Source organism: Nipponia nippon, unplaced genomic scaffold, assembly GCF_047370975.1.
Source record: "Nipponia nippon isolate SJK-2023a ecotype South Korea unplaced genomic scaffold, ASM4737097v1 scaffold_5, whole genome shotgun sequence".
Classification (NCBI taxonomy): Eukaryota; Metazoa; Chordata; class Aves; order Pelecaniformes; family Threskiornithidae; genus Nipponia; species Nipponia nippon.
Genome location: NW_028262369.1, coordinates 18,588,229 through 18,730,456, shown reverse-complemented (window position 1 = coordinate 18,730,456; position 142,228 = coordinate 18,588,229). Strand labels below are relative to the sequence as shown.

The 142,228-nt window shown below is 51.8% G+C and overlaps 1 protein-coding gene and 1 long non-coding RNA gene across 5 annotated transcripts; one reads left to right on the top strand and one right to left on the bottom strand.

Annotated features, from left to right (window-relative positions):
* The first annotated feature begins 25,615 nt into the window (after positions 1–25,615).
* Positions 25,616–31,800, top strand: LOC148052065 (uncharacterized). Of its 4 annotated transcripts, none has more exons than XR_015698915.1 (4): positions 25,616–25,666; positions 26,484–26,616; positions 26,739–26,814; positions 27,694–31,800. It is a non-coding gene; the product is annotated as an uncharacterized LOC148052065 (long non-coding RNA). The 4 variants fall into 4 exon arrangements; XR_015698916.1 differs by having other exon boundaries at positions 26,739–27,864; positions 28,509–31,800; XR_015698914.1 differs by having other exon boundaries at positions 26,739–27,864; positions 28,420–31,800.
* Positions 31,801–48,658: 16,858 nt separating this feature from the next.
* HS3ST4 (heparan sulfate-glucosamine 3-sulfotransferase 4) lies at positions 48,659–117,039 on the bottom strand. Its single transcript, XM_087734037.1, has 2 exons — positions 116,366–117,039; positions 48,659–52,880 (listed from the first exon to the last, which is right to left on the bottom strand). Exons 1-2 carry the CDS (start codon positions 117,037–117,039, stop codon positions 52,244–52,246), a joined length of 1,311 nt encoding a protein of 436 aa, XP_087590163.1. The 3' UTR covers positions 48,659–52,243.
* Positions 117,040–142,228: the final 25,189 nt, after the last annotated feature.

The window sequence follows — 142,228 nt, the reverse complement described above, 5'->3', positions numbered from 1 at the left end:
TTATTGCAAATTGCTCGCAGCATCCTTCTATTACACAGGCTTAATGCTTGAAAAATAGAGATTTAATACTCCACCATATCAGACTAAGTGAGGTCAAAGCAATTCATATTCACAACCCCACAAAGCTCCTGATAGTGTTTCCTATGAGAAATGTGGATGTGGAGGTAGCAAACCAGGGAGGTCTTGCCCCTGCTTCCAGCTGTCCTGCACTAACAGGGACCACAACGGCCGCCCATAGCGGGAGCGTTGGGTCTGTTCCCTGGGAGGCGAGTGGGTGCTGTGGGTCCATGGCTGCAGAGGACTGGGGCTGGCGGGGCCTCGCTGCCAAGCTGTGCCAGCCCCCCCCGCACTGCACCCCCACCCATCCGCATGCTGCTGAGGCCCCTTCCTGAGTTTTGCTATTTTGCCGTGTTTTTCTAGACCAGAACAGCAACAACACGTGTATTTTCCGTGTGTGATACAATCGGAGTACGCTGTGTGTGTTTCCAGGGTGCTGACTATTCCCCAGGTGTTGGATGGTTGATGTGTTTTTAATAAGCTGTTTGTAAGTGAGTTGCATGCAAGTTTCCTACGGACTGCCAATTGTCACCTTGCTTCCTGAACAGAAAGCCTAGGAGTAACAAATCCTGTATTTACATGTTTATGTTTGTCCTGAAATGTATATATTTTGAGAGAAATTAATAGCTGGTGTGTGTGTGAGCCTTGAGGGTTTCCTCCCCAGCAAGAAAAGATTTATCTCCAGGGATGATGTGTATATTGCCAGGACACATTCCTTCTGCATTTGCTTTTATGTGCGTGCCAGGACATGGATTTCACCTGCAACTCATGAGGAAATATCTAAGCACATAAAATAAATGGGAAGTTTAGGTTCAGAGGGATTTATGTGCAGAAATTAAACATGAATTAAGAGAAATATCCCTTTCCCTTCCACAAAACCAGTGTAACAGACATAATTCTCCTGGTGTGAGCTGAATAGACCTGGAGCTACCTCCTTCCCCAAACTGCAAGACAATCCTGGGCTGATAAACAGCCTTGCTGGCTGTACCTCGCGGTTAGGAGGATCTTGCCTGGAGGCTTGGGTACGGGAAACAGCCTTTAATGGCACAAACCAGGGTGGTCTCTGAGACCTGTGAAGGCTGTCTATGACCATGCAGGGGATCCAATGGCAGGGGTTGCTCCCTGGCTTTTGGGCCAAGGTGGCCAGCCAGGATACGAAACATCAGTCTCCTGAGTGGGGACTAGAGGCACAGCCCAAAGGTATCCAGCAGCAGGTGCAGCAGAGGAGGTGAAGGGCTGTCCTGGGAGACAGGAGGATTTTGTTTGCCTTTTTCCATAGCTGTGTATAAGGACTGTTGCAGTCAGGGGCTTCTGATGACTGGACCCATCCCAAGGCTGCGACCATCCACAGGATGCTGCGTGCTCTGCAGGAGGGTCATTTGCAGAGGTCCTGGGAGCCGGGAGCTGTTGCTGGGAGCTGGCTCCACTGTGGCTCATCCCCATCCTCTGGCTGCAGTGCTGCTGCGTGATGCTACAGGTGGTACTGCAAAGGCTCCTTGCATCTTTCCTGGCCTTAAGAAGCTCCATCTAAAGGAAATTGCCTCTGACTTTGGGAAAGGGGGCCTCTGACATGTATCTCTTTGTTAGTGGGCAACAGAGGGAAAGTTTATATCCCTGTCTCCAAGACCTGCAGAAGTTCCAAGAATCCTTTAAGAGAAAGAGACTAAAGATGATCTGTATCATAGACTATATTTTTCTTGGACAAAAACTATAGACTATGTAGAAAGACTATATTTTGCTCCAACACTGAAAATCTGGAATTTGGAAATTCCAAATCTGAAAAATTTGGAATCTCAGAGATAATGAGACTGTGATAGGGCTGCACTGGAGGACTGTCATGAAAACAGGAGACCTGAACATTTGTCAGCAAGACGCCAGACGGGGAGCACAGCTATCTCTGCTCCAGTCTCAGAGGAACACGTCCCATTGGGAAGCATCAGTGCTGCCATGCCAGAATGGGCTGCCCTTCTGCTGGCTTCTGCACAGACAGTGCTTGGCAGCAGCACTGTCACTAGAAACACTACTGGCCATAAAAAGGGATTGTTTCCAAGTCTGAGGAATTCTTAGAATGAAACTACTGGACTAAAATTAACTGGCTCAGCTCACAGTGAGGTCTACAAAAATACCTTGATTACAGAAGGAGAGGTGGCTGCAGAGAGCCATTAAGGTTTTCCCTGCTGGGAGCAATCTACTGGTGACCATGGGTTACACCAACACGATGGTGAATGGCACCTCTGCAGCAAACGTTTCGAGTAAGGGAGCTGTCAGGAGCGTGTGGTGTCTTCTGTGGCACCGTGACACACTGACGAGCTCTGACGGATGGCTAATTGCTCAGGGTAGTCTGCCATAATGAAGCAGTTCTGAGAGCACCTCAGCTGCAGAGGTCAGCAGTGACGCAGAAGGCATAATTTTTCATAGCGTGCTCCTTGTATCCTACAACTCCTTCTGTAATGGACTAGCAAATTACCACACTATTTAAAAGGTAGCAATTTATAACATTTTGATAACTGCATGCCTCTGAGGCTATATCATCCGTGCCTGTGGAGAGAATGAATGAGAGCACTCCCCTCCCTGCAACATTGGCATGGGCATGTAGAAATACAAACGTATGTGTGCCTCTGCCATCCCACCACCTTCCCTTCAGTGCAGTCAGGGTTCATCAGGTAGGATCCTGGGAAAGACCTCTCCATCTCAGGCATGGGCTGTCTCTCCCCCATTCCTGCTTATTTCAATGTATTTCTTGTTTGGGGACCCTGGTGAGGATCCAGTGCCAGCCCAGTCTTACCGCTTCCTCGCTCAGCCCCCCACAGTCCTTGTGGGTGTTGCTCATCTGGGTGCACTTGGCAGCTCTTGTGTATGCTCTGACTCTTGTCACAAGGAATTACTTTAATCCCCAAGAGATGTCTGGGTGGTTGCTCCCACAGAGGAACTGCAATCATGACAAAGCGGCAGGGCTCACTCAACCATACTGACCCTATTACAAAGTCCCAGAGTCAGTAGGTAACTTTTTTTAAGATCTCTCCTTACCTCTTGTTGGGAATGCACCCTGGGGCTCCATCCCACATGCAGCTGCCATCGTGTCTGTGTGCTGTCTGCAAACGCACTCTGACCACCACGTACACGTCTAGATGTCCCATTCACTGTATTTTATATATGTGCTGCCCCTCTACTGCTGCTGTTCTGCCCTAACGTCTCCTGTGCTGCATGGGAGGAATCTCCCTTCATTTCTTGCCAAGAGGCATCTGAAGAATTGAGTGCCTGAAGAATTTGCATGGAAACATTCATCCCTCTCAAGTAAATAAAATCTCACCCCCAGGTCATGGCAGCAGGTCAGCTCTTCACGCACAAATTGGGCCCTGTGCAATTTCCTTCACGGAAGCTGTTGCCTTCAGCAGAACTGCCAGGCACTGTGTCCCAGGAGGAAGAGAGCGGCAGGAACAGAGCTGGTGTGGAGTCTGGGCAACTGGCAGTCTCCCCATCACACAGCAGTAATTAGCAGAGCAGAGGAAAGTGCTCACCCAGCCGCACAAGGCTGCTGCAGTGCTCGGGGTGGATGAAGCGATGCCGGTTCACTGGCTCCAGCCTGAGCAATGGGCGTTGTTATCCCTCACAGAGTGAGCTGGGAGCTAAGGGGGGTGGGAGCAGAGTCCCAGGAAGCCAGGAAAATTGGATGATAGTACTGGATTCGGAGGACATGTCTTCTGGAGACATTGATGCTGCAAAATATGCAAGCCTACAGCAATTCATTCTTTCCAAAAGCAGATGTGTGTTTGCTTGCCAAGCGTGCTTGACTGCATGTGCGCAGGTAAAGCCACTCATCTGCGTTTGAGTAGACAATTTGCAGCAAGTGTGCATGTGAGTGTACGTGTTCGATAGCAAAGTGTTCCTGCATTAGTACCACAGCAACGTTTTTTATTAACTGTCTGCTTTCCCTCTGGAGTGATGTAACTTTGCTCCATGCAGGAGAGATGGGTCCAATTAATCGGATGGATAAAAGTGGTTAATGCACCTTGGAGAAGCATAATTTAATTGGAAATGATTATTACGTGCCGCTCCTATGTAAAGAGTGTGAGAATCAGCACTAATGACTCTGTTATGAACATGACTTTTAATAGCTATATGGTTCTGTGCTTTAAGTCTTTTTCTGGGTATGCTTTTGTTTCCCAGAGATTTCAAGTGGGATGCTGATTGCAATGACACACTGGGGACGAACGAGGCACATTCCAGTGAGTTGGGGCTGTCAGTCCTATTTGTGCTGATTCTCCGGTGGAACTAGAATCGCTAATTTGCCTTTGAAATCTGCAGGGATCAGCTCTGTTTGCAGTGTGCCAAAGACTCCCAGGCAGCAGCATTCCTGGCTGGTGGCATGAGCCCACACCCTGCCTCCTTGCTCACTGCTGATTCCCCATTTGCCTGAGGTTTGCTTTCCAGCAGTTATGCCCATGGTGGCAAAAGCTGTTCTCTGCTGCATTGTTTGCCTTGCAGTTTGGCATTGCCTTTCTCACCACGTCTCTGCCAATTCAAATGCAATCTGTAGGACATTGTTCCTTCCCTCGCTGTGTGCAAATGGTGTTAGAGGCAGCACACACAGGTAGGTTGTGCTGAATGGCATGTGAACTGCAGGCAGCTCTTTGTTGCTCCCACGTAGGCTGTGGATGCCGTGGGATTAAAGCTGGTGACGTTGGTAGTAGTAACTAAGCTCCTGTACGTCCCCCTGCCATAGTACAGATTGTGTACGGGGATGTTCACCCGTGGAGCTAATGAGCGACAACTGGATGAGAGATGGAAAATTAAGCCTGTGTAACCTGCAAAGAAGACAGCAAACCCAGGAAGGGAAACTTTCTCCACCACAGAGCTGTGAAATACTCCCAGTTCATGGGCCACTCGTGGCATCTTTTACAGCCCCTTGGGTTTTGCTGCAATACAGGAATGGTGCTTACACAGATGGTGAAGATGTGTTTTTGTAAAGGCATGGAAAATGTCTGTAAGTAGATAAGATATCAGGCCGTCGTCAGCACAAATGTATCTGTGCATTGTTTTCCTGTTTTCCAGGTTCCTGGACAAGTGCCACTACAACCAACAATTTTCCTGTCCTTTTTTCCTTTGCTTTTACAAGTATCTTAAACCAAGCCCCTCGTTCCCAGCAGGAACAGAATGCATTGCTGTTTATAGAATAAAAATATCAGGATTTTCAATCCATCAAGGAGAAACAGGGGAAAAAGTTTCTGTTGGATATAAACCCTACCAGTGCCCACTGAGCTCCCTGCATCCCGCTGATGGGCTCCTGCCCGTGCTGGGGAGCTGGGGGGCGGCTGTTCCCCCTTCCCCTGGAGAAGGAGCCCAGCAGCACCCTGGACCTACAGTGCTGTGCCCCCCAGCTGGTCCCAGCTCCACTGTGCCAAGCTCTGGGCAAAAGTGGGGAATGAACGTGTGTTATGACCCTCACTGCCCTTTCTCTGCTACGTGGGATGGAGTCCCAGGCAAGGATTAAATTAGCCCTGACTGCTGCAGGCTGAGCATGGGTCATGGCCAGTGCTGGGAACTGCGTCTGATGGCTTTGTCCTCTCTCTTTTTCTGTCTCCTCCTCCCACATGGAGCAGAGAAGAGGTACATCTATTTGCTGGAGCCAGAGGAGTGAGAGCGGACTGCCTGTCCCTGGGGTGAGCATGCAGGGTGGACTTGTCTAGCAGTGACAGCAGCATGATAGGTTTTACCTGGTTGTCCGGCTGGCCCATTTATTTGGAAAAAAACACATTTAGAAATGTGTCTGTGTCAGCAGCACTGCGATAAGAATATATCCCTGAACAAAGAAGGACTTGGGGAGATATTCATGTGGGTTAGATGTTCATCGAAGAGCAATAGAAAACATAGAAAAATCAGCTGGTCAGTGTGGGGGCTGTTTGGACCCGAGGAGCACGGAGCTGGGTTGTGCCAGCAGCAGGTCTCTTCTCCTTGCCCTGGCAGCAAGGGCTTTCCCAGCATCCTCATGCCCTCCTGCCTTTAGTAGCCACTGCCAGCAACTAGTGTCCCCATCCCCTGCCAGGAGCGCCTGTTGCAGCAGTGTCCTGGACAGCTCCTGTACATCACCCCGGCCGTGCTCCTGTGGCCGAAACCCTCTCTCCTCTTTGGACAGAGGGTGCTGCTCTATGTACTCCCAGGGGTGGTGAAGGCAGCACCAGGGAGGCAGCAGGTTTCCTTGTCATGCTGAGTGGTGGGGGCTGCTCCACTCTGAAGGGAGGGTAAGAGCATGCTGGTGCTCTTGCAGGTTTTCCCAGTAGGAAAGTTATAGTATTTTGCCAGAATAAAATACACATTTTAGAGAGAGAAGAGAAATTCAATTTTTAAGCAGTTTTACAGGGGAAGGAGGAGGAAACAGAAGAATGTGATTTTATTTCACAGTCTTACAGTCCCTGTGCTCCCTGGCAGTACAGTGAGTGAGGTTGAGCCAGTGCTGGCTGGGCACCACACACAGCTGGGGAGTGACCCTTTGTGCCTGCCCAGGGAGAACTGTGCAAGTGCTGAGACGTCCCAGCACGAGCACGGCACTGGGGTGCCCCATCCCCAGGTGATCTGTACCCCTCCCATGGGGTTAGCCTGGTGCTGCAGAGCCCGTGGATCCTGCTCTCCAACAGTGCTTGTATGCCAAACTGTGCACACAGCAACCCAGCTGGCAGCTTTCTGCAGCCTAACCACTGGGCCATCCTGGTCCCACTTTTTACTTCCAGAGCGGATGGAGCAGGAGGGACTGCTGCCCGCTGGGGCTGGGCATTGCTCTCCTGGCAGGGAGCAGTGCAGGCAGAGATAAGAGATGGCAGGAGAGGACAAGGTGACCAGGCTGATGGCTGCCTTTTGGGATGCAGGTGCATCAGCAGAGCTGCTGGGATCCTTGCGTGTTGCCTGGCTGCACTGCAAATGCTTAAGTCTAGTGCTATTATGCCCCTGTTTAGGAGCACTAAATTTGTTCACAAATCTGAAAGGAAACAAAAGGTGCTCTTTTAAAGTAAAAATGCCATTCACAAGTTCTGTAATATGTATTCTATTTGAACTTACTTTAAAAAGTGACCTTTAAACATGTAGTTCACTCACTTTGATATTAGATACAATTTTCTCCAATAAATCTCATTTTAGCTGTTGCTTTAAATTAAGTAAATTCTCCACCTGCAGAGCTGGTAGCCAGCGGACATATCTTCCAGAGATTTTCTAGTTATTCAGTGGAAGTGCAATGTGCAGATCTGTGAATCTCATTCACCAGCTCTGAGCTTAGCTGTGGCATGAACGCTGATGTCCTGCTGTGTTTGCTGTGTTATTTCAGCTCAGATCCATCTTCCCAGGGAACATGGTTTGCTCTGACTGTGTGGGAAGTGTTTAGCATTATCTCCTAACTATGTGCAGATGTTCTTCTTTAATTGATTTAAAATTGTTAAAAAATCATAATCAATAGTGGAGCTGTGGTCCTTATAAATGTGATCTCAGCAAGCAGGCAATGCCTTTGCCACTGAGTCCAGAAACATTGAGGCTTTGCAAGAAGCATTTCCTGCCTTGTTTCTTAAAGATGGCGTTGTGTATTGCTGAAAAGACACAGAACATAACTCATCTGTTCTCCGTACCTAAAAAGTAAGAAATACATATTATGTATACAGTGCTGCCAAAGTGCTATGAGACTTGGCTTGACCAACCTGGTCTCCTTCTATGACAAGGTGACCCGCTAGTGGATGACGGGAAGGCTGTGGATGTTGTCTACCTGGACTTTAGTAAGGCCTTTGACACTGTCTCCCACAGCATTCTCCTGGAGAAGCTGGCTGCTCATGGCTTGGATAAGTGCACTCTCTGCTGGGTAAAAAACTGGCTAAATGGCCGAGTCCAGAGAGTGGTGGTGAAAGGAGTCAAATCCAGTTGGTGGCCAGACATGAGTGGTGTTCCCCAGGGCTCAGTACAGGGGCCGGTCCTGTTTAATATCTTTATCGATGATCTGGATGAGGGGATCGAGTGCACCCTCACTAAGTTTGCAGACAACACCAAGTTGGGTGGAAGTGTCGATCTGCTGGAGGGTAGGAAGGCCCTACAGAGGGACCTGGACAGGCTGGATTGATGGGCTGGGGCCAACTGCATGAGATTCCACAAGGCTAAGTGCCGGATCCCATACTTGGGTCACAACAACCCCATGCAACGCTACAGGCTTGGGGAGCAGTGGCTGCAGAGCTGCCTGGCAGAAAAGGACCTGGGGGTGTTGGTTGACAGCCGCCTGAACATGAGCCAGCAGTGTGTCAGGTGGCCAAGAGGGCCAATGGCATCCTGGCTTGTATCAGAAATAGTGTGGCCAGCAGGACCAGGGAGGTGATAGTGCCCCCGTACTTGGCACTGGTGAGGCCGCACCTTGAGTACTGTGTTCAGTTTTGGGCCCCTCACTACAAGAAGGACATTGAGGTGCTGGAGCGTGTCCAAAGAAGGGCAATGAAGTGAAGGGTCTGGAGCACAAGTCTTCTGAGGAGCAGCTGAGGGAGCTGGGGTTGTTTAGTTTGGAGAAGACGAGGCTGAGGGGAGACCTTATCGCTCTCTACAACTACCTGAAAGGAGGTTGTAGTGAGGTGGGGGTCGGTCTCTTCTCCCAAGTAACAAGCGATAGGACAAGAGGAAATGGCCTCAAGTTGTGCCAGGGGAGATTTAGGTTGGATATTAGGAAAAACTTCTTCCCTGAAAGGGTAGTCAGGCATTGGAACAGGCTGCCCAGGGAAGTGGTTGAATCCCCATCCCTGGAAGTATTTAAAAGAGGGGTAGACGTGGTGCTTAGGGACATGGTTTAGTGGTGGACTTGGCAGTGCTGGGTTAACGATTGGACTCAATGATCTTAAGGGTCTTTTCCAACCTTAATGATTCTATGATTCTGTGATTCTGATTCTATGATTCTATGACTGGCCAGACGCACCAAACTTGGAAAGACGCTCAAGAGAGGATCCTGCAGCAGCCAAAATCAGATCAGAGACATGGAGTTTGTGTAAGCAGAAACTGGAGAGGCTGAGGCTGAAGAGGGTGCAGACCACAGGCCAGGGCATCCCAGATTCCTGTTCCAGGATGCTCATCCTGTGAGCTTGCCGGTTTCCTCCTGGCTCTCCAGATCATTATCCCAAAGGCTTGTTTCTAGTCCTCTGGCACCACTGCAGAGATCTGAAGTTCATGTGTGTGCGCATGTGTGCACAGAGCGGGGAGGCACCCCACAGCCACAATCCCTGCGCTGTCGAGTGGGACCCTCATGTGTCAGTCCAAGAGCATGCCGAGCCCGTCAGCACCGACAGGGAGCCCAAGCAGCCCCAGGAGCTCCGCGTTTCTTTCTTCTGCGCAGCCCGTGCTCCAGCCTGAGGAGCTGATTTTTTATTTAAGTGCATTTGAAATGTGCACGGAAGATCCTCCCAGACCTGAGGCACCCTGGTGGGCCAGCGCCTCGGGGTGCAGCCGAGGATGGCGGGGGGCTCTGCTGGGGCATGTGAGGGTGTCAAGAGTGGCTGTGCCTCCCGGCAGGGCACTGCCCTCACCCACTCCCACTCCTGCTGGGGTGGCGTGGGCAATGCTGTGGGGCACATCTTCCCCCTTGGGCAGCTCTCCCTTCCAGCGGGCTCTAGAGAGCTCCAGGCTGTGGTGGTGCCCACACACCCTCTGCCCCTGTATCTCCATATTTTTGCTTTTGGCTTAGACTGAAGCTAGGGATTGATGATGCACATGAAAACCAAACACGCCAGTCGCAAAGACACTGCAGCCCCTGCTGGAGATTTCACTTGTGCACAGCAGATCTCATCTTTCAAGGGCTCCTTTTAATTGCGCTCTCCACCTGCCACCCAAGACTGAGCAGCTTCTGGAGCCACCCTCGGTGCGAGGGAGAGCTTCGGGATCCTTCGTTGTGCTCGTGGCAGGAGACTCAGATGCCTCTGGCCTCTGACTGCGGTCCGCAGGCTGAGCCTTGCAGATGCCTGCTCTCCTCGCGCCTCTGAAGATGGAAGGCTGGCGGGGCCCGGGCTGTGCGGTTCGATTTGTTTCCCGCGGCAGGTCAAAGTAAGTGTTAGTCTCCGGGCTGCAGGCGTATCGATCCGCCTCCCTCCGGACCATGTGCAAATACAGACGGGAGGGAAGGAGGCGGCTGCGGAGCATGTTTTCATTCTGTCCTCGTGGCCGCCATGGGAGAAAGGCAGGCAGGCTAGACAGGCACAGCGGTGGAGAGTTTACCAAGGGACAGGGCTAATTGTGTCTCCAGGTCTGTCTCTTCCCCAGCAGGTGCCCAGAGCTTTCCAACCACAGTCTCTCCATCAGCAGAGATTCCTTTTAAAACCTGTTTCAGGAGCCCACGCAGGGAAGCTGTAACCCTGGGCACTGCAAGCCCAAGGGAGCAAGAAGAGTCTGTCCTTCTGCAGCCGGTGGAGACTTGGACCCAGGGCAGGACCGGGGCAGCAGTGGTCCGCAGGGGTCCTGTCCCAGTCCTGCCAGCAAATGGGGCAGGGCACTTGCAGTGCTGCTCCTCTGAGTGCACTTGCAAACTGAGCTGATTTAATAAACAACAGGAGTGTTTTCCCAGACCACATGCTGAGCTGTATTCAAAATACATTTGTACGAACATCAATTTTTAATGCAATTTATGCCAAATGTTGTTGCAAAAAGCAGCCGTTAACATGACATTAATTCAATCACTGGAAATACAGTACGTGCTGCTAAATGAAAACATGTTATTAGTCAATTAGATTAACTGGATGTAACTCTTCCAAATGCAATGTATTATGGTTTCTACATGGTTAATTACGTTGTACAAATTACATGGCAATAAGGCTTAGCACTGGACACACACACACAATTAATACATAAGCAGAAAAAACAGCTTGCAGTTCACAGTTGAACTCTGTAAAAATTATTTGAAATACAGATATCTTGCAAGCTTGAAATAAAGAGACAGAATTATGCTGATATTATAATGGGAACAGGGCAATTTCTAAAAGAGCTAGGAAGTCTTTGCTGTGAGACCACAGATGTTCATGGTTGCTCTCGTAACAAGTTTTAATCTGCTTTAAAAAGACCATTTTAATTTTAAACAGAAAGATTCCTGGCCCTGGCGAAGTCCCTCCCTGTGCAGGAATCTCTCAGCGCCCACACAAGCAACGACTTTGCTGCCTCCTCCTTTGTTTGTGTTTTAGGATGAATTTGTGCCCACTTGTGGGGAATTGTGCCAGACTTTGGCACCAGGAGCGGGCATTGTGCCTGACAACCGCGCGACATGCCGCAGGCACCACAAACCCACTGCACAGCATATGTGCCACCGCAAACACCGTCGGGGGTGGCAGCAGGCGGGCCGGCACCGGCTGCAGCGCAATGCTTGTGAGGGAGCCTCGCAGCTCTGCCACCTCTGGGGATCCCCAGTGCGGGGGGTTTCTACAAGTGACCAACCCGAGAGGCCCCTGGAAAGAGGAGGCTTGCTCCCAGGAAGGACATGGTTCCCTGTGGCCAGGAGGGCAGCTGCAGCCCAGCAAGCTGGATGTCCCAAGAGTCAGCCCTGTGCTGCCCCTGGTTTGTGGGAAGGGGCTGCACCACCCAGCCAGAGCTGCCTGGGCACCCGCGCTCGGGTGGCGGCTCTGCACCGCTCAGGTCCCAGAACAAGGTTGCTGGCATCCTTGGAAGAGCAGAGTGCCCTCAGCCCCCCAGATTCACCAGGGTCAGCCTTGAACCCTGAAGAAACACCAAGTGAAGAGAAGAGCTGGTTCTGGCAGAGCAGCGTGTGAAGCAGAGACACAGCTAATACGGAGCGCTGCAAACTGAGCAGAACGCCATTGCAGCTCATGCGTGGCAACAAGCGGCATCTGTACCTGCTCGGTACCTTGGCCGGGCAGGGAGTGAACCTTTGACTTCCTGGCCAGGGTTGGAGTGTGCCTCTCCTCTGGTCCCATCTTGGACACTCTCCTGTGTTTCTCTTGCGGCTCCCCAGCACAGCCTCTGTCCTCCCTCTTACCCAGCAAGGCTGTAGCTTAACTCACAATGTGCTCTTTGCTGAACCCGGCCGCAGCGGCCCTGTCTCCCCTCTGCCCCGCCGGCCCTTTCCACCCCCCACCCCGCCGGGGTGGGGCTCCTTTGCGCTTGCAGGGGGCTGGTAAATCTGCTCCAGGCCGTTGTCCTCCGGGATTGCGGGATGTGGGCCAGTGGGTCCCCCTCCCCTGGGACCCTCGGGACACTACGCTACAGAAACACCCAACTCCTGCAAATGGGGCATAAACAAGCAGGTCGTGGAGCTCTGGAAGCGAGCTTTTATTGCTATTGTTGCAATAATTATCACAGTTCATGGAAATGTGACTTTCGTCTCCTCAGCTATTCAATCAGTAATCTCAACAGCACCTCAGCAGTGCTGTGAAGCTCAGAAGGGCAGGGAAGCAAGGGGGAGGTGAGCTGCACCAGGAGCACGCTCTGCCCAGCGCTGGTGCCTCTGTGTTGCTGAAACAAGCCCAGTGCTGCAGGGCTGAGGAGGATGTGACCAGCAGTGTAAGGGGGGGAAAGGAGAAGTAGAGGGATGGATAAGTAAAACACAAGGCAACACAAGCAGGCTGTGCCCTCAGGCTGCTAGACGTGTGCAGTGCTAGCTGGGGAGGACGGGCCAGCCCTCACTCACAGGTCTCAGTACCAGTGCAGAGATGAGGCGCTCAGGCAAAGCCAAGGAGGAGCTGTGCAGAGCATAGTGCAGGGGGAGATGCTGGGATGCTCCTGGACGTGATGGGCACAGTGCTTCAGTAGTACCTGCACAGCCTGGCCCGTGCTGAAAGCAGTTTTTGCATTGTGGTGTGTGGTTGGTGGGGCTGGGTGGTGCAGAGGCGTGTGGTCACCAGGAGGTGTGTGGAGAAACTGCTACACCTTTGCAAGAGCCAGTCCACATCCGTGCACGCAGCTCCCCAAGCAACAGTGCCTGTGCTCCTCAGATCCCTGCACTGGTGCTGGTGGAGGTGGCTGGGCAGGGAGGCGAGATGTGCCACCGGTCAGCCCCCCAGTAACCTGTGGCTCCCGGTGGCCCCCCACGGCCCCTGGCCCTGCTGGTGGGGGGGGAGTGCCGCAGCCCCAACTCCTGGGGTGCCCACCCCTGTGCATCCCCGCTCCGGGGGCTGCCCAGGGATGTGCAATGATATTGGCAGTCTGCCGGTGATGGGCTGAGATTTAATTTGACATAACCAGGGGGCATGGTTCGGAAGCTGAGTCGATGCAGTGGAGTATAGCTTATTGGTTTCACCGGGAGCAGAGAACGATTTGAGCAACCTCTGTACCGCCGGTCCAGACACACACCACCGCACTGTTGACTTAGCAGCCGCTGCTGACAGAGAGAAGTGATAAAGCTCTTGGAGATAGTCCTGTCTCATCTGTCTCGGGTAAATCAGAGGAAGGCTGGAAACATCAGAGGCGGCAAAATGCAAAAGCAATAAAAAACTCCTGACTCTCATTGAAGGCAGAAGCTGGTCCGACATGACCACTGGCAACAGAAAGATTTCACATGATCAGGGGTTGCTTACTTGAGGAATTGTTGATTATTTAGTGGCTGCTTAAGGGGCTGGGGGAAAAAAAATCAAAGCTCCTGCTGTTCGCAGGTTGATGAAAGGACTGCATGCTGCCCCTCTGCAGCCCTTGTTTACCGCCAGCCTTACCTGCTCAGAGTAGTTGGAGAGATTTCTGACTGCTTGCTCAGAAATAAAAGGAGCCCGAGAATCAATCATTTGTTTACATTGTATAACTCGTTGAAAATCAATTGGCTCCACAAGTTGCAGATCTGATTGCATTTTGTTAGCGGTCACAGGGAATGGTTTTCCCTTGACATGCCTGTGTTCGTGGTTTCTCCAATGCATCAATTGTACCAAGCTTTTAGGATAATTGAGACTGAGCAACAATCCCCTTTATAAATATTAACTCTGATATGCTTGGGAAACTCTGCCTCTCTTGGATGAATTTTTAACTAGCTTTTTAATCTATCGCTTCTTGTTAGAACAGCAGGAGCGTTTTGTGATGCCTGTTTCTGTCTACCCGGCTCCAAGACCGACATCCCTGCCGAGCCCCCACTCCTGGGGCAGGGAGCCCGGTCCTGCCCTGCCCAGCTGGAACGACTCCGCAGAGCCGGCCGCTGCTGCTGCAGGCAGGGGGGGCACGGGAGGGGCAGGGGATGGGAGAAGCTCCATCTCAGCAGGGCCCCTCGGGCACCCACTGCCCGCTGGCATGGTGGCCGTCCTCCACACGGCATTGCGGAGCCTCCAGCCGAGGTTTGCCTGGAGAGCTGCCGTGCACTGGGCCAGCCACAGGGGTGGCGGAGAAGGTGAGGAGAGGAGGCCCCAGGCCAGCAGGGAGCAGGCGCCATGCTGTGCTGCTGGCCTCTGGCAGGGCGTGGGCGACGGTGGGATGTGGCACATGCAGCCTGGCCTGCTTGGCCTTTGGCCAGCAAATTGGCTCCAGCTGTGGTTCCCCAGCAGCGCTGCGGAGCGGAGCGATGGGCCCAGCCCTTGCATTGGCAGTCATCCGTCGTCTGCCAGAATGTCCTGGAGAGGCGTACCCCAACCTGCAACGTGACTGAATCCCGATGCCTGCCTGTTACGTTATTTTTCTGCTAGAAATTCACCGGTGAGAAACCGGTGTGTTTGAAAGCTGCCAGGACCAGTGGGGACTGAAACAAGGAACACGTTTTCCAAAAGAGGGGAAGGGCTTTGTTACAGGCAACTACAACCAGATGTGGAGAGATCCCCTTCCCTTCCTGAGACACGGGCACTGCTGTGGCACAGGCTGGGAGGCAGCCAGGACACAGGACTGGGAGCAGTCACGTGTGGGCTGAGGAGAAGCTCTGGTTTCTCCGAGGCGACTGTCATGCAGCGATGAGTTTCCACATGGATCTTTGGAAATCCCCTTAGGTGATGCCTGGGAAAAGCAGAGCCCAGCTATGGGGCAACCTCTGAAGCAGGTACCTGTCCGTGTGCCCAGCCCATTGCAAACCGCCTCTTGAGCAATGTAGCCACAGCACCCAGCATGTGGCCAAATTGAAGCCATCGGGGAGTGTGGCAGACGGGGACTGTCTTGTGGCATCGCCATGATCTGCCAGCGCAAGGAGGGTTCAGCAATCTGCTGGCCGGGGCTGTTGCATGGCCGGTGCTTTGGTTAATCACGTGCTGTGCTGGGTTCCTCTGCTTACTCCTGGTTCCAGCACAAACCTCAGCGCCTGGGCTCTGCCGGGAGAGGCTGCCCGAGCTCCAGCACAAGTGTTCCCGGCACAGCTCACAGGAGGCTCGGCACCAGTCGCTGCTATGGCAGCACCATCCTCCCTGCTCCATCAATGGCAAACCTGGGGCTGGTCTGATTGTGCCATTGCTGCATATTTTTCTGTACTCTTGAAGCTGCTGTTCAGGTTCCCTCATGGGGAACTGAAGGTTTAGGGGCAAAGAGTGCTCTGGTTACCGCCTGTATCAGCAGCACAGCTGTGCCCAGGTCTGGATGTGGCAACAGGCAATTTCTGAGAGCACGGTGCATGTGGGGCTAGCCGGCAGGTCCCTTCCATCTGCTCGCTGCTCCCTCGCTCCCCTTGCACACGTTGTCTGCCGAGCAGAATGGCCCTTGTGTAACCTTGCATGTTTGTGTTCCCTATCTCGCACTAGCAGATGGCGGCACTGTGTTGCTAAGGGGTTGGCAGTCGTCCTGAACGCTGAACTTTGGCTCAGGCCTGGGAGGAGTGCTGCTGGGCCCCACTACCCCATCTGCACCCTCTCCTGGAACACGTTCCCCCCCCCCCCATCTCGGGTCAGGGCTCCTGTAGAGCAGCGACTGCAGAGGGGACAAGGGCTCGTCTGGCTGCAGCCTTCAGGGGGGAAGCTGGAAGCAACCCCTCCCCACAGAAAAGCTGGGGAGACAGCGCTGTGTCAGCCATGGGACACTGCAGAGGTGGGGGACCTCCCCAGTCAGACCCAGACACCCCGCACCCGTGGGGCCCAGGACATGCTGACAGAGGGATGTCCGCTGGGCGGGGAGGGGAAAGGCGGTGGGGAGGGGAAAGGGCTGACGTTCACAGCTCTCACTGCCCCCCTGTCCCACCACCTGGGCCAGGGGTCCCCCAGAGGGGACGCACTGCCTTCAACATGGGCACATGCCTGCGCCCATGCCATGCCTGCTGTCCTACCTCTGCACGCACCTCTCCTTTCCCATTCCTCCCGATCTGCCGCATGGCGTGCCAGGATGCCTTTCTGCAGACTGGCCAGGCTGCGGGCGAAGGGCGAGTAGCAAGAAGCACCTCATGGCCAGCGCTGCCCCAGGTGCTAGGGCTCAGGGAGCCGGGAAGGCTGTGTGTGTGACGGGCTCGGCTCTCTCTGGCAGAGGTTGCAGCAGCAGCGCAGTGCCGGTACTCTCTTCGTCTTTCCTTTCCATCGGCATTTGTCTGGCTGGTTCTGCAAAGCAGCAGGTCGGAGTCCAATAGCTCTAGCCTGTCTCAATTAAACTGTTTCTTTTCCTCTACAATCAGATGTTGCCTTCTTTAATATCATCTGAAAGTCTGTCAAACTGTGTATATTCTTGTGAAACCTCTATACAGAAAGAGACAAAAGGAATCAGGGAATGCTGTTAAAATGAAAGCCCTACTTTACATTTCAAATACTTTAACAGATTTTTCTCTTCTTTTTTTTCTTGGATCTTTAATAAAAGCTTTTAAAAGACGACTTTTTTTTTTTTTTATGGTGATTGCTTGCCAAGGGACGTGTCTATGAGGATGTGAGGAAGACAGCACAGTCAGAGGTTGCACAAGTCACTGCCCCAAACTAGGCTTGACTTTCTGGGCTGGTGCTCGCCTGTTCCAGCTGAGCGGCTGCCTGTGTTTCTGTGGGGGAGGCAGGATGGATTGCCTGGAGAGCCCAGGCATCACGGCTGCGAGCATTTGCCTAATAGGCGCCTCAGAAATGCATCCTGGGAGCTGTGCCTCTTTCTGAGCGGCAGCTGTTTCTCTCCAGTAAGTATGTAAATCCCAGCACATTCCCAAGCACAGGAGGTTTCTGTCAGGCTCCGGAGGCTGCACACTGCCACGGAGGCTGGGAGACCCCAGGGTAAACTCCGGTGCATCATGATATGAGCAGCATTGGGTGAAATAACTTATTCTTGGGCACTTGCTTTTGTTACAGGGTAATACTTTTTTTTTTTTTTAAACAATCTGTATCATGCCATGAATATTATTAAAATGTTCTACTAGTCAGTAAAAGTGCAGCTTACTCTAAACAGTATGCAGAAAATTAAGTGCAGGAAATACATTTCATGTTCTTGTAGACCATGCTGGGGAGAGCAGCATTTATTCCATACAGAGAGACAGACCCTGGCACAGCTTTGCCCCAGTCCGTGCTGTCTGCCACTGCCCTGGGGACACGAGTGGTGTCCGGGAGTGAGCAGATGCCATGTGAAGTGCACTCACACTGTGTCCCACTGTGTTTGCTTGACTCCCAGCGTGGTGGTAACTCGCTGCCATGGGTCTGCTCCATAGCTGTCCCCTGCACGCTGCGGGCTGGAAACCGCACCTGCTGCCTCAGCCATTCCTCGGCTCAGCGACGGCCAGGCAGGCTGGGGGAGCTGCTCGCTGGCTGTCGCGCCGGCCAGCCTTACCCATATTTCAGCGCTTGGGGAGGGCAGGTTATTTCCCGGCTACTTGGCATGGTTGCAAAATTTAGTGGAAAAGCTAAAACAAACAGACTGTGGAGTGTCACTTTTTGTTAGTGCTACACGGAGAAGGGTTGTCAAACCCACAAACAAGACATGGGAGAAGTCTGGAATCGACACAAACACTGATGTCTGTCTCCACTGAAAGTGCTCTGCTGTGAGTGGACGGCGAAGCAGGGACTGGGACACCTTCGCTTGCTGCCAAACTTAGTGTTAAAGTCTGGAGCACTAACCAAAGCTGATGGAAGTGTATTTATTTAAATTGCCAGGATAAATTAACTTCTAAAGCCACAGTGAAAAAGTCTTAAAAGTCTGTGCCGCAAATCAGGAACATGAATATTCAGGCACATGCACTCATTGAATTAGTTTGTTGCAAACATATTTGGAGGCAGCTGTTCATTTAATAATCAGGGATAATCACAGAAATAGATGACTGGTTACTCCATCTAAATTGCATGGTTAAAATTATAATTTTATAACTCTATCTCAGCAATTAGATTTAATAGCTATGAAAATCCAGCAAAACCCAGTTGAGGGAAAGCTGTTCTTCTTTTAATGCAGAAAAGCCAAGGTCAGATTGGGGCTGCCCCTATGTGTAACCAGCAGCAGCATCTCCGGCGTCTGGGTTGTTTCCAACACCGCCCGAAGTGCAGAGGCGAGACTTCTGGGCCAAACAGTCCGATGCTAAAACTGGTCCAGGCAGGGGTTAATTTTCTTGGCATTTCCTGTCTTCATTACAATATTTGTCCCATGAACAGATTAATTCCTTTCATTCTTTCTGCCTTTCCAGCCTTTTGTCACGGGAATGCATTTCACAGGACTGTAATGTTTGATACTTGCTCTGAGTTATAGCTGTGCCGTACGCTGTAAAAGTTTGACTCTCTCAGTATTGTACATTTTGATTCTACCCCTGCAGGCTATAAACAACCCAAATTACCTCTTTCTTTAGCTTCCAAGAGGACTAATCCCCTGTCTAGTGCTTTATCAGTCAGTTGAGAAAGAGTGAGACCAACCTGCCAATCCAAACAGAATATATTGAAAAAATCATATTACCACAATGCAGAACCTTGCCGTAATTCACCGAACAGCTCAGCCGGTAAAAGCCTGATGCCGCGGCCGCCTCCGTTACTGTAATGAGACCAGCAGCAGATGCACCATCCATCCACCCGTCCATCCTTCATGCGCCGTCAGCCTCTCCTAAGGCACTGCACAGAGCAGGGAGGGGCTGTGGATGGCACGGACGGTTGCAGACTGCCAGCTAGGACCCTTTTTAACATCATAAACCCCATTTCAATGATGGGCGCTGTGCTGCTGGCAGGCACTCGTGGTCCCTCTGCCTCCAGCTGGCTGGGGTCGAGCCTGCTGTGTGTTGCAGGAGCGTGGGCTGGAGCAGGCGATGGGGCCGCGCCACGGATGTGCTGTCCATGGGGTGGGGATCTCCCCAAGCTGCCTTCTGCTTGTCACTCCATCCTGGTCAGTTCTCGCTGGGCGGGTCTGGGGGCTTCTCCTGCTTTCCTCCTTGATGCCTCCTAGCACTCCTCCAGCTTGCAGGTGGCCCGTTTCTGAATGGCATCATGCGATGCCCCCTACTCAGCAGTACCCTCAGACTGTTTTTACCACCCCTGCCCAGATGAGCTGATCACCCCCAGCCCCTCACTGAGCAGGGGAGGCTGACCAGAGCAGTGCTGTGGGACCTGGCCTTCTTTTCCCTAAATTGCCACCCCAGCATCCCTGACAGCCCAGCTGGGGTGCAGTGCTGCTGGGGACGGGTAGGATGCGGCCTTTGCCTGGGGAGGGGGCTCTCCTTGGAGAGGGAAGCCAGAATTCATCAGTGCTGCTGCGGGAAGAGCCACGCTGGCCCATAACAGTGCCCTCCAGCCTGCGGCAAGCAGCTCATCGGCTCAGCTGAAACTCCTCTTCGCTCAAGCACCGAGGCCAGTGTGGGTTGCTCCAAGGTTTAACGCTTTATTAGAAAATGAGAGGTTAGAGCATGTTCCAGAGGAGAAGGAAATTTATTGTTGCCCTGGCCCTGCAGCAAAGCAAAACTCAAATAACCCAGGTGCGGGGAGGACTATAAATCCCCCAATGGCAATCACACTGCTAAAAGGATGGTGGCAGCCACAGCAAAGTTTGGCCAGTTAATATTTCTCATATCTGAGTGAGAAAAATAGCAATATTTAAAAAGATATCTCTGCTGAATTATGCAAGGAAAAAAAAAGAAAGCTGCAAGCCCTTCTCGATGCTTGGCTGCAGGAGGTGCAGGTTTGCAGAGGGCTCTGGGGGGGCCCCGGGGGTCTCCTCCACATCACCCTCCTCCGCTGCGGGACCCCTTTGCTGCCTCCAGGCAGTCCTGGGCAGGTGAAACCTTTCTGCCCAGCCAGCCCTGGCAAGATTTCCTACCTTGTGCTGGATGATGCTGACTCAGCCTGGTCTGATCATTTTGTGAACGGGAAAGCAAGATGAGGAGAGAGAAACAGGGAAGGAGTGAGTGTTCCAGCAGATACCAGGCGGGTGGTTAAAGCACTCGAGGGGTGCGAGAAGGTGGTGTCACACCCGTGTGACTGGGGCAGTGAATGCTCCGATCAGCGACTGCCTGGAGTCTTCCTTGCCACCCAGATCGCTGTCTGGGTGAGCCTGTGCCACCGCAGCCGCCTCACCACAGGGACAGGTAGGAGGAGAGGTGTGTTTCTTTCCAGTTGTGGTTGCTACCTCTGCAGCAGCATGGAGAGGGTCATCATCATCCTAAGAGCTCTTTTTTCCTTTTAAAGACTTAATTATGAGAAACTTTTGCTTTTTCATTTTTATTTCCAGGCAGTCATTGTTTTGAAGTCATACTTGTCCACAGATTAAAGGTCCTTGGTTGATGGTCCTGAGAACAGCAAGGAACACATAGCAAAGGAAGAGTTTCAGCTCGATAGACCCTATAAATTTCCAGCGTGTGTTTTTGTTTTATGCTCCAGGTGAAGAGAGCAGAAGTCATCAATTCTCCCTCCTGTCTGACCCTGAACTGCTCACGCGCAGGCAGGCCAGGCAGCATCTGTCTGGACACCCCGGATGAGGCTGAAGGTCAGTGAAGATCCTGGGCCATTTTGGTCCGACAGTTTTGCCTTTAAAAAATGATTTTCCATGGGCAGAAAATGCAAGCCACCGAGGGCATGCCAGGAGGGGATATGTGGATCTTTCTGGTCTGACATCTGAAATAACTTGCCGTTAGCCTTAGAAATGCTCTGGTGCGGCTGTCGGCATGGGCTCCCCCCGGCACAGCCACCCGCTCTCCCCGCAGCCGCGCGATTCATGAGCTTTCACATCTCTGTCATTAGCCCGTTAATCCAACACCTTGCTCCAGCCTTGCACCACAGTGAGGATTTATGATTCTTACAGACCAATTTCATTATCCCGGGGGGAAAATCAGCATCTTGTTATGGATAAAATGACAATAAATGAAACGGCCATTAATTTACGATCTTGCCACACAGTGGCACTCAAACAGATTCCCATTAATGGCTTGTTATTATCACCTCCCATACAGGGCTAATAACAGTTCATGGGAAAAACTGCACCTGAGACCAGGGAAGGCGCTGGCTGCCGTGATGTGCGGGATCCCCAGCCCTGCTCTGCGGCCGGCGGAAGCTGGGGAGAGGCCAGATGCCCGCCCCTGCTTTGGGGCCTGGGGAGCCACTGGCTTTCTGGAGGAAGAGACGTCTCAGCAACAGATGCTGACGCAGTCCCTCCCCACGGGCTTTTTAATTCAGACCCTTCTTTTGCAAAGGCAAAGCGAAAACCGAGGCTGGGCCGGCCGCATCTTCCTGGGAAAAAAGGGACTGGGGCACGTTCATATGGGGGGCGTGCTGGGCAGGCAAGAACCTCGTCCCGCTCTCTGCTCCTTCCCTTCACACTGCAGACAGTCCCAGGGGGTTATCACCTGCTAACGAGTGGCTCCGTTAGGAAGCAATTTGATTTTCCATGCATTTTAATCCCACTCATGGCAAATGAACGTGTGGACTATTGCAGACTGAGGCAGGCGGGATCCCTGCCCAGCTGAAGGACCCAGCAGCAGGGTCCCCATGGTCCCCTGGGAGCCTGGCCCTGCCTGTTAGCGTTGGGCAGCAGAGAGGAGCCAGAACCGTGCTGCAGCGGGCGCAGTGCTGGGGAGCTGCACTAGCGGAGATCGATCGGCCGGGAATGGAGGCTGCCATACAGAAAGGGGAGGAAAAGCTGCCAGCTGGGAGATCGTCCAGGGGAGTGGTGTAAAAAGCTGTTTTTTCTGTTTGCTTGCAGCTCAAAAAGCCCAGAAACATTGGCTTGACATTAAACAACATTTCAAAAAACTTCAGCAAAGCAAAAAGCTCTGTAAAACATGAAACAAAGGCTAACCTTTCTATGTGGTCAGAGTACTAAATTTGGTCCAAAATGAAGAACCTAGTTTCCTTACTGAATTTGTACTTTTTAAGAACATTAAGTGGTGTCAGATGGAAGAGCCTCAAAACTTCTGCTTAAAATACTGTCCTTTTTAAAGCCAAATAAATTGACAAAACCAAACTCAATCTGTGAGAAGTTTCAATGTCATCTAATTTGTTTCTTTGCCACAAAATATTTCATTTGAAGAACTTCTCCTGGCTGCTTTCTCATGCCTGTGTGGATCCATGTACTCGGAGCTTGCTGGGGACTGCGCAGTCCCAAGCCCGGACACGATGCTGCGAGAGCCGCACGCCTCCCGCCAGGCAGCGGGAGCACCTCCTCGTGTGCTGCCCGTGCACCCTCCAAACTCTGTTGCAACTCCCGCCCCCGCTGCCCAGAGAGGGAGAGCGGAGGCTGGGAGGGTGCATTGCCAGGGAGAGGAGAGCCCTGCACCCAGGGCAGAGCACTCTGCCCGAGGCTGAGGGCAGCTGGCAGCGGGGCTCTGGACCGCCACGCTCTGAACAGCCAAATCCACTGCTTCTGCTCTGGGTAAATTATGTTTAATGTGCGTTTTGCTGAACACATTTTTTGCATGACGAGTAAACATGCTAGGAATTGGTCTTCATAAAGACATTTTTACAGTAATATAACAGTATAAATAAATGCTCCAGCATATCTCCCTGTGTCACTTTTATTTACATTTTAAGTGACCTGTTATTACTGACCCCTCTGCCATAAATGCCTAATTGAGAGGAGGCCACTGAACAAGCAGGGACGATGTGAAAGTGCATTATGCTAAATAATTCATAATGAGCACTGTAGTTGTTGCAGTGATATATGTAAATAGGGGATCCTTATTTTTTAACTTACAGTCTGGGTTGGTTTATGAATTTTAAAAGGAGAAAGTCTTCATTCTCTAGTGCAGAACTGAAGAGGGTTTCTTTTTCCCTGAAGTCCCATACCCAGTAGCCAGCTTCACAGGACTGACTGTGAGACGGGAAAAATGTGCTCTTTCTGTGATAGCACATTTTAAATCTATTTATTCTTGTGTTTTACTTGTGGCTTGGTGACTGTCCCTGTGGGTGCCACCTTCAGACCCAGAGGATGGAAACTGGCACCCGGGGGTGGGAGCCCAGCATCTGCATGTTGGGGCATCAGCAGAGCAGCCTTCCCTGGCGTCCAGCTGCAGAGACATCAGCCTTAAAAACCCGAGTCCGAGTTTCTCTCCAGCTCGGTGAAGATGCCTCTCCTGCAGGGAGGGAGTCATAAGTGAGCCAGTTTGCAGCCTGGACAAAATCCACGTGAGGTTCCCAGGCTCTTCCTCTGCAGCCCTGGGGTTGAAGCACTTTGCACTTGTCAGGCAGAGCAGAGCACCCCGGTCCCTAGGGAGCATGCCTGGGCTTGTGTGGCACTGAGACTCATGCACTTGTTACAGCTCACATGAGAAAAGTATTTCCCTTTATTCCACCTTTTAATTCAACGTCATGTTTTCTCTTCCTTTGTTATGAGAGTGGCATGAGAGGAGCTCCCAGACTGTCTCTTCAAGACCATTTATTATTTATTCATTCTGTTTCTGTCTTGTTTTTCTGTCTCTCCTTATTTGAGAATTTTTCCAGTCCTTGATATTATTCTTGTCCCTCTCTAGTTCTCATCTATTCCTACAATACCCTCTAGAGATAGGGTAATCACTCCAAGAAAATTGACTTGCATTCAATGGCAAAAAGCTTCATTAAAACCCAGTTAAGGTTCCCAAAGGTACCTTCTGTTCCTCAGAAATATTCAGCAAAACTCATACTTCCAGCAACACAGACTGAGGAGTTTCGGTACCACCCAGGCAAGGCTGCAATAAAGAGTGGGCTCCTCTGCCCTCTTGCACCAGCATGCATGTGAAGGTAAGCTCTGCACTCGAGCGCTGCTCGGGGAACCACCCTCCCTCTGTAACACACATGGTGGTAATTTTGCTTCCCCAGAGTTTAGGGTGCTGCCTACAAACCTGGCAACTTTACTCCGGGGCACCCTCTGGGAGTCCTCTGGACCCTCCTCCTGACTTCAGACCATCTGATGGGGCTTTTAGCAATCCTGCCTTCTGGCCAGAAAGGCTTTGCAGACTCGGGTGCAGTGCTGCTGGGATGCACCTTGCAGTTCTCCACGTGGGGCTCACCCTGCCCTGCCCATGCTCGTGTCGTGGTGGGGCGCAGAGGTCCCCACAGGGCATGCTGCCGTGAACCCTGACCACCTCCATGAGCCAGGGCAGTTTCTTCAGACCTTTGCAGGGGTGTCAGTGGCAGCCAGGCCTCCCCCCTGTTTGTGGCTTTGCATTTGCGGTGCCCATGTGCACCCCATGCCCGTGGCCGGTGCGGTTGCCCCTGAGGTGCTGCTGTGCTCCTACTTGCCAAAATTGGTGTCATCAGCATGTTTTGTAAATCACTGCTCACCCTCCCTGCCCTTTCCAGCTCATTAATATGTTTGTTAACAAACAGGACCAACTGCAGAGCCTTGACACCACTGCTGCTAACACACAGTGACAGAGAAATGGATGCTGCTGCCTTCTGCCGCAGCCAGTCCATGGCCTTCCCTGGGAAGCCTTGGGGCGGGCAGGGCAGGGCAGGGCAGGGCAGGGCAGGGCAGGGCAGGGCAGGACTGCCTCTGCTGGCAGGTCTGCCTGCCTCGCCAGCACCAGTTAACCAAACTCACAGCACCAGTGGGGTGAGCATTGCCAATGCATTCGGTACAGGGAAGCAGTGGCGTGGAGCAACTTGTCCACAGCGGTGCAAGATGTCAATGGTACCAGTGGGCTCAGAGAGCACATCTCTGGTGCCTGGCTTCGTGCTTTAACTGTTCAGGCCTGCCTTGTGTCCAGCAAAACCCCTCTGGGCTTGCAGGGCAGCCGCCTGGGGCAGCAGAGGGAATTTTCGGCATGAAGAAGAGGAGCCACGCGTGCGCTACATGAGGCTGGTGGGGAGGGAGCCAGGGCAGCTCCGGGCTGGGGCTGGGGAGCTGCTGCATGTCTGCATACACACAGTCTGTCTCAGGGGGCAATGTGGAGCTGCTGCGGGGGGGAAAGGAAGGAGGAACTGGGAAAGAGAATTTCTCCTCTGCTTTAGCTGTTCTTAATGGGACCTGAAAGTTTTCCTGGGGTTCAAGTAACACTCAGTCAGGTCTCTGTGCAGTGCTCCCTGCAAGCATGGCAAAGAAATTGTGTTAATGATCAGGGCGTGCATCATTTCGATACAGCAAAAGTCTTAATAATGTGTTTAACAGTGTGATCCAAGTGTCCAGCCTGGCCTCTCCAGTTTCTGCCTGGCTTTTTGAAGGCCGATGGAGGTGGACAGCAGGTGGAGCAGAGGTTCAGCACTGGAGGAGTCAGGGACTGCCCCGTGGAGGGGCTGCAGCTGCTGCCCATCAGGTCTCAGGGGAGCAGCTGATGGGCTGCAGGTGGCTGCTGGGCTCAGCTTATAAAAGGGGGAGCATGCCCTCCATAGCTGGTTCTGCTAATGGGCTTCTCTCTGCTCGCTCTGGTGGCTGGGGGTGCTGAGGACTTGCTCTCCAGGTAGCGTGCTGTCTGTGCAGGCTCCCACTGGGCTGTTCCCAGCACGGGGTGAAGGGGTCCTGCTTGCTGGGGGGCTCGGCAGAAGCAGTGTCCTGCAAGGGCCTCTGGCTGCTCCTGGTGTCGCAGGGATGTGCAGCTTGCTTTCCTTGTTCTGAAACAAAGCCAAAGCTGATAGCGCTTTAAATGGTGCAGGCTCTGCAAGTGAGCTTCCCAAACCCTGACCTGAGGATATGTCAGAGAGAATAAATTGTGCTTGTGTAGTATTGCCCAAGAAAGGCGAGGCTGGAAAACTTGCCTTAAAATAACATAGAAAGTCAGTCTCTTTCCTGCTGCAGCAGAGGAGTAATTATCACTTTGTAAAGCTTTTAATTTTTTTAACATTGCATATAAATACTGCTGCTCAAGAGTTCAGAGGCAGGGATTTTAAATCTAATCCACATTTAACAAGGCTATTAAAGAAAATGTTTAAGCTGCCAGAATTTAACTGATTACAATATTTAATAAATCTTACCCGAAAAAAGATGTCTTTAAAAAAAAGAAAAAAAAGAAGCAAGGAGCCAAGATCACATGGCTTTTATATATGCACTACTGAGAATGCTTTAATGGGAAATGGAAACCCAAAAGATGCAATAATCCTGCCAAAAAGGCCCAAATGTATTATAAAAATGTTTAAAGCTCCATTTGAGTTTTTCTAATTAACTTGATAATGACACCAGCATCCTCTCTCTATCAGTCTCCTGGAAGATCAGATGTTTCTCAATTGTTAGAGCAATTTTAAGAGTAGCGGGAAAAGCAAGGGGTTTTTCCCTTTCCCCAGGAGGCCAGGAAGAGGAGGACAACAGGAGGAAGAGCCATGTCTGGAGCCAGAGGGATGCTGGCGTGAACAGGGAGTGAGGGCAGCTGAGCTTTGGGATCAGCCTTTACCAGACCCATTTGGGACCGAGTGCGTGGTAAGTGCGGTGCCTGCCACATCACCTCGGGCTCGTGGTACAAGTCCAGGGGATCTCTAAAAGAAGCAGGACTCCACTAGGGAGCCCCACGTAAGCTGGAGCTTCTTGTCACTTTTCTGCAGGTCCTGTCCTGTTCTCACAGACAGCGCAGCGCCTGCGGCATAGACTTTGACAGAGCATCAGTGCCTGGATGGGTTGGTAGGGACAATCCCAGCATGCGAATGGGGGCAAGGGGAACTGGGTATCTGCAGGGAGGTGTCGGCCCCATCATGTTCTTCTACCACAAAGGCATGCAAACAGGCCCCAGTGTTACGTGCAGGAGAGGACCCTTGCTGGAGCCCTCACTGTAGCAAGCAAGCTTTCTGGTCTTGGTGCTGAGGCTGCTCTGAAAAGGGGGAAAGGCATGCCAGTGAATTAGCAGAGATCCACGTTTGGAGACTGCATTTCTTGTTGGCTGAGTCAGAGAAATGCCCCCGAGCTGTGGTGTATATTCTGTAGGAGATATTAACTGTAGAAAATCTGAGGTCAAGGAAGAGTCATATAATTTCATGGTTGAAGACTCTGGGCTGCAGCAGAAACCTTACTGATAAGGTGTTTGGTGTTGTAGGAGAAATGTTACTGAAGGAGTGCTGAATGCGTTTGGGGCAGAGGCTCAGCCCCAAACACCTGGGTGCGTGTCCTGAGCTTTGGCAGTGGCAGGAGCTGGGAGTGGCGGGGCCAGACCTGCAACTGCTCCAAGGATCCCAACTGGAGAAATGCTCTGGGGTTCTCGCAGCTCTCCACGTCCTGGCTGGCCCATGTGGGATGCCTGCCTCTCCCAATGCCAGCACCTGGGGAGTTCTGCTCTTGCTGCTCGCCTGGGCAGGAAAGGATGGTCTTGGAGCAGTACCAAATCTCAAAATGTCCACCGGTGTGGACCTGAGCTCATGAGCTGACTTCCAGGGTTGCTGCTGCCATTTGCTTCTCTTTGCTGATCTGGTCCAGGATTTGCTGTTCAATATCAGGCACCTTCTTGAGCCTTTCAACTGTGTTTTGTGGCTCTTGTTCTCTCTCCACAACTTTCATGCCTCATCGCAGCATAGGAGGGGAACAGATGTGATACTCCTGCTGTGTCTCCCCAAAGCTGCATGAAGAAGTCCTCCTCCCGGCTCCTAATCAGCGCCTCTGCACATCAGCCCATTTGGCCAGCGCCTCATACTGGGCCCTTCTGCTGCATTGCTTGTCAGCACATCTCGAGTGCTTCGCAAGGTCAGTGCTGTACAGGAGGCAGCTCCTCCTGCAGGAGCTGGCCCCTTGCCTGGCTCCCGGTGCCCAGGTCCTGTGCAGCAGGGCTGCCTGGTGTGTCTGTGTCAGTGACACAGTTGAGCAGCATCCGACCCGCGCTCGTCCCCAAGAGGGAACTCTTTGATGGGGAATCCTCATTGACAGACGCTTCAGCTGCTGCTTAATCCATTTAGCACGAGCTCTCTTGTGGAGCACGGTATTTCACTCAGAATGGCATGTGATACAGTGCCAAACACCTCACAGAAGCCCGTTACATCAGCGTAATTGCCTTAATCAGCCCAACTTGTAATCTTGTTGAAGGAGGAGGTGGGGATTGTTTGACAAGGCCTGTTTTCCATTGCTCCATGCCAGCTGGACTTATCCCTGACTGTTAAACCTTTATGGGTCCCCCTGCAAGCTGTCCTGTTGTTTTTCGTTGAGTCTGCAGTCACTCCCCAGAGGAGTCTCTGCAGCTCCCCTGTGGGTAGCTTTGCTCTTCAGCCTTTCTAAATATCAAGCTCTTCATCTGTTCCCTTATAGTTTTCCAGAGCGCTGCAATTCCCCCCAGCTCCAAGCCTGAATAGAAAGAAGCAATGAGCCAGACACTTTTTCCTTCTGCCTCTTCCCAGGTTTTATGGACATGAATTTTTCAGGCATGGGACACTGTGAGAAATGTTACCGTCACTGTTGTGACATCCTCAGCTAGTCACTGATTGAGAGCACTTACCTGTGTGCGACACAAGGGTTCTGAGTGCAGAACAAAAGTACCTGCTGAATATATGTGAAAAAGGTACATACAAATTGGCATTTTTGCTGTCACCCTAGAAATAGGATCTGCAGTTGTTGGAAATTTTGTCACCGAAAGTCTGTAATCTCCTCTGTCTGTCAGAATATGTTCTGCTGTCCTGTAACTTTTGTCTGCTTCCGAGAGCTCCTGACTTTGCCTGGACAGCTACTGCCTTCCTCCCATCTGTGTGGGCACCTGTATTTCCAGTTGCTTCCTCTGCTTGCCCAGGAGACAGCAGAAGCCTTTTAACGAAAATTGTCATTTTCTGCCTCTCCAGTCGCCCGCCAGCCACTCGACTGCAGCCGGGCCAGGACTGTGGAGGATGAAGGGATGAGCGCGGGGCATTGGGACCAGACATCCTCACCGTGCCGGCTGCGGTGGCAGCAGCACATCGCTTGTGTACTTCAGCTATTTACATAACGTGCCTGCTGAATGTGATGGATGTGCCTGTAATAGATGTGGGGCATGCCCGGTGCGTGGTCACAGCACTCCTTTACAAGTCTTTGGTGACAAGCGTTCAGACACATTCTTGTACTGTACAAATTGTCTAACGCTTGAAGCTGTCAGACACAAATTCATTAGCCAGGTATATTTTGAAGATGTAATCTCCAGGACCCAGCAGTGCTGCCTGCAGTCTCTCTGACAGCAGTGACACCGGCTCCTTGGGACTCTGCTGGCTGCTGTGCCATCGCCCCGTACCCGCTTGCCCGCCTCAGGGCTCCTGTGCGGCAGCTGCCCCCCAGCCTGGTGCTGTTGCCTCGTGATAGGTTTTTACTTCTCTACTTTCTCCTCCAGCTCAGTGAAATTTTATTTGCGCTGCCATATCTCTCAGTAGTGTTAATCTGCATTATTAAAACTGAGATTTACCACTACTTAAAGTTTTAATTCAGAAGCTTTTTCAAGGGCTATAGATCTCTTTCCTTGCCATGTTGCAGCACTTCAATCCTACAGCGCAGTGCGCCTGGCTTAGGGCTGTCGTGGGAAGACTTTGCAGTGCTGTGTTCTCGTGCCTAGGACTTGGGGCAGATTTGGTCATAATCAGACTCTCCTTGCTTGGCATTTTGTTCCTCAAAGACCAGCTTTGTGTGCGATGAGCAGTCTGGCTTGGCTCTGTGTTGGGAAGGGTCTGCTGACCAGGCAGCATCCAGGCGCTGAGTGTTTCTAACATGGCTCAGGAGGTACCTTTGCAGCATCTCTGCAGCCATTTAACAAGTGCCCCCAAAGAGACCCTAGCAAAATGGATCTGGGTCTGCAGCATGTGTTCATGTAGGCTTTGGGTGAGATGCACAGGCAATGCAGGGTTAGTGCTGAAAGCAGTGGAGAAAATGACTGCTATTTATGAGCATCTGCTGTCTCTGGTCTGGGCAATGTAAAGCAGCTCTGACAGCACGTGGCTGACTTGACAACCGTTGAGGTATTCACCTAATGCAGCAATTCCACAGCTTCAGTGGAATTCATAAAATGTGCCTCGACAGATTCCCTGAATCATCTCAGCAGGATGCCTAACCCCTGTGGAGACCGGGAGCGCGGGCGTTCCCCTTACAATAATAATTGTATTTCCAAAGCGTGTCTCTCCTGCCACGCTGCACAGGGCCCAGCAGAGACTGTTTCGAAAGTAAAACCTGCCGAGGAGTGTGCTGCATCCACCACACTCCGCCAAGCCCCAGGGGAGCAGGGCACGGGGGACCAGAGCTGCCTGAGGATGCCTCATCCTGTGGCAGCTGCAGGTGTTCCTGGAGCACGACTGTGTGTGGCGGCAGGGTGACAGGTGATGGGAGGAGGGCAGGAGCCAAGGGGAGAGCGGCTCCTGTGTGCAGGGGGTCCCTGCCCAGCACCCCATCCCCTGACCACCTGCCAGACCTGAACAGGTCAGTGCCCCCAGGGAGCAAACTGGGGCCATGGTGGCATGGGTGAGGACAACACCTCTGCAAGAGGCTCTTCTGCATTGACTGCTGCATCCCATCAAGCAGAGAAAAGCCCTGTTAACCATTCCTCCTGGAGGAGAAATAAGCCTTTTTAGAGATCTATAAAATGCTGTCATTTTGTAAAGAGTGGATGGTGAAGCTGCTGTGTACTGTCTTTCCCTAAGCTGGTACCGATGCCCTGGAAGCAGCAAGTCATGGCACGAAAGGGCTTTTTTTTGCTGGGGGTCAGCACATGAGTTGGGAAATGAATGGACTGTGTTCCCTTCCTGGGGATACGTGAGATCTGCTGCTGATGGCTCTCCTGTCACTGCTGCAGGTTAATCATTCAGCAGAAGCACCTTGCTGCTCTGAGGCAAAGATTTGACTTGTGCTGAAAAACAATAAAAGACCAATGGAGGAAAGTATCTTTGAGAACAGTAGGCAAAGAAAAATGCTAGCAATTTTGCATTTAAAAAAACAGTTTTTAACTGAGTCCTCATGTCTGTTTGTGGAAAATGGCTGTGGAAGCTGTGTTTCCTTGTTCAGAATTTTGCCTTGAATAAAATCAAGCAAATATTGCAGGAAGTTTAAAAACAACCACCTTTTCTAAAAAGCAGAGTTTTTTAAACCGCGATGTCCCCTTCAGTGCTGCTGCCTGTGCAGGGGTGGCTGGGACACGTGGCTGCTGTGGTCGGCAGGAGCTCTGCTCCCTGCACAGGGAACCAGTGGCTGGATGTGGGCCACCCTCCTTCTGCCACCACACATCTGCACCTGGGGGAACAGCCATGTCTCAAGCTCTGTGTCCAGACGGGCTCTGCGGGACCGGCTTCTCTGCTGGCTGAGCACCCCCAGGGGTTTCTCTGGGCCCTGATGCTGTGGGGGACCAGGATTCTCTCCTCGCTGTGATGTGGTCTGCAGGATCTCCAGACCCCCTGGGCCTGGCCGCGAATTGTCGCCTTCTAGACCTGACCCGTGGCATTCCCCACCTCAGCATTACCTCCTAGGGGGTTTCAAACTGCATTTGCATGTGTTAAAGAGGCTTCATGTGTCATACAGGGATAGATATTTTGAAAAACAAGATATCGATGCAAGTGTTGAGCCACTTTATTGGCTCTTTCACTTATTAGCAGACGTGGCTCCGTTCCTGCTGTTTGTGCTCGGAATGGATTTTTATTGCTTAATTCTCTGTAAGTGAAGTGCTAGCAAATTGTAAAATCCTATTGCTTAACATGTAGCATTAAATATTGAACTACCAAAAGAATCAATTACAGGTTTGGTCACTGATTAGCTTGACTCTTTATGGAATTTAACGTCGTCTCATTATAATTCTGCTCTTTAATTCAGGAAATAAAGCACATGTGGGGGGATAATGGCTGTGAGTAGCTCTGTTCCAGCTCTCCTGCTGGTGGGATGCTCAGCACCGTGGTGCCAGGAGGACCTGCAGAGGCAGTGGCAGGGAGGTGATGGCCAAACTGTGCTGCCTCTGGAGCCCCCTCCCCAGGCCAAGCCCTGGGGCTCTTTCGGGGTCCCCCAGTCCTGCAGGAGACATGCCTGAGCCTGAGAGTCTGGCTCTTGGTTTCTCTGCCCTCATTTTCTTGCCTGTGAAGGGACCAGGGGCTGCTCTGTGAGCCTGATGCACCTTCATGCTTGTCCTTCCTGCTTGCTCGCCTTGCAGTTCCCTGCAGCCTGGTGAGAGGCAGAGCTGCCGAGCTGGCACCTTCCTTGGCAAGGGGCCTTGTAACCTGCTCCCCAAGCACAGACCGCAACCCACCTTGCAACCTGGGGAACAGCCCATGTCATGGGCTTTGCAATCAGACTTTGATTATTTCATTACTACCAATGCCTGGGTGCAAAGTAACTTGTATTTGGCATCTGAAATACTGATGAGCCCTCTGAGCCTCTTGTCTTGGGGGAAATGGGGTAGGAAATGGCTGCAAATGGTTTGCAGGAGCCTTTCAGCAAAGGCCTGAGCTGGAGCCATGCGGCAGAAGACTTGAGCCTTGGTCAGATCACTGGAGTCCATCAAAGACCTTAAAAAACTCCGACTGGCTTCTGGTAAAATATCAATGTAATGACTCACGGCAAGTGAAAAATGAGGAGGTACCTGAGCCCAAGTTAAAAATCCTAGCAGAAACATTTAAATCAATTGTAATCAGTGTCTGGTGTCTCCTGGAAAACCTCCAAGGAAGGAGATGCAGGGAAAGCTGTACTTTTCTCTGGGGGATGGGGTATCAGTGCAGTGCCCCAGCAGACCCGACAGGAATGAGCCATGCAGGGGTGTGGGGGCAGCCTGCATTTCCCTCCCTGCATCTCCTAGTGCTGCCTGCAAAGGTGAGGGGGGAGGGCTTGCGCTGAGCTCCTTTCCCCCTCCTGCTTCTTCTCTCTGACTTGTGGCAGCTCTTGTCCTGCATGTGGCTCTCATGTCAGTGCCAGTTTGTGTAAAATCCCTCTGGGAAAAGGGCTGTGGACCGCAGCAGGGCAAAGCAGCTTTGCACCATTCTGGGGTCCCTGTGGCCTGGGGTTCCATGGGGCTGAGCCCCCTCCCTCCCCTGCCCTGGTGCTGCAGGCTGGGATTGCCTGCAGCCTCCTGGTTCCCCTCGCCAGTTGCTGCCTTTGCTGATGGACAAGTGCAATTGGATTTCCAAATTACACCAGCTCGGGTTAGATTCAATATCCCTTTTCTCTAGCCAGACAACCCTTTAATTCCTTTTCTTTTGATTGTGTGGGGACCCTTCTGTGCATCTCAGACCCTTCGGCAGGAAATCTTTGCTGCATGGAGGCTGCCACGTGCTGCCGCTGCAATAAACCGGAGATATGGAGCTCCAGTACAAATAGCGGGAGACCAGCAAGTTTTCCCTTCCAGCACTGAGATTTCTGGAGGCTCTTTCTTGTCTGGCTGAGCTTATCCCCCTTCCAGGAGAAGCTCTGTCAGCAAACTAATTTATAGCGTACTTGAGCAGTCCCCCTACATCCTGAGTGAGGATGGTTTGGGAAATTAAAGTTTGTAGGAAATGCATCAAAAATCTGATGTCCTCAAGCAAGACATCTGTTTTTCCAGCCATGAAAAGGGAGGCTATAACAAACTGCAGCGACTCGGGGGTCATCAGAGAGAGGACGGAGGAACAAACCTGCTGCCTGGGCTCGGAGTGGAGGGGGATGCGGTGCTTGCATCTTGGCGAGGGAGAGGTTTGGTCAGTGCCTGCGGTCTGTTGGCACTGGGAGCTTGGTGCCTGCCCGGGAGCCATGTTATGCTGTGCCTGTGCTGTACTGGGCACATTCCTGGTGCTGGCAAATAATAAATAATGATAATGATTATGGAAGCACTGTGGATGTGCCCCTAGGGCTCTGCAAAAAGACTTTTACATCAAAATCCAACGGGAACATTTTCCCCCTTGTCTAATTCACAAAATATGCCCATAAAAACAATAATTTATCTGTACAAGGGCAATTCCATAGGTATTTAAACAAAGATTGATAGCTGCTGACTGTATCCCATCCTAGCAGGGAGTGAGACCCAGTGGAATTCCCTGGGACTTTGCGCAAATGCAGAAGCATTTTCAATAATATTCATATTCAAAAATCATCAAATGACATGATATTTACTATTTGGGATTAAACTCTGGGACAGGTCTGGTCCCACCCCCACCTGTGTCACCTAGCTTGCTCACGACATCCCTGGGCTCTGGGCCTGGCTCAGCTCCTGATTTTCAGGAAAGGAGCTGAGAGCAAGCGCTTTTCCCTGTCTCCAGGTTTGACTTTCATATCATTGCTTTTCAACGTACTTAAATCTGTGTGGTGTTTAAAATTCAGCTATGTTTGTCGGAATTCAATTACCCCTGAAGATTACACAAAGATTATCAAAGTTGTAAACAGCAGAATATGCTCAGAGATCAATGAAGCGCAACAAAGACCACATTTAACAGGAGAAATAAAAGTAAGAGCATGCTGGCAAACTCTGACAGTGGAGCGTAATGTCACATCATCACGCTGAAGGTTGGAAAGTAATTGCAATCTATGTTATAACACAATATATCCCCACACAGATTTGCAGTCATGGAACACAATTTCAGCTCTAATATCCGAGCAATTCATTTGGTTTAAGCAGACCCAGGCTCTGAGGTGTTTTTATTAAGCACGGGTGCAGAGCATCCGCACAGGTTACGCGGCAGCAGCAGTGCTGCTGCCCACGTGCATCCCCTTTGCTGTGCACCCTCTCCTGGCAGCCTGCCAGCAGCAGAAATCCTTCGCCAGAGGAAATTCAGGGGTTTGGGACACAGGATGATTATCCTTAATACAAATGAAGCATCTTGCCGGTTTTCTTTGGATTTTTTTGGTAGGAAGGTATTTTCAGCTCTGCAGCCATGCCCGTGGGGTCAGAGGTGTGCCGGCTGCCTCCGCGACCACAGCGTGTGGGCACAGCCAATGCCTGTGCCAGCAAAGCTGCCCTGCTCTGGGGCAGTGCCCTGTCCCAGGGTAATACTCTGCCCTGGAGCAGTGCCCTGCCCTGGGACACTGCCCTGTCCTGGCAGAGGAGCTGCTGCCTGAAGAGCTTGAGGTGGCTGAGGAGCAGCAGGAGGGACTAAGGATGCTGGGTGCTGATCCCCAGCCCCCCTTCCCGGCGCGTGACTGTCCCCTCTGCACAGAAGGACTCTGCCGCGGGGCAGCAGGCCGTGCCCCGTGCGACGCTGTGCCCTGTGGGACTCCTTCCCCGCGAGCACCCTTCCTGGCCACCCCGGCTGCCTCACAGTGCCCCAGCAGAGATCTTCTCCGGCCAGCAGCACCTCCATCATGTTTTGTGGCTTTCCATTGTCATTCTGAAGGCAATGCAGCCAGCTGATTTTTCTTCTCTGTAATATATTGCCACTATAATACCAAGTCTAGCAGAACAATGAACTCTGGAGGATGGAGATACCTTCCTCCTGTTTTGCAAACTAAACATAATTTTTATTTGTGCTCAGATTTGTGGCTGCTGCGGGGGGGGCGTGGGGCGGGGAGGGGGGACGACATGGGGCAGAGGCCAGTGCTCCATCCCTGGGTCCTGTCCCGGACCAAGCACTCCTGCTTTTTGTCCCTGCGGGTCCCCAGCAGCATTGAGATGCAGAGGAGGATGCCTCCTTTTGTCAAACACCTCGGGGTTTCAGAAGAAACCCTTCAACCCAGATTAATTACTGTTATCTGTACCCACTGGGGCCCAGTCCACCTGCCTGTCTGCTGCAGCCAGAATGTGCCGAAATTCTCATTCCCTTTCTTTCTCTCTTTTTTTTTCTTTTCCTATTTACTTCTGCTTTAATCTGCATATTATCATCAGTGCAAAGACCTCTGAAATAACATCTGACAAATGATACCTATTAAAAAAAAACTCTGCACTGTCCTCTTTCACCGCCTTCCAATTTGGACTAGCACTATAACTATGCATCAATAGACAAGCAATATTATGTTAAGAACATGATAAAATACCAGCAGCTTCATAATGGCAGCAGCCAAATGGTAATTTCTGCTTCAGAAATTGGTCATTTATTTTGCTGGTCTGTTCTTACGTTCAAATTAGATGAAGTTTAATATACTGTAAAATTGAATGTATTCTATCCTTTTCAACAAATATGGCATGTATGAAATGATTTATGGGTCTTACAAACCTTAAAATGTTAAATAATCTCCTTTTTCCTGTGCCTTAAGTCAGTGATGCCAAATAGTTTAAGTACAGAGAAGCAAAACTTTATTAGCTCCCATCCTGATCATCACTTTATTTTGCTGCATTTACAGAGGCAGGAACAGTATTTAACATATTAGACTGAGTTTTAGAAGCAGCCATATTAATTGGTACATTAATTTTACCCTATTAACTGTAATTGGTAAGAAAGCGATTCTTCCCTGGTGAATGTTGTAATTTGTGTTTTAAATTTTTAATAAAGTCATGATGGCACTGCAGATGCCTAAATGAGGGTGTTCCTCTCGACTTGAACCTCCGGCCACTACTGCGCTCCCCCTGGCCGCTGCATCGCAGGGCTGCTCCATGGCATCCGGGAGAAGCAGCCCGCAGCTTCGTCTCTGCCCAGCATCCTCCCTGGCCTCTGGCTCTGTCCCCCTGCCCACAGTACCCCTTGGTATACCCCTCGCAGGGATCTCATATCAGCTCGGTCTTGTCTGAATCCAAATGTGCCTCCCTCTGTGCTTCCCCTGTGAGGAGTCACAGCGTCAGGTGCAACGGACTGGGTGGGCGTGAGGATGCTGCAAGGGCTGTGTCCCTTGACCTGCTGCTCACGGGTCTTTCCAAGGCGTGCGCCAGTGGGACGTCGAGGGTGCTAAGGCTGTGATAACCTCCAGCCCTGACTGAAGGCGGGCGTGCTGGCTGCAACTTGCATATACACAGCTTTGCTCCAGCCCCCACTGTCACCCTTGTGCAGAATCCATCCCAGCATCGTAATTGTGCACACTCTGGATTGCTCCAAGGGCTGGGAGAGCTTCTTGCAACACCTTCCAGCTTTGCACACATGAGTGTGCCACACGGCAGAGCAGGCAGTGAGATCCTCCTGTAGTGATTTGAATGCAGCAGCCCTTGGAGAAATCCCCGCAATCCCCTGAGGTGGGAAGCTTGTCTGAGTCTGAGCTGAATCTGATCTACAAGTTGCTTCCAGTGCAGACAAGGATATCAGCACCTTAACAGCATAAGGAGAAGGGAGACAACCTCACCCTGGCTGACATTGCCCTTCACAAGTGCCATCCCTGGGCTCTCTGCCAGCCCACAGGCGAAGCTGGCTTGCATGGTCCCGTGTCTCTGATCCATCTTGGAGCCAGCAGCACGAGGTCCCTCCATCCCTGCAGAGCCGAAACAAGCAGAGCTCTGACCCTCCTAGCTGGTGAGCAAGCTGCTCTGCTCAGGAGGCACAGAGCAAGGATTAGCATTCTGGATGGGTTCACTAAAAATTACTGACAATGTGCAAATCCCACCTTGATTTGAAAATAGGCATTTATACCTGTTAAATTCAAAGTTTTTGAGTGTCTCGTGGCATCCAAAGCTTGCAGCAGTAGCTTGTGTATATTCAGCTTTCTACAAGGCTGGTGACAGCAGCTCCTCCAAAGTGCAGGGAGGTTGGTTTGATGGAGGCTGCCCTCCCCTGCAGGGGATCTGCTTGGCTATGGGTCAGGAAACAATGCCCCTTCCCCACCCTGATAGCACATTAAACCCTCTCCTAAGGTCTGGCCCCAGATCCCAGGGAAATCACTGGGGCGACTGCCCTGGCTGTGGGGTGGGGTGATGGATGATGCAGAATCAGCCAAGGAGCAGAATGAGGGTGACTCCCTCCTGGCTTGTAGTTATTTAAAAACAACTTGTCTCCTTGCCCTTAGCCCTTTCTCTGTTTCCTGATCAGCAGCTTGTCCCTGAGGATAAGCCTCAGAACAGCACAATCTCCTGCAGTCCCCTGGAGCTGCAGCCCTGTGCACCAGCATTATAGAGAAGCCTTTTATTCTGTTTATTTGCTCTATATAATTTTTCCTGCTCTTGCTGACCCTTCTGGGAAGCGTTCCACCCTTCAATCTCCCTGCTGGGTGCCAGAATTGTTGAGCTTAGGCTATATTTGCATTTCATATCCTAGTTAAACCAACATCATCAAGGTCAGAACACACTGTTGAATTGGAATAGGCTACAAAACAGCCTCTGTCTTCATGGCACAGGGGCAGCGCAGAAACCAGACCTCCACCCACAGGGAGTGCCCGTCCTTGCCCCAGCCTGCTCCCAGCAAAGAGGCAGGGGGCTTCTGTCCCGGGCACTGCCCGCCCAGGCCCTGCGGCTACAGGAGTCCAGGCAGGGGCTGCTTCGCGAGCGTCTCAGGGTCCGCTCGCAGGCAGGTGCTTGGCAGAGGCAGGGGCTCAGCTCTGGGATTTGCTGCCCTGGCTCACAGGTCTAAGGGCAGAGCCCTTCGGTCAGCCCCAACTCTGGACAAGGTGCAGAGGGAATGTGGGGATGTTAAGGACGAGACTGCGTGGCTTTCTGCTGGGCAAGGCTGGCTGTTCCAGCAACGTCCCCTCTCTCTGGGGGCCTCCAGGGCACTCAGGGGCACAGTCAGGTGTCTGTTCCCAGCCAGCTCCGAGCTCTGCTTGGGGCAGCACTCACGCCTCACTCCCTTCCCTCCGCCCCACTGCTGTGCCTCCCCTGTTCCCAGTTCCCATCAGCCGCTCCAGCCAGGGAGGTTTCTCTGCTTGGGCTGCCCTCGCTTGGACCAACCCATCCTGCAAACCCTCAGCACAGCGCAACCATGGCCATGGGTGACAGTTCCCACAGAGGAGGCACAGAGCCCACATTTAAACATGTCTATAAAAGCGTATGCAGAGAAATAGGCAGAATGAGAGAGAAAATTCAAGAAACATAAGAAGTAACCCTCCTGCTTCCTGAAGGCAGCTGGAATTTATGCCCCATTTCAGAGCATAACCTCAATGCAGAGATGCTAATGTGCATCTCCACGTGTGCATGTGTGTTCGTCCAAACAGGCTTTAAAAGGCAGCAGCTGTATAGAGCACAGAGCTACACTATAATGATTTTTACATCCGTGCACACAGTCTGTCTTTCCTTTCATTAAGGAACATTTCTTATGGAAAAGTAGCTGGATTTCTGCTGTGAAAAAACAATTCTGCTCAAGACTGAGAGCTGTTTAGAATAAACGCCAGACACTGTGTGATGGAGACATTGCATGGAGACTTAATGCTGGTCACATCTCTCTTCTCTGCCAGTAAGTCAAGGATGTGTCTTTGCTATTGTATTTGGTGACTCATCTTTCAAATAATCATCTCTGGAAGAATTTCGTGCCAAGATGAAAAAACGCCTGGATCCTAGAAGTGTGTGTCTGTCTTTCCATGTGCACACCCTAGGAGGGAGCTGCGGGGCAGCTCTGCTTATCCTCCCTCGTGGAGGTCCGGAGTGGAGTGGGCACGGGCTGGCATGGCCCACTTGCTGGGGCAGTGCCTGCTTTGGGCACAGGATGGGGAGGGAATGAATGCAAATTCTGGCAGGAGGTAGTGCTGCCTCGTGCAGGTCCCACTTATCGTGATTTGGCTGGAGAGCAGGGTCAGGCAGGAGCCCCAGGCCACCAGCAAGCCCATGGTGTGGGGCAGCCGATGGCATTCTGCCATGCCTGTGCGTGCCCACCTGCCTTGGGACTGGAGCCGCGTCCGCACGAGCATCCTACCAGCACCTGGAGGCTTCCCTCATCCTCGGAGCAAAATATGCAGATTAGATGAGTAAGTGAAGTGCTGTATGCTAATTAATTCAACAGACTCACTGTTCCATAACATCAAACCTATACAAGGAGGATGTGCTGGAATTAGCTTCCCCTGGAAAACATTTCCTTGCCGCTTAACAAAAAGTTACACAAGCTTATTAAACACTGAACAAGAAGGTGAATACCAGAGAAGCTGTAGGTGCTGTGTGGGCTAAATCCGAGCAGCTGTGCCCACAGAGAGCACAGTAGTCCTCAGTGGCACTGGGAAGGCTCCAGCAGCAGGTGTGTGCCTGGTGATGCTGAAATGTGCCAACAGCATTTTATTTGTAGCCCCTAAGAAACCCATAGTGCAAACGGCATAGCCAGGCACCACGGGCTGTGAGCACCAGTTCCATCCGCTCCGTATCTCATCAGGGCAGCAGCCATATGCACAGCACTGTCAGCACACTCACAGGGGTGACAGAGCTGTTCTTCTTCAGGAAGCTTTAAAAGCGAGTCCGCAACCTGCTTCTCTTAGAGTACGTGCCAGTGGTAAAGTACACTCACATCTAAACTGAAACCCAGCCCCGAATCATGTCTGTTTGGGCTGCTCTGTGATTTAGCAGGGATAAAGCAGCCCTCAGTGCAAGAGAGGAGATGATAACATTGTGTGTCTTCATTAATAGTGGGAGCACCCTCAAATGCAGCAACGTGCAAGCACCATCCCGGGGCACCGCTTCTCTTTGCTGCCTTCCAGCTGTGCGGCTCCTTCTCCTGCTCCTTCTCTGCTGGGGTATGGGCTGACACCTCCAGTGCACACAGGTCTGTCTGGACCCAGACTGTCCAGCGCTTGCCAAGGGAATCCAAAGGGAACTGCAAATATCACCCGAGAGCACTACCAAAATGACTGACGGGGCTGCGGGTGCTCTCCAGAACACAAAACAGTAAAGCCCCACAGCAGGAGCATTTGCTATCACCTGAGCACAGCTGGGAAGAGTGGCTAGAAGAGACTGCTTCAAAAGCAGGGAGAAAAAGGGTTTAGCAGAAACGATTTGACAGCTGCAATCAGGCCAGGAACTGAAGGAGCTAAGGAAAGAAAGACGCAGTTGGGTAGAGGAGGAACGGTAGCAGGCAGTGCACGGCTCCTAAGATATCCTCTGCATGAGCACACACATTTAAATCTCCAGAAGCCCTATGCTCCTGCAGAGATCACTAGGCCAGCATGAGCACAGGGCTGCGAGTCTATTATTTGGCTTGGCTCTTTGCTTATATATTCAAAATGCAAAAAACCTTTCCCACCTGAAAAAGGGCATTCCACCTGATTGAGGCCAATGGTTCAACTCTGCACAGAGGAGTGATGGAAAGCTGCGGTTCCCAAACTGGCTATGCAGCACACGAGGTGCATGGGCACACAGGAACGTCCTAAAAATGCCTGTGTTCTTGCAAAGCACAGGCTTTAATGGGTAGGCTGCATCTCTATGTATAACGCCCTCCAAGAAGGTGAAGTTCAGCTTGTTGGCTCCACGTCATGGGAGGAAGATTCTCCTCTGCTGCAGGGTTCGTGTCAACACCAAGTCTGTCTCTTCTTCTCTGGTGCTGTGCGCTGGTTTGCACCTAGCACCTTTGGGAATGCCTGACCTGTGTGTGTCACGGTTATGACTCCAGCTCATATTGCTGTGTAGCTCTTGTTTTCTGTGTTTAAAATAATAAAGTGGATGCTGCAATTTTTGACAGGACCAAAGGCTGACTTTCTGGTTTGAGAGCTCTGCTGCTGCAAACAGAGCAAGACAGATGGACAAGCCAGTGGCATATGCCATTCCCTCTCTGAGTTGCATGAAAAGACATTTTCCCTAATAGAATGGGGATAAAATTCACAGTTCTCAGGGCGTTAGAGTATTTCTAATGTATGTCTCTGGGAACATGGGCTTGGGTTTTGGTGGTGGTTTTTTTTCCTTTCTTAGAGTAATTCTCATATTGTAAATCTAACAAATCTACTTTGCTACATAAGTTGTCATACCTGGAAGGAAAACACCAGACTTACGATTTTATTATTAAATCTTGCTAGAAGAAAGTGTTAGTTAAACTATTTTTCTATCTTACCCTGTAGAGATGGCCCCCAACTAAATGGATGAGCTGAGTATTTGCTGTTGTGTATGCACTTCAGCTCAGGAGCTGTAGCTCTCCAGAAACTGCAAAGCCCCTCTCAGCAGGACCTCCTCTTCTGTGAACTCTGACAGATTGTGTGAACTGGAAAGTGGCCAAATTGCAGCCCAGATAAAGGGAGCCTTTTTGCATAGTCACTAATGAACTGTCTTTGCACACTAGGCAGAGGCTGTTTTGGTGCCAGTGTTTAGGATTAAGAAATTGCCGCAGTTGGCTCAGGAGATGCAGTGGGCTTTTAAGGCAAAGCAACCTTCTGGACAGTAAACCTTTGCTAGACAAACAGGTCAGCCCACAAAGGGCAGCCAAAATCATTGGTGCTTGGGCAAAACATCATAAATTGCTTGAACTCCTTCAAGATCATCTGCTGAGAGTGGCTCATCTTCATCTGCCGGGCCTTGTAGTCGTGTTACTCCAGCAATGCCCATTGCCCACAAGTGCTTTCGAAGCCATGGGACAATGTGGAACAGACGGTCATAGTGCTGAGAAATTAGATTAAATTAGCAGGAATTAACTGTGATGAGACACTTCTTCCCAGGTAAACTGGGAACACTGAGGAAACAGAGCACTTCTCCATCCTCTACCACAGCACTGAACCGGGGGAGAGATTTCCTATGCAGGCATGTCATCCAGCCCTCCAGCTTGGAGCCAGGCTGAAGTCTGACCCCCATCCTGAGTTTCATCCCCTGGCTCACAGCCTGCTGAGCAGGGGGAGCTGGAGGCAGCGCAGCCTCTGGTGCTTTCTCAGCTTCTGCATCTGCCCTCCTGCAGGGCCTGTCCATGCATGGTCTGGCTGGAAAGGTCTCCGCAGCAGCCCCAGGGTGGGATGGGCTGCCTTGGACTGGGCCGTGCTCTGGGTCAGCCCTGGGGTTGGGGTCCAAGCACAGGGAAGATGCTGACCCCTGCTTTCCCTCCGTGCTCTGCACTGGAGGTTGGGTGCCCTGCTCATCCTCAGAGAAGGACGTATCAGGGTGCCATCTAGTGCCAGACCTGCCCAGTAGTGTGGGATGCTGGGGACATGGGCGCTGCTGCCCCAGGACATGGTGAGAGCAGAGCACCCAACTGCGTGGGACCCAGGAGCCCTGCAGCTGCAGTAGTGAGCTGTCACGGAGGAGGGGAGAATCCTTTCGCCATCTCCCATAGCGTGACTGGGATGTGCTGCATGGTCATGGACCACCCGCCCTTCCCTTCGTCACTGAGGAGGGAAATGATGGCAGTGTGGCCTGGATACAGAAGGCAATGGCTGCTTTGTGCGATGGTCATACACAGAGGGTGGCAGTGCCCACACACAGCAGAGCCCCAACTTGTTGGGTCTGCACGCATGGTATGGTTTCTGCTGGGAACAGCCTGTCTCTGCCAGAGACAAGGCCATAAACATTGCTTCCATGAGCAGGAAATTCCCGTAAGAGAGGAAACACGGCTGGGCTCTGGCCAGTGAAACTAAAAGCCGCAGGTCACAGACATGGTGAAAAACTTAAAAATATTACTCAGAGGGACTGATGTCCAGGGAATTGTCATGTGAATGGAAAGATTCCCTGAAAAAAGCTGAATTTGTCAGAGGACTCGCTCTCAGCTTCTTATTCTGCTCAGACAAAATTCTTCAAGAGAGGAGTGCGGTCACCCTCGGTGACCTGCGTATTCCTCACTCCTTTCATTAACTGCAACTTATTCTGTGGGTAGCTTTTGAAGGTAAAGGCAAAAATCATCCATTAGCTTTCCCTTGTTAAACTGGGGCTGAACCCCAGCTGAGTCCAGCTGCTGGGCAAGGCTGGGTGCTGTGCAGGGCCCCTGGGGAGAGGGAAGGATGTCAGTCCCCAGGGAAGGACACCAGAGCACCAGCCAACCTGCCAGGGTCTGGGCTGATGGGGGGAGCACCCAGTGCGCTTATGGCTTCGTAACGCCTTGTCTCCTCCTGGGAAGTGTCTCCCGCTGGCACTGCTGTGCTTCGTTTTGCCTCTGCTAATGAGGGGCTGCAAGCCTGGCGGCTCTGTTGTACCTGCCGCTCAGGCGCCCAGCCGGTGCACCAGCGCGCTTGCTGCACGCTGGCCCCACAGACTCTCAAGACAAGCTTTGAAGGATGCTTACACTATTAATGGGGAATATTTATAACTGTTTATCTCTGTCAGTTGGGTGGAAAAATGCCAGATGTGTCGTTTGCCTTCATTACACAGACATCTCTCGCGTTATCTGGATCAGTGCTTTTAAGCAGTGTGTCACTACTAGGGAAAAGCTCATTTCTTCTGTGTGGTGTTGACGTTTATAGGATCTCCCTTAGAGAGTATGGAGAGCAACACCTTGGAGGCAAGACTCTGTACAGGACAGACCTCTGTCCTCCACTGCTCTGGATATTAGTCTCGTGGAAGGAAAAGGGAGTAGCAGAGCTGAGAGCCTTCTAACTGGGGATCCAGAGCAGCCAAGGCTGCCTGGACTGGGCACTGCAGCCTCGGAAAGCAGTACCCTATCCCTTGGACTGGCTCATTGGGGATGGCTGCAGGCTGGCTTCATGCTGTGGGGCTCGGCTGGCTCTGGGTAAATGCAGCCAGGCATGGGAAGGATGGGTGGAGTTGCTGGCACCAAGCAGGGCTGGTGCCGCTGGGGTCGACTGGCCGGAGAGCGGCTGCCCCTTCACAGGGCCATGATGTGCTCTGCCACCACGGTGCCAGCACCTCTGGGGCAGGGGCCACCCTGGGGCTGTGTCCCATGCTCAAACACAGGCTATAGTGCTGTCTGCTACTTAAGGTTACAGGATTAATTACCCTTCTTGACAACTGTAAGGTCCAAACGGGTGCACTACCTCAATACAGAAGCTTCTGTAACTGTTTCTTGGAGTTGATACCACGTGCCACCCACCACCACTTTGGAGGCATGAGGAAACCCACCAGACAGGGCCGTTTGTAAGCTGTGAGAGCAGGTAGGGGCTCTCAGCTGGGCAGGGGGTCCTGGAGAGCACAAACACCCCATGTGCAAGAGAGGCAACTGAGAGTCATGCAGATATCCCTTCCAACACAGAACAAGGGAGAAAGATAAGAATGGCTTAAATAGAAAGAAATTGTCTCCAAATAAAATGTTTTTCCTCATTTCCCATGATACAGTGAAATTTCTTCATGGGCAGATAGTCAGAGTAGAGTCCATTACACTCCACAGTTTTTGCCTTGAAACATAAATAGCTGCATATCATATAAGTGTTTGTTATGAGGAAATGCGTATGCTAGAAAAAGTTAGACATTAAATCATTATTTCATGCAGAAAGATATTGCTGAAGGGAGAGGATTACTTACTATATTAATTCTGTCCTTCAGCTACCCGTACATCTCTCTGCACATAATGACTTTAGTCACAAAATGTATTGTGGAAACAATCCTGGTTCCTCTCAACTCCGATTTCCTCGGAGACTGCGCATGCAGTGCACCCTCCCTCCCGGCCCCGTGCCCAGGTACAGCACAGGGGGCAGCGGGGCAGCAGGGGCAGTGGGGCAGCCCCCATCCCAGGCAGCCCACCCCACAGCAAAGTGCAGGAGGGGTCTGCAGGAGGGCCCTCCATCCTGCCTCTGAGGATGGGGAGAGGGGAGAGGATCCAGCGGCTGTGGGCCCTTTCCTTCCCTGCACAGCTGCTGGGGGATGGGGGATGCCCACCTCCATCCAAGGGGCTCCTCAGCTGCACTGAGGCAATGTCCACCCTAACCATGAGCCAACAAACCAGCCTTCCTTTGCCAACACAGGAGTCAAGCACAGGCTTCACAGCTTGTCCTGCAGCACAGTGAGTTAGCAGCAAATAAATGTTGTCTTCACAGTGGCTGAGGTCTCTTAGCTGTGCACAGCCCCTGCTGCCCCCACTGCCACGGCTGCCAGCCTGGCACAGGGCAAAGCCCCGGCCCTGGTCCTCTGAGGGTGCTGGATCCCACCGAGTTCCTTTGCTGGGCTGCCTGGCAGATCCTCTCTGACACAGGTGAGATGTGTCCTACCCCACCCCGAGCAGCCATGGGGCTGGACGCTGGCAGTATGGGGAGCTCTCTGCATTATTCTGCAAAGCCCCAATGTCTTTCTCCTCTGCCATCCTAGAGCATCACTAGGTTAGAGCAGAAATTTCTGTTAATCTGTAGGTAAATCCTTGCATGGAGAAACCTTCTGATCTGGCAGCCTCTGTCCTTGCATTGGGTATATATGGGCAAGTGCTTGTATCTATTGGGCTATTATTAGACCTTGTGTTACACCTAAAAATTTCCAAAATATCCCTGTTGGTGGTGTAAAGTAATACTGAAGTGACTCTCAAATTATTTCTTCTGATTCCAAGTCTTTTACCTGAAGTCGGAAGAGCTTCTTAAAAGGCATCAAGAATTTTCTAATCAGTTTTGGTTTTTTTTTTTCCGGCAAGTGACTCACAGAGGGATAGTTTCTGAGGTCAGCAAAACCAAAAAAAACGTGAGCAAAAGGCACCATGAAAGCTGGGGAGGTGAGAGCATCGGTTTGTTTTGATGCTTCTGCCTGGAACAACTGGGACGTCGCAGCTTGTTGGCACAGGGCGCAAAAGCCACTGCACTGCACTGCACGGGGGTCACAGGCACCCGGCGCCGTGCCAAGGAGGCAGTGGCAGAGGGCAAGGGGCTGGAAAAAGGAGTTTATTCATGCTGACAAAGCTATAACAGGTCATTGTGGGTTTGCAACCTGGGCAGCTAAATAATCCCTGTGTTGCTCTCCTCCAAGGCTCGGGTGTCAGAGAAAAACTCTTTGTTCCAGTATGTGAAAGCTGATGGCTGGAGCTCTTGCCTGATGCTCTGGTTTCCTGTATTTGCTGATGTAAGTGCAGAAAGCTCAGTGCTACACACAGGATAGGGAAAAGCAGTAAGCAACAGGGTCTTATATCACCATCTAGCATGTCATCCTTATTCAAAGGGCTCTGTTTGAAACCTGGCATCGGCATATACAGAACATGTTGCATCTTTGCTGGTACCTCTTCAATCTGGTTTGCAAGGCATCCTGGAGGATGTGACCTTGGAAGGCAGGTGGAATATTGAACCTGCATAGTAAGAGTATCTCCGCATCAGTGGCAGCCTGTTGGGTACAGGGCAGTTAATAAATAATGAGGATGTCAAAGATAACAGCAGGGAAGTGGGAGCAGGTAACAGCTTTGCAGCCAGCTTTCTGACAGCCGCCTGGCAACGTCCAATTAAGAGGCGCGCACCGCCGTTCAGCCCAGCGCGGAGTGTGTCCGGCACCAGGACCGGGGGTGTTGAGATGCTGGCACCAGGGCAGCCTGCAGCACTGTGTTTGCAGCACACACTCCTAAAGGCGGAGGGAGCAGGCAAATGCTTTGCAGAGCTGTGTGGGTCTTCTGGGGAGCAAATCCCTGGAGGAAGAGGAAAGGCACCTGGCTATGGCACTGGAGAGGCAAAACGGCAGTGGATTGCTGGGAGGAGTGACACTCGCTGGCCCAACATGAAGGGGTGTGCAAAGGATGGTGAAGCCCTGCATGGAGCAGGGGAAGGAGACATTGCAAGAGACGGCTGGATCAGCTAAATGCAGGACTTCCTTTCTCAGGGCTTGCAAGAGAGGAGCACATTGGCCCTGGCCTCATGCCGAGGTGCAAGCACTGCCAGGGCAGCTTCTCAGGACTACAGCCCCTGCTCACACAGGTGTTTCTTTTAAGGGTTGCATTATATCATGCCACAATTCAAATATTAGGAATCTGACTATATTTGAGGTGTAATTGATCTTCTGACTTTTTAAACATCTGGTAAGAGGGGACTACTTTCCAAACAGCAAAATCTACACCAAAATGATCTTGATTTGAATAATAAGTATTCCATCCTTGTTTGGTAAATATACCCAGTGTTAATGGTGCTTAATGGTGCTTGTAATTGGTGTCTAAAGTTATTTAAAAGTAAATTTACTAGAAAATAATTAGCAATTTTATAGTTCACTACTTCCTAATTTTGTTGATAAAAGTTTTTCAGTGGTTTTTATCAGATGACACAATAGGGCTTTGCTGTGAAATAGCTTTTTTCAAACTAGCAGGAAATTGTGGGCACAAAATAAGATAGAAAAATTTTCCCCCTAATTTCTTTGCCTGGCAGCCAGCCCTCTCACTCCTTTTATTACGCACTGATTTATCCTTAATCAGCAGCAAGTGAAACATCCCAGGCATTGCTTGGGGATTTGTTCTTTGTGACCTTGGGCGATGCACCCCAAGCTGTGAGGCCAGTGAGGAAATCTGTGCCCCACTGCAGGGACACGTCCTGCTGTCCCCCACTGCTGGGACAAGCCTGCTGTCCCCCACCACAAGGACAATCCTACTGTCCCCAGTGCTGGGTCTGGGGGGCCGGTGGATGGTCCCTGCCTGCAGAGGAGAGCAGTGGTTGTACTCTCCATGGGTCCCTGACCTGATCCCATGCAGGACATCTCTGGGGACACTGCTCATCAGGCTGGAAACCCCTCCATGCCTGGGACCCTGCAGGTTGAGTGCTGGCCCGGGCAGTCCTGATCCTGGTCCTGGTCTGGTCCTGGTCCTGGTCCTGGCTGCGGCATGCGCCTTCCCCCGGCCCTTTTGGCACCACTGGGACCGCATCCCATGGAGCAGGTCGGGGCGGCCGCTTAGGGTGGACTGGCTGATGGTGGGTCACGGCCAGCACCCACCACAGGTCTGCTGCTCGCAGGGTGTTGGTGCTGCTGGGGGGTGCTGGGAGAAATGGAGCAGAGAAATGCGGCTGCTACAATGTTTTATTGTTTAGTGCTGTGGGTTCAAGTGTTCAGTTCAGGATTTTCATATTGTTCAGGTACAGAGTGACACGGACAGACAGAGACGCATTTGGGAGTAGGCGACAGCACAGCAGTTTGGTTTCAGAAAAGACTAACTCCATTTCCAGTCTCTGAACCATGAAGTACCAGCTTTTCCAGAACAATGAATCACCCAGTCTGTGTATAAAATTAAATATAATTTATGTTTTGCTAATTGAAATCAAATACAAAATTCAATTTCCTGTGTATTCTAATGCTGACATTTGAATAGTTTAAAAAAAAAGTGTTATTAACCTGACTCCCTCTTGTTTGGCAGGCCACTCTCTGGCCAGATAGAAAATAATTCCCCTGTCAAGCCCCTGCATTAGCACAGCAGACACAGGGTACATTTCAGAAAAACAGAAAAGATTATATCCCCCCCGTGCTGCCCGTGCCCCCAGCCCGTCCCCAGGGCGGCTGGCACGTCCCTGCTCCCTTCCAGCACTGCGAAGGGCCCAGTGGCACTGTGGCGGTGCGCAGGGAGGCAGGGGGTCCTGTCCCACCATGCTGGGGTGTTGGTGTCCGCAGGGCAGCCGCTCAGGGGTGGAGGAGCGTGGCTGCCTCTCCATGCCAGGTGCGTGGCGGCTCCTCCCAAGCTGGAGATTACAGCCAATACAAAAAATAAACCTCTGAATATATGGCAGAAAGAATGGGAGTGAGAGTTCAGGGCTGGTGGGCGAGGCACAGGCAGGCCCAGCACCTCCCGTGGCCAGACGTACTTCTGTAAACCATCGGGTGGCCCCTCCTGGGGGGGCCAGGGGGCCAGGCCCGGCTGCGCCCTGCTCTGGGAGCCCTCCTCTGGGAGCCCTCCTCGGGGAGCCCTTCTCTGGGAGCCCTGCTCCAGGGCCTTGTTCCAGCTGCAGGACTGAGCCCCAGGCACGACTGTGCTTCGTCCCAGTGCAGAATGGATGCTTCTGCCTGGCCCAGCCACACGCCATGACTTCCCCAACAGGGTTCTTCATTGGGTTGTAATTCTCAGACAAAGACGTGTTTTTGGATCTCCTGTCCCTCCAGTGGTGGGCACGATGAGAAGAGTGATGGTGGCTTGATGGCAGCTGGGGACCAGAGGCTCTTCCTGGGAGAAGGTTGCCTGAGCTGCCCAGGGAGACATGGGGCAGCACTCAGACCAGACCAGACGAAGGCTGGAGTGTGCAGGGAAGCCTGCTGGGTGGGGATGCCCTCAGGGGCTCTTTCAAGCTCAAGGAGACCTTGCTTGGAGAAAAACTGCTCCTGTTTAAGCTGTCGATGGGGGCTGAGAGAGTCCAAGCTTTGGCCATGGAGGCGATGCACGGTGCCATGCTGATGGCCATAACAACTGCAGTCAGGCACAGCTGCCAACCTGCCCGGTCCCGGTGACGCCATGAGCTGGACCGTGTTCCCCCACAGCCAAGCCCCTCTGGCAGGCACCAGGGCCACTGGTCCCACCATCTCCACTGGCAGGCTCCACTCAGCACCGTCAGGGCCAGCCCACCATGGCGTTGGGGCTGCAGCACGCTGGGAACAGGGAAAAATTTCTGAATATCTCTTTGGTGAGGAGCCTGGACACTGGGCCTTGATGAGCCCCTCATCCTCCAGCTGAATCCATCAAGCAGTTTGCACCAAATTGTGTAACAACAGTTTTCACGTAGGAGCTGATCTGACATTTTAATAATGTGGGAAACACTGTAAAATTATTCCTATTACATACTTCCAATTTTCATGTAATAATTTTGGGATTTGTGGGTCTGTGAAAAACTGCGTTATGTCAGGAGCTGTTTTTAAATCTAATCAGGCTAATAGGAACTGACATGATGTTAGCAGGGACCTTGCGGTGCCCCTCCAGCATGGCCCATGGTGTAAATTTTCCAAATGGCTTCAGCTCTTTTTTCATCCAATCCAAGGCACCACCACCACTTCATGGTGTAATGAACCGCAGGACAGGCCATGAAACCCAAAGCAGGTTCAGCTTGTTACCCAACGTGACAGCGATTTCATTTGGTTAGCTGCATCAGTAGGGATTTCTTGCCACCTTAATCAAAACTGAGTCTTGGTCCTCCCACAGCGATTCTACACTGCATCTCTGCTGCCTTCCAACAGCCAGGGAGCCGGCACCAGAAAGGGGACCGGGGACTCACACACAGCTGCGCTCCACTCAGGAGGCATCCTCACCACTCATTAAACCAAAGGAGGCAGCCAGCAATATTTGAATGCCCTTAGCAATCACCCATGCAAAGGGACCATTTCAGCAGCGGTAGCTCTGCGTTTTTCCTTTTGTTCCCTCTCTTACTGTTTTTCTCTCAGTAATAGAGATAGAAACAGTGCAGCTGTGTCAAAGTGCTGCTGTCCTGTTCTCCACTGGTTCCAGCATGCAGCTGTCATCACATTGCTGGAGGATCCAGTTGGTATATGGGTTTATTCTACAGTTTCTACGAGGATTTGCAAATTTGGTTGACTTGGTCATTTCCACTAGCAAGCACATATTTTTTGCACAGAGCAGTGCTCACCCTGGGAATTAATTGCTTTTTTGTAATTCTGAAGTAAAGATGAAGGCTGCTTCCCCATTTTGCAAACCTGGCTGTCAACAGCAAGGAGCAGAGATCTCATTTTCAAGGTGCAAATGAAGGGCTGTCCCCCACGCCCCTGCCCTGCAGTCACCCCCTCAGCTCCCACCAGGAACGCCCAGCTCCAACCCATGGAGCAGGGAACAGGACGGCCTTGCCGGGCGGCACTGCACAGGCATGGGCGGCTCTGCACTGCGCCTCGGCAGCCTGGCTGGGCAGCAAGACCCTGGCTCACTCCAAGCGGGTGCCTGGGAACGGTCTTCGGTATGGCTTCCAGGAGGAGCGGGGGGCCCGGGGAGGCCCCAGTTCTGATCTCACTGAGCATCCCAGTAAAGCAGGAACAACTCTCTTCCAACAGTGGTGTTACACCCATCTGTCAGAGGAGAATCTGGCCCAGGTGTTTTGTGGCACTTGGTAAATACTAGTTTTAGTGCAACAAGTAATTGAAACGTCTGGTGCAAATGACCTTTCTGTACATATAGTTCCTTTGCAGCATAACTGGCTTTATTCCTTCCACACACAAATACCAGTGTGCATGTGAATGCACATGTCCTGAATTTACCAGATCTGATGCTGCTGTTTGGGCAAAACTAAAAGCCAGGGCAGGAGAAATGAAATCTATGGGTTTGTCCCAGTGCTGCTGGGTTTTGTGAGCCACCTTCCCACTCAGCTAGCTGTGGCAGGAGATGCTGGTCCTGCCTGCCTGGCTGCAAGGGGGACACCAGCAGCAAAATGTCGACACAAAGCATCCCATCACCCCGAGGAGCCCTCTCCTCCTCCCACCTGCCGCCTCATCCCTCAGCATCACGGGGAGAGAGCCCAAGGGCAACCCAAGGTGACATGCCACTAAGGTTTCAGAGCTGGAAACATGGGGCGGCTTTGGCTACAACCCTGACAGCGCAAGAGTCTTGCGCTCGCAAGGCTGAGCCTCTAGCCCCAAGTGAGTTTTGGGTCTCTAACAATGATTCACATCTCAAAAGAAAAGAGCTTTTTTCCTGATTTCATGGTTCTACTTATCACTTTCTTCCTGCTCCCACTGGAAATCTTGGCCCGTCATTTGGTAAAACATGACATTGAAGGGTTTGTAAAACTTCCGCAGTCTGTGAATGACATCTGGGTCTATTTTGGGGTGAGTTCGACCCTTGGACTTGCCCAAGCACCGGGGAGCACTGCTGTCCTCTGGCTTCTTTAGACAGGGGAACCCCTTGGTTTTATTAAAATAAAAATGTTTCTCTGTCACAATCCTCTTGAGGCCCAAGAAGTCCTGGACCTTGGCCATTTCCCCGGCCGGGTCAGTGATGAGCCTCTCACCACTGACAAAAAGGATTTGGGAGAGGGGGAAGTACTGGAGCCAGTTCTCCAAGTGCAGGGCGTAGATCCCGATGCGGATCGCACTCCAGGAGGCATCAATCAACCCCAGGGTCCGGTTCTTGAAGGCCAGCACCTCAAAGGTGGGGATCTCTGGCTTCTTGGAGAGCGTCTGCGTGTAGTCCGAGATGGCCCGGGTGACCGGGTTCCTCACCACCACAATCAGCTTCGTGTCCTTGGCCATACAATGAATGCGCCTAGGGGCCTCGTTGGTCACGAAGTAGCTGGGGGTCTTCTCCATGGTAATCTGGCCGTCCAGCGTCTTGGGCATCACATTCCTGTGCAGAAGCAGAGGAGGGGTGGTTAGCAAGGGGCCAGGCATGGGCGGACACCTCAGTGTCCCTCCTGCTCCCTGCAGATGTTAGTGGGACGTTCAGGAGGAGAGATGCTGCACACCTGCGGGCCCTGGGGACCAAAGCACTTCTGGCCTTGTTTCTTCTTGGACCCTGGACATGGCGGGCACCTGAAGTGTTAAATTAACCTTGGTAACACATTATACAGTCAATTCGCCATAGGCATATGTAGACAAAAGTTAATTGACAATAAACCTGTACAATACCTGTCTGTTCAGCAAGCCATCTGCTTCCATTTGCTCAATTAAGCCTATTCACTTCAGAGCCTTGTACCAGAGTGGTGCAGTTAGGATTACACAAGACCTTTTTGTTATGATGACATGCTTTTAAATGTCTCAGCTAATAAAACTTAATACAGAATAAGATCCCTTGCTTCTAGTACAATAATTAAATTTATTTACTATCTTGTGTGTGAGAAAGAATGACTTTTCTTTTATCTCTAATTCACATGCTCTGTCAATAATTAATTGCTGCTGGGTTTTGAGCTTCCTGTGCAAGCACTTTTATTAGCCAAAAGGAATTTGCCTACTGGATAAATTAGCATGTAGCAAGACTTTCCTGGATAGCATATTACCATATTGTAAAATGAAACTGCAGTGAGATAGCATTTATATCTAAGAAAATGAAGAGGTAAATGCTTGTCCCAGCTGCCCCCAGTTAAAGATTATCATAGCAAACCAGAAGGTATTAAATGAAGAGCATTACAGCCTCTTTCACACCTCCTCAGCTGCCGGGTGCTGGAGAGGCCGGAGGGCAGTGCTATGAGCACTACCCACCTCCCACTCCTGCCTGCACCGTGGCCGTGGGCAGCCCCCACCCTGCCACCGTACCCCCTGCCCTGCTGGGTTCCTCTCCAGCACCTGCTGTGTCATCTGCAGTAGAGATGCCCAGGTGGGAAACCGGCTGGGTCCCGAAAGCCATGAAATGCCCCACCTCACCCGCCGGCAGGGACCCATGCAGCCGCTGACCCGTGCAGCACAGAGGGAGAACCACTAGCCCCTGATGCCCTTCCCAGTGCCCTCTGCATGGACTGGGCGAGGTGAGACAACGCAGGAGGCCGTGGAGCCGTGTCTGCCAGAGTGCTCCCGCACAAGGCTTTCCATACCCACAGCGTACCTGTTCAAAGGTTTTACAGGCATGGTTTTGACTGCTTCATAAGTGTGTTTTAACAATATTTTTATCTTAAGTCTTTCAAATACTCGTGCCTAGGCACACCCACACGAGGCGTAGTTTGTTTAACCTCTTGTTGGCTAATTTGCCCTGAAGACACGGTGCCTGACGGTGCTGCTGCCTGGGAGGTAGAGGAGGAGTGGTGTTGCTGCTCCCGGGAAGCACTTGCGGCACTGGCCAAGTCTCCTGCAGCAGATACGGAGGACAGAGATGCTCAGGGTCTTGCAGGATTATCCCTTCATAACACAACTATTTTTAGTACAAACATATGGTGAGGAAACAATGTGAATAGGCTGAAAATGGTTCTGTAAGAGCACCTTGGGCACCGGCGACCGCAGCGATGCTGACGTCAAACCGCTGAGCCCCGGGAAACAGCCATTTCAGGAATTACGCAGCTGAAGACTGCAAGCAGAAGTGGCTTGTCAGGCAAGGCCCAGCTAAATTTGCCTGTCAGTGTTGCCTCATATTTGTGACTGCTAAATGCAGGCTTGCTTTAAACCTCCCCGTAATTTGTGTATATATTGCTGGTGTAATCCATCCAACGGGGCTTGTTTTGCCAAGGTGCTGCTGGAGGAGGTGCCAGGTCTCCTGTCAAGGCAAGAGCGAAGCGGGGTTTGGTGCTGCCACAGGGCTGCTCATGCCTTCAGCATTTTTGGGTGAAGAGGACAGCAGGGTCCTATGGCTCCCCCTCACCTGCAGTCAGCATCTGTCCTGTTGAAAGATCTCTAGTTGAGTCCTGACAATGGGGGTTTGTAGGGGAGCAGGGCTGCAGGACTCCAGCTGACCCATTTCAGGGCCAGCACACTGGTGGCCATGTCCTGCCAAGTTACTCATCCCTCCAGCATCATGTCCCACGAGAGCTGCCTTCCTGAAGCGGTAGGGTGTCTGCAGTCCTGTCTGCTGCCCAGAGCACTTTGGTGCTTTGACTCTGCCTTACGTCAGCTGTCTAAGTAGCAGTGATGTGCAAGGAGCAAGGATTAGTCAGAATGATGCATCTTGAGGTATTTTATCTTAAGAAAAGCCTGAACAAATTAAGAGGGATGCAAGCACTTGGGGACTGCAGATGCTGCAGAATTACAGACTGGCTTTCCTGGGGGGGGATGTGGCACCCTGATTTAACAGCCCTGTAGGAAGGAAGCATCTTTTATGGCTATCCACATCACAGCAAGGCCCACAGCGTGATCAGGGATTGAGTCCTCAGATGCCCACTGCTGTACAAATAGGGTGGCCTTCAGCTGAGCATGAGGTTGTTTAAAGGAGTGGTGCAAGGAAAGCGCACAGAAAATGAGACCGGGAGGTTGAGCACATGGGCAGGCAGCACTTGCCCTGAGGAAGACTGGAGCAGAAGTGCTCCCTGCTGCTCTCCGAAAGTGTATGATGGACACGAGCCCTGATGGCCAGAGCGGGGCTTCCCCTCCCCAGCACCATGTGGCACCCATGCTCCAGCTTGCCACCCCGGCTGGGGGCAGCAGCTAGCTGGGCACAGGCACCACCGGCTGCAGGGAGCAGTGGCTGGCAACCAACCCTGTAAGGGTATCCTGCCAAACTCCCAGAGCGGCACCAGGGCTCACCCGACTTCTCAGTCTCTGCATGATTCTGACCGCTGTTTGTATTCCCATGGAAATTGCATTCACTCAGCAGCACATCTCTGAGAGCGACTGGCCAAAGATAACCCTCAATTTCAGGATGTGACCCGCTGCAGAAATCTCCCAGCTGCAGAGTCCCGCTCACTGGCTTTGGCAGGCGCTGCCTTTGCATGCACAGCGAGCTTGCAGCGCACCAGTCATTTCTGTGTTGCCCACAAAATACAAGTGTGGCTGTGTAAAATTTCCTGTTTCATTTTTTTTATTTTTTTAAATATTGCTTAACAAACTTGGAACTGAAACGCTAAAACTTCTGCACGGAAATTAGGTCTTGGTCTTAATGTGACAGAGCAGTGAAAGGAAGGAGGAGAGCTGGCGTGCTGAAAGGGAGGAGGGCTGGCAGCTGCTGAGGGCTGCCATAGGCAGCACCGCTCTGTGCGGCTGCTCTCGCAGACCGGGTGCTGATTGCCGGCGGTGGACGAGGGGGAGCGATCCACCTCCAGCAAGGGCGAGGGCCACAATCACGGGGTGTCCATTCCCCATAGCAGCACCAGACACCCTGGGCCCAGCCTTGCAGGTGCAACTCGCTGGCAGGACCCAGCACTGAGCCCATGCCAGCAGCCAATGCAGCAAGCTAAACTATCTTATAAAAGCTGTTTAGAGAAATGACACTGAAGAGCAGGCCAGCAAGGACCTCTGAACAATGACTCCATTTCCCTGCTACCAGGATCTCTCTTTGGATCAAGTGTTTTTCTCTGAACACACTCAGCTGCAGGGGCTCAATCACTCCCCACCATCACCACCTTCTGCTGCACTCACTACTTGCCTGGAGAGGCACGAGCAGCACAGTGATATTGCTGTCTGTGGTTCTCCCCCCGACGTCCGATCTAGCCCTATCCTGGCAGGGTGCTTGCAGCGTTGCCATCTCCCTCCTGCTGCTGCATCATTTGTCATCCACCCAGATGCCAGGAGGCAACACCGCTCCTGGCTGTGCTGGCTGTGCTGGCTGATGTTTAGCCATTGCAGTCATCTGCATGTTGCAACCTGCTCCTCCAGTGAGCATGACTCAGGTGTGGTGCTACATTGGTCTTGCCAGGCTCCAGTCCTTGGGGCAGCATCTGGCACTGGAAACTACTTTGGCAGTTTCCAGCCCTGTTGGGATGAGCACTGCACACAGACAGAGCCACAATCCCTGCCCTGAAGAGCTTCCAGAAGAAGAACGGGACCCTGTGAGGAGGAGTGGCAGCCAAGCTGCAGGAGCCAGCACCTGTGGCTGTCCTGGGGCTGTGCAGTTGGCCTCAGAGAACATGTGGAGGAGTGAGGCAAAGAACTGAGACCAGGGGAATAAAGGTGCTTCCAATCCAGTGACTTTGCCCAGGGCGCTCCCCGAACAGGTTTCTATTGAAGCATTAATTACCCAAATCAATGTGTTACTCTTCTGTTCCTTGCTCCACAAAATAGTTATTTTATCATCAGTTATAACTAGTAATTTGTATGCATTTCCTTTTTAACGGATTCCATCACAAGCTAGCTGCAGACCACGTTTTACCCTGCTGCTTGCTGTCCTGTGCTAACACCCAGAGCACCTCCAGAGTACCAGAGCTGCCAGCCCCCAATGACTAGAGGTGCTGCAGCCTGGGTGGTGGCTGGGAGTTTTCCTGCCAGGTCGCCTGTCTCTGATACCAGTCAGTAATGGGAGTCCCCGAGGAAGGACCGAGAATCTCTCAACCAGCTATGGGATTACTCTGCTCATGCTCCTTTCCTCCTGATTCCTAACACTGAAGATTTGATGAAGTCCTGAAGCAGAAGCTTTTAATATTGCTTCCCAGTCTCTGTAGTTAGTGGCAACTCTAGATATGGTTAACATGCACAGACCTGTCCAGTCCCTCCTGTGTCTTGCTAAATTCTGTGCTCAAAGACATCAAGCAGCAACAGGGTCCATGGACTCATCGCTCAGTGCTCGAGCAGTGTTTGTCCTTCGTGCTGGCTCTGTATTTACTGCTGTCCTGCTCTGTGAGGATGGGAGAACGGAGCTCTCTGCCTTCTCCCTTTATCTCGACCTTCATTTTATACCATGGTAAAGCTCGAAAGGGCTAGACCAGCTCTGATGCTCCCTTTGCCAGCAAGGTCTCAGTTCACAACAGGTTCTCCCAAAGCATCCTTTCCATATTCTGAGCGGGGATGAGGCTCTGGGGAGGCTGACCTGGGGCTGTCGTTACTGCTCCCACTGCTGCTGCTGGGAGCTTGGATCAGTGCTTTAAGACAAGAGGGTCAAATGCGACCAACGGCATTGCAGTGAACTTGTGGTACGTGGCACTACAGGGAACGGGAAGAGGCAGCTCTGATTTTTGAGTGAAGAGGGCATCACCTGAGACAGCAGTGGCCTGGATAACAGGAGAAGCAGCAGCGTGTAGAAGTCCTTCTACCTTGCAAATGGTGCTGGACTGCCAGGCAAGCACAAAACATCATTACGCCGTGGTGTTCAATTATCCTGACACCCGCGCAGCAGCAATGCACACTTGTTTGTGCTGTCTTGAACAAGATAAGCTGTTTTCCTATGCAATTGTCTAAGCAGAAGGAGGGACCAACACAGGCAGAATTGGCTGGTGTATGCTCCTCTGAGTCAGACACCCTGGCAGCATGCAGCAGGCTGTCAAATGTCAAAATGTGGTGATTATGAGATGCTAAAAGCTCTGCTGGACTACAGACTCTCAGACAATAGGGCTCGAGGGGACCATTGCCATAGTCAGCTCTGACCCTCTGCATCGCACAGGCAGACCTGCCCTGGGCCACCCACACGGCTGCCTCCACCAGCACCTCTGCTCTGCAGCAAAGAGCTCCGGGGAGCCGAGGGGCCAGGCGGCCCTGGGGTAGCTCCCGGGGTTGGTTAACACCACTCGCTGCTACTTAGCGCCTCGGCTGCAGTGTGAATTGGTCTAGCCGCAGCCACTGGCTTATTCGTTTTTTATAATACATCTTTGTATCTGCTTTCTCTCCTAGCTGACAAGATGCTGTTCTGCAAATAAGCGCCTGTGGACTCTCAAACTAAAATCTCAGAGCAAATGGGGGCTGGCTGGGCCCCTGCCCCTTGTGCCGAAGCTCTGGGTGTGCAATCAGACCAGAGGGTGTAACTAATGGTGTTTGTGCTGCATTTGCTCCTGCTCCCCCCAACCAGCATCTCCCTGGCACTGCGAGCTGTCTGCAGCTCCTTGGACATTTGGGCAGGTTCCCAAGGACCCAGTGCTTGCACAAGCCTTTGTTTGCTTTGTATTAGGGATTGTGTCTGTGATTTGTGTGTTGTTAGATGTCAGTGCTTTAAGAGATGAAAATTCATCAGAATTCTGAGGAGGTACTGCTGCTCTCCTTCACGCACCCCGCCGCTCCTGCCCATCCCACCGCTGGCAGGGCTGGGTAACCAGGAGCGGGGTTCCCTCTCCTTCCAGGCACTGCCATGCCATGGCAATAGCCCCTTCACAGACAGTTTTGTAAACAAGAATTTTGGTCCCCTCTGCTCTAGGGTCAGGGCAAGAATCGTCTTGCCTTTAATATTATACTTAGTTAGCTTTTACTTTAAATTATGGTTTCAATAAGCTGTTGCAAAAAAAAAACTCAAACCTCTAAGCCTTTTCTCTGTGGTGGGGATGCTTCAGAAAATACACTGGAAGCAAGTTTTAGTAGCTGATGTTCAAGTATAAAACAAACACACCAGGAGTTTATAAAAGAAGCACGAACAAACTATTAATTACAATGGCCCCTTCAGATGATGTTATCACAGTAAACAGGAGCCAAGAAATTGCAGAGCTAATAATCTGAAAGTGTTGCTACATTTAAGGACTGTGTTTAATTCCATGCACAATAAAGACAAATGGATAGATAGGTTGGCACCGAGGAGAGACAGCAGGGAAGTAGCGATCAAGGAAAAGAGGAGGAAAAGCAGATTCAGCTTTTGCTGTACAGTTTTAAGGAAAACATTGAGAGCTGCAGTGCGTCCTCGAGACAACCCTGGCCCTGCAGAGCACCAGAACTACTGCAGCTCTGGGATTCACACACAGAAATGCTTTTTCCCAAAGTCTGCCTTATTTCAGAGTTACTTTCTAGGTGCTGCCGTTCTTGGGCAGGCATACAGACCGCCTCACTGAGCTCCCCCAGTAAAAAGGCAACTGTGAAGGAGGCTTGAGCCTGTCAACCCCAAGAGCCAGCACGTCCTGCGCACATCCTGCTGCACGCAATAGCTGTTGCCAAGCATGCAGCAGAGAACAATACACGGCACCGCAGGCTCCTGTTGCTGAGAATGACAAGGGCGTTAAACCTGAAGCAGCCGAGCCTCTGGCACGGTGGGAATACCCCTCAGAGCAGTTAACCTTCACAGAGCTGCCGCCATGTGCTCTGCCCTAATTGCACGCGTGCCAACAGAACACTAACCAGCTCTGCATGCTTAGGCAGGATGCAACGCTCAGAATTGTTCTCCTCCAGTGGCTGCTGCAGAGCTCTTTGCCATGCTGGGCTGGGGCTTTGCTCCTGGAGAGGACTACCTAGCCTCTTGGTCATGCTGCAGCTTTTATTGAAGCGTTTGTTTCCCTTTCGATGCCAGGCTGGTTGATGAAGAGGCACTGCCATACTGCTGACCACCTCTCCAGAGCAGCCCAGGAGATGAAGAGCTGGAACAGGACATGTCTACTCTTGGCTCTGCCACTGGTCTCTACTCACCTCCCGCCCCTCCTCTGCCTTCATCGCTACCCACCTGAAAAAGAGGGGCAATGACAACAAGCCATTTCCCCTTGGAAGGAGCTCCACCACCATACAGCATTAATGACTCCTTCACCCAGTTACGGGGACAGGCGTCATTTCTTCATGTTTGTTGGTAGCAGCATCCCTGCGCTGTGCAATGTCAAAATGAAACTTTTATTGCCATTCCTGGGCTTGAATCCAGGAATTACCTGGTCCTCACAGCAGATCATCAAATATGCGTTATTGGGTGCTTGCTTGGGATTTTCATATTTCCTTTCCTACTCATTCCCCAGTGCTGTGGCCTAGAGGCTAAGGAGGGCCAGGCTGCTCTGCCTGTCCCCCAGCACCCCCACCGCTCCTGCAGCTCCCCAATCAGACAGGGGACTCACTACCATCGCTTCTTCAAGTTTTTTTGCTCTGTGCATAAAAACACCCCCCAGCTGGTGTGCGGCGATGGGCAGGAATCTGGCTCCCGGTCTCCTCCAGTTTGTGGCAAAGGCCAGCTTTAAGCCCTCATTGGGAAAATGTGCTGTAGTAATTGTTCTTAACTGCTGGCTTCAGACAAGCTCTTTATTTTCAAAGGATACATTTTATAAATTTGTGAATTTGCATGTTGCCAAAATCCCCTTGTGGTTTATTTAAATCCAGATTATCTTGTTTATTCCTTCAGTCACAGCTGTCATTTATCTCTGTGTAGGCAGCTTGTTCACGATGTTGCAGGTTTCCTGCAATCCCACTCAAAAGGAGTCTTTGTTAACTGTGTTTTCATGCTCTCAACAAGAGAAAAAAGTTCACAGCAACTCCCAGGGCTTGGAGAACCACAGAGAAGCACAAGAATTTGCACGATTACTATCCAAAAAGAGATGATGGCCAGGATGGCCAGGTGCTGAAAGTGTGTCACCTGCCCGTGGAGCTCATCTCTGCTGCTCCTCAGTGTGGAGCAAACATCTGCTTTTGTCTTCTGAGAAGACAAACATGAAGTCATTTTCCTTTTTATTATTAACACATTCCAGTATAATTGCTTGAGCTGTCAACTGTGACCTGCCAGTAATTCAGCAGGCGTGGGACTTTCAAGGGGAGAACAGCATTGCAACTGAAGACTGCAATACGCATTAAAAGCAGAACCTATTTGCTGTAAGCCCCCAAGTCAAATCTCTTGTTGAATTTGTTCAAACATAAATTTACAGCTGAATTTACATAGGTTTAATGTTTTATAATCTTTTTGGTCTGTGAATCTATATTCAAGACTGAGTGCATTAGCTTAGAAATATTGTGCTTAACGCTGAAAATAATTTTAATCTCTCCACAGTCCAATCCTTTGCACATTACTAAACCTCAGAATCCAATCCCTTCTAATAAGAGACACAAAACTTGCATCTGTCGCTGCCTAATAGATTCATACTGCTCTAATTCACATGGCTTGCACACGTCTGTTAAAAAACATTAAACGCAAATTGTAAAACACTTTCAGAAAAGAGGGTGCCAGTTCAGACTGGGGCTAAAGCAAAACAAATCTCCCCCAGGAGACTCACCAAAACAGTTTCACAGTTTGGAAGCTGGTGTGACTGCTCCTTGTGGGAGAAGAGGGTGAACCATCCTCCTCTGTGACTTGACCTCTGCTCTTGCAGGACTTAATGCCCAAAATTAAGGGCTGCCTGGGACTGTTGGTTTCCCTCTCCAAGACAAGCAGCTTTCCTTTGTCCCAAATTTGCAAAGCCATTTGATGCCCATGCAAAACACTCATGAGGGGCAGTTTGAGATTGCAAGGACACTTCCTTGTGCTGTGCCAGCCACCTTTCCTGCCACATCCCTACCGAGCTTCTCCTGGGCCGTGCAGGACTCAGGAGCCCAGGACACTACAGCTGGATGCAGCCCCTGCCAGGGGAGTAAGGAGCAGTGGGGGTGTTGGAGCATCTTGCTGTCCTGCAGCAGGGCCAACCGTGTCCCGTCTGCATCCTCCCCTCCAGGGCCACGCACTCCCCTCCGAGGCCGGCTCCATCCCTCCCACAGCAGTGTCAGCCAGAATGGTCCTGTGTTGCCATACCAACGCAGGTGCTAACTCGGTGTTGACTAACTGCGAGCTGATCTGATCAGAGAATGGCAGCATCGAGTTGCTATGGTAACCAAAATGCCAAATTGGAAATTGTGTCAATAGCAAAGTTATCCAAGAGGAGGCAAGCATGTGCAGCAGGGCACCAGGCCTGAGCCTGGCTGGAGGATGCTCAGCAGCCCCAGCAGGCAGCTGCCTGCCCCGAGCTCCTGCTCATGGGCTGATGGAACAGCTCAGGACACCGCAGAGGCTCAGCTGCGTCCCAGGTGCCAGTCCCAAGGACCTCCATTTCATGGAGCACAGCTCCCCTGCTCCCTCCTTCCCTCTCCTGCTGCTCCGCCTCTGCTTTCCTTGCAGACATGGCCAGAGGGGCCTGGGCCTCTCGTTGCAACTAACCCCAAAGGACAGGGCTCCCCTCCGGTGACAGTGCAGGCAGCCTGGGCTCACAGGGCACCGCTGGTGCTGGCTGGGCAAGTGCCTGGAGAAAGGATGCCGCCTGTGAGCATCATCTGAGCTGCTCTCCCAGATGCTGAGGAAAATGCCTTTGGAATACAGCCTGTTTCTAATGTGATTTTTCATCATCTTGCCCAGTCTAGAGTCCAACAATCGCAATGAAAGGGATTCTGTGTCTCCACAAAATGCAAAATCTTTAACAGCTCATTGGCATGTGCTTAAGTTGGCCTGGATAAGAAGTTACTCCTGAGAGCCCGCTATTGATTCTGTCAGGGATTCAGAGGTTTTATAGGCATCGCTCAGGATCTCTTTAGTACTTGTACCTTCTTAATGGCTCTCATCGCCAATAGAACTGAAAACATCCCCCTGCGCACTGGGAAGCGGCTGAATCCTTGCCAGGAGACAGTGCTGCACTGCTGCCACGGGAGCATGGCTGCCCTCCACGGCCAGCCAGGCAAGCCTTCCAGGCAGCCCTGGGGAGAGAACCCTTCAGTGGTTCCTCCAAGGCATTTTAGGAGGTGAGGTCGACACCAGGGCTAATGAAAAAGCTGGGTGAACTTCACCCAGGAAGGCTCCTCTCCTCCTACCACTATGCAACAAAATCAGTGGGCAGCTGGCTGAGTAGCAGACAAAAATATAAATATGCTCTGATTTCACTGGGACCATCTGGCTCATGCATGATAGGCGGGTAAGAATGCTATAATCATGGAGCAGAGAACTAAGCTGATCCATTAAAGTCTTTCAGCAGAAGCAACTATGGAACCTGTATTAATCCAGCAACGCTTTGTGAACAGACATCACAAGGTTAGATCCATTCAGTTGCAATTAAAAATAACCCTCTCTGTTTAGGCTGGCTTGGATAGCTATTACAGCACTGTGTTCCCCAAAGACTCTCATGTATATAGATTGTTGATGCTCACACAATGCAATCTGAAATTATGATCTTAATGCTAAATCTTGCTTTCTTCTGTTCTTTCCTCAAGTGGTTCTCCTCTGGGATATGGCTGTTGCCTTGTTCCAAAATCCCTCGCCCATCTGACTGCACAGCTCACACACAAATTGGACAGTCTCAGATTAGACAGTGCTGCTATGATTTCACTGCCTTCCTAATGGGGTGTGCCCTTAACCACCACCTTCCTCACCAGCAGCCATGGCAAATTCACAGGGGGGTGCTAACTCCTGAGCTGCCTGCCCTGGCCCAGCAGCTCACCTAGAAACAGCCACCAGAGTTCTGCAAGCTCCTGGCACAGCCAGAAGTGCTCAGCACATCTGCACCAGTATGCACTATCTCAGGCGGCTCACAAACACAGCCCTCGGCACCACTTGGCTTTGACTGTGCAAAGCAATCTCAGTCCTGTGGATGGAGATGAGTGTTCAGTGTGACATCGTTTTACCAGGGATAAATTTGGCCCAGTCTCTCCAATTTTAGTGTAAGATTTGTTGGTCAGCACTCAGCCATGAAACAGGTTGTGAAACAGGTTGTGAAAAAGGCTGGAAATGCCTGGAAACCCCACTGCAGACAAAATTGTTTTGACTAAGCCTCACTACTGTTCTCTACAGAAGTGCTGCGATGCTATTCACTAGGAATATCTCAGTGTTGCCTACCAGATTTAATTACTGTATTAATCACAATTATAGCGAAGCAGCACTAGTCTGAGTGCCCTGCCTCTCACACACATGCTGGAACAGGGACTTGCTGACAGAGGACGAATGAGTCTTGCCTCCTTTGACTGAAGACGTTCAAGTCAAGGTAGTCCGTTTCAAGTCCAGGTTCCCCTTCAACGTACAGGTACAAGTTCCTTGAGTGCTAGCTCATTCATTTTCCACTGTCATAGGAGGAAGGGAAAAGACCAAGTCCATGAGTTGATGCAAATCCTAGGGCTGAGAAAGCACACAGCCAACCCAGAAAGAAGCATGCCCACCCTGAGGGCTGTGTGTAACCACAGCGAGCACCACACTTGAGGAAGGGTTGGTCTTGCAGAAGATGTTTAGACAGTTTGGGGGGCAGGCCCCAGGGGAAAGGAGCAGCTATTTAATGAGCAAATAAATACAAACTAGCTATGAAAAACTTGGTGTGTCCCAATACCTGTGTCTCAGTCATGGGTAGCTTGCTCTGCAAAGCGTGGGTCCTATGAAGAATGGGGGTGTTCCTGTTTCTCCTCACTCCTGTTCCCCCACCCACCCAGAAGACATGGTCAAGCCAAGGGCATCACCTGCACATCCAGGCTCTGGGGATGCACATGCTAATGCTCAGTACGGGCTGACTGCAGATAGCAGCAGAGCAGAAGGTGAGCAGGGTGGAGCACCTTCCTGACACCTGCTTGAAAAGTACCAATGCAGTTGTAGTGGGATGAAAACCTGCTGGGGGGAAATTCCTGATACAAGCAATCAAACCTCACTGTTGGTCTCTGAGATCAGCCAAACCTACTGTGCACTGCAGAGCTGTTGCCACCCAGATTGGCCTGGAGAACCAGCTGCAGCTTTTGCTTCCCCCGACTCAGGCAGGAGCAGCCCCCGAGGGGGGCCAGTACTTGGGGCTGGGCAGGGGCTCCCTCTGCCTTCCCCTTGCATGCTGGCACCCGAGCAGCGGCAAGAGGCTGGCTAAGCTGAGGCACACATACCTCTGGCTGTCCCAGTCCACTCATCAGCCTTGAGCAAGCCACAGGACTGCAGCCGTGCCTGCCCACCCACATGCCAATCCCCAACATGCCTGCAGATAAAATGGGCATGAACTACCTAAAATGCCAGTACACCTGTTGACCTATGCTTGTGGGACAGAAATCCTCTCTGAAACACTAGATCCAGCACACCTTGTTGGCAGCAGACCATCGCAGACCTTGCCTTCCCACTTGCTTGGGAAGGCCTGTTCCCGAGGTGGGAACTCGCCTGGGACACACAGCAGGATGAGCCCCAGCGCAGCCGGCCATGTCCTCCTGCCCTGAACACAGCTGGCAGGCATCTGTGCGGGACTGTGCAGGCACCCATGCGAATGTGTTTCCATCTAGCTTTGCCTTGTGATTGCTAAGTAGTACCTGTGGAAGCTTCAAGACTGTTAATAATACATGCTATTGATATTGCAGGCTATGGTTCCTGGAAAAGCCAGTTTGATGTGGAAAAGATACAGCTGAGGAAGAGAGTGCTATACACACAGTCCAGTTCACCTTAAATACTGACTTGACTCAACTGTGCAGTTCAAACCATTCCTGTTTCCCAAATACGGGCCTTTCCTGAGGCGGGTGATCATGAAAACAGAATGTTAAAATATAGTAGTATGGAGCTATACATTGTGAGGAGTCCTTTTTCCATCTTCTGGATAGTTTACTTCTACCAGGAAAAAAAGCCCTGACAATAATGGCTGCCTAAGTGAAAGGACTGCTGCTGTATCATGCTAAAAGCTTTTCAAGGAAAAACAGTAAATAAATTCCACTCTTCACATGTATCTGGATGTTATCCTAACACAGTGCCAGAGTAATAGGCGAGCCATCAACAGCTAGAAGGCTGGAAATTGTTACGGAGGGAGGACAGAGGAGCGACATCTGCAGAATAGGTTGAATAACAAAAGTAATTCTACACATTCCACTGCTGAGCTCTTGCACTACTAGCAGCCAGGGGAAAGAAGGACTCTCACCCCGCTGGCAGAAAGGTTTGACACAAAACTGCCAGTAAACGCTGCCATAGGAGCTCCTGGCTGGTCAAAGGCAGGCAGCCAGGAGCACAGTTCTTCTGCGTCTTCAAAGCTGTGCAATTACTTGTTTGATTTTTAGTTGCAGATGAGACAGGTCAGCGCAGGCCCACTGGTGCCGCAGGCAGAGCACCTGAATGCAGGGGCAGGTGGGGCGGAGGAGGACAGGGTTGTGCTGGGAGGTGACAGGCTCTCAGGGAACAGTGGATGCTGGAGGCAGAAAAAAAAAACCACCAGTCCCAAATCCCTCCATGTACACACTGCATGGTCAGATCTTCCCAATTGCATTAACCTCTCAGCTGTCCAAAACACAATATCCCACTTTTTAATCTACAGTAGGGCAGTATTTACACCCAGCCCCTGCAGCCCAGTACATGCCCTGGGCAGAGCCCCGCTGCCCTCCCTTACCATTATCAGGCAGCAAGGAACACCACTGCCCCATCCCCGAAGCTCCTGATCTCCCCCACTCAGCACCAAAGGCAAGCTGGCTGCATCAGTTCCCAAGAGCCAGGGCACCCTCAAGGCATTGAGAGGTGTCACGGCACCATCAGACGAGCCCATGGTGGCCAAGGCATCCCCCAAAGCGACTGCCAAGGACTGCACAGATCTAAGACTCCTCTGTTCCCATCCAGGAGCTGCTCTTCTACCCCAGGAGGGAGCAATGCCAGCCAGGCTGTTGCTGAGGGCACAGCTATTTATTATTTGCTTCTGTTGATTATTTTGGGGTTTAAGTTCATTTATTATGTATGCAAAAATGGTAACACACTGGCATCTGAATGTCTTTTAGGCATACAATATCCTTATTATTCAAAATGTTTTTTCCTCCATAATTGAATGGTTTACCTTATTATTACTTTATGTTAATGACCCAGCATTTCCATTTTTCTATAGGATGCTTAATTGTAAGCAAAGTGCAATCAGAATCAGAGATGCCATCTGTAATTGACAGCAGCATAATAACAGCCAGCATTGCAGGAACAAAGTACCAAAATAAATGGCAGTGGAGAGAAAGACGCCTCTGAAAATACCCAGGAAGCTGTTCTGGGCCAGGGCAGAGCCTCATCCACACAGGATCCTCTCCCCGAGCAGTGACAGTTTGGGCATTAACACAGATAGAGTGCTATTTATATCAGTTTGTACATTTAATCAGTTTTTTTGCAGTTTTCAGCGAGATGTGAACTATATCCCTGTCCAAGGCATTTGGTTCAAATCAGCTGAGACAGAGAATAATCAAGATTTATGATTCTCATTCTGACTCGGATCACACAGTCAGTGCAATCGGTACAGCAGAGCTTCCTCTCTGAGCCCGAGTGACATCCCTTCACTCTCCCTCACAGAAGTGATTCAACGTCCATCTCGGGAACTGTCAAAACGCTGCTGCAGCTCCAGATAACAGTGGCTCCGGGCTTTCCCCCCCCCCCCCCCCCGCATGCAGCCACACACAGCCCTCCTGGGCAGCGACACTGCGGGGGCACTGCAAGCATGTTAGAGGGTGTTTGGCCCTCAATAAATAATCAATAAAATAGCACTTTGCAAAATAAAAGGGATTTCATCTTGTCCTGCCTCTCAGTACAGCTTAGAGCAGCCATGAGAAGGAGTAGCTGTGGTGCGTCTGACCTTCCTTATACAGAGCATCCTTGCTGGGGGAACAACATCACAGGTCCTGCACATGCCCCCAGTGTCTGTAAGTCATACCTGCCCTGCTGTGAGGGGGTGTGGGAACAGAGTGAGCACTGGGTCTGCAGCAAAGAAGGGCCCTGGGAAGGGTTCAGGAGGCAGCTTCCAGCAGCAGAAAGGGTTGTCAGCACTTCCAACAGACAACTATTTCCAGGGGCTCAGCACTGATCCAGGGAGCCAGAGCTGTGCTCTCCAAGATCTCAGCTAGGAAGCAAATGTTTAGATAAAAATTAAATGATCCAAAAGCAACTCTATTAAAAAAGAGCCAGGTGATGGGAACATCAGTGGCGAGGCTGTTTCCAAGCCATTTTGAAGGCAGCCATGCTGCACGTGCAGGCTGGCTGTGGCATGCTGCCACTGGTGTCAGCTCTCGGGATGCTCCAGCAGGCTCTTCCCCAGACATCTGCTCCTGTCAGCACAAGATGGACGCAAGCCTGGGCCAGGCAGCTCAGCAACAACTGCAGAGGAGGCTTCTGGCACATCAAATGCTTTTGTACCCAGGTGAGACCCCACAGGCTACATCCATGCTGCCCGGCAGACCTCGGCAGGATCCCTCCTTGGGCAGCACAGCAGAGCTGGTCTCTTGCATCTCAGCCGATAAACCCCACCTCCTGCATGTGGTTCATGAATACAGAGCGCTGCGACCCTGGCAATGAGAACTTGGCAGGGTTGGAAGATTCATCCAATAAACAGGGTGACGGGAGCTCTGTCTTGATTGTAGCAGGTGGTGAACTAGGAAGGGGAACACAGGCTCATCTCCCCTTATGCACATCCTCGAAATGAAGGCAGAGAAATATGCCAACCATGAAGGGAAAATAAATGCTGTTTACTTGCAATACCGAAGTCTCCACATAGTGACTTTGTCAGTACAGGTGCCTGTTAATGTTTTGTTTTCTTCAGGGTTTGTTTAGCCATCTTTTCCCCATACACATACACACTATGTGCAGCACAGCTTAGATTTAGCCAGGACTCCCTGTTAAATTCATGCATGCAGTATAACATTCAAGTAAGTGAAACACCAGACTGATTCCACTCCAGTCAATAGAGTAAACAATTCCTGGTTTAGATAAACAGAATTACTAGTGCTGAAGAGCCCTGGGCAGCACTGCACACTCTGATTAGTGTAAATGCTAAACACAAACCAATTAACACTAAGTCTGCTTATCTCATGTCACTTAGTGCTAAAATAAAGCCTAACACTAAATACACATATTGATTTAGCCATTAAATCTAGCATCACTCAAAATTGCTCATTATATTACTGAGAAACAAGTAAAGTCACCTTAGTTTTCAGAACCTACTGTATTATGAACAATGATTTAATTGCTCCATCCAGCACCAAGGAGTTACTACTGATAGCGGGAACAGACTGATACTACTTAGCCTAAAAATTAAACCTAGTAGGAACCCAGGCAGAGGTGGCAAAAGGGCATCTCTGTGCCACCTCAGGTAGCTTCACCATGGAAACACCCAGCACCCTGACTTGGTGCTGTGGCATCAGCTTACAGAGCCAGGATATAAACTTGACCATTGTTAGGAATACTATTGCTCTGCTGGTGCCAGACACAAATCACAGGCATCAATTAGCTCCTCTAAGGAAGAGGACAAGACTTACCACACAGTCCCAGCAAACACCACTGACTGCTAGTGCACCTTTTCTGGAGCACAGCTAGGTAAAAATGCCAACCCTAGTCCTTGAAGAACAGGAGCTACTTGTGGTTTGATTTGGCTTTTATAGGGCTGTTAATTTAGAAACTATTGGAAGCTGGTGTGTGGGAAGTTGATGATGGGAAGCACCCAGCTGGAGGTATCCTGCCCTAATGAGCACCGGGAGAAGGCAGGGATGGGACATGTGGATGTTAGCAGGCAGTGTGTGATGTTTACATTCCCAATTACAAGAGCTAATTCTTCGGTTTGGCCAGGTGTCCCTTCTGCAGACAAGGTTAATGGGATGTGAGAGGCCACAGCTGCCACAGCACCAAGTGAGGAGGACAGGCAAGGGACAGCAGTATTAATCAGCCAGGAGCGATGCAAAAATGGTTATCTCAAGCTGTTTGGAGGCACGGATTAAAAATAAATCTCCCTGAGTTTAATATTCTGCCAGTCAGCTCCTTTTTGTAGGTGGAATCTATTAAAAAATTATCTTTCTGCTAAAATGCTAAAGTATTTTTGACATTTAACAGCTTGCTTCAAGCAAAAAAGTGCAATAAATACATAGGAGAGCTAATTGGCTCCAGTACACCCAACATCCAGTCCATCATGAATAAGCAATGCAGTGCCAGCTTACTGATAGCTCCAGCAGACCCTGAACACCTCCTTCTGAGCAATGGCACACCTGCTCCAGTCTCCCCCGTTCACCCAGGGTAACTGGGAAGTTCTGTGATCCAGATGCAGAACAAAACCAGCCACAAACTGAACGTTTAGACCCAAGGGTACTGGGGAGGGGGGGGGGGAGAGGGCGGGGGGCATGTGCTGTAATTTGGTCTTACCGAAGTCTATGCTTTGAGGTACTCGGTTTGCGGCAACATGCAGAAGGAGCTGCTTGGCAATGTAGTCTTCTCAATAAAAATTAATGCTTTAACAAGAAGCCAAATAGCTACAGCTAATGTACTTCTGAATGAGATCTAAATTTTATTCATAAGCATCAGTGTCAGGACTAAAATAACAGTTTTATGGACACTATGAGCATAAACAGCTCTGCTGATTCAAAAACAGAAACTGCACTTCTGAATGAATCAACTCATTCATTTGGAACAAAAGCATAATTTTAAATACATGCTTCAACTAAAAGAGAAAGGCAGAGACAATATTCTTGTGAGCCTGCTTCCAAGAAATGCACTGCAGAGGAGAAGGGAGACTAGCTCCTGGCAAGGGGATGGTGATTGGGAATGTGCTGGGGAGCAGAAATCACTCAGAAGCTGCCTGGGACATGGCTGGAGGTGGGGTAGGATGGCGTTCCCACCTCCTGAATCATCTACGTGTGGAAAAGAATCCCAGATGGGAAAGAAGAGTGCTATGGTGCTGCGGAAACCCCCGCTGAGCTCCAGCATTCAGGACATGCTGGCTCTGGTGCCTGTTGAAATGGCCTTTATTTATTTGGGATGGATTGCACCATGTTTAGATATTTTTCTAGAATCCTGAGTAGCAGGTATTGGGAAATCAGAAGGAATTTAAAGAAAAAAAAATCTCAGGGCCGTGGACATCACTCACTGATGTGTGGGAGGATGCAGAGAGCCTCTGAATGTCCTTCCACATGGATCTGATTTGAGTGGATGCAAAAGCATCTGCGTGGATGGCTGTATCCACGCAGCCATCATATGGGATGCAGCAACATATGATATGGCAGCAACTACACTAAATTTGTGTCTCTGGAGAAAAATAATACAAAGGAGATGACTCTGTTTCTGGCAGATGTTTCCAACTGTTGCTGGTCCCTGATCTTTATGCTCTACCTCCGCCTGTGCTGTTTTGCTTGCCCTCTCCCAGTGTAGCACGCTGTGGTAGTTTCCAGGAGCTGCCGGTCACAGCGCTAGGAGCTGCCAGCTGTGGCACGCCCCGGAGGCAGGGCAGCTCGGGCACATTCCTCAGTTTGGGACCCTTAGTGCTGCCTTACCTGTCATTTCCAGATGTGCTTTCAGTGGTGGTGGCCTGGGAAGGGCCCCAGGGTACATTGCACAAAGGACTCTCCAGAAGCTTAGTCTGGATCTTGATGTGAATATTGATAACTCTCAGATACCCATTGCTAGCCCAACAAAGCAGTTACAAATGCAAGTTAAAAACAGTGATAAAATTGGAAAATGTGGAGCGCTGTATAGCTGACAACTGATAAAAGATTTTTAGAAAAATACATCTTGGAGAGTGCGCTCATTACAGACAGAAAAGTCAGATAGATGTCAGGAAACACTGACATAAAGAAAACTTTATAGACATGCATGACAGGACAAGAAAATGACAGTCATCTGGGCTGGTGGCAATTCTTGTGCCTCAAAGCCTGAAACAAGGAGCTGCGCAACACGGCCAGTTCTGCTGAGTGAGGGCAAGGGCTCCCGCAGGGCACGGCCGAAGTCCGGGGCAGCAGAGGAGCTGTGGCTTGGAGATGGTCACCAGGGTAGTTTGGCTGGGCAAGGGAGACCGAGGAGGGACAGTGACACAGGGGATGGGGCTCACTGGGGAGCCGAAGCCCTCAGTCTGCACTGCTCAACCCCTCGTGGTGCTGCTAATGAGTGTCTTTGCAGAGACAGGGCTCCTCCCAGCCACCTTCCCCAAACCCCACCAGAGACCCGACAGGCGTCAGGTCACGTCTCCTGACTGTGCCTTTGCAGAGGATGCTGAGGGCACCTGCCCTCCGCCTGCCACGCGATGCGGCACGTGGGCACGGGCTGTGGCATGACCATGCCAGCCAGAAAGACTCCAGAGCACGACTGAAAACAGGTTGAAAAACACATTGTATATTCAGTGACAAATTTGTTAAGTTGTCCGGCTGTTAATGAAACCGTAACAGGCTCTGGACAGTTTGTTTATTTTACAAGGCCAATTAGGGGCTGTGCAAGAGGAAAACCGCCAGCTCCCAGCACCCCCCTGCTCTCACATGCTTTCTGCAAGTGAAACAGGACCGAACAATTGCAGTCAATATTGAAACATCCTGGGCAAAGCGATACTCATCCAGCCCTGAGCAGCCAGAGCTACCGGCTGGGACGAGGCTGAGCTGAACCCTCCTGCACTGGGCAGCCCCTGGTTTCCTGACAGACCCCATTAGCTCGAGGCGCTGCAGGGCAGCTCTCCCCACACCGGGGCTGGGAGCTCAGGCAGCCCAGCTCTCGCCACTGCCGCGTTTCCCGTAACTGGGGTAATATATCTGTGGCCACAAATGAAAGATCAATATTTATTTAACACACACACTACCCTTTAGAGGCCCTTAATTGTAAATTAATCATCATTAACTGACAGTAATTGAACATGCTGAAAGCTACGATCACAGCTTTCCCCCGCAGCGGGAGGCCCTGCCACGGCCACCACAGCGGAGGGGAGCGGGATGGAGGTGGGAAGCAGGAGAGGGACCCGGCAGGAGGCACTGCCACCCCTGCGCACCCACCCTGCCCTGGAAGCAGGGATGCTCAAGGGACTGCTGCCGCTCCGGCAGCCTAAGCTTTGCTTGGCTTGTAGCAATCCTGCACCAGAGGGACAGAGCTCTGTGGGCTGGGGTACCCTCACCAGACCGTGACAAAACGAGGGGTGACCCAGGAGCAGGCAGGTGCCTCTTGCCCTGCTGCAGCCCCAGAGCCCTTGGCAGGACATGCTTGTGCTTTAGCCCCAATCTCACCTCCCACGGGGAAAGGCAATGGCCTCCAGACTGAACAAACCCCCCATGGCCCATGTGTCCAGCACGGGGGTCTGAGAAGAGAAATGTGAGGAGTGAAAGGTCCGTCACAGGAGAACAAGTGCATTGGCTGTGCTCGGCCTGCCTGCCCTGGGGCTGCAGACGGTCCCAGGCAGGGGAAGCACTGCTAGTGACAGGCTCTAAGCCCAGGAGGATGCCTTTCCCTTGGGAGGGAGATGCTGCAGTTTGTTTCTTTCCAGATTTTACAAACCAGAAGTGCAAGTGCCAGCTCTTCCTCCCTTGGCTCCCGGATAAATCAGGTGTGAGCCTGCCTGCAGGGTAGTGCGGGAGAGCAGCGGGAGAGAGGCTGGGGGACATGACGGTCACCAGCAGAAGTGTTTTGGAGAGTGCTGCTTTTTAGACAAACTTGCACATTGGAGGGCTTTTGTGATATCTAGTCTGGGGGGTTAGAGCAGCTCTACCCTGCATTTCTGGCGTTACAGTGATTAAGCAACAAAATATAACTTAATCCTTGGTGGGGAGTGCAGGAGAGTGTGGCTGATCTCCAGTGCCAGCAGGCTGTGCAGAGTGAGCTGGCAGAAACAAATGCAAATTCCCTTTCTGTAAGGACAACAGTGGCACGAACGCTGACTTTATTAAAATGCAGAATTATTTCAGGGCCCTTTGTTTAGCTCAGAGCCTGGAGGTAATTTATGCGCAAGGATGGAGCAGTGAGGGCTGCGCTCAGCTGCCTGGTGCTGCCAGCATTTCTTGGCTCGTGCTCCTGGTGTGAAGGCTTTCCAGTTCTGGATGGAAGGTCTGGGAAGCCCATAGTCTCCCTGCTTGTTCTTGCTGAAGAAGTTTTCCTGTCCCCACAGCTCCTACGTACAGCTGGGGACTGGGCCTTTAACAGAGAGGCTAATTAAGTACTCACGTATCAAGTAGGCAGGTCTACTGCTCCTCCATGCCTGAGCCTTTCGCTCACAGCCTACTCTTCTGCTGCCCAGAGAACAGCAGCCTGATCGCACTCAGTGCCTGGAAGCTGCTGCACAAGACATGCCATCCCTGAATGCTGGTGCATGGCGTCCCCATGTGCCTTCCCTGCGGTTCCCTCGGGACAGAGATGGGAGCATTGCCCCCCCTGCAGCCTGGCAAAGGAGACGTTTGAGTCGCGGGCAGCGAGGAGGAGACCCGCTCCCTGCCCCGCTGCTGGCTGCAGCTCTGCCACGCCGTGGGGTGTGAGCTGCACCTCTCACATGGGAAGTGCAGAAGCTGTACCTGTAGCCACCGGACTCAGCATCACTGCTGGATCTGCCCCAAGTGCCCTCAGGCTGGGTAGTTCATGGACTTTGCAGCCCATGAATTCTGTTTGTATTTGGAGACTCGTAGCTGGCAATCCGAGCCACTGCAAGCTCTGATCAAAATCTGGGGCTTGGTTGGCTCTTCCGCAGCATTGGCCTCTATATTGAAGGGAAGCAGGCAGGATTTGGCAGAAGAAATCCTAGAACCTGGCACAGAGATGACAGTTAGCTTCTTATGATGGAATACTAAAACTAAAAGGGACACGGTTCATTCGCCCAAGTCAGGACTCCAGCGCAGCTCAGAGTAAACATCCTGGTCCACAGCAGACAGCTGGGTGGGTTTCTGGAAAGCGACCTGGAGAGCATGAAATGGGGATTTCCCACAAGCCATATGAGGTGGGCAGAAGAAAGAGGAAGATGCTGCCTGAGGTCTCTGAAGGGCAGCAGCAAGCACGCTTGCTCACGACCACGATCCTGGGAGAGGGTCCAGCCATGTCACCGATGGCCTGGGGGAGCTGGCAGAAGGCTCAGGCCGGTGCATTTCGGAGGAGCAGCTTCGGCTGGGGGTGCCGGGGGTGAAGCAGCACAGCCCAGGAGCATGGAGGGACGTCAGGGCAGAGGCAGGGTCTGGGTGCTGCTGAGGCAGCACAGCAAAGACACTCTTGGGCATGGGGACTGATGCCAAGCACTTCACCTCTGCCTGAACATCATTGCTAAAGCAAACAAAGGCTCCTGAAGCTTGTTGACAGGGAGGTTTATTGAGATGAAATTTCTGCATCAGGTTATGTCTTCTTGTTTTGAGGAGCTTAAACTATGTCCAAGATCAGGCTAGATTAAATCCTTGACTTCCACTGCCGTCCAGGAAGTCTCATCTAGGCCGATTTGCATTTTCATCTGCATACTAATGCTGGGCTTATAATCAGCAAGAAAACCTCCCCAGCTCATTGGTCCAAAGGTAAACGTCTGCAATGGAAAGTAAACAGGGAGGAAGGCTCCTGCCGCCGTGCTGCTCAAACAAAAGCTCCCCCCGTGCCACACGTACAGGATTTGCCATATCCTGACTGACAGGACATCGGGGGCTCTGCTGCCTAATCCCGAGAGATGCACGTCTGGCGTTAGGATGTGCACTGCTGGGGCTGTATTTTGAGAATATTACAGTGTGTTTGACACAAAGTCTGGCTTCACTGGGCCAGGTTTATCACCTGATAAAAGCTGCTACACCCAGACATTACAGGCAGAGCAGAGGGCCTGCTATTAACAGGGGAAGGAGTCCTGCTATTAACAGGAGAAGTAAATCCAGGACTTCTGCTTTTGTGCAGGTGGGGTGGAGGTTTAGGTTGAAGGAGAAGAACAGTGCTCTCTGTGTGACTCCTAAATTACACCAAAGCCCTGCATACATCGATCACCAGCAGCTGGTAACAAGCCACAGGTTTGCAGGAGTCAGGGGGAGGAATAGGGGTGCTGTGAGTGTGTGGAGCTGAGAGGCTGGAACCAGCTGCCCTTCTGGAGGGAGAAACTATTCTTAGGTGGGTATTTGGATGCAGTTCAGAGGAACCTGCCTTGTCACATTTAAATTCCTCTCCCCGTGGTGGCACGGTGACAGAAGCCTTCCCGTATGGTGCTGTGGGAGGGAAAGCTTCCGCCCGCCATTGTCTGCGGCGGATGCCAAATGGCACGCTGGGCGCCTGCCATCGGCGGCGGGCTGGCGGCCACGCAGGTCGGTACCCCTGAATAGCGCTGTCTGCTCGACAGTCAGCGAGAAGCCCCATCCCCGCCTCCCCCCCAGCCAGGAGAGCACAGGGAGCCAGTGTCACACATGTCGCAGGGACCCTGGCTGCAGACCATCATTTCAAGGCATTTAAACACACCGTTTAACTTCCCCAAATGCTCTGCTTCGCTAAACCTCTTCAGTTCTAGTTTCTCTGCATTTTGATCTCACCACACTTGCTGCCAATTACTATGCAAAATAATCATGTTAATTTCCAACTCCGTTAGCAAACAGCCAATAAAATCTCCAGCACTTGCCAAGAGCGGGGGCCCCGGTGCTGGGAGCGCGAGCGTGGTGCTGCCTGCGGAGAGGCTGGGCCGGCAGCGCCGGGGGAGCACGGCCAGGAAGGAGCAGGAGAAGCCCCAAGTTGCATGGAAGGAAAATGGCCACCGCCTCGGCAGCAAACGGGTTCTGTACTGTGAGCAGCCTCATTCCAACTGGCCGCAATGTGCCATGGAGGTGCCTACCTGTGCCCTGTCCTGCCTGAGGCAGCCGTCCCAGCACTCTGCGTCCCACCGCAGCTCTCATGCTGCCATCGCAGGGCCAACCTGAGCTTGTGCCTGCCCTGGTTCCGCGCTGCCAGGGACAAGGTCCGCTGCCAGGTCTGGTCCCAAAAGTGGGCACTGCATTCCCACAAACTTTCCAAGAGGAAACATTTCTCCTTCTGTACTTGAAAGTTTCCTGAATGTTTCCAGCAAATTGGGGTTACAGTTAAGCAGAGTTGGGGTCAACCCCATCCTGTGCCAGAGGCAGATGTGCAGCTCCTTTTCTGCCACTGTGTCACAGCTGTGCTGCCCTAATTGTGCTTGTTAAGTGGAGTGCCTTCCATGCACTTGGTCAGGGCCATGGCTGTTTCAGATAAGACAGAGCCTGGATCAATGCTGTTTAACAGGAGATGCACTCCCAGCCAGCCTGTTCATGGGGCCTTGGGGCGCTGCCAGGTGTTTGCAGTGCCTTAACCCCTGATCAGGGAACATGGCACGGTCTGTGTCCCAGAGAGCACTCCTGACCAGTGAGGAGGGCATCTTCCCAGAGCTGAATGACCCAAATGTCCTCGGTGCACTGTGGGGAGGGACATCTCCAGCATGGCGGGGCTGGTGCGGCTCTGCACTCCCCTGCTGACACGGCTTACCTGCACTGCTCTCCCCCCACAGCTTCTGCTGGGAAGGCGCCAGCCTCCCGGGGGAACTTGTTCGCATTGCCAGGAACGATAAACTCCAACACTGACCCAGTCTTTCCAGAAAGGCCACTATTTTTGTTTCACTCCCTGCCCTCCGAGAGGCTTTGCCACAGAGGATTCTCAGTGGCTCTGCCCTTTCATTGCTGCGCTTAGCATGGGACAAAGCCGCCTGCACATTCAACACTGAGGGCATCACAGATAATCCCATTAGATGTTTCTGTGTTATCTGACCGGTCACAAACACTTTGCTCTAAGGAAGAGCTGGCTCTGCTGGTTCCAGCTAGCAATGCTCCATTCAAATCTGGTCACCGCTGCCTGCGGGCAGGTGCTCACACAGCATCCCAGTCAGCAGTGAGCTCGGGAGCAGGGAGAGGGCTGGGGAGCCGCAGCCGCTCTGAGCAATGCATGCTGGCCACCTGAGCCACCACAGACCCAGCGGGGCAGGGACGCCCTTCCCAAAAGCCACTGAAGCCCCAGGCACTAACAGTGACCCCACTGCTGACTGGCTGCAGAGCTGCTTGGTCCCAGCAGCACCTCCAGTACCCAGCAAAGGGCAGCCCTGCCAGACCCCGGCTCTCTGCCTCCTGCCCCGTGCATGCCCTGTGCCCCTGGGGAATGGCAGCCTCCAGGGCCAGGGCCAAGTGGCTCTTCCCGCTGTCACCTGGGGCTTTTCCAAACTCCAAGCATTTGCTGCACCTTCTGCAGCTCGCAGGGACAGGCAGTGCTTGCTGGAGGCAGCGGGACAACTTCCCTGCCTGAGACGGAGCTCCGGGGCAGAGCACTCTCCATCGGCTCTGATCTGCTCAGCTGCTGGGCACCATGGGTATGCTCAGCAGCCTTGCCCTGTGCAGACACCTTTCAGACCAAATGCATCTCCAGTTTGGGAGTGGTTGGGGACCAGCAGTGATGGATGGCGGTGGTGGCTGCCCTGGGCAACCTCAGGCTCATACGGAGAGATGTCTCCTTCCTGTCTGAGAAGAAAAAAGCCATAATCCGCCCTAACTGCTGCTGTGATTTTCTTAACCGTCACACTGGCAGCTTATTTCTATCTGCCTGGGACCCGTTACTGCTCCGGCAGTGGACAAGGAGAAGTGGGGCAGCTGGCAGGAAAGCAGTGGGAGCACCTGATGGGTGTCCTCTGCTCCCCATCACTGCAGCTGGACCAGCAGGACCAGCAGGATGAGTCCTGCTGATCAAAGCCAGAGGCAGGCACCCATGGGTGAGGCCCCTGGCTGCCCCGGGGAGGGGGTGCAGCACCAGCTCTGTGCACCCCCCAGGGCAGCAGGAGGCCCCGGTGGGTTCCAAGAGTGGGAGAGCAGATCTGGGGAGTTGTCACAGCCACAGCATCACCAACTGCCATGCTGGGGACAGCCTGGAAGGGTATGCCAGGGCAAGGTGGGGGCTGCTTGCTCTCCGTGTTTGCCAGGAGTAGTGCAGGATGCGGGCAGGTATCAGCACAGGCGGCAGGTGAGGCCAAGGCAGGCAAGGGGGGTGCAACACTGCACGGCCCCATAGCACTCCAGGGCCCGTGAACAAAACTCCACTGTGATTCTTCCTTTCTTTGGTAATCAAACCTGGGGACAATACGTCTCTGAATTCAATGCCTTCCTCTGGATTAGCTCCAGAGCGTACCATACCGCCTTCAGGAACATGCAATGTTTTCCTGTAAATCTACAAATTCTTGTTTGTTAGCTAGCAGTGTGACCAGAAATGCCATGCTCAGTGTGCTCATCTGCTGACAGTGTCTCTGCTTGCTATCTCCATCTCATCTCCTGAGGGGTTAAACTGTAATCTTGAGGCTGGGAAATGGTGAATGTTAGGCAAGGTCTGAGGAGCTGAGCCTGGATCCTGGGATGGCTGTGGGGACTGGGGATGCCAAACAGGCAGTCAGACTCCAAGAGATACACATGGGGAGACATGTCACCACAAAGGACCAGTAAACAGTTTTGATATTGGGCTGAAGGTTTAGAATCCTCATTTTACAGTAGGGGAAAGTGTTCCTCTGTGTGTTTGCATATGTCTGTATGTCTCTGTCTCTGACAAGAGAGCAAACAGCCCAGCAGCAGCGGTTGCTAGAAGATGCACATAGTGAGAGTGTCCCCGAAGGAGCGTATCCAGCTTCGGGAGGAGCCTCTCCCTGCGCCCCCCTTCCTTCCCTCGCCGCTGGCCTGGCGGGTGCAGAGCTGCAGCCTCTCTCTGCTTTCACCGCCGGCAGTGCAAGGGGTGGCCCTGCAGACCCCAGGCAGCAGGACCTTTTGTGCACTGAGTTGTTTTTAAGTACCTGATTAATCCAGCTGGCTCCAACAGTTTTCTGGAGAGCAGCTGACCTGGTGGCCTGGGTCTGCACTGGAGCTGGGGGTCCCTGGGCTCTGCTGCTCCTGGCCCCAGTGGGGCTGAGGGGTGACCGGTAGCCGGTGGCACTTCCCTGCCTCGACACCGTCCTTCAGCGCAGCCCCCCGGGGAAGCTTCACAGCCACAGCTCCACACAGCGATCCTCAGCTGGGCAGCAACAACCTGTGCGAATGCACAACCACTGTAAGGAGCAAACCTTCAGCCTGCAAAGGATCTGCCCTTCGCAGCCCAGTTTCCAGTTACGCCTCCTACACATCTCCTCTCTATTTACAGACATAAATCCTCGGCATATCACAAGAAAAGGTTCAGCTTTGCCAGCCAGACTTGTAAACCACTTTACAGTAGCCCATGACTGACATAGACATTTTCACGTGGCACCATTGGTGCGCTGAAGCTATGCCTGAGTCAGCAATTGCCACATGAACCCGTTGTTCCAGGGCTTGTGGCACGGCCACCAGCCCTTCAGCACAGGTGTAGCTCCCTGGCTCCTCACCCCGCCTGCCAGACCCCCCAGTGCAGCTGGGGAGTTGCAGCTGCCCTGGCTCAGGACTCCCAGCCAAGCTTCGGATCTGCTCCGTGCTCCCAGGGGAGCTCGGGCCACGTCAGCTGGAGCAGCAGAGAGAAGCTAAAGGGGCTTTTGCCCTGCCCAGGGAAGGAAAATAGCAACTTTTAAAAAGTCAATTAGCTCTCTGTCAATTAGCTTACGCTGAAGAAGGTAATTACCTTATCACTTACAGTGCTCACGCAGTCCCGGAGAAGGCAAACATTCCTCCTCCCTGCCTGGCACGAATGATCCCCGCACTTAACCTCCAGCCTCACCACCACCCTCCCTGTGGGGGCCACGGACAGCGCTGCTGATTTCGGTGCCCCAGGTCACGGGCTGCCCCGGGCACAGCACCAACGTGCCCCAACCCACGCTGTTCCCTGGCAGATCAGGCTTTCAGCACTTGCAACAATCGGGAAAAGAGTAATAACCAGAACTGCAGCGTGACTCCCCACTCTGCTCCATAGCAGCAGCATGAGCCCCACCAGCTGCTGGCGAGGGGGGGCTCACAGCAGGTCTGCTTCAGGCCTGGACACAGACTGTGCTGAGCCTCTTGCTACCGTGCCTGGTTCTGCTCTGTGCTTGTGCTCGTTTCTTTCCTGCTTTTCTACAGATGCTTCTCCACACCCTCCCCAAGGGCTGCTGTCCTGCAGCCTGTGGCTTAGTGGGCTCTGGGTGAGGAGAGGAAGGGATACGCTGGGTGGTCCCAGGTCCCAGCGGGATGCAGCGCCTTATCCCGGTCAGCAGTGCCTGATCCCGGTCAGCAGTGCCTGATGAGCTCTTCTTTGGTGTTTAGCGAACGCTGCTGTTTCCCGGGGTGTTCCTGCAGCGATGGCTTGGCAGACTCACCGCAGAAACGGTCCCAAGTTCATGAGCTCCATCTCCAGAGGAAGGAGTCCTCCTCGTGGCGGCTTGCCTTGCAACATGTGTGGCCAAGCAGCGTATTGCAGGCGCGTCAGGATAGGAAATCTCCATAAAAAAATCTCCATAAAAAATAAAGCAAAATAAAAAGGTTCCATTGTAATCCTATTAATGCATCTCCACACAGGTTGGTATCTCCTGAAGAACACTTACCATTAAAGAAATCAATTTAGTATTTGGCTTTCTTCCTGTGGTGCATATTGAAGTGGGATTTGACAATGATGGAAAACAGATTTGTGTTAAATACTGCCAATAATGTCTCATAGCTCAAGGTTACAGCTTCTTGTGAGCGACAGACGCTCGTAATCCAACTCGTTGAAAATACTGCACTCCACTATCAATTATCTGGAGTTATTAGGTTTTAAAATAACTGCACATCCGGACTTCAGGCCACACGTTTATTTTACATTTTCCTTGCAGTTGCTTCACCTTGTTCTGGGCTTTCTGAAGCTTTCTGAGGCTGTCTGCTTCCAGCCCTTGCAAAGCGCAGGGCTGCTCTGCGATGCAGCTGGGTCCAGCTCCAGCTGCAGACCCACCCCAGCCCATGGCCCCAAAAACCCACTCAGTGCAAAGTCTGTGTCCTCAGTGCCCCCAAATTTCAGACCTGGATGGAGCTGCAGACTTCAGAGAGGCTTAGAGCAGACAGGTAATTTCTTGAGCCTCTTCTGTTTGGCTAAACACAAACTGTAGGTTTCAGATTCACCAGTTTACTTGGTAATTTCAAACAACTGTTTTTCTTCCTCTGGTTTCTCAGAAGCCTGCAGCAAAGCAGTTTGCTTTGTGTCCTAAATCCTGGCTTTGATGCTTGACAAAAGCTTTCTTTTCTTTGATAAACAGAAATGAAGCTAAACATTAATGGATCCTTTTCTTCTCACTTGAGAAGGCAGGGGAGCCTTGCAGGGGAGTCAGAAGACCTTTTGGAGCATCTTTTTATTTTGAGGCTGTGGAAGTATCAGCCGAGCCGGCATCTGCCCCTGTGAGCTCCCTCTGCCAAGGAGATGCCCAGGCAGAAGCATGAAGCGACACCGATCTCATGGTGGCCAGGTGCCAGCATCGCACCTCTGCTGCCCAGGGCTGTGCAGAGAGCTTGGTTTCAGTGATGCCACGAGGAAAAATAGGACAATCTGGGAAATGCACAACAGGCTGGATTTCAGCCCCTGCTTGGGGATGCACTGCATTACGTGTCTGCGGAGGCAGTACGGCTGAGTGCCAGGGAGCAAAAACAAGCAGAGCTGGGGAAACAGAGACATAACTGACAGGTTCATCTGACAGGTAGGAAGTGCAAAATTCATGCACGCTGGGGTAGTGGGGCCAAGGAACTTGGACCCCTATGTACTCACTGCTAGACATCTTCCCAGTCATTTTTTACCCTAATTTGCAAGTCAATAAAGCCATATAGAAGCCCTGTCCCATTTTTGGATTGCATTTTTGAAGCAGTGTTCCCTGGGACAAGGAGTCTGTGGCATGAGTCCTTATGGACATCACTTTGCCCAAACAATGGCAGCAAAGTCAACCAGCTGTGGAAGAGACTACAAGGGTGAGCAGAAGGCTTGATCTAGCCCAGTCTGGCTACGAGGTGATCATAAACTGAGGCACAGCTGAATCTTTTACAGACCATGAAGACATTCATTGGTCCTACAAAACCCAGGATAACAGTGAATATTCTTGATTCCTGTCTATCAGCACTTCATTAAGCAATTACAGCTCTACAGACATTTCTCTTCTATAAAGCGTTCCTGCATCAATGGCAACAGCCTGCAAATATTCTAGAGGCATAAACAGAGTAATTAATCAGTGTGCTGTAATGGCAAGAAATTAACATAAGGAAAACACAGACTGAATATCAGAGAAAGTTTTCTGGCAGCAAACCATGTTAATCAGAGAATTGCCACCCCAAGGAAAGGGGAAACTCCATGGCGTGATACAGGTCAGAGATCCTGGCAAATATCCCAGAGGGAATGCACAAAGGCTGGCTCATGAGGTGGACAGGATGACCCAGTATGACTTGCTTTTCCTAGTATCAATCACTGAGTGATTTCTAATGATGATTCACTACTCTGGGTAAAGGCGCATTCATTCACGGCTTGCCTGACAAGGCAGCAATGTACTCACTGAGGTCTCTCCCGCTTTGTGAGAGCATTTGCTACCCAGGTCTCTCCACGCTCATTCTGCTGCCCTGCCACAGACCGGGCTTTGCAGCAGGTTATTTCTTTGCAGCAGATTATTCCTTTGCAGCAGGTTATTCCTTTGCAGCACGTAGTCCCTGTGCACATGCCATCAACCTGTGGACTCCCCAGTGGGCAGGAGCATGCTGGCCACTGTTTGTCGAACCCAAGAGGAGCGAGGCACTGCCAGTGCTGGTTTCTGGTGGACTGGCTGCTTCCAAGCTGGGCATGGCAAATGCGGTCTGTAGCTGAGCGCTAAAGCTTGCACCCACTGCAGCCCCCTCACCTGGGGATACAGCCCTTGTGCAGGTGCAGCGAGCACTGCTGACAGACTGCAGCACAGGGAGCTGCCTGGGAGGGCCCTGGAACCAGCTGTAGTGGGTCCTAGAAATTGCCAGTCCCACAGAATAAAAACAGTTTAGTGGTTTGGCTTGCTCTTTGCACACATGTTAATATTTTGGGGCAGAAACAAGGGTCATTGCAATTCTACGGAGGAGTTACAGCTGCAGCCTTGCCTGGGAGTGGAGGCTCACAGAAAGCGTGGTGGGACAGGACCAGTTCCAGGCAAACCACGCATCTGCCTGACAGCTACCCGGAGCATCCCACAGCTCCGCATCAGAGACGTGCTCCTGCATGGCAGCTGTTAAGCAGGAACACTGGGCTTTCGTCAGCCTTTGGAAGAGCAAAAACTGCAAGGTGAAGGAATAAAATTACCCCAAGTCATAAATTCTGTTTTTACAGCAGCTTTCTCAGAAATTTGGGCACACTGTAGTGAGTGCAAGAGCACTGCTGTACCTGCACTGACCTCCTCCTAGGAGACCCCTGTAGACAAAGTGAACCCCATTGCTGAACTCACAGATCTCGGCTGAGGTTGAAACGCACTGGTCATGGTACTCCACCTCTTCCCTGCTCATGTCAACCGCCCAGCTCTGACCGTGCTGTGCAAAGCCTGCTTGCTACATGCCACCATGCGCTTTGTGCATTTTTCAAGATGACAAAATGTGCCCTGTGTTCCTCCCAGCCTTCCTTTAAGCATGGACACTCCACTGTCCTGCACCATGGTGCCCATACACGGGAGAGCCAGAACCCCCTGCTTCCAGGTGTGCTCTGCAATCCTGGAAACAAAAAAGCTCTCTATAGCTGTGGCAAAGAAATTAATCCAAAGGGTTGGGACATATTCAGCTGCTGCCGGCTGCTCCCTCAACACCGCCAGAAGCCTGTGCCCTACCTGTCATGATGCTGGAGGTCGAAAGCAGAGAAGACACCAGCTGATTTTACAGCACTTGCCAGGATTCGGTGTAGTAACAAGTGTCACTAACACAGTCTTGGAGTGCACCTTGTGCAGCTGTAATGGATGGCAAGGTTACCTTTACCTGCCATCACCAAGGAGGCAGCCGCTTGTAGGACGCGTCCCCTCGAACACTGACAGATCATTTGCTCTGTGCGTCCTGTTGCAAACAGATGTCTCTGTGCAACAGAGCAGCCACCCGAATGCTAAAGCAGTTTGTTCCCAGTGCTCCATAAAGATGTTATATTTGTTCCCAGAAGTTAATCTTTAAAGATTTTTAGAGCAATCAATAACTAGTGGATGTATGCAGAGCAGTCTGGAGCATCTCCCAGCACAACGAGCACCCATGCTGAGCACAGTGCTGGCTGGTGGTGACTGTCTCCTGCAGCTCGGGCTGGGGCCACCACGGCACTGGAGGGCTCAGGGGACTGGGACGCTGAGCCCCATGGCACTGGGACCTCTTGGCACCGAGCCCAGGTACCATCAGGGGACCTGGGCAGCACTAAGGCAGGCCAGCAGCGGTGGAGGTTCCCAGGCCACACCAAGTCCTGCTGGCACAGCACTGTAGCTGGGGGCACGCCAAGCCCCAATTGCACCTTGGTTCCCGCACGCCTGTCGTGAGCCGCAGGCTCTGGCTGCTGCCTGCTCCCCGGGCAGGCTGTGGGCACACAGACGTCTGCAAGGAGCAAGGGGAAGTTTAGCTTCAATCTGGCAGGCAGATTAGCAGGGAGAGGAGTGTTCAATGCCAAGAAATTGGAAAACCACTTCATTTGCGTTGGGCAAACAGCGTGATGCTGGGCTGTGCTGGTGGCGGGGACGATGTGTGCTGAATGAAACATGCCTGTTTTCACAGACCACACGGTGCACCCCCATCCCACAGTGACTGCTGGAAAACTGGGTGCCTTTGCACAGGTACAGGTAACGCCTCGTCACCCTCACAGAGCTCCCCCAGGTGCTTGCTTGCTCTTCTCCTCTTGAGAAGGGCCGGCCAGCCACCCCTCAGTCCCTGCTCCAGCACTGTGCTGGCTCCCCAGACCCATGGAGGGCTGGGCACCGCCTGTGCGGGCACTTGCCCTGAGGGCCGTTTCGGACCCACGCTGCCCATGGCGCTGGAAGAAAGCCAGGACGTGAGCATGAGCGTTTCAGGAAAACACCCCAGGTCCCAGCAAACCCCCTCCCACCCTCGGAGAAGAATTTCCATATTCATGAGTCTTATCACTCCCCTCAAGCTGCTGTGTGAACACGAGCAATTCAAAAAGCAGCACCACACAAAGACAGATTTTGAAGCCATTGGGGAATCAGTAATACAGTTTCTCAAAGACTCACTCGCCCTGCGCCTGTCCTGCTTGATTTAAGCTTGTGCTCCAGCACCGCTAGTCCCAAGGCGGTGACTTAGTCCCAGCAAGGGCAGTGCAGGTCTGACGTCCCTCATGGCACTTCACGTTTAGCAGCTGGCACGGGGATAAGTCCTTGCGCTACCTGCAGAGTGGGGCACTCGGACTTCCCACAGGCACCGTACCCATGAGGGCTGGCTCCTTGCTAGAGGGAGGGTGGGAGCAGGCTCCTGGTGAGGTGCTGGAGGCAATGCACGCCAGGCTGCGCGCCAGCTGAGGAGGAGCTGGGGCAAGCCACCAGGTTGCCAGATCAATGTTGTGACCAGCTACAAGCCACTGCAATCAGCCAGCCCATGGCTGGCCTGCTTGAGCAGCGGTCCCGGGATGGGATAGCAGTGCAGCCTTTGCTGTTTTCTGCTTTCAGCCCTGCCAGAGTGTTGTATTTAGCATTTTATTAAGGAGAGCCATTATCATTTGAAAAAACATTCCAGACTTTGTCAGTGCTTATCCTTGTCTGACTCTGCAAAGCTTGTTTGTGCTTTTATCTCCTGCAGACTAGATTACAGTAATGCCTTGCAGCTTGCCTGCTTGCCAGGAGGACTGATTACCAGCCCTCAGCCCCGCAGGGCAGTGCCACAACCGCGCGCAGACCGTGGCCACAGTCAACCCAGCGTCTCACCCCAGGGCTGGTCCTGCGCAGTTTTCCCTCTTGGAAAGGTCTCGAAAGAAGAGTGCTCCAGGTCACCAGCTTTAATGAGTGCTCCACACAATTAGTGCCCCCATCACCCTGGCCATGAAGCATTGCTGGGGCTCTGCAACCATCACAGCTTTCATTCGGGGTTTGATCCCTGCAGAGGAGCCTTTGGTGTTTCATCGGCTGCCTTTCCGCTCTGCTAGGAGGGCGGCTGCTCTTAACGGCATCCCGGTTGTTTCACTGCTCAGCCCTCACTGCATGCAGCGATCGCGCCTGGTGCTGTAGAGTAAAATTGTTCTGGCATTTGTGGGTCTGAGCATGTCTGTTAATTCTCCACTGGACTAGTGTAAAATTGCCTGAGAAGTGACTGCCAGAAACCTCCTCTGCCCAGGAAAGGTCCAAAATGCCACTTACACCTTCAGGCACCAACTGCAGCTGGGCGCACCGGGGCCGGTCACACAGCCAGACCCATTCCCTGCGCATACCCAAGGAGAAAGGAATGTGCTGGGCTGCCCGCCTGCCACACACACCGGACACGCAGCTGGAGAGCAGGCGGTGGCAGGGCTGGAGCAATGCTCCTGGACCATCCCCGTGGGACTGAGCTCCGGGCTCCACTGGGCTGGCCAGGCAGCAGCAGGGGAGCAGGGGGGCCCGGCGCTCCTGAGCTCCTCCGCTCGCACGCAGCTCTGCCAGCTTCCCTTCCCCTCGCGCTGACAGCTCCTGCACAAACAGCCGTGCTGCTCTCCCTGCGCTGTTCTGCTGCAGGCTAAATTAATTATTTCTAATAAACCCATGTTTAAATTACAGAACCAGGCAGGGGCCAGCTGATTTGAAGGCTTTTCACTCCATTAGCATTACTGCAGTCAGCTGTGGGCCAGGCAAAGCCCTCCGACTGTACCCCTGCGATCGGCTGGGATGGGGTCCCGCAGCCCCGCCTCCTCTGCCGGGTGGGCTTTCACACTAGAGGATCTCGGCCACCTCCTTGGGTCTGGGGACAACACAAAGGGGCTCACTGCGCGCCTGATCACACGCCTCAGCTCTGGGAGATCGGGAGCAAACAATTCATCTGGTCTGTGCCAGTGACGGAGAAGATGACCCAGGCAACAGTGAAATGGACACAAGCTGGCAGCCCTCTGATCAGGGCTTGCAGCTCCTATTTTGGGGAAAGTGCAATGATAGGACACACTAAGCAAAGAAAGTGAATTTATAGCCAGTGCTGCTTAATGAGCAGGTGTTTCCATTAGGCAGCTACAGTCAGCAGATTTGTGGAGGCAACACTGCTTTGCAGAGGCAGGTGCTGGGACAGGGGACGCACACAGGGAAGAGGCTGAAGGACCTGGGTAGGATTTACCCCACCCTGCCCCAGGGTATCTCAGCTTTATCAGCCTGAACCCAGGGAGGCGAAGCAGAGACATTTAAAGGCAGCAGGTTCATTTCAGCACTTTACAGTCAATGCATCTAAGCTTGTCTGGCTCCCCCCAGAACTTATCTGAACTCTTCCCAGATGGCTTTTATCTTTAAACTACTGTACAGCAATACAAAAAAGACAACAATAATTTAAGATCCTCTTTGACTGCAGGCTAATACCAATTCACTCTGTTTGCCAAAGGATGGTGCTTTCCCTTCTTTATATAGCCTCTGTGATTTTTTCAGCGTATGCAGATAATCTCATGCTCCTCATAAATGCAGCTATAAACTTCCTCCCTCTGCCCCCTCGGAAGTGCATAAAACCTGCAGGATAACCAGCATCATCCCAGGAGGCCTCTTTGGGAGGCAACAGCTAAAATGGGGCAGCAGCAGCCAGGCAGGTCTTGGGGGGAGCTCCCAGAAACTGGCTGCCATCACTCACCCCCTTCACAAGTCTGAGCAGAGAAGGAAGGACAAGCGCAAAGCAATGGAGCCAGAATTCCTGTATGTTAAGGGTGCCCTCCGCAACCGCGGTTGCCATCTGGGAAGGTCTCCACGGGCAATGCTTCTGGCTGGGCATGTGCTGGGGAGCATGGGACCTCTAGATACGAAGGGCTGGCTGGCTGGCTTGAAATCAGCTCCTGCTCCATCTCAGAGCCTGCCCAGTTCATACGGCCGATTCTCAGGGGCTGCCTGGAAGGAAGTCCTGGTTACAGACCAGCCAGGAAGGGTTCTCTTCTCCTGAAGAGATTTTGAAACATCAAAGGCTCTTCCCATATAGATGAAAGATCTATGTCTTGGAAAATGTTATATCTTTCAGTGAATTATTTGGGGTCTATAGAAATGCAGCCTTCCTGGATTTCAGCCCTATTAGTTTTGTCTTTTTTCACATTCTAGGTCTGAATTAATTAAGCCTTCAAATTCTGACTCATTTTCAAACCTGTTCACTAGAGCAGCTGAAAGAAGGTGTTCTGTCAACAACGGAACTTTTCCCCCAAACGCTTTAAAATCTGAAGCTTCATCAAAATCAACTTTAGTTTGCAAACTGTTTAGGTTTTGAGTTAGCAGCTTTTTTGTGGCAAAAAGAATGGTTAAGAAACGCTCCCAGGCATCTCTGCTGCAGATTCTGGGAGACCAAAGGGGGCTGGCACAGATCTCTGATCCTCAGCCAATTTCTCCAGCACCGGATTATACGCATCCTTCTTCCTCTTGCTGGAGTGCAGACAAAAACTGCATGTTCTTGTAAAAGCCTCCAGCCATAAAGAAGACAAAATGGTGTAGTGTTTAACAGAGCACAGTCTCCTGGCTATGGCTCTGTGTCATTGGGGTTATGCATTGGCAGCTTGGGCCATTGCTGGCCTCCATCACTCTCAGATACCCCTCGCACGGAAGTACATCTCCAGCTGAGCAACGGGAAGATGCCACCATGGACATCGGGATGCATCGTCCCCAGACACCAGGTAGACCTTTCCATGTGAACAAAACAATGAAAGCCCCTTCCCTGACAGCAGAAAACTCCTGCCTCTCCGCTGGCTGCTTGTTCTCAATTCTTCATTGAGAGCAAGAATGAAAATGAGCACTTGCATTTTGCCTTGGCCTCTGATGGGGAAACTACCAGAAGTATGGCCATCTCACACTGCTGGGAAAGGGTGCTGATACACACAGGGCCCGGGCCCAGTGCCGGCCTGGGCTCCAGGGTGCCTGGTCAGCTTTGACTGTGAGACTTAAGGTTCTTTAGATTCCCTTGCAAATGTCATGCTTGACTGTCCATGTCCTAGGGATCTCCCAGGATCTGTAGGTTCAGTGCTGCATGCACAACTCCTTCAGCAAACATTTCCCAGTTTGCTCCCCTCCAAGAGGCAGCATCTAGTTTTTCCAGGAGTCGTCTTGCTCATTACAGGTGCCTCCATCCTGCAGATGACAAATCACTCCCTGAACGTACGGGCTGCACAGCATGTCTCTGGTTGAGTTGAGATTTCACCCAGAACCACATCCCCAAGAGTTATTATCAGTTTCATTAGATTAATGATTGCAGAACCACCAGCAGCATAGCAGATGAGGCATTTACTTTTGCATTCGTGTACAGTAGCAACCAGTTGCATGGTTTTGCTTAAACCAGGACAAGAGACCGACTGGAGACTGACACAGTGAGGCGTGATTTCTTGCTGGCTTTAGCAGCAAGGAGACAGATTTATGATGCTTAAAAAATACAGAGTGGACTGGGAAACGGACAGAAATCTTCTTGGTCTGTGCATAATGACACACAAAACTTTAACCCCTTGCATACTATAAACTTCTTTCCAGTCTATTCTCAGATTAGACTGGTGGTAGCAGCCCCCTAATATAATGGGGTGAGGAAAGAAAATTAGAAAACATCCTCTCCCTGCCTAGTCTGTCATCTGTGCTGCTAATAGTCATGAGTAGACCACATGGTGGGCATGCTGAGATAAAAGGAAGCTAAGAGATTGTTTGTACTGTTAATATATCTCATGATAAATGATGTGTAAAGTTTTACTGCTAGGTCTTAAGGAGGCTGTGAGCAGGGAGCACCAGCTGAGGGAATGCCAGTTCAGGGGAAGGATCGAAAGGCAAATCTGGGGAGGCTGGGGAAGGGCTGGGAGCAGCCTGAGCCCAGAGAAGAGAAGCAGGGAAGGTTTATCCCATCTCTTCTAGGTCCATGTGACACCCCGAAGCCAGACACAAGGTGCTGAGACATCAAATCTGATGGGGGCCGGGTGAGGGAGGTTGGGGCATCACATCCACACTGGGGAGGTGAAATTGAAGACTCCTGAGATAGCTGAGACACCAAGGCAGCCAAGGCTAATCCTGGTAGCTAAATATGCTCTTAGCGGGCTTTCTTGCTTTATCTTTTTAAACTTTTTCCTACACTATGACCCAGTGTTAAATGGAATAAAGTTATTTTCCATCCTGAAACCTCTGAGATCTCTGGACCCTCCTTCCCTCTGGGAGTGGAGAATTATTAAAGAGGTTGCACTCAGCAAAGTCACGGGGGGCCATTTAGAGCACGAGCTGAAGAGGTGCCTCGCATGTGGGTTGTGTCTGCAGGACGTGTGGGTGCTGAGCAGAGTGAGCTCCCTGGACCACTTACACTGTGACTCCTGCAGTGCCATCCTTTGGAAACTGCTTAGCTTCTCCTTAGCAAACATCTGTGAAACTTAGGGCTGTAACTGGTGTCTGCCAAGGTTTCCCTGAAGAAGCAGCTATGTAGCAGCAGTAAGAGAGATGCCAGCACAGGCTACATTTTCCATGCTCATTCAGGCTCACTCTTTCGATGCTTTGTCCTTGGCTCGTGGCTGCTGAGAAGCAAACGGTAGGTCACCATGCCCTCATGCACCAGTGAGCTGGAACGAGCTGGTGTCTGTGCCTCTGGCCCAAGCCCATGTTTGAGCCTCTCAGCACCACTCCTGGAACAAACCTGAGGGTCCCTGGGAAGCTGCCACCCACCTACATCTGCTTTTCCATGCTGCATCTATTGATACTAGATCCTGTCATGTGGATCCTGATGCCAGCGGAGAGACCTGTGACTGGTGACACTGCGAGTCCCTCTCCTCAGCGGGGGCTTTGTGAGATTCCCAAGGCAGAGGATGAATGCTGTGGCTATCTCATAAATGCCATGCAAACACAAAAAGAATTGAACAAATTATAAAATGGAGATTAATTTTTGGGAGCAGAGAGATTGAATAAAGAAACAAGACATCAAAATATGCAGTTTATGCACAGGAAAGATATATCTTGACAAGGACTAATATTTTATGTGGAGCAAATAACTCGCTAGTAACAGATATGCACATTTAAAAATGTGGTATTAGGAAGAAAGTCCTGGTTTCCCCTACTTCTTGTCAGAGTCCCTGACAAGTACAACCTCCTCACCCTGTACTCAGCATTGCCTTGTATTTAAACATGCTCCTCTTCCCTGCCCTTCTCCTTCCCCAGCGACTCTCCTCTCCCTGCTGGAGCCTGGCGTGCTGAGATGGGATCGTTGCTCTAGCTCTCCAATGTGGGGGAGCACTTTCTCTCAATGACCGACACCAACAACCCCGTGCATAGACTTTAAGTGCAGAAGCGCCCTGGGTCACACGCTCTGATCGCCCCATTGCCCTTGATGCTGCATCGTGCCCACTGCTGTCTGCTGCCGAGGGCATGTCTCTCTACATAGAGGATGCTCTTCAGCTCAGCAATGTTAGTTATTTATGCTTGTGTGGTTACCATACATTGAGACTGTTTGAGTCCACCCCAGAGGAAGACGACGTGCTGAGGGACTTGTGAAAACCGTGACCTATGATGGTAGGACCCAGCCCACGGTGTGACTGGGAGTCAGGGCTCCTGTTACGCTCATCTTCATGTCTTTAAAGGACTCTGCCACGAGGCAATCAGGCCGCCTTTTAGAAAGTGTGCTTTAGCAGGCTCCCAGCGTGCTTTCTGTGCCAGACCATCTGTCTGTGCTCCCCTTCTCTCCTTGCCACAGCCAGAGATTTGCACAATTGAGCACATTTAACTGTCACTGGAATCTTCCTACCTGGCGCGAGGGATGTAAGCCTTGTCTGCATTTAGGAATTGCGCTAAGCCAGCAGATCTCCTGCATATTTGCTCTTTGAAACCATGCTATGAAAAGCTCTGGCAGGAGGGCCACATAAAGGGAAAGCCCTACATCTCCAGCCTACAGATAAAGCTTTGCACCACACAAGACATTTTGATATTTTATGCTAGAATTTGGCATTGTTCCAGAAGAGCTGTGAGTTATCTTAAGCTTCATAAATGCAGAGCTAAAGCATTAGCAGGGGAATTGTTCCTAAGTCAAGGGTTAGAGGCACATAGCAAAAAGGGTTCTTATGGGGTACTCACTCACTGGCTTTGGGGGGATAAGCACATGCTTACACCCCCCCACCCTGGGGAAACCGCAACATGCTCACCAGTGCTAAGCTGAAGGGCTTAGTGAAAAACTACAGCAAACCAATTCGTCCAAGCTCCTAAGTACATAAAAGCATCAAAAAGTAGAAATGTATTTTAAACTACAGTGATTAATTAGGATGATGGATGGGGACACAAATCTGGCTACATTGCTTCCTTTGCACAGATGCAGAAGCTGTTCTGAGCAGAGGAATCCGAGATGTTCACAACAAAATGTTGCTCTGGATGGTCGCGGCTTGCACAGCTGCGGGGAACAGCAGGGCATGAGACCGCAGCTACCGAAAACGTGCAAGAGGCTCCTGCCCGCATTAGTACAGCTAGAAAGGTGCAAGTGAATCAGATCTGTGTTTGTGCCCACCCTAGGTTGCCCATTTTTGCAGGAGCGGATGGTAGGAGCTGAACAACTAAAATAGGCGGTCTTGAAATAATCTTGAAGGAGAGAAGTGAGGCAGCTGCTCAAAGGCGTGTGCCAGCCTGGAGCTGAATCTTGCTCAGGGAAAGGTGCCGCAGCAAAGGAGACCCTGCGTCTGATCAGGAAGCTCAGTCAAGAGCTGGAGCATTTAAACAGCAATAGCAAAGGAACTGGGAAACAGAAAACAGGAAAGAGCAAACGGCTTTTAAACAGTGGAAATGTTCTGCTATGGAGGAGGAGGAGGACTGAAGAGGGAGGATTACCCATCTATAAATACAAGCAGCACTGAGTTAAAAGGCTAATTAGAATAGCAAAAAGAAATACAGCAGCACATTTCAGAGACTATTTCAACTAACAAAGAGTTTTTCAAATCTGTTTTCAGGAGTGAATATGAAAGAGAAAATTGGATCCCTATGAAATGATTTCAAGAATTGGAGGAGGAAAAAGGTAATGGCAGATCTCTTAAACAGCTAGTCAAGCTCCCTGACATCTTCATCTGTTGCAAAGGCAGAGGGAAAGACGACAGGCCTCAGTTTTCATGTCTTGGGAGGAAAAAAGAGCCAGTAACAAAGGATGGGTTTGTGAAGAGATGGGGCACAAAGGGAAAGGCCAGGCATTCTTCCCTGGGCGGCCTGGAGAGAAGCAAGCAATCTAATTATCTCAGGCTGAACTGGAAGGGTCTGAGCCCTGCCCTCCCTCAGGGGGCCCCGAGATGCTGCACACAGGGGGGGCACTGCCTCTGACCACAGTCCCGCTGCCATCCCAGGACCTGGCCCGGGCGGCTCCCGGGGAGGGCTGCAAGTCCCAGAGGTCACCCCAGCTGCAGCTGCACAAGAGGCAGCTAACGGGGCGCCAGAGCCAGCACAGAGCAAAACCATGGTCTGTGGAAGTGAACCATTGAGCCCTTGGTGATTTATTACCTACAGCCTCAGCATATACCAGAAATTGCTTTTAACTTCCCCAAAAGCTGGAACAGATGGTTCTCAAGTTCCTAACCTATTAAATATATACATACACACACATACATGTACATACATATATATATCTATATAAATACGCACACACCTGATTGGACACTCCCTACCCGCCTCATCCTGCAAACATGCGTCGCTGGGCTGGACTGCTGCAAAGCAGCGCTGTGAGCTGCTTCGTTCCCCAGCAATGAACACCCTGTTCTCTTTCTCTGTGAAAGACTGGTTTAAACGCTCCTTGATCTGACGGCACTTCTGGCGAGGCAGGCATGCAGCTGGCCTTACAACAATCTGGTTTGCAGCCCTTACCCAGCTTAGGTTTTCTGGCAAAAATTGTGATCCACATGTGATACATCCTGCAGCTCTTCCTGGACTCGGGGTGATGCCAGAGTGGCTGTGAGGAAGGATGTCTGTCTCTATTGCCCAGTACACTCTGATTTTCCCCAGTCTTTGGGACACAGGAGCATTTCAGCCCTACAAAGAGCTTGCAGCTAGCCTGAGGCAGAGTTTGTCCCACATACCTGCTGGCCAGAGACAGCATGGGAAAAGAAGACTGTCACCAGAGCAGAGGCTAGTTGGGATTCACATCCTTCATCTGGGCTTCCAGTGGTTCGAGGGGCAGTAGGAGGGTGTCATCCATACCCCTCTGCAGCTGGAGAAGAGGGATTGGCATCCCCAGAGCTCACATCGAGGTAAACAGCTGAGGATAAATGGGATGACTTTTATTCTTCATCTGTTCATGATATCATTGGTGGCTGCTGTGACCAGAGCCACAGGTCACGATGACATCAGGCCATTAATGGGACAAAAGGGTGACAACTGGGGATGATTCAAGAACCAGGGAGGGGACAGGGGGAAGAGGTGGTCACAAGGAGCAGACACAGAGTGCTGCTGTCTCCTCCCTGGTAGACAGTGCGAGCTGGCTTCCGTGAGTGTGCACATGGCAGCGTGCAGACAGGGACAGTGCAGTGGCTGGGGAAAGGGCTGGCTGGCTGGGAACTTTCCAAAATTAAACTAATTGCATTGCCTAGCAAATCATAACAGCAGCTATGTTGTTTTGCTCTTCTCCAAGGATGTAGAGTGGCTTTATGAGCGTTAATTAACTCAGATTCATACAACACGCCTGTGAGGCAGGTACAATTAGATCCACGGAGAGAGGAAGTCAGGAGCCCTAGGTCCCACGGCGTGGCAGCGCAGAGGCAGCGCACCCAACCTGGGACATCTCACAGTACCCCCAGGACCGGCTCCCTCCCCAGGGTGCGATTACAGCCCAGGAGTTCCCACTCCCAGGGCTCCACTCTAGTTACATATTCCAGCTCACTGCACACTCGCATCCATATTTATCATGACTTCCTAGAACAAACATAAGGCAAAACCATGAGGAGTAGTTTTGGTAATAAACAGCCACCAACTGCATCCCTCTGTCCTGCCCAGGTCCAGCAGGGTCTGTCTGTCCTCTTCTGACTCCCCCACTGTGTCCATTCCTTTGCTCCTGCCTGGTGTATCCACCCTGAGCAGCCCATGGGGCCCTGTAGCTCCACATCAGACTGTTCCCACCACCCAGTGTGCACTGGGCATGAGGCAACCTTGTAGAGGTAGGAGACAGCGGGCGGGTCCTGGATGCTCTGTGCACTTGGCTCTGCATCCCTGTCCTCTCCTCTCCCCACTAAGAGCCACAGGACTCCATCTAGCAAGGCGCCTGCGTTCCAGGCTGTGTTCTCTGTGGTATGGAGCAAGGGGAAGAGAAGCAGAAAAATTCACAGACATGCACGTAAATAAAATATTTTTAAGTGAGTTTCCCATGAGGTGTCAGCGGCTCTTTAATATTATGCTGCCTTTGCTGGCTGATCGTGTCGTCGCTCCAGCTGGTGGGGAGAGTGGCTGCCAGCTGCCTACAGGAACAGGAAGATAGCAACGTCTCCTCTTGCCTGGAAGACTGTGCTGGCTCATCCTCAAGCACCGCTCTTGACTCTACAAAAGAATGGCTTCTTGCGACGGGTAGCAGGATGGCAGCAAGCGGGTCAGCAGCAAACGTGTGCAGCCACAGATTGCTGCCCCACCACAACGAGCAGCAGGCCCCAGCCACAAGTTACATAGGATTTTGCTCAGAAATGAAGAGCTTTGTTGGTATTAAAGGGGTGGAACTGGACGTAGCCTTCTGCATCACACCATCCCTCCAGCCCTGCCCAGCTGGCAGGCTGGGACGGCTGCCCTGTCCCTAGAGATCTCTCCCTTCCTCCAGCAACCAGCAGGAAGCAAAGGATAAAACCACACAGCTGCGCATAGCCCTGCACTGGGTGCCTAGCTGGCCTCTGTCCTAATCCTGGAGCTGAGGACGTTTTAGATTATTAGGGAGAAATACCATATATATTAGGGAGAAATACCATACATACATACAGGAATGCCCTGCCTGTGGTCGCCATCAGAAGGCAGGATTGTGGGCTTGGTGACCTGCCCCCACAATGACCACTCATAAGGTGTCATGCCCTCCCCACCACTCTGGTCACTGCTGTTACTCCAGCAGGTGGAAAGCTTTTGTACAGAGTGGGGATGACTGCTACGAATGTCAGCTTTAATAGCAGACTTCACCTTAGCTGGACAAAAAACCTCTTTGCCCTGTGGCAAAGCCAATGCAGCTGAGCTGCATAAACTCACCAGGTCAAATCTGGCCATTTGCAATTTGCTCTTTCTTAGCACGGGGAAGAAATAGTTATTTCCCCTAATTACATGTTAAATGCCAAATAAATGCCCTATCCTGTATGGTAATTGCAATGTCACTGAGTGATTAATGCCTGCTCTACAAGCTGAGAATCTGCACAACATTTGCAAACCGTAATAACCCAGCTCCCCTGAGTTACCAAGCTCTGCATGGCATTTCCGTCACTGGTCATTTGCTGGGCTCTAGTGAGCCAACACAAAGGGTGGTCTCCAGACTTGCCAGAACATGTCTGCAGCAGGACACAAGCTGACAAAAAAAGGCTGTTTTGCACCAGCGTCAAGAGCTGTGGCTACGCCTGACTCACAACCTAGCCCAAAAGTTACCCCCGGTCACGGTGCACTGGAGTGGGCGGCTGAGCTGCACTGGCTGTGTGCTTTGCACAGCACCAGCTGCCTGGCCCCTGGCCCGCAGCAAGATGTGGGAGTGTGCGGGGACGGCCCCGCTCCCCATGTCCTCACAGAGAGCCCTGGCTGGTCCCTGAGGGCCAGAGCAGAGAGCTCCGCACAGGCTCCCGGTGCGGTGCCAGACCTCCTCAGCACCAGCCCCGGCAGCTCCATGTCCCTGGGGCATTCAGGCGCCCGCACCAGTCCCAGAGCAGAGGCTCCTTGAAGCTGCTCATGCCACAGCCAAGCGACCCATCACAGCGCTGATCGATATGAGGCTGAACATTAAAATTGATTCTCCAGCCAATCTCACATTCCAATAGCGAGCAGCGCCCTCGTCCCTATGATTTCTGCAGACTTGCCGTTATTATTTGTATCCAACGACGTGGCATGCGAACAGGAGGGGTCTGGCCCCATCACACCCCACCAGCCAGCCACAGGGGCTGCCGCCGCAGGAGGCCAGGCCTGAGCCACGCTCCCTCGCTTGCAGCCACTTCTGAGAGGGCAGCTCCCAGGGGGAAGGAAAGGCTTTAAAGTTTAGTTTTATATGTATATGAGGGTCTCAAATGGTGACACTTGCTAATTACATTTTAGAAAATAACAAAAGGAAATTCTAGGGAAAAGCTCAGCATTTAGTCTTCCTCCCTCCACACACACAGTTTTTTTTTCCCTTTTTTAAAGAAATAATCTTTTAAGCATTAAAAAACTCCCCAGTGCTGCTGGTACAAATGCAGTGTAACCTTGAATTATATGTAGCAGGGCTGGCTTTCATTATTTATTAGCAAGATCAATTAGAATATTCTGTTTGCAGAAGAATATAATCCAATATGTACTTCAAGCACTAACAGCTAAATATATGCTTATTTAAAAATCAATCTAAAAGTCAAGGTTTCCTTTGTAAATCCTTACTACAGATTTTAAAAAAAGCTTTGAGTGTTAACACCTGCTGAATGCTGTAGTCTCAAGGAGACAGTTAGACATTTTAAAACATCTCAAATGGGAATTGATTGTAAAAGGCAAACAATTGCTGAAACCCCCCAGTAGGGCTCACAGCTGGCTGGTGCACGTGAAGGCTGTGTGGGTCCCATGGGTGGGCACCCCGGGACCCTGCAGGGGAGCGGGGACATGCACACCCTGCCCGGGCAGCAACAGCCACCCACCTCCCTGCACAACGGTGAGGGCACCAGCAGCACCCGGCTCCCACCAGCACCGGGAGCGTGCCAGCCGTGCCGAGTGACTCACCACCGACTCACAGCATCCCGGCAGAGGCTTATTTTTCATTGACTTGCCTGGGCTGACATAGAGCCAAAGCATCCACCTAACAGCCCAGCACAGGATCCGCAGTGTCCTCGCCTTTCTCCCCTGAGTCGCAGGTTTCCAAGATTAATTGTCATGTATTATTTATTGACCTCAGCCATGACCTTGGCCTGGCGCGGTTTCCTTCACGAGCGCCTCCGCACCGCAGCGATGGCGGTGACAGGCAGGAACTCCGGCAGGGCGGCGGGCAGGGGAGCACCAGCGGTGCAGGGCGGTCAGCACTCCCTGTCCTGGCCGTGCTGCGGGGCTGCCTGGTGGCCCTGGAGATGCCCCAGCCACTCTGTTCCCACACCGCACAGCCATTCCCCAGCTGTGCCAGAGCTCGCTTTAATCTCTCCCCTGCCGCAAGCCAGGCGCAGGCGTGCTCAGCGAGCTTCCAGGTTCTCCTCCTTTCTTAAGCTCTTTCTCTTTCGTCTTTCATTTTTAAATCTTATCTCCAGGTAAAGAGGGTATTTGACAGGATCAAAAGGTGACCTTTAACAAGGGTAGCAGAGCCTCAAATGATATCCCTGCAAGTTCATGCACACTCAAGCATTAAAGGGAACGGTTCTCTAATCTCCTGTTCCTCGGTGGAAAAGTTGTTTCACAAAGATCTCTGCCAAAAGTCCATGCAGCGGGCTGAGAAAACTTTCTTAAAAACCCAACACCTGGAGTTAGGCACAGGTTGTCCTCCAGCTTCTGAGAAAGCAATCATTAAAAACTTCTGAAGTATTTCTTTCTCTGCTCAAGTTCCCAGTCTCTTGCCAATTCCCGCGGTCTAACAGATTCCCGACTATCCCCCATCTTTCACTTAGCTAAATAAAATCACTTGAATGCCTCTTAGGAGAAGCATTACTACCGTGGAGGGAGGTCAGACAGAAGCAATCAGAACGATTAGAGAATGATTACGGGCTTGAAACACATCCAAAGAGAATGTGGGATGGAGACCCTGCGGCTGTCTGCTGGGCAGAGAGGATGAGGCAGCGCTGCCTGGGGACCCTTCCAACCCCAAGGGAGCAAATGGCTCTGTCACGCTGAGGCTTCCCGATGCCTCCTTGGCAGCGTTGTGTCCTGCATGGGCCTGAGGTCCTCCCAGTCATGCAGGGAGAGATGCACAGAGGGACCAGCAGCATGAGCTGGTGGATGGCAGATCCCTTCCTGAGGAGACTGGGCTATTTGACCTACAAGCTAGGGGGTCATTCCAGCCTTGGCCAAGACCAAGAGCTGCAGACCTCTTCTAAGCACCTTGCAGATAAATTCCAGGCAGGAGAACAGGCTGGGCTAAGGGATGATGTGGGCACATGGTGGCACGGCTCCTGAGCTTCCCGTGCGCTGCGGGGTCAGCTGGCTGCAGCGCACGTCCCTCTGGCAGACGAGGAGGGGAGCAGGGAGGGCCAGAGACTGGGCTGTGCCGGATCAGGAGGGCAGTCCCGTGCTCTCCAGTGGCAGCCTGAAGCCGGCACTGGCGGTGACAGGACCCCTGCGCCGCCGGCAGGCGAGGGGCCACACACGGGCTCCCCGGTCTGCAGTGGAGCTTGCTGGTGCCTCCGCACGTGGCAAGGCGCCCAAAGTGAACAGACGGGAGTGGGTGGGCGGTCATGGATGATACCAGCGTTAATCATTTCCGTGCCACCGTACATGAGCACAGCAGCACGCAGCCTGCTCCACTGCCAAGCACTATGCACGGTGGACGAAGGTACAGGCAACCGGCTCCATGCAAAAGATGCCCGTTCAGTGCAGCCAACCCGCCGCAGCTCCGCTGGCCGAGAGTGGGTCCCCTCTGCGTCCCCTCCATGTCCGCATGACTCCGGGGAGAGGCACGAGAGGCACCAGCTCTAGGTGCTCTGGGATGGGATGGGACACACCAAGCTGCGCTCCCACCTCCAGCCTCCTCGTGCACACACGTCCCTACAGCGCCTCACCGCAGGGATGGCAAAACCACCCCAGGCAGGCCGGTAGCCAAGGGGTTAAAGTGCCTTGTTATTCCTTTCATACCTGGGCTCCACTTATTTGCAGACTGAATTTCCCAGAAGCCAAGGCTTTTTACTAGTGGATCTGCTGTAGAACCATGTTATTATAGATTGCAAGTTCCTTAAAGGTCAGATAACACAATGCAATTGAATCATATTAGTGAGCATAGCGACTTGGTATTTTACTAAGAAAACCCATAAAGCAGATCGTTTGTTGCAGAGAAACATACATTGTATAATAAAGTCAGTGTAATTGTCTCCAGAAACAAACAATCAGTTTACGAGAAAAAAACTCCCTGTAATTGCGGGTCCTTGGCAGGGCCAGGCACTGGGAGGGTGTCGAGTGCAGATATTGCAAGTCTGTATTTTACAATTTAGGTTACAGTACCTGAATGCATTGCAGAAGACCTAGTAGGGAAATAAACAATTTCCAAGTGTATTGTTGAGAGACAAATATTCAATACTTCATTTAATGTATGGTTTGCAGTTAGCGGTTAATCTAAGACAATGCAGAGCGAGCCGTGTTTCACACTGCTATTAAGGAAATGCAGAATTGATTGTGAGGATGATTGAAGATTTCTGAAGAGCACAATTCCCAAGTCCGTGATAACCCCTCCTTTTTTTTTTTCTAATTTGCCTGTAATCTACTCAGACAAATCCTTTTATCACGTTTATTTCCTTTCCAAGTTACAATTGGTGTGATTAATTACTTTACTTTGCAGTCCTGCTTACCCTGCTGTACACTCTAATTTTTCTTCCTTTTAAAATGGTTTTCCATCCCAAATAGACATATTTCCTTTTTAAGCTCCTTTACTTTGTCCCACGGAAACTTGTGTTAATAGCCGATCCTAGTGGCAAAGTCTCCAGCCAAGGTTTCCCCAGGACCTGCCCAGCAGCTGCCCATCCCGCCTCTGATTTCGCAGTTCCTTCTGGAGGCAGCAGGCACCGTTCATCACCCCGCTTCCCACTGCAGAGGGACTCGGGCCTTTCTGTGGGGAGAGGAAAAGCACAAACCTCTTTCTCCAAAAAGTCGGGCACTTGTCAGACCCAGGGGGGTCGCAGCTGCTCTGCCAGCCTGGAAATTCTCATTTGGTTCTAGATTTAATCTCATAATGAAAAAGGAATTGGAACCAGTGCAACTGTTTTAACCTACCCTAGTCACAGAAAGAAGAGGAAAAGTAATTTAAAAAAAAAAAAAAATTGAATACACAAAGCCACGTCTCCTCTCATCCACCTTTAACACCCGCGTCAGCTGTTCACCATCTGGGGGGAGCGGAGGAGAAACACCTCCCGCCCCATGCAGGCTCCCGGCTCCCTCTCCGCAGCGTGCCATCGTGTCCCAGCCAAACAGCAGCGAAACACACGCGGAAAAGCAATTAGATTTAAATCTAGTTTCCTCTTTCTACCTTGCCTTTCTCTTTTCTCTACTTAGATGCTCTTCAGTGTTGTAACTAATATGATTTGTGTTTAGCACAGTGTGAAACAAGAATGATTTATGGGTCTGTTAGCACTACATGGCTACCTGACGCTATCTCAGCCCCCCAAAAGGGCACTCCAAGAGCAGATTGCCAAGAGAGTTCTGGCATTACATGTAATTATTTGTATACCCTGCCCACATAATCACTGTTTTTCTGGCTCTCACAATGCCTGCGTGCTTCCCTTACGCCACGCTGGGCTCTGCTTTGGGAGAAAATGGGACCAGGACCCTCGACCAGCCCCAGCCCCCGACGCCATGCACCGGCCACTGCCCACGCTGTTTCAATGAACTGATCTCTGGGTTTAAATTGATGTTTCAGCTCAGATTAACTTGTGCCTTAGCTAAAACAAATACGGGCTCAGTCTCTGCATTTCATTACCAGCAGCTAATGCAAAGGCTCTGTGTGCTTGGGAACCGATCAGACCCAACTCCTTGAACGTGTTCAGAAGCCCAGCATGTTCAAGGCTATCTCAGTGACTCAGGTGCCAAAGTCCTATTGAAAGTCTCTGGGATCGGTCAAATTTCACCAACAGTTCCGAGAGCAGTTCTGTCAGTGAGGATCCTGCGCCTCTGCGCTAGCAAGTGCCCTTCATTAATTCTTAATGCTGCCCCAAGTACATCCAGTGTCCTCCTCAGCTTGGCAGCCCGCCCCTGCAAAGCAGGGCAGACAATAAGCAGAGCCCCCTCCCTTTCCTTCAACATATAACAAGAAGTCAAATGAAATAATGAAAGAAACTCATTTTAATGCCACAGAGGGAATTGTTTTATTGCTAAAGCAGCAAATAGAACTAATTGAATCCGCTGGAAGAAAAAAAAAGGAGCGAAGGAAAGGAAAGGATAGGTGCAGTGCACAGACAGAAAGGGCGAACCAGGGCCTGAATATTCATGGGCCTGGAAACTGCAAATCCTTGAATGCAAAATATCTTCATAACTGATAATACTGCCAACGGCGATGCATGCACAGTGCTTGGAGAGAGCAAGTTGGGAATGTTTGCATTTACAATTGTTTTTTTTTTTAAGTAATATTATGGAACAAATTCTGTGGTTCATTAAGCTGCTTTGCACCTCCCTGGTAAAACAGAACAGCCTGGGAGAGAGCACCACAGCCAGCGCCTATTCCCACCCGCAGCTGAGCGCAGGGTGAGGCTAGGCAGGGCAAGGCGCCCACGCTGCCTGCGTCCTGCCCGCAGGCAGGCGGCAGCGCCTGGAGGAGCTCCACCAGCCACCGCAGTGCCACATTCACAGTCAGCAGGCATCCCTGGGACAGTTTCGCTGCCTGCCAGGGACAGGCAGGTGACCAGGCATCTGCCTGCCGGATTAGGGGGCTGCGAAGGCAGCTGTGATCCCCTGTCCCTGCCGCGGGCTGAGCACAGTCCCGCATGGCTGGGCTGCAGAGCTGGGGCACTTCATCCCAAATCACTTCCCATTTCACATACCGCCAGTTAAACCTGCCACAAGCTTTTAAACACACTGTTTTCAGTGAACCTTAATTTTCAGTGGCAACATATATATTAATGTAGGGGGTTGCATTTTAATTAAGGCAGCATTCATGTTCTTCATTACAATACTAAGTCATCCAGCAAGAAACACCAGGGATGTAAATCCCATTAATGAAGAAGGAGCTACATATTCTACACTGTACATTTAAGCACAGAGGCACCAACATACAAAATAACTGTGACATGAAGTGCAAGGGGGTGCTCCAGGAGAAAAACTGGATTAGAAATGCAATTTATACTCTGAAGGGCCACACAGTGTCCATTTGGCACCACCACAACCGTAGGCCCTGAATCTGCATCCCAAAGGCACAGCAAACAGCCTGTTGTACCTCAGCCTACTTGTTTCCCCCTAGAAAAACCAAGGTACAAGTAGGCTGCATGGGTTTGCCGGTGGGGTTGCACAGTGCCCTGGCTCCTCCCGGCCCCCGATGCCCACGGGTGGGAGGGGAAGGTGTGCAGCAGAGACCCTCCGCCGGCAGGAGCCAGCAGAGTCGCAGGAGGAAGGGGCCTTCCCCCCCCAGCTCCTGCGGAGTGCTGCGCACCCGCGTCAGTGGTAACTCGGGGCTGAGCTCTCCCCAAGCTCACTGGAGGACAGAGCCACAGGATGAAATCTGCCCCCCTGCAGAGCTCCCCCCAGTCCCTCCCTATGCCAGCATCCCAAATCCTCACCCTCTGGGCACAGCAAAGAACTTCACGCTCTCCTCCACCTGTGATGCACCCTAAGCATTAGCAAAAGTTAATAGGGGGCATTAGCAGAGCCGCACTGTGAAGCGCCTCGCGGGGTTACCCTGGGGAAGGACCTTGAACCAGGCAGCAGAAGACTTGCATCCACCATGATGCCCTGCGGGGACCTCAGCCAGCAGGAATCCCTGCTCCTGAATACATTACCCCAACTGCAGTCAGCAGCTTTGAACTTAAACATTAATAAACAAGCTCCTTAAACACTCCGGCAATGGGAAAGCACTTTCTCACCATTGCCTACCGCAAAAAATGGCTGAAGAATTTCTGTTCAGGTTTTCCAAATGAGCCAGTCTGTGGCAGAGACACGGATGGTCTCCCACAGAGACCACCGCATCCCAAGACGAGAGTGTTTCAGAATATTATGTGGGAAAAGAGTAATAATAAAACACCTTGATGTAACTTTACCAGCAGTGGCTCTGGCAGAAAAGCCTGTAATGATCTAATAACACATTTCCCCTGCTGCCACTCCAGCCCCGAGAAATCCAGGGTACTTTGAGCCTTAAATCCATCCCAGCTCTTCCTTTGTCATTAATTGTTAGGCTATTTGTATTACACGTTTTACATACCAAATAGACTCCAATTTCATGGTGGGCTAGACTGCAGAAATGCTTCTTTTAATCTTTTTAATTCTAAAGTAGTATCGAACTTTAATATTTTCTAACAGAGTATACATTTACTCACATCTAACAATATCACTACAATTTAGGAGCAATAAAAGTCAAGCTCCCATCTGTATGATAAGCTTGCAGCTTTATTTCCAAAGTTCAATCAGTTAACCTAGGAGAGCAATAGCTTCCCTACAATGAGTAACGATGCAGAATAATATTTAGATAGAGATAAACCCTTTTTGCATAGGAAATTGCATTACAATTTGCCGGGTCTTAGAAATTCTCAGCGAGATGCTTTAGTTTACCAATGTAGCTATTGCCTTAGGCATTTTTCCACAGTGCTTTCATTTTTTCAGGGGTTTCTAGAGGATTTTGAGCTGAGTAAGGCACCTTTACTGTTCCTGACCGAGGCTTGTGTAGCAGACCCAGCGGCACCGCCTGCGTGCCCTCCTCCCACACCGATTCCCCCTCAGCGCTGACCAGGCGGCAGTGGGTGGAAGAGCATCCCAAAGCACGGCTGCGGGAAAGGACCGGACCCCTGTCTCGGGTTCGGACTGTGCAGCCCCCGGGCTCTCTGCCCCTCACGAGGGAGAGGCGGGTGGGCGCTGCCTACGCTGCCAGCCAGGGACTTCCAGGGCTCCCCTGGCACCCTGGGCCCCCACTGAGTGTTTGCCCCATCAGGCCCAGTTCTCCAGGGTGGGGGGACACACACACATGGTTACAACGCAATTGCAGCAGATACCTGGCTACCTTGGATTGCTCTGGTTTGGCCAGACATTTAGTTTATCTTGGGTAGCCATTAATGCAGGCTGGCAAGCAAGAACGCTGCCAAGTGCCTCCCCTCCACTGCCAAGGCCTGGCCAGGTTTAATCCCCTCCTGCCCACGGCAGCACCCAGCACCAACCCCCATGCTTACATCTTCCTTCACACCAGCTAAAGCACCTTCCCCATCACACTGTCCAGCTCCCCTAGAGCCTCTCGAGTTCATGCCTGGCTGTTGATTGCAGCACTTTTCCTTTCTGTTGGTTTTTAACAGCTCAGGTAAAAAAGCCAGAGCCCTTTCCTGGGATACCTCTGTCCCCCCGTGTATCACCTGGCTCGCAGGCCCCCAACACCGCGGAGCAGCAGAGCAGAGGCAGCGGTTGGTGATTTGGGATTAACACGGTTCAAATAAATAGCCAAGAAATTAACTCGAAGATGCAAGTGCTGACGGTGCAGGCGAGCAGCAGCGGGATCAATGCTGGCACTCCCCGGGGGACAGACCAAGTGAGGATGAACCAAAGGCCAATTAAAGACCTCCAGCAGCAACGACTTCAGGATCCATGGTCTGCCATCCGCATGTCATGAGTCAGCGCTTTGGATGTAAAAGGGTCGGTTTGTTTTTAAACAAGTGGGACTGGAGTAATTTGTAATTAATAACCTGCCCAAGTGATGCAGCCCCTTCCACCCATAGGTGAGCCGGGAGGGGATTCCTCCCCACGCGGTCAGGGGCTCAGAGATAGTCCTGATCGTGTGGGCAGCAGCTGAACCCCCCGGGGCACGGGGGCACCTGGAGGAGCCCCGAAGCCTCTGGAGCTGGTGCCTCCTTGTACACAGATCAGGTGGTTTTGTCTTTTGCTTGACTGGGTGATGGCAGCTCATGCTGTCAGCTGCTGAATCCAAATGCGAATTTAACACACACTTCTGACGCTGACGTTAGCTTTCCACAAGCGTGCTCGCTGCTCAGCTTAATTATATGAACGTCCATCAAGAACAAATACAGAAAGGGCAGAGCTGAGGCTGAAATAAAGTTATTTGCAGATGTGGATGAACACTAATAGAAAGTATATTATATTACTGTACCCATCTCAATGCAAGATGAAAGGAAATATGCTTCAAAACAAAGGAGAGCTGCAAATTCGGGCTACCAGAGCAACGTTGCTCTGCTTGGATCCAAAATGATTACCCGCTAATAAAGGAGGGGGCCAAGTCCTCTCCAGCCTGGCTCTGGAGGGAACGGAAATCAGATTTTGGCTTGAAATGTGTTACAGCAATCTCCGTAATACAAAATAAAGTCTGGCAGATGGAGTTATTTTTATCCAAAGCCAGTTCTGTTTAGTAGGTCTGTGGCTATAACTGATGTCCCTTTGCTATTTCCTCTTCCCTCTGGTTCCTCTGCCTCAGTTTCTCCAAGGCAGTGATGAGATTGGAGCAGACAGCCGCTGGTACATTTGGGGAGGATCCTACCTTACTTAGCTGTAAAAATAAATTGTGAATTTTGCATCCACCCTCAGCATTTGGCCTGTTTATATTGCCAAATAAATTCTTTAAAGAAGTACTGTACTTCACAGGAGAGCTTGTCAAGGTAAATACCTTCATTTACATAAAATGTGACTAGCAATTGAAATGTTAAAGCCATAAAGAGCAAGTTTATGATCCATCCTTGATGCTTGGATGTATAATATGACAAGGGGGAAAATAGTGCGCCTTGCAACATTTACTAAATTGGTGTGTTGACTCTAGGGATGGAAATGGGAGATTTGAAAAAACAGGTTGGAGGGGTTTTTTTGAGTTGTGTTTTTTTTTTTTCCCCTAAATATGAATCCTTTGCACAGCCTTCAAACAGTTGCCTTTTAAATACTCTCCTCCAGCTTGGAAACAGCAGCTAGCTAAACAAACAAACAGACGGCTGAGCAGGGACCTGAGTGGGAAGGAGCTACCTGGCACGCATGGCTCCCAGGGGATGCTCCTTGGGTCATGGGGGGGTGGCAGGACCCTGGCAGGGGAGGGGGGGTTGCGGAGCACCCCGACCATGCAATCCCATGGGCCGGTGTCCCCTGACATCCCCCAAAAAAGTGGAAGCGGGAAGCAGTGCCCACATGCCATTATGCGTACAGCAGAGGTCGGAGCAGCAGCTCCTGCAGCCCCATCGCTCACAGCCGACTTTGCTGTCAGCGGTGAGGCTGGTGTGGGGCTGAGCTGCTCCCGGCTTCGGGGTCACTCAGCTGGGTCACAGGGACTGATCCTGCCCGGTCTCTCTACCTCCTACGCCCCAGGAGCAAAGGCAACACCATACTTTGCTGGGGCTGACCCAGCCTTTGATCTGAACAGTCATTTCTCACTGTGATTGAAAAGACTTATAATTCAGGGTTTTCTTTTAAACTTTTTAAAAGGGAGGGGAAACCAATTTAAACCACTTCAAATCCTAAATAATACTTTAAAAAAAGTGAATAAAAAGGATAAAATGGACTGCTGCCTACATACACACCACAGTGAAATTATAATATCCACACTTAATGCTCTGGGAGGTTTGATAGTGCATGTTCCTCACCTGAACTCAGTACGAACATTTCAGCCATTCATTCATACTCGTACCCTTCTCAATTCATTGAAACCACTTCAAGCAAAAATCATTTGAAAGAAATTACCTCTGTGTATTACACCATGAGCAGTGAGAAATGTCCCACATGAGCCTCTCCAGCCCCCAAAGCAATAAAATTTCTGCTGAAGTGGATGATATAATGACTCAGGGAAAAGAAGTCCCCATGACAACAAGAGGTAAGAGAAATCCATGAAAAGCAAAAGACTCCGACCTCTCTCGATACAAGGTGTCACCAATTTGTGCCAGAATTTTTACTTTGAAAATCAAAAGCCTTTGTCCATAACTTTCTTTGAGAACCTGTTGTTCCTTCTTTGCTAGTCTGGGCTTCGAACAGAGCAGAACGAGCCTCACTAAATCAGAAACTGAGCAGGGGTCAGGCTCATTTAAACCCATGAACGCAACCAACTGACACTTTACCTTTCTCTTTTCCAAGGGGGCTGTTTTTCCCCAGGCTTATTTATGGGGTTTTTATAGCATCTACATGCTTGAGCGATACTGCATTCACACACAGAGCAAAGCTCACAAACTTTGACACTACAAGTAACACTTTAACCAAGTAACCATTAGCAGCAAAGCACTGTAGTGTTTACTTAGTGGATGATCAAGCAAAATCCTACAGAAAGAGTGTTCTTAAAAATACAGTGCAACAGTTAGATTATTTCAGGCCTGGAGACATATGGCAGTTCCCTATATACTCCATGGGATCCTCCAAAAGTTATGGGAAGAGGCATCTCCACCTCTTGGCTGGTTTTCTGAGCCCTGGGTTCATATCCCTCCCAAGCGCTTCTGCTGGGAGGTGCTGGGCTGCTCCCGTTGGTGGGGTCCGGGCACACGCTGGGGCTTGGAGGGGGAGCGGGGCAGGACCCAGCTGGGTGCGGTGGTGGGATGTGGCGCTGGTGCACCCTCCCTCCTCCCTGCCGAGCAAGCGTCCCTGCCGGGGCTGAGTGGGGCAGGTACATGGGGGCTGCCAAGGTGGGGTTCAGCACATGCTCGTGCTGCCTCTCCTGCCTCCCCCCTCCCACTGGCTCTCTGCACGGCGTGCCCATCGTCACCTGCAAACAAATACATTTTACCTGGAGGCAGAAGCAGCAACCAGCTCTGCAGGAGCAGGTGCTCCGGAGCTCTCCCCTGCCAGCATGTTGTCCCTTGCACTTCTCTCACTCTCTTTACGAGAAGAGCAAGCACAGTGTGGAGGGGCTGCGGGTGCTGAAAGCAGCTGCCATTCCCATGGCTACAATCGAGTAGCCTGTGGATAACCATCATCAGGTGATAAAACACTGCAAAGAGGCTCAATTCATTCCTGCATCCCATCCCTTGAGCTGAAACTGAGCGAAAAGGCCTAGAGAAGACTGCTGCCCAGCAATGGTGCAGGGTAGGTTCCCCTGGCCCAGCACACAGGCAGGGGCAGAGGCCAGGACACCCCCAGCTCTGGCATACAGTGGGTTCACTCCGGTAGCTCTGAGTGCAGAAGAAAATCCATGCCTGATGCTGGAATGGCCTCTCTCCAGCCCGCAGATAGGTGAAACACAGGGACTGACCAGTGAAGAGCCTGCCCCCCCTCCACCAGCTTTACTGAGAGCTGGACCCTGGCATCAGTGGGAAGTCGGTGCTGCACACGTGTGCTTGCTCTGCATGGAAGACTTGGGCTAGAAAAAAAAACAGTGCACATGTAGGATCTAAACCAGACCTAAAGGTTTAGGAAAGGTGAAGGGGACAAGGTACTGAAAGAACTACATTACATAGAAATACTTGTACAGGCTTCAACCCAGATTAATCCCAATGCATTGGATCCACAGAGGAGAGAGGGCAGCTGAGTCACCACATTTCAGCAAAAGCCAACTCACAGCAGGTCCCAGGAGAAAAAAAAAAAAAAAAAAAAAAATCAATACACTTTCCCTAAGTTACCAGAAGTGCAGAGGGCACAGTACACTGGGAAGGCCTTTTGCAGAGAAATACAGCAGTTACCAGGCATCTGCAGCGGTGCCCGTCATCAGCAGCAAACCCCGATCTATCCGTCCACTGTAGGTGTTCCTGTAGTGCCCATCAGCACAGACTCGCAGCGCTGATGGAAGTGGTTTGATTTTCTGAATATCCCAAGCTGATCGGAGAGGCACAAGCATTGCCCAGCACCGCAATTACAGCTCACAGTGAGGGTCATACTGTGTGGGACCAAGCCTGAAATGGCCCCAAGCTATTGCTGTCCAACAGCTGTTAAGGGATGCTGCAGGGGTTCTCGTCACACATCCTCGGATACAACAGACACCGTTCCTGCCGGCAGCTGCGAGAGCCAGGTGCTCTGAGGTAGGACCAGCCCTGGTGCACAGAGTTGGCCCCGCCATGCCAGCCTCCAGATCAGCACAGCAGGAGGGTAGGTGAGACGACATGCGTTCCCCGGGAGGAGCAGAGCCCGTTACAACGATAACGGCGCATGACAGCTGCTTCCCCAATACAGACGAGTTTAATGTCCACAGGGACACGACTGAGAGCATTGGCTCCGCAGCCACAGCCAACTGCTCCTTGGAACCGCTGGCTTGAGAGCACATGTTTATTACTGGGAGAAGAGCTCCCTGTCATGGTATTATTCATTATTTGTATGAGGGTAGCAGCTCACAGAATAACACACAGGCCTGACTGTTAGGGAGAACGCTCCAAAAAAACCAGACAGGCGGTGAAAATAGCATTAGACATGCAAACCATTTCATTGCCTGTCATGGTGACTGCTCCCTGCAGTGGCTGCAACAGGACTGCTCCATGCATAAAGCTACACCCCTGTATAAGTGCTTAATGTGTGGAGGCCTAGGGCAGAGTGAGAGGAACGTGGTCTAATTACAGAGACATTGCTGCAGTTTCTCCATGAAGGCTACACTGAGAGGGAGACAAGGAGTAAAGCAATGTGCATGCACACAAAGAATTTAACTCCCGATTATTTGGAATAATTTTCAAATCAGTGAACTTTAAAACTCCACAATTTAAGCTTACCACTGTCAGATACACTCTTTGCATTGTGGAGATCATATTTTTATTAAAACTTCAAATCTGTTTCCAAAATACTGTTACAAATCCTCACTTTTCTGCTAAACACAGCATGTCGAGACAGCCTTGAAAGTGTGAACAGACAAAACTGAAGCACCTCACTGTGCTGAGCCTGCGGGCAGCTGGGAACAGTAGACTCGGAGCACTGGGCTGTTCCACTCAGCTCAGAGAGCTACCGGGATGCCGAAGTGCTAACATCTATTGTGTTGGTCATTTGCGCAGGCAGAACGACCCAGCTAAAGCACCATCTGTCTTGGTGCTAAGAGCCCCTGCTCTCTTCACACAACCACCCGAACGTGTTCCTCCTTCGACACCAGCAGCATCTGAGCATCTGGGGGTGTCAGCGTCTGCACATGTGAAATTGTCCCACCGCTGAAACCGCTGGCAGCAGGGCAGCTGTGCAATGCCAACAGGACTGCCTCCCCTTCTCCTCCAGTCACATAAAGCCACCTGGGACCACACTGAAGCCAGGGCTCCGCTGCAGACCCAACGTCCAGCCCTCCAGTACGCAGCCTCTCCAACGGCTGTCGCAGCAGACACCAAACTGAGGCCTCAAGCACTGCAGGGTGACAAACTTCTCCAAGGGGCAGACACTGCAGGCAGTTTGCAGTTCCCATTATCCAAAAAGTCCTCTCATGCTCGTGCAGTCTTCTTTCATGCCCAGGCAAGGAACTCAGGCATATCCCAGATGCTGCTTCTGTTTGTACTGGTAACAAGCATTTGTAGATGTAAGCTAAATTCCTTCAGTGCTCAGGGGCCTCCAAAGTCTTCCCATCATTCTGCTGTCCTTGCTGCACTCTCAAAAAGGCTCTCAATTGATTTCCAACTGCAGGATAGCTCAGGGCAGAGCTCATAGCATGGGCCATGCCCATTGAGGCATGAGCATCGTGCGGGAGAGAGCACGTCACCCGTGCAAACGCCTCTGGTCCAGCCTGGCCACAGGGGCCGTGCAGGGGGGTTACCTGTGCCTGGGCTGACTGGGCAGCAAGAGCTGCCCTGGGTGTGCGAGGGAGCAGAAAGACACTTGAGCACCGACTAAAAATCAGCAGCAGTTCCTACCGGGAATGATGGCATATCTTGTGGTTTAGAAGGACCGCATGGGTCAAAGAGAGCCGCTAGCGACTTCCAAAGGAAAGACAGATACCTGCTCCTTACCACAACCTTCCTCTACATTGGGACCAAATTCTGGCGTATTGTAAGGGACAAAGCCAGCAAAGTTCATCATGGAAGATACTTACTGCCAGGTATCAGTGTCACGGACTTAAGAGAGAGAGCTGAAGATATGCAAGTAATACATACACCAGAGAGAACTGTTGCCACACTGTTCATAAAAAGGAAAGGTTAAAAGTCACTTCCCACTCAGCCTTTAACACCGTTTAATAGTAGTCAAGTTACATTCTGCATTAAGGGAGGAGCAGGGGGAAGCAAGCTAGGAAATTTATATACAAAAGTTAATGTACAGGAGGGTATTAAGTGCAGTTTAAGGAAAGCTGTATCATTGAACTTGTCCTTCAGACAGCCCAACATTAGGATGTACGGAATCACAAATTACAATTACACAAAATTCTGTCAGCGTAACAGTAACCGACCGAAACAAGCCTTCGACCCAGTTCGCATCAGTACATGTGTAGGAAGACCTCAGTTCGGTAATTTCTACATAAACTTTGAGTGCAGAGCTGAAGCAATCACAGACAGCACAGCTTTCCCTAAAGGTTACCAGGAAAACAGAACAGACTGCAGAGAGCTGGTGTAACAGGCTTGCCACACTGCACCAGCCAACAGGCAGAAAGCTATATTTGCACCAACTTCAGTCTCCGACTACTGTCTCAATATAGATCCTGGACACACTGTTTATAGCTGACTAACCTCAAGGCAGCAAAGACATGAATAACGCAGCATGGGACGCACACAAAAGAAATGGTAGTGGTTAGGTACTGTCTCCATTTTCCAGGCGGAGAAACTAAGGTGGGGAAACTGCTTCCTTTCCCTACAGCTCTGCCAGACTAGCAGAAATTCTCAGTACTGAATGACAAAGCAAGGAATCCTAAGGGTCTGCTGTTTCCTTATTTCACTACGTAAGAAAAAACTTGACAGTATTAAAAGCTAACAGTTTATAATGCATAAAAAGAAGTGTTATATGCAAAATATAAACAAGTGATAGAAGTCACTGTAAGGAGATGCTGGTATAAACATTTCAATAGTTGCTTCTTTGCTTAAAGAAAATTGACAGTTCTGTGGATAGGAAAAATCTCCAATTACTCTACCTGGGACACAGCTGCAAGCAGTCAGCCTTCTTGGCACACTCAATCAGGTAATCTCAGAGAAGGTCAGGAAGAAACAGCTGCTCATGTGGATGGCGATCTTTCCCCCCCCCTCCATTTTTGCTTAGTATTTGTACAGCACCAAGCAGGCCAGCCTCCTGGTCCCTCACAACAGCCTGGTACCAGTAAAGCACCAGGGGAAACCTGTTGCTGCTGCTGAGGCATGGATCACCAGTGCTGTGCGACCTGGTGTCCTGTGGCAGCAAGGCTGAAAAACTTGCGAGGAGAAAGAAGAATGCTGTCTGGGTTGGGCAAGTGTGAAAATGGCTTTAGGTTATGCAAGTAGGGCAAATCCTCAGGGCCACAATGGCAATTAAGTGGCAGTGTAATTTATTTATCTCACAACCAGAGAATCCATCCCCATACTCTGCCCAGGACCCTCACAAATCAGCTCTGACCCAACCTTTTTTTTTCCCGCCTCTCTACCAACCAGTGCAGCACAACATCAGCTAAACAAACCACAGAGCTACTGCAGGGATGAAAAATATCAAAATGCATTCTGCAAATGAAAACCTGTGTGTGCCTTTTACTCCACGAGAGGAGTTACACCCACGCTCTAGCCCTTTTCTTGTAGCATGACTTTAAAGATGAAAAGGCAGCTGCTTGCCACATTCAGTGCTTGATCTTCTTCTGCCTATTTTAAATAAAACCAAACCTTTTTATATGCCACTTTCTAGCCTCTTCCAGCAAGTTTCTAAACTTATTTTTCAAGGCAAGCCTTTCCTGCAGGAAAACTCAGTAAAATAAGATACTGTGTCTGAAATTATATATAAAAATACAATAACTACAGTCAAGCCTTTATTCCTTCCTCATGTTGGTACAGCACACTGAAAACACTCTCAGAGACAAATGCACTTTCAGTGCTGATCTCCACTTTATTGAAGTCCCTCAAGAAAATCCCTCAGCATTTTAACAAAGCCAAGTGGATTCTACCCCAAGTAAGTGTTACGAAGACTTTGCTTCCACAATTGTCACAGAAAACCACCTGGAGTTCCTCACATTTCAATGGCATTGACATGAAGACTGTGTACTCTATTTTAATAAAGAGTGACCAGATAATCCAAGCAGTAACTAACTTGCTACCTCTGTTTATTTTTTTCCTTCATTTTCAGAGCAGCTAAACAACTACCATACTAAGCACAACCAAAAACACAGAACTTTATCAGTTTAGCCACAGACTATTTCTTATAAAGAAACTGGTATGGGTTGCTTTTAACCATAAACTAAAGAACTACTAATAATTTGCAAGTTCCAATAATGTACTGCATTCTTTTTAGTTTGGAGAGTAAGAGAGAGAGAGAGAGAGAAAGTGAGAGAGAGAGAAACCCTGAGCCATCACAATTCATTGATTTGCTAAACCTGCCAAGCACTTAACACTTCATTACTGCAGTCCAGTATTCTCTAATAATCAGAACTTTTAGTGTAAGATTCCCTTAAAACGTTACCCTGGTCAGACAACAACATTTAGAGACTTCTTCACGAATAAAATTAGATTTTGTCAATGGAAAAAACTTTCTGACGTGGAACTTGTTGAATAAAGAGCAAGTCTTATTTGTGAAGTGAACCCTGCAGCTTGTATGAAAGCAGGCATCCTTCTTCACTTCAAAGCCCTTAGCATCACCTGGAACAACGTGCAATCTTGTTTATTTCAGTAATTATTAATTACTGACCTATTTAGACGCGTTTTACGCCAAGCACAGCTGAACCGCTACTGTCTGCTCAAGCGCTCTGTGCACGGGAGTTACAGACGAGGGATGTTTTTACACATTTTCTGCCTTCTCCCATCAGAACCCCGCATTTTAAGTCACCGCAGCCGTCAGGCGAGGCACCCACGCGGTCACCCGGCCTGCCCTGGCAGTGCGCTTCGCCTGCCGCGCTCCGCGCCCGCCGCGGGCCCGGGACCCGCCGTGCCCCCGCCCCGCCATCGGCCGGGGCCCTCCGCGGCGTCCCCGGGACCCACCGCCCAGCCACCTACCGGGGCCATCCGGGGCGGGCCGGGGACCCTCCGCCCCGCGGCTCGCCGGGGCCCCCGGGACCGCCCGCCCCGGCGCGCACGGACACCCCCCGCGCCCTCACCTGTACCACTCCAGCCCCTTCTCGTAGTTCCTGTCGAAGAAGTGGGGCTCGGTGCCCACGGCGCGCACGTCGGGGTGCGCCCGGATGGCCTCCAGCAGCGCCCGCGTCCCCCCCTTCTTCACCCCGATGATGAGGGCTTGCGGCAGCCGCTTCTCCCCGTAGTCCGGCGTGGTGCTGCCGCCGCCGCGGCTCCCCGGGCTGCCGGCCCGGCTCAGCTCCTCGTCCGTGGTGCTCGACTCCTGCGGGTCCCTCTCGAAGGCTCCGCTCTGCGCCGTGATCACCTCCCCGGGGGCCAGCGGCGTCCGCAGCCAGGCGCCCGCCGCCCCTTCCCGGCTGCTGTTGGAGGCCCGCGTCGGAGCCGCGGAGGCGGCCGGGGCACCGGGGCTGCCCGGCGGGCTGGCGGGGGAGCGCGGGGCCGCCGTGCTGGGGAGCGCGGCGGGGGAGCGGGGGGCCCCGGGGGCCGCCGTGCCGGGGAGCGCGGCGAGGGAGCGCGGGGCCGCCGTGCCGGGGAGGGCGGCCGGGGAGCGCAGGGCGCCCGGGCCGGTGCCCCCCATGAGGCTGTAGCACAGGTAGGTGAGGCAGAGCGAGAGGCTGCACATGCAGAGGAGCTTCCGCGCCGGGGGCACCTTAGAGCCGCGCCCGCCCGGCACCCCCGGCTGGGCGGGGGGGGACATGGCTGCTCCCCGCTCCTCGCCCCGGGCACCGGGCGCACATGGTGTCAGCCGCCGCCCGGCCGCCCCAGCCGCATGGGGCGCCGCTGCCCTCCCGCCCCGCCGCCGCCGCCGGGGGGGGGGAGCCCCGCATGGCACGGTCGCCGCCGGCCCCCGCCGGGCACCGGGGCGCCTGGGCTCAGCGCGGCTGCGCTCCGGCGCCGCCCCGGTGCCGTCGGCTCCGCACTGTTGCCGCCCGAGTTCCTGCTGCTAAACTTTGTGCCGGGTGGGAGGCGGGAGCGCGCTCCCGGCGCGGGGAGGGCCCGCCCCCGCCGCCGCCGAGAGCGCGGGGAGCGCGCCGGGCCCCGCCGAGCGCCGCGCCGGCAGCGCCGGGCCGGGCGGGGGCAGCGCCGGGCGGAGCGGGGCAGCACCGCGGACAGCGGCCGGGCAGCACCGCGGACAGCGGCGAGTGGCGGCGGAGCGGCCCCCGGGCGGCGGCGGGGAGAGCAGGGCAGGCCCCGGCTGGCTGCGGCCCCGCTGACCCCCGGTGTGCTGGGGACAGCCCCCGGCAGCCCCGCACCCCGCCCGCCCCATCTGCTCCCCAGATCCACCTGCTGTGCCACATCCACCCCTTGCCAGCGCTCACGGCCGCAGGGAGGGCGCAGGCCCCCAAGGGCAGGAGGCCGTGCCAGCTGTCCTCTGCAAATCCTTCTCCTTTCCCTCAGCAGAAATCACCATGCTGCAGCTCCTTGACCGCTTGTCCCAGCCTGCTTCCCTCTGGCCCCCCCAAAGCACTTTCTCTATTTTCACCCTCTTGCCCCACTGCCCCCAGACCATGGCTCCTGCCCAAATCCTCCAGCTCCCTGAAGAGGAACACCTAGACAGGACGATGGGACAGCCCCATGCAGCAGGGCTGAGGTCCCCTGGCTCTTGGCCCTCTGAGGATCTGGAGCAGAGTGGATAGGTTTCATAGGGCAGCCTGCTGTCTCCTGGGAGCTTGAGGAGAGGTACCAGACTGGGGGCAGGGGCAGGCAATAGCTTCTTCGCTGGTACAGTGGAGCTAAGGGCCATTTCGAGCATGGAGGGTTCATAGTTTAGGTGCCAGGAGCTGCACTAGTATGTGAGGCCAATTACACCCTCGCACGCTGCTCTTCCAGGAACTCTGTCCCCAGCATTGGTGGAGCAGGCTGGGGCTGAGAGCTTCCCTCCTCACAGTTTTTCTGGAGCAGCCACCACCTCTTCCCAGCTCCACATTTTGGCACTTCCCACCTCCAGTTCTCAGCTTTGGCTTTAGCAAGGATTTTGTGAGGGAAGAAATGCTTTAGTGTCTCTCAGCTTCCTTCTATCCCTCATTCTGGGGTCTCCCAGGAGTCTCTCCCTCGTAGGTGTTGCACTGTGGCATTGGGGCACATCACAGCTTTTGGCATCCTGGCCACCATGGTCCCCCTCAGCAGAACAGTGCTGGTGTCACATGGTACAGAGGTGACTTGAGGAACACAGTCATTTGCTAAAGCCCTCACAGGTGAACAAGCAGCAATGTAACCTTTTGCACCTGAACTGCTACCCCCAAACCACCAGCACCATCTGCACGCTGCAGATCACCCAAAGAGCCAGCACCTGATCCAGGTGGCAAAAGCTGCAGAGCAGCTGTGCGTTAACATATACGAGGGCCACAGCTGGGCTTCTGAGCAAGGGCTGGAAAAGTGCAGCATATATTTCCAGTCTTGTGTGGCCGTGAGTGCTGGGTACCTCATCCTGCCCGCGAGCAGAAGGCGTGTTTGGAGGCATTAACCCTTCTCCACTAGCCTCCACTTTGGGAAACTGCAGAGCTGTGCATCCCACCATGCAGACGTGCTCTGGGCGAGGGCTGAATGGGAGAGAGCTGGCAGAGCTCCCTCATGTTCCCCCAGCTGACTGGATTTTACAGGGGAAGTCCAGGGATTGCTCCAAATCTTGCTGTTGCTGTGTGAAGCTCAGCAGGGGACGTGCCATCGGAGTCTCAGCTATGCTTGGTCTCGTGGCAAAAGCAACATTTGAAAAAAAAATTAAGTGCCAATATTAACCAGATACCCAGGGCTGAGAAAAATATTCATCGAACAAGAGGAAGAGCACAGACTTTTCCCATAATGAACAAAAGCTCAATGCTGCTCTCAGCTGGACATGTGTTCTCTCTGTGCTGCTCCAGTTCCGATAGAGATTATTCCTTCATAATATATTTTTTATGGTACACATGAGACCTCTGAAATGCAGTGTCTTGTGTCCTGTAAATCATTTCCTGTAGCTCGTGGATTCCTTTTCAACTGCATTACGGTAATGTGAATGTTAAGGGACTAACTTGAACTGACAGAAGCAAAGGCTCGCATCCCTCACTCACAGCTTCCTGCCCTGCTGCTCAAAGGAGGCTGGACAGCCTGGGCCCAGGCGGCGGGCGCTTGGCCCGGGGGTCTTCCCTAGAGCTCTGCGGAGCCTAGCGGGGAGGCACGCGGTCCCTGCCCCAGACAGGCTGAGCCCACAGAAAAGTTGCTGCAAATTTAGTAATCAGACTTGAACCTTAAATGAAAATCCTGAGTAGGTGCGGTTTGGGTCATGGTGGAGGGGAGCACATGCTGCAGAACTGGGGACAGACTGACGTTCTCAGGAAGCCCTGAGCAGAGTGGGTTCACCCTGCTGCTCTGCTTAACTCATATATATGTCCTTTCACATCACTGTTATAATATGTATAGATCTACCTTGCGAGAGATGAATCTTCCTCATATATGGAGATACATTTATTCCAAATTGGAGAACCCACAGAGTCTGCTGGCATCAATAAGCCTGCTCTTGAGTTTCCCAATATCACACACAAAAAAAAAAAAGAAATTGTTTTCCATTCCAAAAATATAAGATAAACCTGAAAATAGACACCATTTAATGAAGAGTCGCAGTGCTTTGGTCTTTCTTATACTGAGCACACATCTAAATGGCAGTGCTTAGCAAAATGCCCTGGCTTGACATCCTTGTGTCTCTTTTCCTGTGATGTGCTGCACAGAAGACTAATAGGATTTGCAGGCAAATCATACATAACGGAAAGACTATTTCTTCTCGGACACCAGCTTCCAGCCCAGAGGAAATTTTACAACCAGAATGTAAAGCCCTCTAAAACAAATGGTTTAGCCTTAAATGCCTGCTGCCTGGGCTCTGACTCTTTTTATTCATCATAGAATGTGTATTTCTCCTGCATGGATGTCAAACGCATCCATGAGCAGATCTGAGTGTTATCCAAGCGTCTGGTGGTGTTCAGCCGGTGGGTGCAATAGGAGCTGATGGAGTGTAACACTTTATTTGACAGTTCTGCTTTTAAAGGCTTATGTATTTACACTGCATACCTGCACACTTCTAGTCACATTAATTAGCAATAAGAGTGCTTCCCAAGCATCCAGTAAGTGCCCAGTCTAGTGAGGCCAACTGGTGCTGTTAGCCCTGTGTGGGAATTGCCAGGATAGGTCAGTCTGGTGAGTCATCTAGCTCATGCCCCAAATTTTGGCAGGGATCAAGATCAGTTGCTTTGGAGAAAGGTGGAAGAACTCTGTTGTGGGCAGCCATGGAGCAGCCTCCCCTCAGATGTAATTTCTTCTAAGTCCCCATCATTTTGTGTGACTTGTGGCTGTCCCAGCCTGGGAGACATGCCTGTGCTGCTCTCATCTCCAAAGGGACAGCAGCGCTGAGATTCACGCCAAACTCTTGGTTATGGGGACGTGTGACAATAAGTCATGGCAGGCAGCTGGGACCCCTTCCCTGCACCAGCTGGTAGGGCCTGACTCTGCACGTACTAAAGAGATGGAGATAGGATGCAGAATGAAGCCCCACTTGTCGGAGAGGTGGCAGTCACCGACCTGCTCCTCTACCTGGATGCTCACAAGTCTGTGGGGCCAGATGGGATCCACCCGAGGATACTGAGGGAGCTGGCAGAGGAGCTTGCCAAGCCGCTCTCCATCATTTATCATCAGTCCTGGTCAACCAGCGAGGTCCCAGATGACTGGAAGTTATCAAATGTGACGCCCCTCTACAAGAAGGGTCGGAAGGAGGATCCGGGGAACTACAGGCCTGTCAGCCTGACCTCAGTGCCAGCAAAGGTCATGGAGCAGATCGTCTTGAGTGCCATTACACGGCATGTGCAGGACAACCGAGGGATCAGGCCCAGCCAGCATGGGTTCATGAAAGGGAGGTCCTGTTTCATTAACCTGGTCTCCTTCTGTGACAAGGTGACCCGCTTAGTGGATGAGGGGCAGGCTGTGGATGTTGTCTACCTAGACTTTAGTAAGGCCTTTGACACTGTCTCCCACAGCATTCTCCTGGAGAAGCTGGCTGCTCATGGCTTGGATAAGTGCACTCTCTGCTGGGTAAAAAACTGGCTAAATGGCCGAGTCCAGAGAGTGGTGGTGAAAGGAGTCAAATCCAGTTGGCGGCCAGACATGAGTGGTGTTCCCCAGGGCTCAATACTGGGGCCGGTTCTGTTCAATATCTTTATCAATTATCTGGATGAGGGGATTGAGTGCACCCTCAGTAAGTTCGCAGACAACACCAAGTTGGGTGGAAGTGTCGATCTGCTGGAGGGTAGGAAGGCCCTACAGAGGGACCTGGACAGGCTGGATTGATGGGCTGGGGCCAACTGCATGAGATTCCACAAGGCTAAGTGCCGGATCCCATACTTGGGTCACAACAACCCCATGCAACGCTACAGGCTTGGGGAGCAGTGGCTGCAGAGCTGCCTGGCAGAAAAGGACCTGGGGGTGCTGGTTGACAGCCGCCTGAACATGAGCCAGCAGTGTGGCCAGGTGGCCAAGAGGGCCAATGGCATCCTGGCTTGTATCAGAAATAGTGTGGCCAGCAGGACCAGGGAGGTGATAGTGCCCCTGTACTCGGCACTGGTGAGGCCGCACCTCGAGTACTGTGTTCAGTTTTGGGCCCCTCACTACAAGAAGGACATCGAGGTGCTGGAGCGTGTCCAAAGAAGGGCAACGAAGTTGATGAAGAGTCTAGAGAACAAGTCTTACAAGAAGCAGCTGAGGGAGCTGGGGTTGTTTAGCCTGGAGGAGAGGAGGTTGAGGGGAGACCTTATTGCTATCTACAACTACCTGAAAGGAGGTTGTAGTGAGGTGGGGGTCGGTCTCTTCTCCCAAGTAACAAGGGATAGGACGAGAGGAAACAGCCTCAAGCTGCACCAGGGGAAGTTTAGGTTGGATATTAGGAAAAACTTCTTCACCAAATGGGTAGTCAGGCATTGGAACAGGCTGCCCAGGGAAGTGGTTGAGTCCCCATCCCTGGAGCTATTTAAAAGACGGGTAGACGTGGTGCTTGAGGGCATGGTTTAGTGGTGGACTTGGCAGTGCTGGGTTAACAGTTGGACTTGATGATCTTAAGGGTCTTTTCCAACCTTAATGATTCTATGATTCTATGATTCTATTAAGGCAAGACTCTAATTAGAGCCATTCTGCCCACAAAATAGACGGGAGGGCCCTTTCTCAGATGTTTCTGCACCTCCAAGCAGCACAAGGGTCTCTCATCCCTGGTTGGTGCTGTGCAAAGGCTGGTGGCCTGGTTCATGAAGGGGAAGCAGAATTCTGCTCCAAGGCAGGGATGGGTGAGGGTTGGCTCTTTCTCTGTTTAGACATGGGAACATCCACCATGCTTATCACCTCTGCTCCAGGAACATAAACTGGGAGAGGAACAGGGGCAGAGCCAGACTCCAAGGACAACCTCCAGATGGAAGAGCCCATCTGAGGGGACCTGGGCATGTTCAGCCAAGTGAGAGGAGGGATGGGGAGCATACCCCTGCTCTCTAAATGCACAAGCAGATGAGCACCACGGAAGGAGGAAAATGGCCTCAGATAACAGGCAGTGCTGGCACAAAAACAAGGAGGTATGAATTGGCACAAATACATTTTGGCTGGAAATCAGATGGTTTCTAACTGTGGGAGAAATGTTGTTCTGGAACAGATTCCTGAGAGGAGTATTGGGGGCAAGGCATGCAATTAGTTTTAAGATTGAGTTTGAAATGGACTTTATAACATGGTTGCCAGCAATTGCAGGGAAATGGGATTTGATGGCCCACAACATCCCTTCCAGTTCTATGCTCCTGTTGTGATTCACAAGAACCAATCTGAGAAGAAGACCTCTGACAGGAAAGGGCTCTTTAATCTATCAAAGACTTAACAAGACCCATTGATGGGAAGCTGGAATTAGACGCATTTGAGTGAAATGAAAAGTGTGTATTTTAACAGGAACAGTAATTTCCTTTTGTAATAATTTGTGAAGGGATATGGCAGGTTACCTCTCTTGGAAGGCTTTACACTGCGACTGGAAGTGTTTTGAAAGAAATGGTCCTACTTGGCCAAGCTGTAAGCTGGGGATGTGGTCCCTGCAGGAAAGTCATTGGCCTGTGAATCTCTACATGCCGCTATCCCAATTATTCCTTCTGCTAAGAAGTAAGCTTCCAGAGATTATCACCTTATTTCCTGTCTTTTACAAACACTAGAAATATATTTTTTGGAAAACTTCAGAGGTTAGCCTCCCATAATTCCTCCTCATTGTTTACTTGTCATCAGAAGCAGTGAAACGCCTTGAAAAGAGGTAGATTAATTCACACGGTGCTCTACCTCCTTCAGGGAATGAATGAAGTTTGTAAACATATACTGAATAGAAAATAAACAGTAAAAATGCAATGACATTTAAACTCTAGTCCAAGAAGGCACTCAAGATGTTTTGCAGTAGTATTCCACACTGTCAAAGCATTTTCCCATTCATGGAAACAGCTTCAGGTTTAGAATAAGCATTTGTTCTGATGGCTTTTAGTAGTGCCTCTTGTGATCTAAACTCTACAGCCTTGCAACCTACATCCATCTTCCTTGCCTAAAATTAACAAAAGGTGGAAGAAAAGCATCTGTGGGCAAGCTGCTCAGAAACCAAACCCCCTGTTTCACTGATGCATTGTTCACAGTTGCTAGGAAAGGGGGAACAGCTCTTAGACTTGGAAAACTCTATGTGCAACAAATATGTTGTGGTACATGATTTATACAGTGAGTAGTCCTGAAAATGTAGCCAGAGGGAAAGCCTTTCAGTCTGAGAGGTGGAGGCTAACAGAGGCAATAGAAGGGGTTAGACAAGGGGCAGTCACAGGTGGCACAGGCACAGAAATGAACTAGATGATCCCTCAAGGCCCCACCAGCCCTTGAAGTCTGTTTCTGTACACTCAGCGTGGCCAAAGATCGTAAAGGCCCCTGGCTCCAACTATATGAGCGATCGGAGAGGTTGTGGTAAACGCTGGGGGAAGCAGCAGCTTCCGGGCTCTGTTGTTTCTGCTGTCACTGTTTTGATAAGCCAGCCCCTAGGAAAGCTGTGAAAAGACTGAAGCCATGAGTTTTCCTTTCATTGCTGAACACTTGAATTACGTATCTGCTCCCTCTAATCCTCTCCATGTTTGCAGTAGTGGGGGTCTCCCTCCTCCCCCTTGCTCTTGCTTTTCCTACAAGCAGCCTGTGCCGACCTGGATCCGTGCAGCACTATGGGGAGAGCTGGCCTTGCTTCTCCTCGGAGAGGAGCCTGTCTGCAGGAGATACAGATGGAGAAACACGAAGGCTGCAGCAACCATGCTCACAGCAAGCCCAGCCTGGGGCTGCTGGCAGCCCCAGAGACAGCCTCAAGCAGCGAGGCTACATGGGGCTCAGCCTGATGTGTGTCCCGCTAAGGGCAGCTGCACATCAAGGTCATGCTCTGCCATGGCCAGAGGCTCAGACCTCTCGCTGGTCCTGAGCAACCTGCTCCCACTCTGCAAGCCCCGGTTATTGCTCAGGACCGAAGCCTCCAGTTCATCTTGCAGCTGCCCTCAGCTTCACTGATAAGCACAGGAGCAGGCTGCTCTCCCTGTAGGAAGGGTATTGCAGGGCCTGTCCCATCTGTCATGTACTTACTCAGTGTAAGTAGTTGAGTGGCTCTATCTGCACATTATCAGGAGATAATCTCCTGTTCTAATCTCGGCTCTTGCAGAATGAGGACCAGTGCTTGCAAAGGAAGCCCTTTGCTGATCACACAACAGGATGACATGGCAAAGCCACACTGAACACTGTGTTCAGCTGGCTGTCTCCATCCTGTGCTAAAGTAGTGATGATGGTAGGAAAGGGGAAGGCAGCAGTTGCAGAGAAGCAGTCTCAGATTTGCAAGGTGGCTGAGTACATTATTTCTTGACTACAGAAAGGGAAACCAAGGCAGGGAGGGAGGAAGAGATTCGCCCGTGGTCACAGAGTGACTTTGATCCCAGTCTTGGAAGGCACATTGTCCTCATCCCAGCCCCAGTGTGGGCACAGCATAGCCCTGCTCTGTCTCGGCACTCAGGGCTGGAGGCTCGCAGAGGCTGGCAGCACATCACACAGAGACCTGGCCCCAGCTGCCAACACTGCGGCTCTGTGGACAGGGCTGCCTCCAGGACAGCTGCAACAAGAGCACAGATGTGTCCTGCCACTGACGTGGACTGCAACACTGCTGGCTGCAGTGAGATCATTCTGAGCCATCATGACATCATGCAGCCAGCCAGCCAAGGATGAGAGCCTAGCAGGACAGCCAGGAGACCGCCTGGCCTCTCCACCTCACCATCTGAGCCCCTTCAGTGACGCTGCTGGTGCTCTGCTCACTTGGTGATGGAAGAGTCTCTGGATACTACAGCACCGGGGCAAATCCTGAACTGGGAAGGAGTGGGACATACCTACCAAACAGCGCAGAGCCTAGGGCCTTGGATATGGCTCATCCGCAGCACGGCCTGCTGCCAGCTTTGCATCAGGAGGCCAGATTAGAAGTGTTTTGCCAACATACACTGTGCTTTCTAAAATGCCCTTCACCAGCTGCATAGTCCACTCCAGCAGAAGAGCACACTGGCTGGGTGGGCAGCTTGGTTGCCCGAGGAGTGTGCTGGGCCACTGTGCTGCAGCCTTGCACAGCATCACCCCCTCTGATGCAGGACATCTCCTGCACTTGCTCACAGGCCAGGGATGGCGGTCTATGGCAGGATGCCATTGAATCAGCACAGTCATGCCAGCCTCCCAGCTCCACCTCGGGTAGGTGGTTCATGCCGAGCTCTGAGGTGCTCCTCGTGTTACCATAGCAATCAGATAGGATGCCTGGAGAGGGAATGGTCAGCCTAGCCTCTGCAGCCATGTGTCCACGGGGGTGCAGCTCCTCCTGAGCCCCAGCCCAGAGCCCTACCAGTTGAGATGCTCTCTATTGTACACTGATGCTTGGGCCATGGAGCAAAGACACTGTCACCTCACTCACTTCATCCCTTCTCTGAGGAAGACCTTCTGGTAGCCAGCAATGCTTCCAGTTTAAACTGTTAAATTAGAGCTGACAAACCCGTACAGGCATCAGAACCTGATTCTGCATCATGACCCACAATTCCCCAGCTTTGCCCTGGACACGGCTCAGCACCTGATGTCTCTGATCTCGTAGTGCAGGGCAGCCACAGATACCTGCTGCTCATCTGCTCATTGCTGCATGCCTCAGCACTGGCAGCAGTGGGGGCTCAGCCGGGAGGGCTTTCACCCTACTGCCATGGTACAGAGCTGCCCCCCTGAATCAGCATCAGGTTTTACAGGGACCCAGCAATGAGGCTTCCCAGGAGCTGCCCATGATCTACTGCCCTTCGCTGGCAGGAGCAAAGCCCAGTGTGGATCTCTGTAAATCATCCCTGTTCTTCCTCATCCTTTCCTTTCCTCTACACAGTTCCTCCTCACTTGCCACTCAGCCAAGCCCTGCCAATTTCAGTAATTTAATCTCTGCTCATTAGATGGATCCTCCACCTCCATCATCATTTCTGTAGCTCTTCTGTGAGCTGCCTAATTTATCACTCTCTGCCTGGTAACGAGGTACCCACTGTGCTCCCACTAAGATTTATGCTTCAGAAACACCCATGCCACCTACTCTGACTGCTTAGGAACTCTTTCTTTTAGGATTTTGAATTATTTTACTTGGGATTGAAATAGGATTAATAAATGATCATGACTATTCATTTACTAGATTTTGATACCACATCTGCCTTCCTTGGTTCTGGTATCTTCTATAGTTTAGAAGAAGAAACCTCTGCTAATGTATCCCTAACTGCTGTGATGCAAACAATACCTGAATTTCAAGTGGGGAAATGAACTATGCTCCATGCCTTATACGACCAACTAGACAGCAGGCTCTGAGCAAGACAGCAAGTTAATGTAGCCTGGGATGACATTTAGCAACGTCTGAAGTCATTTCTTCTCCATCAAAAATGAGAAGTTCTTGTTCCCTCATGTTAGAAATATTGTTTAGATGTTAAACTTTACAAACCTGTCTGTTGTTTCATCATCATCTGGCTACCAGCTAGCTGCCAGTGTGGGATCAGAGCCTCGCCTGGCCAGCAGCACCGCAGACACAGCCCGAGACCTTCCGGGAGCCCGCTGCGGCACAGAGCCAGTTCCTATTACCCCTCCTTCACTGGCAGCAAAACAAGGAGGGTCACCGCCTGCCACAGAAGACAGAGGTGACACTGCCAGTGCTTGCCAGAATTGGTGGTGGGATGCAATCCTCACCACCACCCTGAACATCCCTCAGAGGTGGAAAGGAGAGGCAATCACTGTACCTCCCCGTGGGTGTCTCAGAGAACATCTGAGCCTTTGTCAGAAGCATCAGAGAGGAGAGGAAGCAGGAGGGGAGCCAGAGCTTTTTGGATAGTTTAGTTCAAATGAAACCCTTCTTGCCCACAAATATTCAGGACTCCTGCCTCTGAAAGTATTTCCTGACAATGACAATTCACATCCCATAGCTGCAAGTGATGGAGCAGTCCTGCTCTGGAGTACAGAACATCAAGGGATTAAGAATAGGACCAGGAAACAAAATGGGTGTTTGCCACACGTTCACCAATTTGCATGCAACCCTCTCTGATAAATTTTGCAACCTGAGCTTGTCCTCTGCTGTGCCAGAATACAGTAAATGTATTCAGCCTGTAATTTAGTCCAGCTGTAGATGTGATTTCTAGGTAGAACTGACTCATGTAAAACATTTGGCTTCACTTGGGAGCAGAAAACCCCTGTGGTGTGCCAAGTGACTGACTTTCATGAACTTGTGTCACTGTATGTCAGGACAGGACATTATCTGCAGCTAAAGCATGCAGTCCACAGGGAAATAGCCCATGCTTCCCCAAATTGCCTCCTCTCAAGGAACCACAGCAAGGCTGCACTCGCATCTCCTGGGCTGCTGCGCTTTGACCATGCTCTTCTCTGTACTTTCTTCTCTCTTGGTGCCCGCCGGCTTGGAACACCAGGACTTGGCCTTGCTGGGAGCTGGCAATCCCCAGGTTCCCCCAGGACCGCAGCAGCAGAAGGAGGCTGGCAGCACACACTGCCCACCTCCAGCAGCACTCGTCACCCATCCGTGCCTCCAGCCTTTCCCTCCAACAACTGCTAATGGGATGGCTGGTGTGGTCCAGTGCTGTCCTTGCTGTGGCACTAGCTCAGTTCCCAGGACCTCTTAAATCTACAGGGTGGATTTGGGATGCTTCTGGGCTGGCTCCAGACTGGAGGCAGTGACCGAGAAGGAAAGGCTGCTGCCTCCTGCCAGGGGCTCAAGACACAGGGGAAAGGGTGGAGGACGGAGCTGGAAATGCCTACGCAGGGAACAATGGACCCTTTCACTGCGAGGATTTCCCACCCCACTCTCCTCGTCCCTGTCCTGTGGATGGCAGGAGCTGTGCTGGTTACTGGCTCTTGCCTTCGCATCCCCTGCCTCGTTCCCCATTTCCACGTTTCCAGCTGTGCAGCTTTCTGTCGCAGCTGAGCAATGCAACCAGTCCTGGCCGGGTTCAGTTTTTCTTCCATGATGTGAGAAGTGACAGCTCATAAACTTGAAAGAGTATCATCTGAAATGTTTGAGGAAAGGAAAAGCAAAGAAACCCTGCAGTGCCAATGCAAGGGGACTGGGTTTGGATATCTGGCATTTTGTGATTCAGAAATCCACCATGCAGCAAACTGAAAATAAAGTGGCTGCCTAACTAGCTGCTTAAACAAACTTCAGATTCATCTGAGCAGAGTTTCTAAAGACTCGGATATAAAGGTCAAATAGTCCTTGCCAGCTTGTGAGCCTCTTTTACAGAGAAGAATCAACTATGGCCCTCGTTATGGAAAACAGTCAAAATAATACAGTGATGCTACCTCCAAGAGAAAATAGATAGTGCAAGTTATTCCATCTTCCCTTTCAGCTATATCGGTTTAGAAAAAGCTAGGCTATTTACAGAGAGCATTTTGCTCCCAGTACTTTTGAAGTAAGTGAATTTTGAATTAGTTTAAGTGCAGGATAAATCAGTGAAATAGGAAGATCTTTACACTCCAATAAGATGCTATTACTCATAAGCATATTGCACTCTAGCTTGTGGACTAAAACTATCAGTGCATGACAGGACACCAAGGGCATGAAACACAGGGGATCCATGAAAATTAGCAAAGCACCTTTGGTATGAAGAGGTAATTTGGGATATTGATTGGTGATAATGGCAGCCCAATGCTGAGATAATCTGGCCAGATCCTGTGATCCTGGGTGCTCCAGACTGCTGTGAAAATCCCAAAACCCCTTCCAAGAGCAATCTGTATTTCTTCAGATTTCACACCAGAGGCTGAAGCAGGAACACAGAATTAAATGTTGTGCTGTTGTTAAGGGCACTGTGTCCACCGTTACTCTTGTTTATCACATCAATCACACTGGCATGGAAGAACCACAGGCAGGAGCTCAGCCCCTTGCTGGGCACGCCAAAAACACATCTGGTGGCAGGGCCTTTTTAATGAGGTTTTAACCTGGGTTAGAGGAGGGTGCACAGGATGGCAAATGCACAGAGATGGAGAGGAAGGGTGGAGCAGAGGCTGCTGCACCGGAAGATGGAGCATCACCACAGGGCATTTGAGGAAATAATAATTTTTCTTTTTTACATCTCTGATCTCACTGCATGTGTGCACCCGCAGCTGGGCACAAGGAAACTTGGCACGGGAAGCTCCATGCCCTGCACCCCACTACACAGGTCTTTCTGACCACGGAATGACATTGGGGCATGCCCTGCTCCTGGCAGCACAGCATGGAGCTCTTGGTGTCTCCAGTGTCAGTTTGTGTGATACGAATATGATAAGCAGGCAGAAAGGCAGACCTGGAGATCTCCAAGGATGGCCAGACATGACATATTGTGCTACATGCATGCTGTCAGCCTCTGAGCAAGGCATACAGCAGAGGCAGTCGTTTCTGGCCCTTATCTTTGGACATCTCTCCAGGGAAAGAGTCTCCTTGGGTTGCAAGTCCAGACAGAAGCTGGTCAGAGAGGAATGATGCTGAGTCTTCATCATCCACAGTCCCAGCTGGTTTCAAACACGAAAATAAGAGGAAGAAAAGCAGATGGCTTTGCAGTTTCCACCATTTCTCTCCCTGTTCTCGTTACAATAGGGAAGGAGCATCTGAGGCGAAGGCATTTCTATGTCTTGGGACAGTGCTTCCTACTTGTGACCCAGTCATGCCATATCAAAGCAGCACGCTCATGTATTGTGTGCTGAGATATCCAGTGGGTTCCCAGCTGCTTGCCGAAGACCAGCCAGGTGACCTCCCCGTGGGCTTGTGTCTGGCTCTTGTGTTTCCAGCCCTGCAGCAGAGGTGTCGGAGACCTTTCTGGGAAATGAAACACAGCCATACACTGGATGCAGAGAGGTACGGAGAATCTCTCCCTGCTCCCTTGACATTTTTCACCCTACTCCCCTCAAGATGCTTGGATTTTGTGTCAAGAGGGTGATTCTGCAAACTAAATCAGTTCTTGTCTCCTCTTCGTTGGCATGGCAACCTGGAAGGATAGATGGCACAGCCTTGCTACAGCTCTCATGGCTCTTGTCCCACCTGCACACAGCATAGCTTGGCTGGAGACACATCCCGGATCCTTCGTGCTGGTGCTCTTGCTGATCTAGGCAGATGGTGCAAAAATCCCAGAGTGATTCTGTGGGCAATGCTGGGCCCAGTTCCTGGGACAGCTGCCCAGCACCGGGCTTGGATTCCCTCTGGTTGAAGGGCCGAGCTCAGCCCAGGTGAGGCAGGAGCAAACCCTGGTGCAGGAAACCGGTGCCCAGGCCAGCAGAGGCTCCGGAGCCTCCGGAAACAACTGCAGCAAAAGCTGCACATCAGCACAGTTGCCTCCCAGCTCTCAGACCTCCTGGTCCTTGGCAGGGATCTACTTTTCCCTGCTGCCTCAATAAATGAATTTAAGCATTTTCCAGCTCAGCAACTAGAGCCTTTGCTAGTCTTGCATTTGTGTTTGATTAATGAGATAGCCAGTAATTTAAACATCTCTTGAGGTCTCTGTCTTTCCTGAGTAATTCTGAAGTTATTGCTGTTTACATAGAAGAAAATCATATTGCCTTGCAGAGAGCATTACTGTGGTGATAAGAGTGGAAATTGATCCTCAAGGAGCAGAGGCAATGGCACTTCCACGGAGTTTCAGTGAATGCTCATTGTTTCCTAGAAGAGAAAAACACCTTCTGCAGGCTAAGAGTTGCCTGCGCAAAACCTGGGAGAGGCTGGGGCCATTCCCGCCCCGCAGATCCAAAGTGCCTGAGGCTGTTTGCTGCTTCCCTGGAGAAGCACCAGCAAGCCAAGGGGGCCAGGACTCACCATCATGAAAGCCCCGTATTGTGGATTCCTCCAGGCTGGGGTTGGGAGGATTAATTTCCACGAGCAGACTGGTTGTCAGACCCATTTGAGATAAATCCATTTGCAAAATTATCATGTTAAAAGGTTTTCATTATTAGGGACATGTTAGGAAGACAGCTGGGATTTGCCTTCTGTTGTTCCCACCAGGCCTGATCAGTCCTGTTTTTTTCTCACATCCCAGCATAAATCTGGAATAATCCTCCAGGTCAGAGGAATCAGGCTGCTGTCAAGGCAAAACCCAGTCTGGGAAGAGAGTGCAGACAGCGATGGTTTGGGGGATACTTTTACAAAACCAGGAGTTGCTCCTAAGCAGCAGACATAGGATTAGTACTAATGCTAAACCATGCAGATTTCTGCATGCGTAACCTTGAAGCTGCTCTGCCTTTGAGGAGAGAATGCTGCAGCCAAGCGTCGCATGCAGCACCCCCGTCTGGCTGGTTTTCCATGAGGAACTTGGAGCCAGTTCAGATCCTCAGGTTTGGTTAGCGAGAGCTGTCGTCCTGCCTCGGCTGCAATCAATCACGGTCCTTTCCTGGGGGCTGTAGAACCGCTCCAGGAAAGGCCTGAGCAGACAATTATCCTTTTGTCCTTATAAGGCTTCTTCTCCTTTGCGCTGAGACCCACCACCCCCTGCTCACCACCCGCCACCCACCACTCGTGGGGTGAGGAGTGCCCTGGGCTGCAGAGCTGAGCCATGACTGGCCCCCAGGTGGGACTGGGCTGAGCAGCGGCCACCTGGACCCACGGTGGCTGTGTCAGGAGACAGAGAGGGGACACCGAGCCCGGCAGTCCTCCTGCCTGCTCTCCCACAGGTGTGGGGAGCTCCAGTGTTTTCCTGCTGCTCCTTTTCTTCAGCTGCCTCAGAAAAAAACTACAAAAATGCTCAGCTCCCACTGAGGCTGGGATTGAAACAAGAAGTGAAAAAAGGGGTTAAATTAAGGCCCATATACTCTCAATGTATCCTCTACATTTTGGAGTCATCCTGTTACATCTGGCTGTTACCAGAAGGTCACCCTCTCTCCCAAACGTACCAGTCAGCCCAGCAAGCCCAAATGCTTTACGAACACCGGGCAACTGAGAGCTGTTGCCTGAGGGCAGCAGAGCTTGGCTTTGCTTACACAGCTCTCTACTGCTGAAATGCAGGGGAGCCAGACACCAGGCTGAGCACGGCAGCACAGGGTCCAGCAGCACGGCGGTGACTGTGAGAAGGGGTGGACAGGAGGTGCCCCCCCAGGTTATCTATCGCAGGAGCGCCCCGCTCCAACGCTGCCAATCCTCCCACCAGCAGCCCCACTCAGGACAGCGGCTGAGCAAGGGCCGGGCAGCCGACCTCCCACCCATGTCTCCTGCTTGGGTGGACTTGAGGCCAAACTTTGCCAGCAATGCAGGGTTTGATATCTCCCTGTTCTCTAACAGCTTTTTGCAGGCACTCTCTTGTGGCCCTGTATGAAATAATTTCAATTTAATGAGCTCAGTTAGCTGCAGATTAATCGAAAACAATTTTGCACAGGTTCCTTCTTTATTATAAAAACATTCTGGTCTGTCTTCTCATTTCTCAAGCTGTCTCTCTGTGGTCATCTTCCCTCTCTCCCCCCTCCCCACATGCTGCTGATACAAATTACCCTTCCCTACATGGGCTGGATGGGAGAGCAAAAGCCTCAAACTCCTTAACTCCTGCATCTTCCCATGGGAGAGGTATGGGGAGCTCCTCTACGTGCACATGGCATGTCCTCAGGAGAGACACTTAAAATTCCTGCCATGGCACGAGGCAGCGGCGTCTCCCCTGCGTGCCAGGAGCTCCTGCAATGGGGCCACAGCGGGCAGCAGCTGGCAGAGCCCTGGGCTGGGCTCGCGTGGAGAGGGCAGAGCAGCCCCAGCTGGCATGGACAAAGGAGCTCCCAGCTTCCCAGCCCCACTGCCCAGCCTCTCCCGACACCGCTTCCTCCCATCAGCCTCTTCCATGCCCGACGTCTGGGCAGGCGAGGTGCCCACAGACCCTTTCATTTCTGTTCTCCTGTACCCAGCAGGCTCTGAGCTTTCTCTTTCTCACAGTGCTCACACTTCTGGGTTTTTGTCCTCAGAAAGTCCAGCTGCAAAGCTTTGAAGTCTCCTGGTGATTTTGACGTGCTTATGGGAAGGAGAGCATCTATGCAATCCCACCTCAACGCTCTGGACAGCCTGGGAGTCCCTGCACTCACCAGTTTTCATCCAGGCCCCCAAACTGCAGTATCTTTCTGGCACACACTGCAATCAGCTTTTATCACCAAGCAATTCCCACCCCTCTGCCAAGTCCAAAGAGGCAGAACCAGCTCACCCAAGTGATTTCCTTCCCCCTGCAGCAGACGAGCTCTTCCCCACACTCACACACTCAGACAAACCCCTGCCAATGGCTGCAAATCCCTCCCTGCGCCGGGAGCTGCCGCACCCTGGGGACCCAGCGTCCCAGGCTCCCGTCCCCCCACACAGCCAGGCCACTCCTCAGCCATGCGGCACCGTGCCAGCTCCCGGCTCCCCAGTCTAACCACCGGGCCATCCCAAGGAGGACAGGAGAAGGAAACTGGGGGCACAGGGCAGACGTTTTCTGTGGGGATGGATCCCAGCTGCTGCCCCGGCATACGTATGCTGGCGGGATGGATGGTGCAGTTTGTAACTCTGGTAATGTCTCCTTCTCTGGTGAAGGGGGCTGGGAATTGCCTTTGATAATGCCAGGTTTCTGCCCCAGAAAGGCTTGAGTCCTGCAAGGCTGTGCTGGCTCGCCCTGGGAGCATGTAAGCAGACAGAAGCTTTGGGCATGATTTTCAGCTGCTCCAGGGGAACAGGAGGGGCAATGTCCTGGGGCAGAGCTCTGCAAAGCCCCCGCTCCCTCCAGGTGTCAGCTGCCTCCCCTTGGAGAAAATTCCCTGGACTCTCCCCCGCAGCTTTGCAGGAAACCCTGTGACAGCATAGTTACAGCTCAGGCATAAAAGAAATATTAATTATCTCCATTACCTCCCAAACAAATTAGCCAGTGCATAACATAAACAACCTTGAGCCCTCCAGCTCCAGACGGAGTGTCAAGATGTGCAAGCAGGGCTGCGTGTCAGGTCCCCCCGTGCTGTGGGGCAGGAGGAGCTGCTCCCTGCCAGCCCCTCCAGCAGGCAGGCGGCTGCGGCCCCAGGCACCACCGTGTCCCCTGCCCCCTTCCCCGGCAAAGACCGTGCACCCGCTGCAGGCTCCTCACCCGCTGGGAGCCGCTGGTTGAGGTGAGCGACCGTCCCCTTCACCAGCCGGGCCCCGAGCCATCCTCCCGACCGGGCGAGCTCTGGCCAAAAGGCAATCCATCTTGTGGCCTTATCGCCTCATGCTGTTTGAACCTGATTTACTGTTATTGGCAGTCAGCAACCTTTGCCATTTATATTCAATGCCAAGCTTCAATTTACAGTATACTTTCTGCTTCAGCTCACCCCGGCCTCTATCTCCACCTTCCACATTAATGCAGGATACGCGCGGAATTCATCTTGGAATTTATTTAAAAAACATCAGCCACACTGGCTTTAATATGTTCCCTCATCAAAGCAGCACAAAGCTTAATTTAAATGAAAACTAGAGAATTACAGAGTGTTACCCGAGCCAGTACCCCGTTCAGTCCCGTTGAGCTGGCAGTGTCCCCAGCGGCACAGCAGGCACTGCGCGCCGGCAGCACCACCCCAGGGTGAACCCACGTGAAAGAAAGCAGGAGAGGAGTTGTAAACTTGCAGCCAAATGGAATTCCTCCAGTTGCAGAAGATGGCCAGCCACAACCTGTGGCATGTCGCTTCGGCACGTCCCTCAGCAAGCCCAGTGTTCCCCCTCCCCAGCCCACCCCACAGCTGCCTGGGGGCTCCTGCAGCCCTCCCGTGCAGGGGGACCCCCACGTGAAGCTCTGCACATCTGCCCGGGTGCGGTGACTCTGTCCCTGCCATGCCAACCCAGTCACAGGAGTCCCCGCACCCAGAGTGGCACATGATGGGCGATGGGGCAGCTGCGGCTGCATCTGCGCAGCCCCTGGGGGATAACGGGGTGGGTGGGAAGGGAGGGTGGGCACAGGGAGTCAGGCGAAGGCGAGAAGGCCAAGAGCCTCCCCAGCTCCCAGCTCAGGTGCCTGCAGGTCACTGGCTGTCTGCTCTGCAGAGGGCTGAGAGGAACACACAAAGTATTTTTCATAGCTATAAAACATTAAACTGTGCAGCAGCTTTCCCTCCCAGGGGAAGAGTTGCCCCCAGGGCAGGGCACACTGTACAGGGATGGAGACCCTGCTCCCCAGTAGCACTTAGTTTAGACTAAGGGCAAGGAGCAGCAGCTGGGTACGCAAGGGAAAGCAATAACCGTTAATTAGGATAAAAGAAAAAGAGAGGCATTGCTGCCTGTTCTTGTGTTTGGGATGAGAAAAGGGAGAGGGGCTGCACTATGTTAGGATCTTCCTTGGAGCATCTTGTGTTGTTTGAATTAACGGTTTTACTGCATATGTGGGCGGTCTGGATTGGGGAGGGGGTGTGTCTATTAAGACAACAGCTTCTGCTTTTTGTGGTTCTAACTAACTCCAGGTATAGATTTGCTCTCATGGTAGTTTCAGCCTTAATAGGAGACTCTGTTAAGCCTGCACTAAAAATTTTGATGTAAGCAGCAACAATTTTGGGAAACAGAAAAGCTGTAACAGGGTGTTTCATAGGGAGCACTGCCCTGAGTTTTATCAGGGCTTAAGGAAGAGTCTCCACTTTCACAGGCAGCAAAGCCAGCACCTCCTGGTGTGAGGGGCACCCAGCATCTTCTGCTGCCCTGGCTGTGGGGAGGAAACTTCCCTGCCTTCAGCCTGAACCTGCCAGCGGCAATCTGTGGCTGCTGCTTTCCTTGAAGGAGAGTGGAAAATGGATTTATAGCTAAAAAAGAAATTAAAATACTGAAGCAATAGCCTGGTGGTGAGTAGCATGTAATCCCCCAGCAGAATAAGCAGAGCTAAAAAGCTGAAAGAAAAAATGAGTGTAAACAGAAAATCTGTAATTGTTCTCCAAGCTTTGCTGTCTCAAAGCTGTTCCGGGACCCTCATGAGAAGTACCTGCAGAGGACATCCTGACCGTGGGCAAGTCCCCTCTTGCGTGTAGACCCCTAGGTGCTGGGGTAGCGAGCCTGGCAGAGCAGGACAGGAGGCTCTTCCTCCCGGCCGGTTTGGATGCTCTGGGTGATGGTGGATCTGCTGGTTGGCCTCAGAAGATGATGCAGCAGGTTTGCATGTCTTCTGCAGAGAAACGCTCTGTGTGACCATGCTGACAGAAGGGGAGTCCTGCAGAGACCACCTGGAAGAGCAGAGGAGGCTCTTGTGCACCAACCCGGGAGGAGGCAGGACTGAGTGGAGCTGGCTGAGCTGGGGACGGCGTGACAGGCGGCAGAGGGGGTCCCTGCACTGGTGGGTGCTCGGGCTCGGGGCTTGCCGCAGGGCTGGGGCTGCCCACCCTGGGGGGAGGGAGAGAGGGAGGGGGCCCAGTGGGGGGGATGCCTGGACGGGTGTCCCCACCTGCGATGGGGCAAGGAGCTGGCAGAACCCAAGGACATGCCTGCAGCATGGGTCCCATACCACTGGGCTGTCTGCTCCTCTCCAGGCTGGGCTGGACAGTGTCTGCCTTTGCCCTGAGCCACTGGGTTCCCCCCTGGGGCAGGCTGTCACTGGCAATGTCCCACTGCTCTGCCCTTGCCCCCGATTACACAGACCCACCCAGTTTCCCCACAATTAAATAAACAGGCTTGATGGTTTATAGTCTGCCCCATGCTAGAGCCAGCGTGACCCTGGGCCAGCTGCAGGGTGCTTTGGCACATCGGCAGGAGCTGCTCTGCCTGGGCCTGGACATGAGGGACCCGAGAGGCAGGGTCGGGGGGGAGTGCAGAACTCCTGCCCTGGGGGCTGTGGGCAACACAGTGAGGGTCTTTGGCTGGAAACTCAACTCATCGGGGGGATGCGAAGGTTCCCGAAGGCAGCTCCATCTGCTCCCTGCCGGCTGGGGAAGGGATGGGGATATGTGTGCCCACTGCTGCAGGGAGAGGTTTCTCTGCAGAAAGTCAGGAGCAAACAACAAATATGGTTGCAGAAAAATGCTGTTTCCTACATTTTGCACCAATTAATATTCTTTTGGAGAGCTAACCATTGCTCCTTTGAGAAAGGGACAAAAGATATATCATTGACAAGTTTTTCAGCCTCATTACAATATTCTGTGCATCAAGTGTGCCCAGTGTACCAGAAAATACAGATGTTGCAGCTGTCATTTGGGATAACCTGATTATCCTTTTATTTCTAGCTTTGTTCAAAATAAATTAGCTGTGGTAGTCTGTTCAGAGAGATAATTACAGTCAGGCTAAACAACAGAATGTAAGAAGCCTTCACTAGGTCAGACTTAACTGAGGCCAAGCCAGGCTGAAGACCCAGCCGCACATCCCACCGCATTCAGGACCTTCTCTCCTCCTTCCCTTCTACAGCATTTGAGGATAATGAAGAAATGCTGGTGGGAGATGAAGCTGCTGCAGGCTGGTGCGTGCTGCTGCCTCCCAGCCATGGCAGGGCTGCCAGACAAGGGCTCGTTTCGCCCAGTGAGCTACAAGCACCCCAGAAAAGGGGAGCCCTTGCCGGCAGCTGCCAGTGGGCAGGAAAGCGCGGGGAGGTGTGCGGGTGGGAGGGCTGCACAGAGCTGAAGCCTCTGCAGGATGCTCCCTGCCCAGCCCTGCATCACCAGGGAATTTCAAAGAGGCAGAGGAGGTCTCTGTGGGAAGATTTTCCCTGCATTAGGACTGGTTTGGGAGAGAGCTGTGGGATGCTGTGGCTGCAGGTGAGCTGGGTCTGGCCAAGGCTCCCTGCAGGTCTCTGAGCTGGCGCCTCAGCTCTGGCTGAGTATTTAGGCTGAGAACAGCATTGCTTCTAAGGCCCGATTTGCACTCTAATTAGCAAATAGACTCAGTGCACACTATGCACCAATTAAATGCTTCCATTCCAGTTATTAACTCACTTTTTAACAATAAAAAAGAAGACATTTTCTTTTTAAGGCTGATGTGATTTTGGCAGCTGTTGAACATGTCAGTCTTAGCAGAAGCTAATTCTTCTGAATTAGGCTATAGTCAAATCTCTGTTTTCTAACTCTAGGTATTTAAAGCCCAAATGATTAGATAATCCAGAATACAAATTAATAAAGCCTGAGGAAAAGGAAAAACAAGCCCCTTTAGTGAGGTCCCATCCCATATGTTCCGACAAAAATAATGCAAATAAATGCAGATGTAGATGTGTGGCAGAAGACCAGTGTGTAACCTTATGGCACTCGGTTCAAATTGCTGGTTTGCCTGTGCTCAGTGCGTTGCTTCTTTTCAGAGTGCTCCCCGCACCCCCTCTAAAAGGGATCCCTTTCGGTGGTGTCTGCTCCAGGCTGATTTGAGTACAAGCTGCAAAGTGGCGAATTGAGTGAAGTTGCATGGAGCTGGCTGTCATGAATTAGTCTCTCCCTTCCACGCTGGGAGCCCCTGCTGCCGGTTATTAACATGGCCAGCGCTCCCTGCCCGCTGCTCCCTGCCTGGCTGATGGGGATCAATCCCGGCTGCCCTGCGTCTTGCAGCTGGGTCATGGGGAGCCGCGACCGCTTCTTGCTTAATGAAATTACAGTTCATAAAATTTGCTGTCTGACAAATCAATAGTAAATACATGCTGAGCCTTCCCAACGAGCATGGCTAATGTGCTTGCCAGGGCTGGGGGAGCAGAGCAGAGCAGAGCAGGGTCTCTGCCACAGGCACAGCTGAAGCAAGTTGGACTCAACCTCACAGCACCTGGGGACACCAAGCTGCCCCCGGGACCTCACCTCCCATGGGGCTCTTCACCGGGTGTCCTAGCCCAGGAAAGGTGAAACACTTGCTCTGAACAACCACGGGTCTCTCAGGAGTTTATTGGCATTGTGGGGAATTAGAGGGGGGCAGGAGCAGCATCCGAGCTGCCAGCCCAGCATTCAGGCTGTATCCCAAGCCCTATGCGGTGGCTGCATCCGTGTGTGCAGAAGAGCTTACGTGTATGTGGCTGCTGCAGTGGTGCAGGAGAGGCTGGACATCCCTGCCTGCAAGGGGACACGTGGACTGCACAGGCCTCACAGTTATCTTCTCCCATGGGCTGGGGTTTTCTCTTTGCCAAGGACAGATGCTTCTCGGCTCCCTCCGCTGTGTTACCATGCATCTCGCAGGTCCTGGATGCCTGTGCCAGCCCCACGTGGAGCCGGCACAGCGAGTGCCGATGGGCTTCCCCTATGGCAGAGGCAAGCAGCCTGAGAGCAGGAGCTGGATGTCGTGTGAAACAGCAATAGCCTTCTGGGAAAGCTGCAGCGTTTGATCAGGTAACAGCATTTCTGGGGATGCTCACGCATGTTCTCAGCAGGCAGTGCAGAGCCATCAAGGCTGCGCAGGCTTCCTCAGTGCGGTGGGAACAGGAGGAGAGTTGGTGAGGGAAGTAGTGGGAGCACCCAGCCTCTCGGCAAGCTTCACCAATGCCATCGTCCTCCTGCCAGAACCCATAGTGTCACGCCAGGCACTTGTGAGGCACTGGCTGTCATTGCCTGCCCTCTTGGGTGCTGGCATGGGCTGGGGCTGGTGCTGTGTTGGCAGAGGAGCCAGGTTCCCCCCCCCCGCAACTTGCTCTTCCCAAACTGCAGCTGCCCCTTGGGGATGGGGTCTGCTCGTCCCCCCCTGCCCTGCCCAGGCACCTGGCCAGGGAGTGACCCCACACCACGGGGCTGCTCGGAGGAAGCTGTGCAGTCTGGGGTAAATCCCCCAGGGTATGGTTGGGCACTGCAAGCTCCCGGCCCGGTGGCAGGTGCAGGAGGAGGTTTCTGCCAGGCTTCACGTGGCTGCTTGTGCTGGGGTTGCAATGTCCTGTGCATGGAGGCAGGAGAGCCCCAAGATGAGTTCCTTGGAGGAGCCCCAGCTCAGCGGTGGAAGCCCTGGTGTCAGCCCCATGTGCTGCAATAAGCAGGACGCACTGTGGCTTCACAAAGAGGCTTCCTGTTGCCTGCTTAAAATCATCTTGCTTTAGAAAAGTAAAGAAGGAAAACTGCCTGATGAGAGGCTCAGAAGAAACAGCTTATGTACCAAGGAGTGGAGCGGGACACCCTGCCTGGGCAGCCCCCCACCCTGGGGGTCCGGTGAGCGCAGCTGCAGAGCGGATGCCAGGCGACGCCAGGGCTGGGGTGCTCCTTACCAGAGCAGAACTGGCTGCCCGTACATTCATAAATATTCTTGATGCAGGCAAGACTGGCTGGGTTTTGATCGCGGTTTTGCTAGAGAGCTTTTGCAAGGATCTTTATCATTCAGTGTCTGTGTAAAACACTTTCCAGAGTCTAAATTCTGCTATAGAAAAACTATTTATCAAGTGCCCCCCCTCTGCTGATACACTGAGCAGGAGTTGCCAGCACGCTCTGACAGCCGGCTGGAGGCAATATGATAGATATGTGGCTAATAATCAATCGATACTTCTGTTTAGGCCTCTGTCTATCAGTTTGGCATTGTGTGAACTAATTAGATGATAAAATGTGATGAATGTGTATTAAAGTCAGCTTCCTCCTGTTAGCACTCCAGGGACCCTTTCCATTTTCTAGCTGACCTTTTAGATCTCAGCTTTATTGTACGTGAATGCAATTAAATCAATTTGTCAGATATTTGCATTGCTCCTGCTAGTTCAGAATTCAATTAGTCAGTGTCACTTTACCGTCCTTGTCAGCCTCTGCACCAGCTCGGGTAAAAAAAAAAAAAAAAGGCCTGTTAAAACCAAACCAAATCCTGCCAAGACTCAGCTCCTCTCTCTGTGGCTCAGTCCTTCGTGGCTCACACTGTTTGCTGCTGCTGCTCCTCCCCGGGCCCCGCACAGGAGGGTGCATCCCCGCTGGCGCGTGCAGCCGTGACACCCAGGGTTCCCCCTGCGCAGGAGGAGGGGGCACCCGGATCAAGCAGGTGAATCGCTTGGGTCCGCTGGGGAATTTGGCAGGCAGCCCTCGTTACCTCTGCTCTGGCTGTGCCGAGCAGAAATCTTGTCTAGCAAAATTATTCACACAAGCAGAATGAAACTGCAACAGCCGTCTCCATGCTACAAGGGTTTTTAACAATATTCAAATGAGAGCCAACCTTGGCAATTATTTTTCTTCCTGCTGTTCTAAAGTGATGGCTCCTTTATCCATATTTTATCAGCCAGCGAGGAACTCTGATAGTTAAGATTCTGTTGCTTGCTTAGATCCATGAGAGCACATCCTGAAAGTCTGTTTGAAATTAGCATACAGGAATGTGTCTGGTGAGCCAGGACTCAGTCCTCATCCTCCACGCTTGAATTTGGAGTTACTTCTTAATGGCGAAGCAGCTGCTCATGGCCCCGACACGGTGTGCTGCCCCTTTCCCTCCGGGGCCATGCCGCGGCTGCCTCGGGGGCTGGTATTAGGCACAGGCAGCGGTGGGTGGAATGCGTTTGCAAAAAGGTTTGCAA

What these genes read in the sequence shown, in the direction of transcription:
- HS3ST4 (XM_087734037.1), bottom strand. Translation starts at nt 117,039, where the DNA reads ATGTCCCCCCCCGCCCAGCCGGGGGTGCCGGGCGGGCGCGGCTCTAAG. An exon ending in AAGGGGCTGGAGTGGTACAG is followed by an intron (nt 52,881 to 116,365) that starts GTGAGGGCGCGG and finishes GCTTCTGCACAG; the next exon opens with GAATGTGATGCCCAAGACGC.